General features: G+C 42.0%; 1 protein-coding gene and 1 long non-coding RNA gene across 9 annotated transcripts; one reads left to right on the plus strand and one right to left on the minus strand.

Moving 5' to 3' along the window:
• The first annotated feature begins 15571 nt into the window (after positions 1-15571).
• AGPAT3 (1-acylglycerol-3-phosphate O-acyltransferase 3) lies at positions 15572-110841 on the plus strand. 5 transcript variants are annotated; one of them, XM_074904520.1, is made up of 10 exons: positions 15572-15885; positions 60373-60493; positions 93189-93415; positions 97851-98020; positions 98837-98998; positions 101578-101731; positions 102167-102269; positions 105458-105533; positions 107735-107933; positions 108567-110841. In XM_074904520.1, exons 3-10 carry the CDS (start codon positions 93238-93240, stop codon positions 108653-108655), a joined length of 1131 nt encoding a protein of 376 aa, XP_074760621.1. In that variant the 5' UTR covers positions 15572-15885; positions 60373-60493; positions 93189-93237; the 3' UTR covers positions 108656-110841. The 5 variants fall into 5 exon arrangements, with proteins under 5 accessions (XP_074760621.1, XP_074760629.1, XP_074760638.1 ...); XM_074904528.1 differs by lacking the exon at positions 60373-60493; XM_074904537.1 differs by lacking the exons at positions 15572-15885; positions 60373-60493 and adding an exon at positions 17071-17127.
• Positions 110842-115083: 4242 nt separating this feature from the next.
• On the minus strand, positions 115084-129829 carry LOC141960024 (uncharacterized). Of its 4 annotated transcripts, none has more exons than XR_012633540.1 (6): positions 129709-129826; positions 124610-124737; positions 121600-121703; positions 121370-121470; positions 120489-120587; positions 115084-117129 (listed from the first exon to the last, which is right to left on the minus strand). It is a non-coding gene; the product is annotated as an uncharacterized LOC141960024 (long non-coding RNA). The 4 variants fall into 4 exon arrangements; XR_012633537.1 differs by having other exon boundaries at positions 120469-120587; XR_012633536.1 differs by lacking the exon at positions 115084-117129 and adding an exon at positions 118531-119321 and having other exon boundaries at positions 120469-120587.
• Between the last annotated feature and the right edge of the window lie 1961 nt (positions 129830-131790).

The following is a 131790-nucleotide window of genomic DNA, read 5'->3' on the forward strand; positions in this document are numbered from 1 at the left end:
AAAAGAGGGATTTGCAGATTATAAACGACAAGGAGTTTTGATTATGTAGGGTGAGGATCTCTACAACATAACCCACCTTCCCAAAAATCTTGTTAAAACCATGACTTTTGGGGGAAAACCCACTCAAGAAAAACCCCAAACACAGCTTTTGTTTTTTCAATTTTAAGGTTATCAGAAGTAGGAAATCCACCATAGCCATTGCAACAGCTTTCTAATGGGTTGCCAGAAACAGGAAATCCAACATTAGTAAGCTTGGTAATGGTTACCTATGCTCACATTGCAGATCTTGCATGTCATTTTTAGTTTAGGTTTATAGCTTCAGCTAGTCAATTGGACTTTTTTGTTTGATAGATGGAAGAGCCCTCACTTATCAGATTTCTGCTCCCATGTAGATAAATATTTACAGCCTATGATCTAATTATCACTCTATCCTTATTAAGCTAAACAGGCTGAGCTACTTGAGAAATCCCAAATCTTATTTATTACCCAGACATCAAGAGATGATATATAGGAAACTAAAGACATTCTTCTTGTCATGTTTGTGGTGTCTTGATTAAATTTTTCTTCAGGCATGATTTTGTGCTAAACAAATATTTATTTGGTTCTTCTTCTTTCCCATTAGTTGCTACCATGTTGCCCTCCTGAATGATTCAGTCAGGGTTGCTTCCTTTGAGGACAGGGCCTTCTGCTGCAATGAGGCTGCGTTGATTGCACAGGTTTCTGTCTACATAAAGTTGGAGCATCAAAACTTAATCCCTCAGTCCACATCACACTTGCTAGGTGTGCATTGCTTCTGGAGCCATTGGCTGTCTGCGCTCCTCTTCCTAATTCAGAAATTACTTTTATTCAATAGCCTCTGAATTCCCCAGAAGTCCTAAAATTTCTTAAGTGTCACATGAGGCTGTGATGCTAATGCTGGTGTGCACCGTTACAAACGAATGGCCTGCTAAGTTTGGAAGGCTGTATGATCTGAGTTACACCACAAGGCTCAGCCCCAGGAGAGGAAGAGCACTACTTCTGTGGTCTCTGTGTTTGTCTTGGGCAAGATGTTGGTTTCCTTTTTCTTAGAGTGAACTTCCCAACAAACACTGCCTGTCTTTCTTGGATAGTCAGATTGCTGTTTTGAAAGCAGACGACTATTTTATGTTTTCTGTTGAGCAATTGTCAATTTTATCCCATACCACTCTCCACTGTCTGATCAAAGTGTCTCATCAGTTACTATTTGCTTCCTACTAATGACTTCTGGCTGTGCAGAATTCCCCAGTCCATCTTCCCACAGCCTGCGGACCTCTGTTTGCCTCCATCGCACAAAACACTGCCTTGTCCCCTTGGCTGCCAAGACCAACTCCCTGCCCTCCTCTCTCCATGATTAGTTCCTTTCTGCCTTGAATTTGGGAAGACAGTGGTGTTCAGAAAGCATCTTTTGCCCTTCTATTTAATATGGACTTTATCATAATTTAAATTAGTGGGTAAATTCAGGCAAATGGCAAACAAAACTGCCATATACCGTATTTACTGTAAATATTTGTGCATACTTTCTGAAACGTTATAGAACATAGCACTACCATGCAAAGTGCTTAGTGTATACGAAATGGAGAATAAAGAAAGGGACAAGTGGACAAGAGGGAAAATTAGGGTATTTTCTTTGGAGAGAGTTGCAATACAGGGCTGCCTCCCTCACCCCACATGCCGTGCCATGGCCACATGCATGGCAGAGATTACAGCTGTTTCTGTTTGGCACAGCTATAAGATTATGGACAAATTGGAGCTGTGATTGCATCAGTTTCACTTAATTCCATTTCTTGATTTAGGGGAAGAGAAAACAACATGAACACGGCATTCCCTTCCTCTTTCTGACAAGGCAATTATGCTGAATTAATCTTTCTTAAGACCTGCCTTAATTGTTTCTGGTTTTCTGCAGTACATTTGTCTGTGTTGCTGTGTTTGTTTTTTTCCTGAGAGAAGCTGCCCTTAAACTACTGACTTAATAATGTCAGACGACTTTGAGCAGCAGGTTTCATAAAACAACAGCTATAAAATTTAATGCTGCTAAGAGAATAGTTAGTTATATCTACATATTATGATCATAAAGGCATATGATCTTCAGACATGGAGCATAGAAAACCTTTAATTCAAGATTGCATATATTTCCTCTTATCCCAGTGACATTTCAGACCATAACTTAAGCAAAACTCCTCTCTTCTGTGTCATCCCATGCTGATGGCAAGAAAATCCCTATATAGGTACAGCACTTGATAGTCCAACATTGCTCGTGAAGCTTTGAAAACCTATTTGCAACCCAGACCCAAGCAGCCCAAGCCTGCTGCACCTCCTAATCATAGTCAATGCAAAGGTTCCTATTGCTTTAATAGGTGATGAATCAAGCTCACGAGGAGCAAGTCTGAGTAAAAAACATCTCCATGCAGACATCTACTGTGAGAAGGTGTCTATATACCCAATAAGCAAGGGATGTTTATATGGACTGGTGACAGGGTCAGGCTGTGGAGCAGTGCTCAGTGAGACAAGCCAGTTAGTTACCTGGCTAGAAACACAGAAGGGAACTGTATGCACATTGAACATCCTTGAGTGAATTTTCCACTTGGAAAAATCCAAGAGGCTTGCTTTTCCACTTAACAAGTGAGGTTGCCACACTGGGGAGGCTTGGGAGAATTGACTTAAAAGGCAATCATGTAGCACAGGAGGCGTTTTTCAGGCACAGGTGTCCCACTGTACTTTACAATCAAATAATTAACACCGACGAAAAACTAGGAAGACCATCCCAAGTTTAGAGGTAGGTAAATAAACACTGAGATGTTGGTGTGCATCATTCACTGATTTAATGAGTGCTATCACAGCAGAACCCAGGAGTTCTGAGCAATTAAACCCAAGGGAAAATTGTAGAAAGCAGAGTAGATTTATTTTTAAAGTCTCCAAAGAGTCACTGAAAACATCCCCTTTGTCAAATGTGTCTTAAATTTAAAGCAAGGCAAATAATCCATACTAGTAACAGACTACCTTGGGATCTTTTTGCCTCTTGTTTCTCCCTCTTGGCAGAATTAGAGCTATCTCATGCCTTTTAATGAGCTGTGTCCCCATTGGAAATGGCAACTTCTACTGTTTTTCCCAAAAACCTATGTTCAGACTGTTTTCTGAAACACTCTAAACATCTGTACTTGTCCTGTGAATTGCATGGTGGAATATATTGTAAGGAAGTAGTATCTTGGTGTTCTGAAAAAAAAAAAAAAAAAAAGAGAGAGAAAATCAGGGTATTAACTTCTACTCTTTACCTTCTCTGTACTTTCAAGACTGAAAAGCTGGTCTGTACACTCATGAAACAAAAGCAGGTTGATATATAACATTGTGCTGGCTTTGGCTGGCGAAGAGTTAATTTTCATCATAGTAGACATAGTATGGGCTATGTTTTAGATTTGTGCTGGAAACAGTGTTGATAACACAGGGATGTTTTCATTATTGCTGAGCAGTGCTTACACAGCACCAAGGCTTTTTCTGCTTCTCACCCCACCCCACCAGCAAGCAGGCTGGGGGTGCACAAGAAGTTTAGAGGGGACAGAGCCGGGACAGCTGACCCCAACTGACCGAAGGGGTATCCCAGGCCATCTGATGTCATGCCCAGCACATAAAGCTGGGGGAAGGGGGCAATGTTCAGAGTGATGGCATTTGTCTTCCCAAGTCACCATTACGCATGATGGAGCCCTGCTTTCCTGGAAATACCTGAACACCTGCCTGCCGATAGGAAGGGATGAACAAATCCCTTGTTTTGCTTTGCTTGCACACAGGGCTTTTGCTTTACCTGTTAAGCTGTCTTGATCTCATCCCACAAGTTTTGTCACTTTTACCCTTCCAAATCTCTTCCCCACCCCACTGTGGGGAGGGGAGGAGTGATGAGCTTAGGGGCTTAGTTGCCAGCTGGGGTTGAACCACGAGAGACATTAGGACAATGATTTTTTTTGTGTCAGATACAGACCAGAAGGATTTGTTTCTTTGGTGTGTTTTATTGCCACTTAAATAAGTTGGGAGAAGCTGATGGCATCACAGCACAGGACCTCTAAGATGACCTTTCAGTGTGACAGGAGCCGTGTCACACAGTTCAGCTTTACTTCAAATTGCTCAGCCGGGTGGAAGGCACAAGAGGTTGCGATCGATGGCTCATTTTGTCTAGTTTCTCTCTCGCTTTGTCACACCTCTTTTCCCAGATGTATGATGCAAACCCAGCCAGAGCGAGCAGTCTTGGGCGAGGCTGTGGCTCCCTGCAGCACACTGCAGCCCATGCATCCGAGCCTTCATTTCTGGGCCCCGGCTGGCTCCCTGGGCTGTGTTTCATTACCTGCAGGCAACAGGCTGCCTGGGCTGCCTTGCGAGGTGGGGGATGCAGTTTTGCTCATTCCCAGTCTACATATTTTTTCTGACTCAAAGAGTAACTGGGGAGCCAGGCAAAATGTACCCACATACATTCAGGTGTGTGGGTGCACGTGCGTGTAACCTATCTTTAGCATTTAAACAGTTAGTGTTTTAAAAGCTCTGCTGCAAAAAATATTCCCATGTCAAATTCTGTAGGAGGCAAAACGCTTTTTTATATGCAATTTTTTTTCATATATTGGAAACTGTGTTACCCAATAATTCTAATTTTGAATCCAGAGTCATTTCAATCATGATGTAAGGCACAGCTGGCTGTTCACTGATTTATATAATCAATCTTAAGATTTTTTTTTGTCCTTCATGTTTTTTGTGATTTTCACCTGAAGTTGATTATTATTGCATTAAAATCATTCAAATAGGTAATTTTGCAATCATGTGTAGTTTTACACTACTTCATATTTCTTTCTTGCAGACAGAATCCGTACATGTACTAAAATGTTTACCTACTTCAACATAACTTTATCCAAAGGCTTATTTTTTGCATCCCTAATGTACTGAATGATATAATGTCAGTAAAAGAAGAAAATTCAATACTAATTTCTAACAAGCACTTCTGGTAAAAAACGGAACTCATTAAAAAATGTGGAAAGTCAGTATTTCGTATTGGTGATTTATTTGCTGTAGAACCTTCTCTGGTACCTGTCTGCATTTAAATTATTAAACAAAGGAAAAACTACCCACTCCTTTTCGCTAACTTAAAAACCTCAGAAGGTATTTTTTCATATGTTCTAATTGCTCAAGTAATTTAATTTCTTCATATTTTAAGATTATGCCAAGACTTTATTCAGTCACTGGGTAAGAAAATCTTTCAACTACACTTATTCCAGTACTGAACAGCTGCTGATTTCAGTATCTTGCATGCATTCCTTTTTTTTTCTGTTTCATGTTTTGAAGATAGTGTCTTTTTATGAAATTCTGTTGAGACGGCAGTGCAATAGCAGCAAAGCCAGAGCATACTGCTTCTTTTACTCTTTAAAGGTGATACAGTCAGTGAGACAAGTTGGGAAATTTCAACTCCTGGTATCACTGAAGGCGGCAAATTCTAAAGATGCTTTGTTGGAGACATCTATGTTTTTAGACTTGGTTTAGGTATGATAACTTTATCTTTGCAGCAGTTTACCAGTAATTAATGTTTTTATGGAGACCTGCCATCAGTGACAAATGTATTTGGTGCAAAAATGTTTAAACTTCACTTACAATTAAAAGAGACAATTTTAATACAAGTAACAATAAATGCACCATAAACAAATGGCATATTATTCTCTTAAACAAGTGCTCATAATGTACACTGCAAGGCACTACTATGCTACCAGATGCATAAGTCAAGCAACATTGTCGTTTTCTTCTTCCCCAGATATCAACTGAAGTTAATTAGTTCACACACTATGCAACTGTCTTTTAAGTCTTTCGGCTGGTCTGGGCTGACATCTCACACAGCTCAGTGCACTTTGGACTGCTTGTTTGCTAAGGTGTCCACGTCCATCAGTTACTGTCTCACCTCACCAGCCTGAGGGTGGCTTTGGTTTGTGGTGAGCCTGTCACACAGGGTTCACATTGCCTGCATGTCCCTCCAGGACCCAGCACAGCCAGTCCCATCCCAGGCACTGTCTCCAGTTTCCCACTTCCAATCACCCATCCAAGGCATGTTGAATGCTGGTAGCTGTTGTGTGGTAATAAGTGGCTGGAGTTAATTCCTACCTCCTGGCTCTCCCCTCATCTGCATTTGGCACAGGCGAGTGTCCAGCAGCACCCAGTGGCACCAGCCATTGCACTTCACACTGTGACATGGGAATCCTGCAGTTTCTGGTGGGAAGCCCCAGGATTATCCAAGCCTGCAAAAAGTTTGTGAATACTAAGGCACTGTGCTGTCTGCAGAAACACTTATGAGCTGTGTCTCATCCCAAAAGCCACTCATCAGGGAATACACATTATTACTGTTATTATTGTCTGTGAATCTTGACCAGATCTGTTTCAGGAAATTAAACAAACAAACAAACAAACAAAAACCCACCAAAAACCCACAAAAAACCAGCAGCATCAGTTTTCCAATACACCAGTGCAGTATATCATTGCTGAATCCAAGGTACCCTGCCTTTAGTGGTGATTGATTTGGTCCCATCAACCTGGAGAACATGTGAAAGAGGACGTCTGTGTGTATCCTCCCGTGATGATTTCAGAAGCTCAGTCTCCCCTCAGTGGTCTTTGGTGAGACTGAAGCAGAAGGATTTATGTGTGTGACAGTGAACATTGTCATGCAGCTTCTCACTAGTATCTTTTACATTCTTCAAGAGACAATTTGATGAATCCTGACTTATAAATAGAGCTGTACAAAAACGATCTCTGTTCTTAGATCATTTGCCTTGTGGGTGTGTTATGGAAGAGAAGGATCCTTCGTTCCTTGCAGTGTCTTTATTGGTCTCTCCTGGCAAACGTCAAATGCCATGTCAAATCCATAACTTCCAGCTTCCCTTCTGGAGTGCTAATATGCAGAGATCTTCTGGAAGATCTGCAAATATCCCCTTATCCTTTTGATTAGATTCACTCTCTAATGTAGAACTATTTCTTGGGATGATTTCAGCTGGCCTCCTGCCCTCTTCTGCCTGTCCTCTTTCTCTCATAGTGATTCATATGGTGTTACTAGTGAAGTCAACTCTTAGCCATAATGCTAAGAACCTCTTGCCTGTATGTTGCTTTGGATTTGCATGGTTTGAGAGCTCTGAAATGTTAACCATGTCTTTACCACCAGATTATCTATAGCAAGCATACTAGAGACAAGTTACCTGGCTGTGTTACTTTTTCTGTCTCAACAAAGGTGTTTAGGAGTAGTTCCCCAAACTCAGTTTCTGGTTTACAATGGGAAGTGTCTTTTCCATGAATCCATTAATTACTGACTTATATATATGATTTCATAGAGGCATAAGCCTTACTGTGAAGTCAGTCACATATACTGTTATATACTGTTTCTAACCAGAAAGTGTTTGCATTAAGGAGCGCTTTCTAATCTAGACTCCAGTTTATCAGTCCTGCACTAACTTTGGTCTAACAATCTCTTCATTCTCAGTGTATATATGGCAGCAAGCACAATGATAACAGGCTTTTGCAGGCCCAGTCTCCCTACTGAAACTTGTGAAGCCCCTGTTGTTCATTTTCTTTGCAGAAAATTTTCTTACTTGGGCATTTGATTACTGTTCATTACACTTAACCAGCACTTCATTAATCCCTGGTTCTTTCAAGTAATCTTTTTTTTTCATCCGACAGCAGAGACAGTCTGTTTCGTATGATGATCCACTTGGATCTGCCTCAGAGCTCCCTATCAGTAATTGCTGTTTTTGTCTTCTGACACAAATGCATCCAAACATTTCCTCCCGACTGCAGATATGCTAAAGCACTGCTGATGACACCGAATCTGCCGTACCTTAATCTCATTTTCATTTCTGGCAAATCCAGGCAGTAACATGACTGTGAAACTGGCATTTCTCAGAACTTGCGGTTTGTGAAAGTAGATTTTGAAGCAACACTCCATCAACCATGGGATTTTTATGGTTGTGTGAATTATAAATGCCTTTCATGCTCCTAGTGGGGACGGAGAAGGACATCCACTGGCTCCTTTCCCTTTTCTACTTAGCTTCAGAAATATGACAGTTACATTGAAATCTGAAAAAAAAAAAAGGTATGTACTCTAAACTGCACAACAATTCACCAGTATTATGTAAACCGGAGCATCAGTAACATTTATTTTGGTGACATCTTGGGAAAATTATTCATGTAGAAAGATTCACACATACAGAAAGACTACAAAACCCTACAGATAACCCTGTCTAATGGAAATGTTGCCACAACCTTACGTATTAGTTCCCACCTGGGTTTGGGGGTTTATCTAATACCCTCAACCTATGACATTAATTGATAGCACAAATAGGGTCTGGTTTTCCTCTGGGGCATATTGTTGTAAGGCCCATCTGAAATGCTGGGGTTTCAGCCCCAAGTTAAGGTTGACATATGGGTGATTCCCACAGCCCTTCACAAAGGGGGGGTGAGTTTGCCTTTAGGCTTCTCTCCTGGGTGGGGCCAGCCATGCAGGGAGAGCCATTGGGTAAATGAGCCCCAGGTGTCTGCAGTAAGTAAGCAAAGGTCAGGTGTCCCACTGAGGGATAAAAGCTGGGACCACTTGCAGGCAGGGGCAGTGTCTGTCTGTGAGGTGGATGTGCTGTGTAGAGTTCCCTGTTGGGGAAGGAGCTCCTGCCTCCCTGGAACTGGGCTCCAGTCAGGTCTGGCCTTTGTGAATGTGGGCTGTGTAGAGATTCAGTATGTGGCTTCCTTGGTCTTATGTATTTGGCTTGTTGACTTGCTTGTCTCCTGTCCCTTCTATGGGAAACTGCATTTCACCATTTATTCCACCCATTGTTGGTCATGCAGTGTCATTATTGGGGTCAGTGGGGTTGATGTTGATTATGTATAATCTGACTGACTTGTTTGTACCCCCGGTGCTCACCCATGTACTGACCCTTTTGTATCAAATACAACTTGGTTATTGGTTCATCTTTATGCTGGCTGTGTCCTTTATGCTAGGCCTAATAATTGGCAAAACACCATCTGACTCTGCTAACATCACCAAACACTTGAGAAACCACGGAGTCAGGTCCATATATCAGGGATTGTATATGATGATGACAAATAATATTGGACAGTCTTCACTGGCTTCATTCATACATAAATAAATCAACAGAGATTTATTTTATGATACATACAGCAGTACCACAAAATCCTTGTCCTTTTAAAACCATGTTTATTGAGTTTCAGGCTGGCAAAGCCATGGATTACTCCAGAAAAGCATTTTGAAGTATATCAAAACCATAGTGGGAAAGCATATCCCCTATCATGTAACAGCAGCTTAGTGAACTGCAAATGCTTCCAAAACCAGGAAAAAGCAACTTCTTCCACACAGAGGTAGGAAATCAACTTTTCATCTATATTAAGGATCTGGCACATTGCAATATTTTATCTTTCCATGTTTTACATGTTTATACATAACAGGGCAGCATGCCAGCAGCTCTGGCCAAAACCAGCAGCAATGGCTTAGCTCCGAGTGGGTAGGTTTTTGTGGAGCAGTGCATGAAATAGGTACATTGGTTTGTCAACATTCAATTGTAAGTGCAGAGGCACTGCCTAAGGTGCTGACCACCATTAAAAGCATAGCAAAACTGAATGGTGTGCTAGTGCCACTAGAGCTAGAAAGCAAGGTACTGTGGTTGACCAAGAAGCTCTCCTAATGCAGTCCTGAAGCTGAGGAATCTCATTTGCATTCACATTTTGGCCCCCATCCACCATTCTGGCAATGCAAAGGAAAATCAATTGACTGAGCTTCCAAAATGGCTTTAAAGACTCAAATAATGTCAAATCCATTTCCTATGTCTACAGCAATTAACAGAAAATTCAAGATTAAGAATCCTCAGTAAACTAAGCTCTGTCTCCTTAATCCTATGTGTTAAGCAGGGTTTTCATTACCTCATTCTACTTCTTTGTACAGATATGTTCTGTAGATCAGCTGGACCAGCCTTTTTCATACTTGGTCTGTGAACCAGGAATGATTCATAAGCTGTCAGGAGGTGGTTGATGGAACAGGCAGTTCAATACATCAATATCAATACATTTGATACATCAGTATCAAATGTGCAAGCACCTTCCCATGCATGCAAGCAAGAAAATAAGCAAGCTCATGAAAGGAAGCCTACTAAAGAGATATTCAAAGCTGAACCTAAGGCTTTCTCCTTGTAAATGAAACCCAGTGACCAGTGTGGGTGCATTACAAGATCTCTTAATTTTTTCTGAGGTAGTTATGTAGCTCTTGAACCAGATAAAAGAGCACTGGGCTAAGTGACCTCCAGGATCCCTTCCAGACCCACACAACACAGCATGTGCTGGGTTCATTTCACCTAACGCTCAACTTCTACAGTACAGATATTTACACTGAGCTGGGCTCCCTGCGTTATCAGCGGGAAACGGGCCTTGCGCAAGCGTCGCTCGGGCTTTTGAGGTTCAAAATATACTGCTAGGAGAGTGGTTAAATATATACTGCCAAGAGGGGTTAAATCAAAGTAGCATTTATTCAGCATTTCCTCACATTCAGTTATGTATAGGACTGTGATCCTGCTTTCCTTATACAGAAAAACTCCCACTAATGTTAATGGCTACTTTTTCCTTAAGAAGACATACAAGATTCAGCTCTTGGATTACACAGGAAAAATATGCAATTTCAATATAAGTCAAGAGTGTTTGGTTCAGCTCCAAGTGCTTTGTGAGAAGAACAGAATTAAAATTCACCTCAGGGCATCAAAAGATAACAAATACCATTTCAAGAGGAAGTATAGGATCTGTAGTTACAGCAAAATGTGTATTGTGTATCTTTGCTGAGCAGCATGACCTATTTCCCAGTATCATGTGATTTTTGTATTGGAAGACTCTTCTGTAAAGAAGTACAATTAATTTTCCAGCGGAAAAGATACAAATTTGATTTTCCTTAATTCTGCCCAATAAAATAGTATAATGTTGCATTTTCATTTATTTATTTAAATTTCATAACCCTTTCGAAAGACACACATGTAAAGCATATGCACATACTTACCTGTTTCTGACAATATGTAGTTTCATTAAGTTTTCATTCAAAAAATGTACCAGGCATCAGGAAAATCAAAATTAAATTACACTTGGATTTAATATGATTTAAAGTCCATCTCCCACCACAATGGCAGTTAAGCACTTGGGCGCCTAAAGTGCACGAAGGAAATTTAAGCTGCCTCCCATACCTCCCAACCCAGCTCTGCCTAAGTTTTCCGCCTAAATTTTGCTTAGCTGCCTGAAGTTTTACAACTATGCACATGGAGATGAAAATCTAGGGATGTCACCTCTGGCTAAAATGATCCCAGTTTCATAAGCAACCCTGTCTATCAGACTTCCTCAGTTCATTCCTAATGGAGACCAACACTAGAATTGAGAATATAGAGAGAAAAAAAAAAAAAAATCAAGCTGTAATGGAGACATCTGGAAAGGAACAGTTTATATAAACTCAACAGCTTTTGAAAAGCTGGCCCCTTAAAGTATGCACAGTTAAGCACTCCAAATCAGCAGTCCCTTCTGAAACGCCTGTTATATATGTATTTTTAGCTTGTGGCTTCTTTATTTCAGTCATATTTTTTCTAACACACTGGAAGTATTTGTAAATATGGTGATATGACTTTTTTAAATGCTCGTAGAAGTCAAAAATGAACAAGTGAAAGCTGACTACAGCTTCTGAAAGGAAAAAAAAATGGTTTATGCATTAAGAAATTTCAGCTCTAACAGTAGTTAATTTTCAGGTAACTGTTAGAAAACTGTTCATAGTACAGGTTTCTGTTCATTTGTCAATACCAACAGCACAACACTACTGAGAACACAACAAAGCAGAGAATACTGTAGTAATGATTGTAAGGGCAATGTTGAACATTTGGTAAGCTAAGCGGATATTCAGTTAGGTTGGATTTAAAGTATTAACCTCTTCAGGAGATGAATTCTGGCTTTCTATATCTTTTTGTATCACATGCACATTAATGCATTGTGTTGGCATGTGTTTTTGGTTAAGACCTCAAAATAATTAGAGCTTAAATTTAGGGTAGGATGTGTCAACACTAGAAAATAAGTGTTGTTGCTATGTCATGCTTTCACTTATATGACCAGTGATGCATACCTACACTTGTCAGAGTGTCCCCAAATTTTCAGGTACAGATGAGACTCAATTCAGCGTCAGCTTCAAGTCTCCTTGACCTTTCAGCAGCTGACATGCCGTGGCTCGTGCAGTACAAAACTGCAAATGGTTGCCTGGCTTCTGCTCGCTCCACAAGTTAATCAGGGCTTTACTGCAGTTGACGGGAAGTAATGAGGAGCTGCCTTTGGACCGAGGTGTTGAACATGACTCAGACACAGCTCTGTACTAAAAACTAACAGGGAAATGTCCTCCAGTGATCTCTAACTAATAGCTTGAGAAACCAGAATGAGATCAGGGGAGTGGGGGCTATAGCAGGTACGATGGGTACAAAAGGGATAATTTCAAAAACTAAGAGAGTCTCTTAAAGTGGAAGGAAAATCTGCTTCTCCTAATTATATTCACATTTTCAGAAAAATTGGCAAGACAAGTGAAGATCCATGTAAGAGACTTTCTCTCCAGTAGATCCTGCAGACCTGTTGGGGTGATATGAAACAGCTATTTTCCTGATGCTCTTAAGGAGATTTCAACCACTTTCATTTGTTAAATGGCTTTTGTTCAATAGTCATGCTAGTAGGCTAGTAATGCTTCAGCTGAATTTTTGCTACAAGCACATAGCAAACATCACTTCCATGGAATAGCTCATTTTAAGCCTGGGGATGATAATGGGTGAGTCTCAGTATGGTTGCTCTCAGTTTCACTCCAGAGGTACTGGTCAGCACTTCACAGAGCTCTCTTACCAGCTGAGAAGGAGAGATGCCATCTGCCAGTAAGATGTCAGAACACAGCTGAGCAGGAAGGTGGCAATGAATTCCCTGGCAAACTTTATAGGTGCTACCTTTTGGGATTTTCTTCATGCTGTTTCTCTATTCCCAATTTTTATTCCCAAACTTTAGATGTATTTTCTTTCTCTTTTTCTCTTTATCTATCTAATGCTAAAACACCCCACGAATGCACCATCCTTTCAGATTCTAGTGTTGATCATTTGATTGCTATATGCACAACACTCTCACTGGACAGTATAGGCACATAGGCACTGCAAAGTAGGACTGCCTGTATATAAAAAAAGTAGGGGATTTATACTTTGCTGTAGTTAAAATCTGGGTAGACCAGAAACAGGTCAGGCAAGCTTAACTGTCTTCCTCTTAGTGATACAATCTGAAAAGTCTTCTGACTGAAGAAATCATGTCATGCTCTGTTTCTGCAATCAAACTGTCATAAGCTACTTCTGTTAGATCATTACCTTGAATGAGCTATTTCTGATTTGGAAACCGTCTTGTGAGGTATACTAAAAGTTCACACTGATGAAAAATGGAAGCTGTGCTCTATGTGCATCCTTGTGCAAACCCAGAAGTTGCAGAAAAATAAGCTACAAATACCTGTGTACTACCAGTGTGGAAAAGACAAACAAGAGGCTCGGCGCCAGGACCCTGAGAGGAATGCTCAATTGCCTTTGTCCTGCCTCAGTTCTGAGCTATGTGAGGGACTGAAAACACCTGCGATGTTCTCCAGGAAGCCACAGAGGCTGCCGTAATTTATGGCAGCCTACTATGATAAGGCTACACCAGCACAGGAGACCGGCCAAAGATTTTGTGATTGGCCAAGCCAGCATGGGCTGAGCAGCATTAGATAAGGCTGATCAGAAATGCCAGTAAGAGGCTGTGCTGGCAGAGATAGAGGGAGAAGAAACAGCAGCATACGCACCTGACCTAAGGGCAGAATCTCTGCCTCATACTAGAATTCACATACAAGGAAACCAGTAGCGAGTTCTGTGATGATAGTAAAAGCACAGCAATTAAGGGATTTAATGGCACTTCAAGTAAACACAGAACATAAATATTTAGATATTACTTGTGTGTACTTTTCTAATGTAGGTCAAGTTATGATGTTCTGAATGTCAAATACCGCAGGTGAAGGAGGGGAACATCGGGATCCTAAATAACTGTTAAAATCACTTTCTTTTACAGGTCTCCCATAACTGCTGAGGGTAGTACTTCCTTTACTGTGGATGATCCAGAGAGCACTTACGACCACTGTCTTTCCATGTTACTAACACTAGTCTCCTCAGAAATCCGTATTCTGGAACCAAATGAAAGGAACTGACTTGCAGAGGCAACGAACATATGCAATCATCTCGAAGAAAAAGCTTTGAGAGTTGCAGGCACTCACCATCTTGAAAAGTAAACCCAATTATTTAGTGGCATCAGTAAGGGGTTTGAAGGATAAAGCTAGATACTGGTATTTGAAAATGCTGTTCCAATTTTATACTTTTCTAATAAAAATTTGTAACTTCCAAGTTTTGACGCTTATGCTGCACCGAATAAAGGAGAGGAAGACCTCGCTACCCCTACTCGTTATTGCCCACAAAATCCTCACCGAGCTGAGTTTCCGTGGCCAGGACAAACGCAGCTGCTGCAGCGCCCACACGCAGTCCCTGTCACACCCTGAGGAGAACGAGAGACATTCCAAACAGAAACGTTATCTTTCAAGACTCACGCTGAAAAACGGACCAAACTTGTATTCCCTTTAAAATGTTCTGACTTGCTTCTTCGTGGCACACTGAGGAACACAAAGATGTTGTCAGTCTATGGCGTTACATTCGTTGGAAATCCAATAACCAAGGTGAGATCCCGCTCCTTTCATGAAGAGCTTCCATGAAGTCCAGCCCTTAGCAGAGCATCCCATCTACTGCACGGGGAGCGTCGCCCCTAGAGCCGGGGGCCCCCACTTTACCGCTTTGGTCTTCATTCGGACCCGGGACTGTATCTTTATTAACAGCGTTACGTAGCGGTTTCCTGCATTACCGGGAATTTCCATTATCGATCCCTCACGGTGCCACCTTCGCCTTCTTCCCCCCGACCCCCCGACCGTACCCGGGAGCTCCACTCACACCCCCCGGGAGGCCGCTCGCCCGCTCCCCGGGCTCCGGCGGGGGTGTGTGTGTGTGCCCCCGCCCCTCGCTGCAGGGCGGGCGGGGGGCACAGACCGCGCTCCCCGAGGTCAGCCAGCGGGACGGCGAGCCATGGCCCCGGTGAGCGGCCGTACCCGGCCGAGGCGGCTCTTCCTCCTCACCCAGGGGCCGGGGGCAGCCGCCGCCGCTGCCGCCGCTCCCTCAGGCAAGGGAGCGGCGCTCCCCTCCCCGGGACTAGCGACTGCCCCAGCCCCGCCGGTGGGGGGCTACACCGGCTCCCCTGCCCTCCCCCGGCCGCCGGAGGAGCGGGGGCGCGGCGGGGGGCGGGCAGCTGCGGCGAGAGCGGCCGGCTGGGGTCCCGCCGCGCCGGCCGGGGCGGGGCCGGGCCAGGCCCGGCGGGAGGAGCGGCGGCGGCGGCTGCCGCCCCCGCTATCTGACCCGACCGTCCCCTCTCCTCCTCCTCCGCCCCCCGGCTCTCCTGCCCCCAGCGGCCCGGGAGGAACTGAACCGTCGCTGCACAGGAAGTAGCGGCTGCGGGGAGCAGCGGCGGCGACAGCTGGGGCTGCCGCACTCAATGAGCGAGGCTCCCGCAGCCGCCGCCGCCCGCCCCGCTCGCCCCTTCCCCGCCTCCCGAGGGCAGCGGCGCCGAGCCAGCCCGCCGCCGCCGGGGGGGCACCGCGGAGAGCAGCAGGCGGAGGAGGCGGGCAAGGCCGCCCGCACCGGGGCTGGAGGCTGAGGCGGGCAGAGGCAGCTCCGGCTCTTCTCGAGGAGGAGGAGGAGGCGGCGGCGGCGGGGACTGCAGGTTGGTGCCGCTCGCCGGCGAGGCGGGGTGCCGGGCTGAGGGGGGAAGGCGGGCGGCGGACCCTGCCCGCGCCGTGTCGGCCCCTCGGCGGCCGGGGCAGCGCCCCCCGCCTCGGCGGCTCCGCCGGTCGCCCCTCTCGGAAGGCCCCAGCGCGCCGCCCCCCGCTGCGGCGGCGACAGGAGGAGCCGCGACGGGCCCGGCTCGGTCCGGCGGCCGCGGTGCCGGTGCCGCCGGCAGGCGCAGCCCTTTGTGCGGTGGCGGGGGGGAGCGGCCGGGCCCGGCGGCGGGGGGTACCGGGGGCGGGGTGGGGTGGGGTGGGGGATGGCGGCGGGGCGGGGAGGGGCACGGTGGTCCCGCCGGCGCGGCCGGGCCCCGGCTGAACCGCATCCTCCCCTCCCCGGTGAGATGGACGCCCTCCCGGGGCGTGCGGAGCCGAGCGAAGGAGGCGCCCGGTGGCGGCTGGGCTCTCCGCCGGGCGTGAGGGGAGGGTGGGCGAAAAGTGGGAGAGGGGTTTAAAACAATAAAAACAAAAAAACAACCAAAAAAAAAAAAAAAAAAAAAAAGGAAAGCCCGTTTCCGACGAGCCAGGCTGTACCTGGGTGCACGGCTTGCGAGTGCAAAATGGAGAAGAGCAAATCCTACTGATCTGAGAGCGGCAACCAAATAGGATGTTGCTGTGCCTGGATTCTGTTCAGATGATGCTGATGGATTTAATAAGTTGCTGGCCTACTGTGTAGGCATCTAAATCAATAAGCGCGTTGATTATCCCCTTATAGCTTTTAATATGCTGCATTCTAAGGGAATTTATGTGTTGAGGACCGAGTGTTACCTCTTCCCCTCCTATATTTTTTCCTCTCTGATTCTTCATCTCACCTCCTTGAGTAGGCAGAGAGCAGGTGTGGAATGGGAAAAGAAAGTGGCAGAGTTTGCAGTAATTGTGCCGCTCCTTCTTCAAATCAGTAGTAATCTCATTAGCTCATCGTGTTATCAAACTCGTTAATTTCAAGTCCAAAATAAACTTCATGGCCTTTCCCCCTCTCCTGCTCTAAGGGAAATAGGCTAGAGTCCAAGATTGCATGTTTGCCATCAGTGAATTGCTGATACATACAAGCATGTCAGGGACTAAAGTAGTGAGTTCTCCACTTGTCTTGGCAGTGTTTCTTTTGCGGTGACGCTCTTCACTTGAGGCTCTTTGCTTGAACTACAGGTCGCTTGGGAGAAGTTCAACATAATCACAGATAGGTACATGTATTTTTTTTTTTGCCAAGTTTGATTTTACAAGCAGTAAAACCTGTACGGTTTCCATTAGTTTTCTTTCAAACTGCAGCTGTACGCGAGATGATGATGATGACGTTAAAGGGAGTTGTTGTAACCTGCAGTGAACTTGCTTTGCTGTGGTAAGCATTGGGCTGTTACAGAGCTCCTTGTGCTATGAGCTGCTCTGGTCCTTGGATTTTAAACATAACTGTTCTGGTCTTTCCTGTAACTTTCACAGGAGCTTTGGCTTTTGGTTCCCTTCTGTGTAGTCTAGTCATCTTCTCCTTCACATCTATTGTTACTGAACCTTTGTGATTAAAATGATGTGCTTTACATTCAGTACCTTTTTTCAACCTTTTAAGGCCAGTCTTATGTATTCTAAGAAAGTCTCATTATCTCTTTCTTTCTTAATTCCCACCTTCACCTTTATACATACACCTAATTGGAGAAAGCAGAATAGAGAACAGTTGGTCTCCAAATATAGCTTGAATTCCATAAGCACAGGAAAAAAACCTGACCAGATTGTCCCTGCTGAGCACGATTAAAATGGCAGGACCACTTGTCAAAACTTGGTACTGCAGTTTAACAATACGTTGCAGATAGCTCAGTTGAGGGTGCGCAAGTTGTATCTGTCTGAAGGGCTGAAATCAGAATAGGCTTTAGTTGAGGTAATGTTGGAGAGTAATAAGGATGCTATTTCCTCTTCCCAGTGTGATTTCTTTTAGTTCTGAAGAGATACATTAACAAACAGGACAAAGTTCCGCTTACAGTTACAGCGAACTCTACTAGCACAAAGCGTATGTTCTTTTCCCAGCCAGAGCCAAAGCTTTCTGCCCTGTGTTAATCTTCTTACAAAATGAAACTATTGCATTGTCCCATGCTAGCTGCGTTGTTTTTTTTTTCTTTCTGCCTCTGTTTGCAGAAAGATGCATTGTTTTCAAATCCTAAATGGTGTTTTGTTTACTTACAAAACGATTATGGAATAATGGGATTTGAGACTTATATTTTGTGGGGAACTGGTGTGAATAAAGTATTGCTGTTAACTGTAATGAGTTCACCCATACTAAATTTACGATAGCCGTAAATTATGGTAGGCTGCTTCAACGCTTTATGTAAATACAAAAAAACCCCAAGAAAGGTTGCATTCAGTCGTGCTCCTTTGGCTTATGAGAACATAATTCTTGATAGGAATGGCCAAGATACTGACAAAGAAACATAATTATCATCCGTAATGGCTAAAAAAGTCCTGTTCTTTCAGTGGGGTTTTTTAGTGTTCATATTGAGTGTTGGTGCATGTGTATTAGTCTGTTTATAGTCAGCGCCTGAACAAAGAACAGGTGACTAGGCAGTCAGTACCTTGAGTATTACAAGATAAAAAACAAAAGAAATTACAAAAAGCAAAGGGAACCTAAAATTTCATTGTATCTCAGACTGTTCCACAACCACCTTCTGCTGGGCCCCTAGTAATAAGAATTCTCTGTCTACACTTGCATTTCAGGCTAATACCAGGGAACTTTTGTTTGCTCTTATTAAAGTAATTGATAGAATCTTTTAAAGTAAAACTAAAAGGAAGGGAACAGAGAGGCATTAGAAGGCATTGTCGAAATTTCTTGTTTACCTATGATATTAACCAACATAAAAGGAGAAGAAGAAACACTGATCCCAAGGCCTCTGCTACATGCTTGATGAAGATACTCTTAAATGTGTTACATGAAAATCAATTTGCCATCTGATGTGTGATCTTGTCAGGATTCCAGGAGTGAGTCAGCACCTAAATTGAGGACTGATTATCACTAGGACACAGGCACCTACAGGTAAAATCAGGATAATCTAGGAAGTGTTTAATTTGCTGGTGCACCAAACCAATAATCTCTGTTTCCTATTTTGGTTATTAATTGCAACAGTCCAAATTTCAAATGGTTAAAAAGGAGATGAATTCTTGCTTACACATTTTTTAATGCTCCCAAAATCAGCGGATAACCTATGATTTCCCTGTAAAATTTCCTTGTGCCTCTGAGTCTGGCTATGTTTAGGAGTGTGCAAGAGATGACAGTGATGAGAAGCTGGGCACTTACAGCTCTTACACGCGAGTCAGCGAAAATGAAAGAAGTGCTTGGCTCTTTTTGTAAAGACCAATATGTGAGTGCTACCTTTGGACCCAGTCCTTCACAACAGCACCTCCTTCTGCTGTGTCTTTATCTGTAGTTGTCTTAACTTTGCATGAGATAGCATAACTGTGCAGTTTAGTAGATGGAATGCTCGTCTTGGGAAGCAGGAGGCTTGGGTTCTTGTCCTTGTTCAGATGACTTTTGCTGTTGTTAAAGGAACGGAGAGCCACAGGGACCCTTTTTCTGTCTGTAAAAGCATTGAAGACCCAAGCAGTTTTAATAGGAGAAGGCAATGACCAGCTGTGTCAGGGTACCCTGGTGCATTACCAAGGAAGGAAGTGCTGGGTGACGGCTATGATAACCTTCCAGGGAAAAGGCAAGGAAAGCTGTATCAAAATGGTGTACAGCTCAGACTGCACGAGGATGCTGCCCATCTGATAGGCAAATCAGTCACACTTTTCCGTTTTATGAGGGGATCAGTGTAGTCTTGGCACCCTGAACTTCCCCTAAAGTTGTTGATATCTACCTGTCATAAACCTGGGGAAAGCTAGGCCTGACGGTACATCTTTGCTGGCTATTGCTAAATCAGTCCAGTTGCTCATGTTGCTTTTTTGTCTCTCTCCCCCCACACTTGCTATTCTCATTCTCAGGAATGCAGCTTCCTTCATGTAATTTTGGGCTGCCACTTCCCCTGGGAATCAGAGAACTTGGGAACTAGCCTCTGTGAGGCTTGCTACTGCAGTGCTGCATTTTTTGTTCGCCTGTAGGTGCCAGTTGCTTTGTGGAGAGCTATGATGAAATAAAGAGAAGAAACTTTTTGTTGCATCTTGGATGGGGGGAAGGAAAGCTGGTGTACTGAGTAGTCCTAATACTGTTTGTCTTGCAGTAGTATCAATAATGTGGTATTTGCTTTCCAAACAAAGGATGTGTTCTATGTCCCAAAGAGTTTAAAGATCCTTTGAAGCTCTGTGTAGTGGAAACGGTAGTTCTCTCAGCTAGATCTGTCTTCACCCTGGGTACAACCTTGTTGTCTAGTTGTGATTACTGCTGTAGATTGAGGCTGCTCAGAAAAAAGAAAATGCTTATCCTTGAAGTAGCTGTTGAGCTCCCTATGTTTTATGAGAATGAAAGGGCATATATAGATTCCTTATGTGTGGAGTGAAATGGTAGAAATTTTCCTTGTGGATCCGAGCGTATAGCAGAACATTTAGAATCCAGCACCTCCTGTGTATTTTCATATTCATGCAAAAAACCCCTATTTAAAACCTTTATAGTGTTTCTGCATCAGTGTTAAGTGTTCTTATGGTCAGACATAAGCAGTGTGACATTGGCTTCTTTCTGTGTGTAGCCTCTCTTCTCCATGCGGACAGACTTTCTGATTTGCTGTAAAGGAAATAGTATTACAGTGAAATTTTTAGTTGCCGCCCCCCCCCCCCCCCCGGTATTCTCTTGTGTTAGCATTACTTAGGTAATTATAGTGTGTTGGAGCCCTGACAGCCTAAACTGAGTTCTTTGTCAAAAACGCAGTATTTCCCTTGATTAAGAGGATTAGAAACGGTACCTGAATCTACTAATTAGTCAAAGTTGCTATCTATTTAGGATATATTAACAAGCAAAACAAAATACATCTCTGACTGAGTGTTGCCCAGAGTAAATGAGCTTCTATGAGGCTTTTTTTTTGTGGAGAAAAAACAATCTATTGGTGCTGCAACTGTCACACATGCACAGTTGTGCAAAATTCATGTGAGATCTTTCCAAATTCTATGGTACTCAGAACAATATCCACTATTTCTTCTTCAAAGCTCTTCAGAGATGTTAAATAATCCTTGTGACAACCCTGTGAAGTGAGTATTGTAGTAATTTTGTATGGATGGCGAAACAATTAATCGTCATTGTCTCCAGCTGTACTGCAAAAGTGGCATTTTCAAAGTGCCCGTGGCTTGACCCGCCACTAAAAGTTGTGGTTGTGTGAGCAAGGGGTGGGTGAGCCTCTTCGAGCTGATGAAAATATTTTGCAGATGCAGCGATCATCAGCATGTAGGTGCATACATCAGGCTGGACACTAATATTCCTTATAAAGGATGAATTTATCTTGTTCTAAATTATTCTGCCCATGTTACTGGCATCACTTCTTGGAGGAGAGATGTCTGTAAACTGTGTCCAAGTGTGGAAGTTGGGTTGCTCAGACTGACTTTGGAGCACAAGTTTGCTCATTTGTGGGATGAGGTCCTGGTCAGGCTCTTCGCACTGGGCTCTTGCCAGGCTGGGCTTGCTCAGGGTTACAAGTTGCCTTGAGGTTGGGCTCCTAATTCCCTTTGTTCTGAAAAGTCTGCAGACCCAGCTGTGTCCTCTGCTATGTGAACATGGGTGGCATCTGCAAGCTGAGGGAGTCCTGGCAAACCAGGTTGTGAGCTCCTGTTTGGGTCAGACCAGCATCACAGATTTCTGCGCAGCCTGGCTTTGATTGCTGAGATATGTGTGTCTCTTCTTCTCCTCCACCAGCTCTGCCTCCTGCCCTTCCAGGAGTTATAAATGCCACAGCAGATGGCTTGGGGAGGCAGTGTCTGTAATTACTGTTGCGAGATTTGCCTAAGCTTGACTCTGTACAAAGAATGCTTTTTTTCCCTGGAGATTCGAAGTTGTGGGTACTTCAAATGCAGATTTGGTCTTTTCAGGGAACACGATGGTGGAAATGTGTGCATTATGTGCTGGTTCAAAAACAGCCTGTCTTTCCTCTTAACATAATTCATATGATGGTTTAGTGTTACCAGTTTTCAGTCTTCTCCCGCTGGGTCAGCTTTCAGGTTCCTGGTAGTGATACAGGCTAGACTGCTTATGGATCCAAATTTTGATAATGGCTGACACACAGTTAAATAACACATCTATAATCAGTTTATTTGTTAAAGGTAGGTTTTTAAACCCATTAGCCTGACTGGTAGCCCTCCATCAGGTTTCAGTGTGAACGTTGTTCCTCCTCCCAGCTGAGCAGAGATGTGTGGCTATACGCATGCATCTTTAATGCGTAATGCAATGATCTCCCAGTTGCAGTTGTGATTGACTGATCCAGTGTTATGGTGCACAGTGTGTACTTCTGCATGGGCCTCCTTGCTCCAGATGCCTTCCTGCAGTCTCGGGCTCCCTACCAGCATGTCTGAGCTGAACTTATTTCACATCCATCTGGTGCCTGTGGCCCTTGAGTTATTACCCATATAGCTAGCCTCTGCTTTAGGTTTCAGTTGCAGGAGGGCTGAAGCCAAAGGGAAAGAAAGGTTTTCATTTCTTGAGATCACTGAAGATGCTGTGAACCAAACCACCCAGGCCTGCTTAGCAGGGTTGTTTTAATTATGCTCATGGCACAGGGTGACAACCTCTGGTTCCTCAGGCAGCTTCCTGGGGTTGCTCATGGTGCAGGGGGATGGAGTCCCTCTCTTCCTAGGGAGTACAAGGCTCTCATCTCTGTTTCAAAGATTTTTTTAAACTTTTTCTTTTTTTTTTTTTTTAAATTAACTCTGCCTGTGAAGTACCTTGGGCTAAAATTATAAGCAGCAGTGGGAATTTGGGCCAGATTCCAGATCCTTACTGATTTTCCCACCCTTTCCAATGAAATATCCTCATCACTGGGTTCATGCTATTGGGTGGCTCTTGGTATTTTGTGTTTAGAGGTTCTTATCTTGTCTTTTGCTTTCCTGGCCAACCTGTGGCAGGGGGACAGTGCCATGTCTTTTAGCAGTCTCTGCTCATAACTAACTCTTCTGAAACTTGTAAATGTTTTTCGTGTTGAATTTGTGTGTGGTATTGCTCTTACCTGTGGAGAGGACAACTACTTGAAAATAGGTGTGTTTCATATATAGCTAGCACTGCGGCAAGTATGTTTACATGATTTCTCTTAAGAATTGAGATGGCTTAATCTGAATTATAGTGTATTTTGAGTAATTCGGCTAGTTTTTTGTCATCTCGAGTTGAACTGTTTTTGACGGTGGAAACTCAGCTGGCTAGCTTAACTCTCTAGTTGCATTTTTCTCCAGTGTCTTTTTGTGATGGTATGAGACCCATCGCTGCCGAACGCTGCTGGATTCCTTTCAAGCTTTCCTACCCAAATACTCATCAGAAGACACTCAACAAGCCCCCTCCCTCTGTGCCCTCTAAAAGGACTGAGTTTGCATTCATTTTCTAACAACCTTACAGCAGCATGTCTTAAGCTGAACTCTGAAGGCAGCAACACTGCTTCTACTTGGAGAAGTGCCTTGGCTGCAAATCGCTAGACACTGAGAGGTTAGGCACCAGCAGGGTTGCAATACACTTGCCCTGGTCCTCTGCAATTCCCTGGACATTGTTTGCTGGCTACTGCCAGGGACACGTCACGTGGTGGGGAGGACCTTGGCTCTGACCTCGTACAGATGTGCTTGTTTGCTGCCTGGGTTCTGCTCAGCCCTAGAAAAGACATTCAGCCTTGCATCTGAAGTGAAAACTTTGGTTAAAAATGGCATTGCTTCAGCTTGCTTGTTGCAGCTGTAAGTGTGGCTGTGAATTGAGAACCATAAATTAATTCATGGGAAAGGTTTTGGAGCATATAATCTTAGAATGAAGATGTGTCTGTTAAACATGTATGTATGTTATGCTATTAGATGTATACAGCAGCAAGCTGTGCCTATACCAAAACCCCCTTACTGGTACTGTTCTTCTCTTAATTTATAAGATTTTGCTAGAAACTTACCAATAAGGAAACAGGCTTTACTGTCAGAAAAGTTTCATTTTAGTCCATGCGCTATAGGGTTTTCTATGGTATACTGCAGTACATGCTGGAGTAGTATATTGGCTTTTCAGTAGCAATATTGTGCTGGAGAAATAGCTGGCCGAAGTAGTGATGCTATTAAAGAGAATTTTATGTATTAGTTTGGAAAGCAGGCTTTGTAGCTTTCCAGGATCCAACGGCATCATTAGCTTTACTGGAAAAAAACCAGTTTCCTTGTTTTGCTGTTTATCTGATGAACTGACATTCAAAGCATCATCTTGGAAGTATTTCACAGGAAAAACTAGATAGTGTTCATCATCACTGAATTAACAGGACCTGCTGTATGCAACTCACTACGAGTCTCAACTCATTCAGGTAACGTGCCTGTACCTTTCTCTACGGCAAAAGAAAGTGGTATAATCCTTTTCTTTCTTTTTCTCTTGCGGTGTTATTTTCCTGTCAACTTTTTAATGTCCTAAATCTTAAACATTTTTTACAAATGCAGTGATCTCAGCATTTATCAGGCTACCCCTATGGTAGGTCTGGTTTGATGGTTGAACATTTGGTTTTCTTTCAAGGTGTTATGGGTAGAAAGGCGGTATTTTACATCCATCTTCACTAATTCTTCCAACACCAATTCAAAAGCTGCCTTGATGAATCCCAAAGGAAGCTCTCAACTACTGGGAAGCATTATTTATGGATAACTTGGCTTGCTGGGCCTGAGAAAGGCAGGGGATTTTTTTGTGTGAGGGAAACAGGAAGAAGCTTTACCACACTTGGTGTTGTGTTTGTAATTATCACTGGTTGCTCTTCACACGCGCTGCTCTTGCAAAGGAAGGCACATCCATTGAGAACATGACTGGATTTATAATGGTAGAGTGAAGACTTATTTTTCAGTGAAGGAACATCCAAAAAGAATGTGGGTTTCGAATTGGTTTAACAAGCATTTCCGTAGTTGATTTATTTTAATAAAGCTTTGCCTGGATGACTCTTTTAATTGAATATTTAAGCAAGCTGAAAGCAGGCATTTTACTGTCTCTCTTTAATTTGTGCTGATACATGGTTTAGCATAATTATTTTTTAATGTCCTTTTTAAAAGTATGGTGCCCTCATCCTCCTGACCCTTCTCCTTCAAAAAAAAGTGGATTTAATTTGTTGGAGAGAAATTTGTCTACTGTATTGCTGCTCTGTGACAAGGAGGCGTGTGGAAGGGGTGGGCTTGCTGAAAAAATTGCTGGCTTTGAAGTGATGGGTTCAGTCCAGAAAGCTTTAAGAATGGCCTGAAGCATGCTATTGCATTTGTAGGCTTCCTTTCTGAACCTCATGAATTCAGTTCTAAATATGAACCTTGCAGCATTATGCAGATGTTTTGGTTTTACTGGGTGACCTAAAATAACCAACTTACAGCTTGCTCTTTTTTTTTCTTTTTTTTTTCCGCTCCTTGAGCAGGCCCATCCTTTTCTTGTTGATCAGCGTTAACTTTCCTGAGATCTGGGTCCCTAAAGAGGGAATGTAGCCATATTCTTGTGTGTTAAGGTTTCTGCCTGATCCAGAATGGGGAGTAGTGGAATAGTGGAGTAGTCCTGAGTGGGAGCATTTTGTCACAGGGCAGATAAAACTGGCTGCTTACCTCCTATCTAGTTGGCTTCTTGCTCCTCCCCAGTGCAATAGGAATGTCAACACTGAAAAAAGGTTGGCAGCATCCTTCCTAGTGGGACTGCAATTTAGTCTGGAAGGGAGGAGTCTGCTGGTATTAATCCCTCTCAGAATAAGATCAACCACAACAACCTCAATTTTTGGTGACATCATTGCCTGCATTCATTTGTGCCTCTCTACTTACGCTGGAGTCTCTAATGCTATTCATTAACACAACTAGGTTGGCAAGACTTCTAAGGGGAAAGAAAGCCCTAGGCTTGCTTGTATTCCCACCAAATACCTGTTTTGATAATAACCAAAAATGTAGCGCTTCCACTTAGCAGTTTGCAAACTTGAATGTGAGTCAGTCTGAGGTGGTTGCAAAAGAAAACCAAAACCAAACAACCCCAAAGTCTTCCTTTCTCTCTGACCCCAAAAGAAAAAATCAAGTACGCTAGATAGGGACACATCCATGCTAGATGGGGATGCATTGACAATCCTGCAAAATGGTTCTATTTGGCATGAGCTGGACTACGGTGTGGAACTGAAGGCATCAGCTTTTAAGAAATGCCTTTTCCTGCAGACAAAGCTGTAAGAAAAATTGAGTGAAAAAATTCACAGGGATGTCTAGAAAACATTACCAAAAGGAAGGTTTACAGAATGATGGTTGTTCTATGTAGAGCACATCTGAAAGCCTGCTGCAAGAGGAGAAGCTCTCCATGCCTACTGTAGAGAGGACAAGAAGTTATGGATTTAAGATGCAGAGGGAGAGCTGGAAAGCTTTGGAAAAAGCTTTCTGTTGCCAAATGGGAGTTGTGAAATCTCTGTTGCTGGAAAGAACTCAGAAAGAAAAGTTCCTGGCAAATGCCTGTGGGAAGGGTTGGGGTTTGGTGCTTCTGTACTGGGGACTTGAGTGCTGGGTCCCTGGTAGGAAATGCACCCTTATGGGATGTGAGCAAGGAGCAGGGAGGAGCCAAAGGATGTAAATTCCGGCCATCCCTGCTCATCTGGTAGGCTGTTATGCAAAAAGTGGGTATGAGGGTGGTGGAGTGCAGGAAATTAGCAGTCATGATGAAGAATAGAAGTGATAGAGAAGCTTAGCTGTCAAAGGTTGGAGACAGCTGGGTTAGGTGACCTCTTGAAATCCCCTTCAGATACACACACTGCAATTTCATTTTGGTGGAAACTCATGCTCCAAGCCTGCTCTGCTCTAGGAGCCTCATGTGCTATGAATTCCAGCACAGGGCGATGCTGATCAATCTCTGCGTCAGACTGAATGACCCTGGAAAGGATATTGCTATTTTTGCTTTTCTAACAAGGGGTCCTTTTAATTAGTGGCTGCTTCATATCTTCCTCTTTAAGCATGTGAAACAATTAACTTGTGGTCCACATGTGTTCCATGCAGAAGATGGAGCAAGGCCTTGAAGGTGTTGACCTTTGAGATCAGCCTCAAAACTGGAGCCTGATCTCAGCTGCCAGGAAGACAGTGGTGCCCGTTTACTCTGGTTTGCTATTTTTTCAGCCATTCGTTTCTCAGTGAATTTCTGTGGCACAGAATTAATTCCTGACAACCAGCCAAAGTACCTCAGAGACACTCTGGCCAGAAAGGCTAACTACCAGCAATTGTGGAGGGCACTAAACAAAAGCTGAAAGGCTGGGTGAACCTCATGCAGAAGCTAGCTGGTATGTGCCTGCAGAATTTAAATGCAAGTGCTGGTTCTCTCTGCAACAGAGTAGTGCTTGCCTTTTTGGTATTACAGCCATTGCATGAAGCTGTTGGGTGCTGAAGTAGTTTTTCAGAATGATAAGCAATGAATTAAAATTTGAATCAAGTTCCTCGTTCCCTGTACTAGCAAATGCTTCCCTAGCAGGTATTAGAGACGAAGTACCAGAAAATTTATGGACTGTGATGGTCTGTCACTATATGAACAGAAAAGAAATACCATCCAGCTTCCTGAAATGCTTTTTTTAATGCATGGTATGCCTAAAATTGTTTGGCAGGACATACGGTCTTCGCGTGTTAGTAAAACATGGGCTATCCAGTATGCTCCACACAAGGAACTTCTTGTTCTTTGAGTTCTCTCCCCAGCAATGGCCAGTGCCTGACCTAGGCAGTGCTAAGCTGTCATTGACTGTGTCTTAAAAACTCATCAAAAGTGCGTGTATCTGTAATATAAATGAGATACAACTTGCCTCCTCATGGCCATGAGGAACTTCAGTCTTCCTGTCACTGGCTGTGGTGCGTGTGCCTAGGTAGGAGAGACAGAACTAAGATAAATTGAGCCTCTGTTGAATGACTCAGTAGCTGTTGGGGGAATTTGTAATACTTTTTAAAATGCCATATGATGTTATGAGAAAGGATCCCTACTGTGTTTCTGCCTTAATTCCAGAACAATGTTAAAATGGGATTCTGTATGTTGGAAGCATTTTGGATGTTATTGTTTGGTAAATGGACCCTGTATCTTGAAGAACTCTATCTTTTGCAGATAGGGTAGTATTTAGAGTTCACAAATCTGGTGTAATCTGGTGGAATTACACCTACGAGAGGGGGTATAAACAGCAGAAAGTACCTGCACTTTGCAGTATGCATTTGCTCTGGCTAGCCAGCAAGTCCTCATTAGCTATGTGCTTCTAAACCTGAGAATAATTGTTACACAAATTAAAAACCTACTGTACTGATACAGGTCCTCTCTGCAGGGGTGTCTGTCTGACAGCAGCTGTGTTTAACAAGTTCTAGCAGTGCCAAGCACATACAACTTGGTTACAAAGTGGGGATTTTTTTCCCCAATGAGTTTTTTTTTGCTTAAAACTTTAGCTTGCGTATCTTCTCTAGAAGAGGGTGAGTCTTCTCAGGAGAATTTGTGCACCTCCAATTTATCTTAATCTCTTGGTGTAATTTTCTCGTGTTCATCTCCTTCTCTTCCTCATTTCATTCCACTTAGTGTGGCTTTTGTCAGGGCTCTTTCTTAAGCATTTGATTCAGTTGCCAAATTACAGTAACAAGCAGGTAAGTTTAATGCTACGTTTCATGGAAGATGAAGTAATTGTACTAGCGACGCTTAATCTTTGTGTATTTCGTTTTTGTACTTCCAGTGTAATTAGATTGAGTTTTCTTTATTGTACCTCTAACCATTTTTCTTCTATGCTAGATGTGTGTGGGGAAGGGAAAGGAAAGAGGAGAAGCATGAAGGGAGTGAAAAGGGCCTTTAACTATTCCTGGGTTTTCTTGGATTTATGTTTATGTAAGCATGTCTGCCTTGGGTGCGGGCTGCGGTGGTTCTGTCCCCAGCCCATCATGTAGGGTAGCCAGCAGACCTGAATGTTACAGGTCCACGTATGTGTTGCTGCTGCCATTATTTCAGCTATGAACTAAGTCAGCTGGTTTTTGGAAGGGGTCTGGGTTGAAATAGAGGAGGTTGCAGAGGGAGATACTGGGGGGGCTGTGCATGTTTATCTGTTCAACCTGTCGCTTCCTGGGACTCCCCATTGCCTGTCTTGCTCCAGATTCCTACAACACGTTTCTCCTGGCCTTGTATACTGTTTCCTGGGATCTGTCTTTCACATCCTGAATTTGCTGTTTGTCAAATTTTCCTCCACCATGAACTCGTAGGGTTGTCTCTGCTGCTTTCTCCCGCCTGTACCCCACCGAGGCACTGTCTGCTGCTTTGTCAGAGGGGGAGAGGCTAGGGGCTGCTCTCTGGGGTGCTCTCACAGGCATCTAACAGCTACTGCCCATTTTTTAGGATGGCAATATCTTCTATTTTTCTCAGGAGTCCTAGTTTCTTGCTTCAGATCTGGATGCAGTCCTAATTTATGTAGAGATCCTATCTTGAGACTTGTTCAGATGTTAACTTAGCACAGACAGCTTTGCAGTTCTTGCGATGGAAGTGATAGTTTCTGCATGTGGAGGGAGCTGTATAAGCTTGCTTAAGACCCCGGTTATATTGGCCAGTTCTTTACTGCAGCCTTTTTAGTTGTTTGATGAGAGGTTATTTTGGGAAGAAGAATGTAATCAGATCAAAAAATCAAACTTCAGCCAAGGCTGATTTATTGTGTATGGGTATGTTTTGGTTGCTGGTCATTGCTCACAATAGAAGTTGGAAGAACTGAAGTGTTCAAACTGATTTTAATGAGCAGTTTTTCCTCTTGGCAATGTGTGGCTTTCCTGACATGGTTTCATTTCAGATTCCTGAACGCTAATTTCTGTTTTGTGTTAAATGTACTTTTGACTGTCTAACAGAAATGCTTTGGTGAAAGTAGTAAAACCCAAAAGAAAGCTAAACCATTGTCTTTTGGCTTAGTATTTTTTTCTATAGATCAGCTGTAGCTGTGTCTTGTTTTGATCTATTCCTACTATGAATTTAAAATTTAAAGTCCTGCTGGTGAGCAGAATAAACTTGCTAAAACACTTGGGCAAGATAAGGCGGAGTACTTGAGTCTTAAGCCATGCTAATGTTGCCTTTCTTCATGGTGGTTCCCATCAGTAATCGAAGTGGCCTTGGAGAATAGGGTAGCAGCTCTGTGCAGGTAGAGAAAACGCTTTCTGAAAGTGTGTGTATCAAGTAGGTAATGTCTATAGTTAACATCTTAGATAACTGAAAACCTGGGTTTTGAGTTCATAATGTATACTCTTCCACATTGGAGCCTGATTTTTGCTCTTTTCTTAATAAAAAGAGAAACCATTGTGATCTCTCATAAAGCAATAGTGGGAAATAGTGTTGTAAATCACTTGATGTATTTTTGAAAACCTGGTGCTTTCATGCTGCTGTCTTCTATTTGCCTTCTGTGCAGCTCAGTCTTTAGTGTGTGCTCTTCCTCTTACGGTCACTATTCTCAAAAGTTTCTTCAGGTATTTGTTGGACTGATACCATGCAAGTATTCCAAACATTTACTCTGAGAAAGCAGCTTTATTTTCTGCACACTAAGATCATGTGGCCATCCACCAAATGAACTGGCTGGAAGGATGTAGGATGAAGGGACCAGTCTGGTTCTAAATCTAGTTGTAATCTTCTCTGCTTTACTTAAATGCTGTAGAAACTAGTGGGGTGACTCGGGTATCTGAACATCTAGTGTCACTTCAGGCACTCAAGGGTATTTCTCCTGGTCTGGAGCCACCACTCTCAAAGGGATTTAAGTTTCCTAGTGGTCTGGTATCACATCTGTCAGTTCTACGTGGATGTTGTGGCTGTGTCTTGGAAACATCTAAAAACAACACTTGTTGCCTGTGTTTAGAAACCTAGATCTCTTCTGTAAGTTTTGGTAAGAATTTCAAGGAACAACTTTTTTCTGCCTGTTAACCTAGAATCCTTCATAACTGATAGACCTTTCCGCAGATCTGAGTTGTCTTTTCACCTTGCCTCAGTGTTTGTCAGTGTGTTCAAAGCCAAAACCTTTAAGTGCCAATAAGCAAATACACCCAGACTTCAGCGTGTGGTTTCAGTTAGACGTTATTTGACTCTCATGAAGATGCAATTTCATTGCTGCAAAACTCTAAAATTGTTCTGAAGATCTCAGAGTAATCTATAATAATGTTCCATGAATTCAACACTTCAAAAATGCAGGCGCAAAAGTGTATGAATAGTGTGCCTTCAAAGATAGCTACTTATGGGACTGCAAATGCTGTAAACCTTGATTTTATCATTGTTGTTCAGATCAATATTTTTATTATATATTAAACAGTTTCTATGTTGCTGAGCAAAGTGGTGTCTGACTGTATGCTTTCTTCTGTATTTCTGGCCCACAGTGTCATACCCTTTTTAATGAAATAGCATGCCTCTGCTATGATGAAGGGAAAATGAGTAAGGTAGTGAATGGATTTGTATGGTGAGATAGTTTCCCACTGTCCTTTAGCACGGTACTTCCAAACAAATAAATTGGAACACTGTGATAGCTTTGTAATAACTCTGTTGTTCTAAAGAAACAAAAAAAAACCCCTATCTCCAGAGGTTTCTAGCTTTGGAAAAATGTCATGTGAAAAGCAAAGTCATACTCTAGCAAATGTACTTGTATCTCCATGCTTTCAAATCTGTTATTCAACAAAACTCTCAGTTATATGTTTAAGGACTCTTGCTTTCAGGATTCCCATGTGTCCTGAATGAAGCTGCCTTATTATCATCATTCATAAAGAGTATTTTGACTTTGATAAAGGGGCTATAGTTGGAAAACCATCTTAGCATAGAAAATATGACAAACATCTTGAGCTGTGGAAAGAATGATTAGTGTGGATATTAAGAGAAAGTGCAGCCTCTGAAAGGCAGTCACAACAATGGGGCGAATCTGGGTAAAGGTTCATGGAGTATGTGAACGTTGTTGATCTTTGTATGAGACAGTCTCTCTGAAATTGAGGTGATGCAAGTTACTTGGCCACTAATCACTGAGTTTTTTATTAAAACTCCTTGTATGTAGGTGCATGTAAATGGTCTACATAGATTCAGTTGTTTATTATTTAGAGTAAGCGTTTAACGTTTTAAATACCTTTCCAGGAGGGAAGGCATACAGTGAAAGAAGAAGGGTGCTTTTAAATATATATTCCTTTTTGCTTCGTTTTTTCTATGTCCAAGAGAAAGACAGGAGCATAACTGGCTATTTTTAAGAATCAAGCGATAGGCAGAGCTTTAAGCCTAGAAATAATAATTAGAAACCTTACCCCCAGTTTAGTAAGTCACACCCATCTCTGTAATAACCAGCACTTCAAATGATATTTCATATAGGTTATTGCACTTCTGAAAAGCAAACATCCTTTCCTTTGGAGTGCATCAAATGCAGGTTATAGCGGTAGTTAATGTGTCTGATTTCAGAAGAAGGTGTTAACTGTGTGCTTATTTTTACTGTTTGTCTAAAAATCAGTCAATACTTTGTATGTGGGTCAAAATACATTCTAGTCACCAGTATGTAAATTGAAAAGCAAAAAGTCTTACTTAAGACAGCATGTTATAACATTATAATGAAATGGGTAAATAATACTATAATTTGTGCTTTCTAAATAGCTCAAAGTGTGTTTGAGGACTTCAATCAAATGCCACTTTGTGGCACAGCAAACCAATGGTTGTGGGGCCAACTATGTTACGATGGGCTGGATGTAGCCTGGGTAGGAGGTGGCAGTGGAGCCTGCAGCACTGTGGTTGGGGCTAGGCAGCAGGGCAGGACACTAAACTGAAGAGCCAAGAGCACCTGGTGAAATGCACTCCTGAGAAGTCGTAACTGTTCCTTCTGACATTAAAAAAGCCCTCAAAAAGAGAAATCTGCTTGTACTGGTCAGTAAAACTTGCTGAAGTCTATGAAATTATTTCTCAAATCCATCTGCTTGTGTATGAGCAGGGCCAGGGTTGGCCTCGGTGATCCAGAGGGCATCTGTATGTTTGCTTTACCTGTGCACTTTACCCTGATGGTGTGACTTTTCCAAATTTATATTTTAAGCAATGTGAGATTGCAGCTGGATCTTTGAAGGATGAGCGTGGTGGTGTGCACACGTAAGGGACAGTAAATACTTGCTGTTCCTCTCCAGACATGCTCTGCACCAGCACAGGCCGGCGCCAACCATTTTAACAATGTCTTCTTCATCTTTTGACATACTAGCAGTGTGCGGAGCTGAACATATGTGTCAGTAACAGGGTGTGCAGACATGCAAGCGTCTGACCGGCTGTCTCTTGTGCTGGTGATGCTGGGGCGCTTTCATCTGCGAAAGAGCCCTGGATGAAGGTGGAGTCGGCCATTCTTTTGGGCTGGTGAGCCTGAGTGGCGCAAGATGAAGTTTTGTGAGCTGTGTGAGGTGCAGGCGTAGGTGAAGTCAGGGAGGCTCCTCCGGCTGCCTGTGCCCGGAGGCCCTGGCCTGTCTGGGCGGTGTGTGGTCCCTGTGCTCCTGGAGCAGCAGTCCCTGGCGTGGGTCAGCTGCCAGCACTCCTCACCGGCCTCCCTGGGGGCCTGAGCCTGTCTGCTCAGCACCTGCAGGTCTTTGGTGCTGGAGTGTTAACTGTTATCTAGCATAAGTGGTGCAACCTTACTTCTCCATTGGACTGGGATGTGATATTTTAAGGTGATGATTGTGTGTGGGGCCAGGGTGAAACTGGGAAACTGAAAAGCTGTAATGCCCCTAGGTATCTCCTTTAAAGTGTGTATGAGGTCTTCTTAATCCACTTACTGCTGAATGCGCTACACTTAGGATGCTCTGTCAATGTAGAATTTTATCTTCCACGTGCCAATAAATATCATTACCTTTAATTATTCATATTCTTTTATTGTTTTATGGGTTCCATATTTCTGAAACAGCAGTCCTTTTTTAAATCTCTTATCCACTTAGGAAATACTGTCTTTATGTATGAATTTCTGTTTCCTCTGAGGATGATGAGAGAGTTTTCGACTCCCATGATAGGTGGAAATAAATCAATGTGATGGATGTAGAGAGGCATCTCACTTTTTAAAAAAAATCTTAATTTCTTGGTAAGGTAGAAAGTGGCTCAACTGTTCCATTTTTGTCTCTTGGCATCTGGCAAATGAGAATAAGTGTAAACTTAACCCCTGTGCCTAGGCGGACAACGAGCTGTGAGAACAGGCTCCTGATATGTAGATGCCATGACTCCCTTTCATGCAGTTGAAGGCACAGTCTTACTGCAGCACCCAAATCTATCACATTGAAATACCACGAAAAAGCCGAATTCCTCAGTATTTGACTATTCATTTCTCTTTTTCCTTTGCCCTTCTTTGTGTTTAAGAAATTAATTTTATTATTTTCTTTCTCTGTATAAAAAACCCTGGCTTATTTGGACACTTGTTTTCTTACAGTCAAATCTTGTGTTACCTTTTTTTTATTTTGATTTTAAAGTTTTAAAAACCGTGCTGTGAAATTAATCTGAAAAGCAGTAGGTAGATTAAGAAGGAATACTTCTTTTAACACAAGTAATGGAGCTCTCGGGAGCAGAGCGATTGGAAGCAGGGTGAAAAGCCCACGTGAGAAGGAATAAATCTCTTTATGACTCTGCTGTTTAACACTTAAAAGCCTTTCTGCATGGGGCGTGAGTAAACTGCTGGCTGTCTTTAGTGTTCAGGAGCAACTACTTCCCTTTCCCTGAGTTGTTCTGGTTATTTGAGTATATCTATGCATTAGCAAGTTTTTTTTCTGTCTCTCCTGATGCCTCCGGAGTGAACACTGCTGGGGACCACCTCATACAGCGTGGAGATCACTGAGCTGATCCAGAGAAGTATTACACGAGTTGTAAAGAGACAATTTGGGATTTGCCAGGAGGGGAAAAACGTCTTTGAAATGTCTGTGGTTATTGGGTTTTGGTTTTTCATTTTTTGTGTTTTGTTTTTTAAATCTCGAGTGGAAGAAGGTGTGTGGATGAAACATAAATGTAGGTGGAAGCAGAAGGGAATGTACCAAAACCCTCTGTGTTTATGTCCCTAAGACTTTTCAGAGGCTTATTTTACCCATGTTTGAGTCTTGCCCATGACTTTTTGTGTACATGTATGATGCTGTGTGTGTTTTCTGCCTTTTTCCGCCTAATGATAGTGCTCAGTTACAGGAAGTGTAAGCTTTTATGCAGTGTTTACCCACTTAGAAATTCCTGTTTGTGTGTGTTTTGCTGGATTTGATTTTTAGAGCAAAGATAGGAGTAAACTAGGATCTGATGAGAGAATTGATCCCTCTGTCTGCCTCCCCCATCGAGTTCCCATCCCATGCGTAGCAGAGGTGAGAGAAGCATGCTGTGCTGCCCTAAATAAACTTTCTTGCTGTGTGCAGAGAGGCTGATTGCTTTCATTGATAGAGCTGTAAGCGAGACAAACCAGCCTGCTTTAAAGCCTCCATGGCTAATGAATTGGTCAGTACATTTTGATCTGTCCTGTGTAGTTTGTCACCTTAGCTACCTTGACTATGAAGTTCAGATCTTTACGCTGTTATGTGGCATAACCTTTTAATTTGGTTTATTGTTATTTGATCCTGTAGTTGTTGCTTGAAGAAGCCAACAGAGAGAGCCCAGCTAGGTAGTCCCTTGCTTCCTGTGCTTTTGTGTATCGATACCTGGTGTCCTGGTGTCTCGTTTCCTTTCGCATAGATCACAACGCCTGCACACATCTGATCCCCCCATAGAGCTGGTGTCCAGGTAAAGTTTCGCTGCTGTGCCTTGTCACAGAGCTCGAAACAACAAAGTAAATAAACAACGGCTGTATTGATCAAGGCAGCATGAGAAGGAATACAGTGGCTTTAAAAGAGCATCTGCTTCCACATTTCATTTGGACAGGGGATTGTTAAGTGTAAAGATTTGTCACCTGGAAGAATCGAGCTGTGTGTGAGTGTGACTAGGGGCACGTTTTAGGTTTAGCATTTTTCTGGTTTATTGTCATGTGGCATTTTGTACTGCCTACATGATGCAAGGCCAGTCAGAGCACCATGTGGCAAGCTGGACCTAGGATCTCCGGTACAGGGAATTTTGCGCTTCAAAAACTTACCCCTTAATACACAGTGACCTAAGGAAACAAACCAACCAAGTTGTTGTCTTTTCCCTCATTGCCTCTCCTTACCCTCTCTCCAGTTCTGGTCTCCTGCACAGAATTGGTTTCTCTTGTTCTGTTTCTTTTCTTCAGCCCATGCATCTTCAATTAAAAGAAATAAATTGATTATGTACATCCTTTTGCTTTCTCTTTCTAGGCTGCTTTTACATATTCTACTTCATTATCAGTATGCATTCTTTGTTTCCCTCCATTCTTTGTTTCATTCCCCAGCCCCTTAACACACATATATCCTTTGTGTTCTTAGGTCACAAGCTAAAGGTAGAGGGTGTAGGAAGTTAAACCTGTGTCTCATAAATCTGTGCTCAAGCTATAACTTGCCTTTGAGAAAAGCTTCCAGACTTGATTTAAAAAATAGTCATGAAGACTATTTTGGCCATTGGAAAGTTGTTCTTTGCTGCAGTACATGGGTTGTGATCTGAATTTTTTTAGTTTCGTCCAGAAGCTGATGTCTGTTGCTTACCAAGTTTTAGTTCCAGCAGCTAAGGTTTAAACTGCTGTAAAACTTATTTCCATCCAGGGACTTAGACTGTGATCAAGTTTGTAGTTTTGCTTTTTTTTTGCTTTTTGTTTCTTTGAACACGAAACAGTTGTCCTTGTTGAGTCTCCTGCCGAAGACTTGTTTTCTGGTGGTTGAAATTGTTTGTGAAGCTCCTCCGTGCACACTTTTCACTATGTGAACATAATCGTTGAACTACCAAAGGCAGAACTGGACATGGTGATGTGAATGCATGACAGCTCCATCTCCTGTTTGTATCAGCCTCTCGCTACAGCAAGGCCCTGTTTCTTTCTCCCATTTCTCCCCATGTTTCCTGACCACCGCTCTGCATCTTCACCATCTTTGTTCACTCTTGTTTCTTCTCCTGCCTCTCCTATGGAAATTCCTTTACCTGCTCTGCTTCTCCTCACTCAAGGACTGTTCCAGCTTCTGACGATGTGCATAATTTCTTCTTCAACATTTCCCCAGGACTTAATTTTTATAGCTTTTGGGTAGAGGGACTGACTGATTTGAAAGCTATTGACCAAGTACTGGAAGACTGTTAGTATGGTTCCACTCCAGGCTGGCTTTGGAGGAAGCAGTGATCCCAAGTCATGAGGCTCACCAGGCTTGGGAATAAGCTATGTACATGGAGCCCTCCCTTTGTTTTCAGTGGCTTAGTACTTAGAATTTAGAAAAAGCTAGCTCTTTGCTTTTCCAGGTGCCTGTTAAGGCTTTTGTGGGGGAAGTAGTCCTTCTGGTCACCTGGAAGAAAAACTGAAAAAACCCAACAGGGTTCATACACAGGACTGAGTATTATTAAAATCGTGATAGTTAGGCAGAGTGTAATAGTTTTATTTGTACTACAACAGTAAGGCCCTCTTTGCTTTAAGTCTTAGAGTTTGCAGGGTTTGAAATAGGTCATGAAGGCTGTTGATTTCTTAGTTCTCAAAGGTAGCACTGGAAGATACTTGAGGAGAGCAAGTGGGTTTTTTCCCACCCTTCAATTTGACAGTCAGACTAAGCTTGTTCTGGGGAAAACTGTCGCTTGCCTTGGAAAGGTCATTCACGTATTCAAATAACAGCACGCAAGAACAGAAAACTCTTTCAGAGCAGGTGTCCAGAGATGCAATAGAAGATACCTGCTTGTTTCTTCTTATACCTGTCATCATGGAAATCTGGTGAACGAGTCTCCAGTTGCCAGCAGGAGAAAGAAGTTACAGTGAACAATAAGTAAGAGGTCCACAGGGAGCACCCGAAGCATTATCTTTCACACAGACTGAAAGCTCTTTTCTGCTGTGCAGAAAAAGAACAAATAAGTAAAACTTTAGTATGCCACTGACGGGACACATGTGAAGCATTAGGAAAAATTAAAAGGTCAGGTTACTTGCAGTTCTTGCTGAAGTTAGATCCTTATCTCTGTGCTGACAGAACCAAGAGCAGTTTTCATTTACTTTTCAAAGAAAGGAGAGGATCTGTCAGTCTGGCATACGAACACAAACCCACTTTTGTTCCTCAAAGTCTAAAATTGCTTGGTGAAATAGACTGTATTATGTGAAAAGCCCTTGGAGCATATGTACGTTCATAGTAGTAATTTTTCATTATGTGTTTCTCCAACTTTGCATGGAGACTACATCAGTCCTGGAGGTGGGATATTATCAGTCATTGAAAATATTGCGGGTGGAAAGACTGTAGTAGTTCAGGAGTAAACTAGTGTTTTGTTGAACAAAAGTGTGAAATGCAGTTTTGTTACATAAGATTTCTCTGTCCCATTAAGGCAGCTTGGAAATAAAGCCCATTAAAGGCCTGTACCTTTTATTACGGATGCAGTGTAGCTGATCTGTGACCTGGCTGGAAGAGCAGGAGGATGCTGATCAAATCTTTGTAACCGAAAAAAGCCGGTTAGAGAACAGTACTTACTTATCAAACTTTCTCTTACAGGCAGGAGTACCTGGGAGCTTTATCTTGTGTGATGGGTAAAGAATTCAACTTTTTTTTTTTTTAAATATTGGTGGTAGATTTCCATATGAAGTACTGATAATGTATCTTAGATAAGGGCTTGTTTCACATAAATATTCCTGGTTTAGGCAAGTATTTGCATAAAATTTGTCATAAAAGTGAGATAATACTGAACATGTCCACCTCATGGCTTTGACCTACATCTCTTTGAATCAACACTCTTGCATGGCGGCTTGGTTTTACAAGATTAGCAAGCTGTGGGCTCTTCACTTACCTGCTGTTTGATCTCTGTGCTCTGGGATTCACTTTCCTGGTGTTGTAAGCATTTCTAAGGATGTCAGATTTCTGCAAGTGTGAGCTCAGACACTGGTTCCTGTGATTCTTCTTTTCTTTCTGTTCCTGTTTTTGGATTGCTGTCAGACAGCAAGGTGGAACCATTGCTTGGTGGCACAATCCTGAGAATCCTTAAGATACTTAAGCTGCAGCACACACATGTGTGATTGCCAGACTGGTTGCTCAGGCTGTTCGGCTGCTGTGACTGCTCGGCTAAGCTGGGTGGAGGCAGAAATTGAGCCACTGCTTTTGGATGCCCTTACCTGCAGAGATGTTTCCGCACACGGAAATGAGCATGGCCTGATTGGGGGAGAGAGCTGTGGCAGCTGCCGGTGGGAGCACAGCCTCTATGTGCTGAAGGTCAAGCTTGTCAGCACTGATGCTGGTCCAGGGGAGCTCTGTGTGGGAGAACGCCAATGTGATAGTTCCCTTCTGCCTGGTTCTGTGCAGTCATCACTGCCTGGGAAATTGCTGTGATCTGTTACTTCCCAGTACAGTGTCTGCTTTTGATGTGAAGAGCTGCTTGGCAGTTTGCTGAAGGGCATTAGTGCAGCAGTAGCTCCAGGAGTGTCTTGGGGTCACTGATAAAGCCATTAACCTTGAGCCTTCCCTTCCCCAACCAGGCTTCCCGGTGTATCAGTAGAGAATTGGCCTTTAATCTTTTTGTAAATTCACTAGCTAGCAGAGACCCGTGATGTCAGGATCCTTAAACTCATTCCAGCATCTTCATCAGTGAGAACTACTTCTGTAGAAATATGTTTTTCTTACAGTTGTTCTGGGTAATGGCTTGCTTGCCATTCGCCTGACTTCAATGTTTCCCAAGCAGTGTCTTTCTAAGTGGATGGCAGCCTGGAGGACTGTGAGGAGAGCGTTCATGGCAAGGCTTGGTGTTGCCGTCTTGAGGGCTGCTTTTTGGGTGTTTGAACTTGTCTGTGAGGGGAGTAGGAAAAGGGGAAGGTGGAAGCCTCATTTATCAGAAGAGATGCAGTAAACTCTGCAACACACTGAAGAGGAAGGAAGACTGCTTCTGCAATTTGCAGCAAGTCCATTGGACTGCATAGTGACCCTACCTGGGTTTTTAGTCCTGTTTTAGTTTGAGGACTTTTCAAGGTTTTTATAAATTAGCTTTATAGAAAATACTTGAAGGGTTTTTTGCATTTAATCTTAGGAAAGGTTACTAAGTGAAGTTAACCGCACATTTTTAAGCCTTTGGACCTCAAGTTGCTGCAAAAACTGTCCTCAAACTAGTACAGGTTTCAGGAAATACAAATGTAGATATATCACCAGCTCATCACTTTTGGATGCATGTGATTGATACTATCCTTGGGAGGACTGCGTTGATATGGGTTTCCCTTGATCTTTGTCTTGGGAGGGAGAATGTTTTCTGTCTTGCTGTTACTTGCATGTACAGTAGCAAAAGCCTTGGGTTTTGCTGTTACAGCATTTTGGAGTTGGAAATCCTGTGGATTTTCTGAGGAAATGTGCATGTTCCTTACGTGCTGTAGGATGTGCTTGCCTGGGGATGATGATTTTGGCCAAGAACACTGCACCAAAATGTTTTCCACACGATGGGCTGCTCCTGCATCAAATTCAGCAGCTGTTTCCTCGTATGGCTTTCTTCTGCAGCGCTGTCCTCTGCCAATTCTCTCCTCTCCCTAAGGAGAATGCACACTGGTGAGCTGATTCATCAGCCCAGTCATTAGCTGTGCTCAAATTAGTCCTTTCCCCAGGCTTCAGAGTATTGTCCAAACATGAACAGGAATGGATGGTACTAAGGTATTAGTGTACAGATCTGGTCAGGATTTATCCCTGTTATCCCATTTGGAGGTGGAGCCATTTCCATCCCCTTTTGCAAGCAGCTGCCAGATCTGCTTAGTCTATTCCCTACATTGACCTTTTTGATTCTGTTTGTCCATGCGCCCCAGTTCGGCTGTTCCCTGTTGTCTGCTCCTGGAACCCCTAGAAGAGAAGCAAACTGCCTGATAAAGGGGCTTTTTCCTTTTGTTCTGCAGCTGTTTCTTCCCTCTTTGAGGATCAAACACTGAGGTCCACCAGAGGATTTACATCTAGGTGGTGATATTGTTGAGTGTGTGAGAGATCTGGTCAGCATGCACATCTAGTCTTCCAGGGGCAGGGAAAGCACAGAAACAGAACAAAAAATAACGGAAAAATTATTCCAGTCTCAAGAAATAATGATAAAGATTTGGCTTTTTTTCTCCCCCTGGGTTAAAATATTGCTCCCCACCTCCCTCAGTTATGGAGAGCCCTTGTAATCTCATGTCAGGGTGAGCCTGGATGTGAGGAAACATTCCCTTCATTCCTTGATATCTCCTTTATGTAGGATCTAGGTATCTATCCAGAATCATGGAGGACAGGAAGGGTCAGGGCAGTAAACATCATCTGTGCATGTCTAGCCAAGTCCTTGTGTGGAAGGCTAGTGATGGTTCACAGCAAGGTGGAAAAGGGGCCATTTTGGGGAAGAAGTGGGTCAATCAGCAAAGCACTAGGTGGTAGTACTTGCTGGAGTGCTCTAACTGCTGTGGGACCCAAGAGGACAGTTCTGTAAAAAAGGTCCAAAAAATGATCGTAAGGACTGGAGCTCTTGTCCTCTACCCTGCTTAGCTGTTGGTTTGCCCCCTGACTTGTTTTGGACCTAGCAGCATGTAGCTGTAGAGTAGTGCCTCAAGTAGCAGTGGCTGAGTTGCCTGTCAGGGTACGTGCCAAAATGGGAGTTCTACCCTTGCCTTAAACTCTTCATGTGGCTTGTGAATCAGCACAAAGTCCACTGAAGAGGAAATAGGCTTCTACAGTGATTTGCCCTGAGCTCATGGGATTCAGATCCTGAGAGGCTGATTAATGTTAACTCTGTGTTTGATAACCTCTGGGTTTTTGAATGTCATGTTTGGAGGAGGAAGGGGAAAAATACAGCCATGTGAAATGTTTAAACTCAGGATATTGCTCAAACTGAAAATCAAAGGACTATATGGTATGCTTTTCTGTCCTTATCAGTTGTTCAAATAAACATGCTAGTCCCTGTTTTTTTCTAGTAGTTGTGGTGATTATAACCGCAATAACAAAGGTACATGTTCTAAGGACGGGAAGACTGAAATGATACCTGTCCATCAGATACCTGAAGCAAAAGTTTATTAAGACAAGCAAAACCACAAGCAACAGACCTGTACTGCGGTATGACACCAAAATACTCATAACTGCATTTTAGCAGAAGTCATCTCTTTGCTGCAGTGCCAACTCTGGGCTTTGGCTGGGATTTTGGAGCTGCTCGCTGTGGATTCTTCTTTATGGGGGAGAGAATCTCTGCCAGGGGAGTTGTGGCTGTCTGTGTTAATAACCACATGTGGAGTGCAGTAGGAGCAGGCCAGGAGATCAGATTTCAGTTTTACTTGCTTTGTCCACTTAAATGTTCTTTGAATTTGAGTTAGCCTACGCCCTAGACGGACTGTCCTCCCTGTGCGTGTGCTGCAGAGATTTCTGAAGGAAAGCTGTCCCACTAACTGCTGCTCTTTGGACTGTTGTTTCAGGAAGTATGAAATTGTCCTCTTGCCTGTATTGTAGGGATGATGCTAGCATGTCATTGCCCTGTCAGTAGTGTCTGTAACCCTGTTGTGGGAAAAAACTATTTCTTTTCCTGCTTGCTCGAGTCACCTCTGCAACCTGCTGCCTGGATCCCTACTTGACTCTTGAAGTTAGTGACGTCAGGGGCGATGGGTGTTTTTCATCATTGACTGCTCCAGGAGCACACCCAAAAGACCAAACTCTTGCTTTCCTGGACATCCTGTTGTTTGGGTAAGGAATTACGAGCTTTCTCTGAAGTTTTGTAGCTGCCTTTTCTCTGGCCCCAGTAGAGAAGTTTGGTCCAGTAGGATACTGGAAACATGAAATGACCAGCAATGGGCACAGAGCTTTTGTGTGTGAAGAGGCACAGTCAAGACCTTCTGCCATCAGATGTTACAGCATCTGTGCTGTCATCAAATGAAATTTTAGCAGCGCAGACCTTGCGCAAAAGAGCGACTGTCATCTGTAAAGTCTCATGACCCTCAGCTCCTACCAGTAGTGGTGAGCTGATGTGGGGTGAGCAAGTCTGGTCTGGTGTAGTTATGATCAAGGTTTCCAAGGCTATCTTCCAAACCTTTTACCTCCGTGTAGTGGGATAACCTGGGTCTTTGCCCTCTATGGATCCCCAGGCAGCGTGAGCAGTATTGATTCCAGCCTGGTGCCTGGCCCGGGACCACTGCTAAGTAAACAGTGAGGGCAGCCCTTTATTAGTCCTACTGGCTTCAGACCATGGAAGGGTATTTTCAGGCCTTACTTGCCTTACTGAGGTGGAATGTGCTGCCTGGTTCTGCCTGCACAAAAGGTGAGATAAAAATATATCCAGTGTCCTCTGAGTCACAGGTGGCTACTGTGGAGACTGAGGATGTGGGTGATCCTTTTCTGAGGTTGTAATTTCAGCCTCCCACATCTGCTTCAAAAAGTTGGAGCGCCCAGCATGGCACTCATCTAGGACACTTATCACAGGAGAAAACAGCCATGATCAGTGTCTGGGAGCAGACAGTGTGAAACAGGGGACCAGAACTATGTGCCATGACTTACTAGTGTGTGAACATGTCTGTGCCGAATAAAAAGCAAGAGATTCCTCATGGACTCAGAGTCTGCTTAACCTGCCTTCCCCATGTTTGCATGCCTGTGCATGCACACATGTGTGCACACTTTCGCAGTGGCACTCAAATCAACCACCCCTTTTTTGTCCCTTTTGATTAGTGTTGACAGCATTTTTGCTGGGCCTCCAACCCTTTGGGGCTTCCATGTGTCCAGGTTTGTGCCTGTGACTGCTGTCACGTTCCTTTGAGGAGACGTCATCCAACAGAGTGATTTGCAGATTCAGAGGAAGGGGGGTGGGCTTGAGGGGCAGTGTCTCTCTGCTTTGCTGCAGTGGGGAAGGGAAGGTAGGTTTGGTAAGATCTGTATTAGCTGCTGCTGTCTCAAGGGAAGAGGTTGGTGAGTAAAGGCAGTGGTGCCCAGAGTTTTTAGGATGAGGATAGCCAAGGAATATAACAAACTGCGCAGGTGTCCCATATCCCAGTGTACCTTTGGGGAGTATTTTTATTAACTAGAAGGGCAGACACCTCTTTCTAGAGTTGTGATAACAGGAGTAGTCTTGTCAGCCATCACTCTATTGGACCCTGCTGTTATGCTGTGTCTTCTTGGCTCAGTTTAAATACTTAGGTAGAAGCTATGTGGATTGGGAGGATGTGACAGCTGTCGCTAGGGCTGAGAGCCTTTCCCTCACTCCTACACTGTTCTGCCCACTGGTGTCAGTGATTGAGGTGGGGACTCTGGATGGAGACAAAGGAGTTTGCAGGCACTGCCCCCCCTCCCGGCTCTGCCCATCTGGCATTGAGCTGAACCAGAACCCTTTGTTGGGCCTGCTTTGAGTCCCTGTGCCAGCCCAGGGTCTCCCTCCTCTCTTTTCTCCTCCTCCCCTCTTAAGTACCCACTCAGATTAGAGATGCTACAGTGGGTTGGCCTGCTACTACATACCTTGCCTCTCTGCCTGCAGAAACTTCAGGATAAGATGCCTGGGGCCTCTGAAACCTCTTCTACATCAAAGGACCTTTTGTAGGAGGAAAAAAACTAAACTGGTCCTTGCTGTATGGTTATAATGCAGGGCTCTGGCTAGTTTCTCTGGGTTTGTAAAGACAGATTTCTTCACTATAGTGGGAGCAGCAGAAGGAGATGGAAGGCAGTGTAAACTGATAGACCCATTTTTGCTCCTACTGTAAGGGACAGGTGAAGTTAACCTCTGCATAGGATATTCTACCATGCATGGTAATCACCTCTTTGCTATGGCCAGTGCTGTGGTACAGGAATCTGACCTGCAACCTGCTCAAATTTGCATCGGGGAAGGCAGAGAAGCATGGAGGCAGCAGGAGGAAGGGGAAGCGTGCAAAATGAAAAGAAAGGAAAAGGGTTCCCCCCAAAATGTTGATTCCTTGGGTTGTGGGTTTGTTTTTTTTATTTTGCTGGCCTACGCTGAAGGGAGAGCTAGTTTGGAATATCTGGTGGCATTTGAGGGCATCCCATCAGTAACTGTTGTGTATGTGCTCTATGCCACACAACAGCCCACCTAGATCAAGGGATCACCTAAGCTCATGTGCTTTGGGGTTGTGCCTCGCTACATGGGGCAATGTGAGGTTCATAGACAGGGCCTTTGTGGGCTGTGTTAACAGATTATACTGTGTGCAGGAGTGCTTGGCCAGCAGAACTGAGCAAGGTTCTTGTACAGGGCAAGGCATGGAAAGATGGTTTCTAGTTTAGCTGCCTGCCATGCTAGGAGTAACAGCAATCTTCTGTCCTTGTGGAGTTCCTTTAAAAGGCCTGATAGCCTTCCCAGTCAGACTGATGGTGTTCATTTGACTCTGCAGACCCGAGATCAGTGTGCTGTAATTCAGCTCAAAGACACGTGCTTACATCCTTCTTCGCTAGCAACAGGTATAGAAAAGCAGTGTGCTTACCTGGGTTGGAATCAGAGGTGTTAATGCAGAACGTTGCTGGTGTTGGCCATGGGAGAATGGACAAAGGGAAGGGTCCACTCCCTGAACACTGATGTTAACTCATAGGAGTTACCTGTAGGGTCTGGGAGCGGGAAGTATAGAGGCTGTGCTGTCTGTCTTACAGTGTATGCTGCACCCAGCATGTGCTCATCCTCTGGTAGGGGTTAGGGTTGATGATGCACCCCAGGATCCGTTTGAAGATGTCTATAGAAAGGGTATGCCTGCCATGTTGTCCCCAGGTTCTGTGACCTTTAAGAAGTCAACCTTCATCCCTTTGATCTTTGTGACACCTATCACCAGTCCTCTTGCACTTGCAGGTCAGCAGTCTTGCTTCTTGATTAGCCTCTCTTGCCACTGGAGAAGCCCTGTCCCCCTTTCAGCATTGCTTGATGAGCACTGGGGTTTTCATGTGACTTCTGTGAGCATGAAGGAGATTGATTTTTGCCATGGGAAAGGACATTTGGAAGGAGTACAATACAAAATAAATTGGAAAGTAGTGGTGACATTCAGCAATGGCGAGGAAGGCAACAGAGGGCAGGGCAGGTATTGAGGAAAGAGAAATGGCACAGAGGCAAGAGAAACCTCAGTGGAAGACAAAGAATTGAGAACTGGTGGTTAACATCAAGAACAAAAGTACATTACTTTCAAAAGTGTAAAGGGTGTTACTTAGCCCTTTGTTTAGCATGATGTATTCCAGGTTTTGTATAAATTCGTGACAATTGAAGTCTCCTAGTGCTTGGGACTTGCTGGAGAGCTTTGCAGAGGTGCAGCCTGCCTATTTCTTTGGATGGTTGTGTCACTAGTCGGGTTTAGAGTGAAACTCTAGGTGGATCTTCTGGTTTGGTTTCATCCAAAGGGAATCTGGCTTGTGCACACCAAAATCATCCTGTGATCCAAGTCACAGAAGCAACAGGGCATTTCTTTAAGAAGTAAATCAGTGTTGTGGATTAATGTGCTATTTCAGATCTGTTGAGTCTGTGGGTTCCCTGTTGCCTTTGCTGACTATGACTAGGACACAGTGGTGTTCTTGCTGGACTTCCATTGTGCCTTTTCCAGTTTCTTATAGTAGGAGCAGGTGCTGGAGTTCTTACTGCAGTCTTAATTCCTCTGAAAGAAGCTATTTTGTGGCTCACGTGCTCTTGATTACAGCATGTCTGTCCTGGGAGTGACCCTCTTGGTTCTTAGTTTGGGTGTGGCCTTGTGAGTCTTGTGTTCATGGCCCATGTTAAGGAACCAGCTTGTGTCTGCAGAACGTCTGCATGGCTCTGCTCAGAGAAGCACATCAGAGCACACAATCACTGTGTTTGTGATTACAAATGGGTTATACCTAGCTGCACACTGACCTTTCAGTGCACAGGTTATATGTGGGCAATTTGACACTGAAGTACTAACAAAAGTCACAAAACAGCTTAATTTGGACATTAAGTAATATAGCAGAAGGAAAGATTGGCAGAGGCGAAACTAATTTCATTCATAGTGCATGTTTCTGGACAAATTTTTCTTGACATGCTTATTCTGGAATTTAATCCATTTTGAGAAAGGGATTATCCAATTGACAACAGGTAGACAAATCATCTCTAAAAGAACTGTTATGTGAACTCAATGGCTTTTAATCTAGGAAATAAGAATAAATTGGATGTGCTGTCCCTTTTCCCACAGATGTACTTCTTTTAAGCACACTTTTATTTTGGTTGGTGTATGCACTTTTTCACAGAATCACAGAAACATCTAGGTTGGAAAAGACCTTGAAGATCATCCAGTCCAACCATTAACCTCACACTGACAGTTCTCAACTACACCAGATCCCTCAGCGCTATGTCAACCCGAATCTCAAACACCTCCAGGGATGGGGACTCCACCACCTCCCTGGGCAGCCCATTCCAACGCCTAACAACCCCTTCTGGAAAGAAATGCTTCCTAATATCTAGTCTAAACCTTCCCTGGCACAACTTGAGGCCATTACCTCTTGTCCTATCACTTGTTACTTGGTTAAAGAGACTCATCCCCAGCTCTCTGTACCCTCCTTTCAGGTAGCTGTAGAGGGCGATGAGGTCTCCCCTCAGCCTCCTCTTCTCCAGACTAAACATCCCCAGTTCCCTCAGCCGCTCCTCGTAAGACCTGTGCTCCAGAGCCTTCACCAGCTTCGTTGCCCTTCTCTGGACACGCTCGAGTAATTCAGTGTCCTTTTTGTAGTGAGGGGCCCAAAACTGAACACAGGAATCGAGGTGCAGCCTCACCAGTGCTGAGTACAGGGGTAAGATCCCTTCCCTGCCCCTGCTGGCCACGCTATTACTGACACAAGCCAGGATGCCATTGGCCTTCTTGGCCACCTGGGCACACTGCTGGCTCATGTTCAGCCAGCTGTCAATCAACTCCCCCACGTCCCTCTCTGACTGGCAGCTCTCCAGCCACTCCTCCCCAAGCCTGTAGCGCTGCTGGGGGTTGTTGTGGCCAAAGGCCAGCCCCTGGCATTTGGCCTCATCGATACTCCTCCAGTTGGCCTCAGCCCATGGCTCCAGCCTGTCCAGGTCTCTCTGCAGAGCCTCCCTACCCTCGAGCAGATCAACACTCCCACCCAGCTTGGTGTCATCTGCAAACTGACTGAGGGTGCACTCGACCCCCTCGTCTAGATCATCAATAAAGACGTTAAACAGGAGTGGCCCCAACACCGAGCCCTGGGGGACACCACTCGTGACCAGTTGCCAACTGGATTTAACTCCATTCACCACAACTCTTTGGGCCCAGCCATCCAGCCCATTTTTTACCCAGTGAAGTGTGTGCCCGTCCAAGCCGCAAGCAGCCAGTTTCTCCAGGAGAATGCTGTGAGAAACGGTGTCAAAGGCCTTACTAAAGTCAAGGTAGACAACATCCACAGCCTTTCCCTCATCCAATAAGCAGGTCGCCCTGTCGTAGAAGGAGATCAGGTTTGTCAAGCAGGACCTGCCTTTCATAAACCCATGCTGACTGGACCTGAACATCTGGTTGTCCATTATATGACTTTTAATGGCACCCAGGATGATCTGCTCCATGACCTTCCCTGGCACCAAGGTGAGACTGACAGGTCTGTAGTTTCCTGGATCCTCCTTTCTACCTTTCTTGCAGATGGGTGTCACATTTGCCACCCTCCAGTCCAATGGGACCTCCCCAGTTAGCCATGATTTCAGGTAAATCATGGACAGCGGCTTGGCGAGCACATCTGCCAACTCTTTCAGCACCCTTGGGTGTAACCCATCTGGTCCCACAGACTTGTGTGCACCCAAGTGGTGCAGCAGGTCTCTGACCACCTCCTCTTCAACTGTGCTGACCTTGGTCTGCTTCCCCTCCCCATCTCCCAGCTCAAGAGGCTGGGTGTCCAGGGAACAGCCAGTTCCACTGCTAAAGACTGAGGCAAAGTAGGCACTGAGCACCTCAGCCTTTTCCTCATCTTTAGTTACCATGTTTGCCTCTGCATCCAGTAAAGGAGGGAGATTTTCCTTAATCCTCCTTTTGCTGTTAGTTTATAGAAACGTTTTTTTGTTATCCTTAACAGCTGTGGCCAAGTTGAGCTCTAGCTGTGCTTTGGCTCTCCTAATGTTCTCCCTGCATAACCTCACTACATCTTTATAGTCTTCATGAGAGACCTGGCCCCTCTTCCAAAGGCAATAGATTCTCCTTTTCCTGCGATCCAGCCCAAGGTCCCTGTTTAGCCAGGCTGGTCTCCTTCCCTGCCTGCTTGTTTTCCAGCACATGGGAACAGCCTGCTCCTGTGCCTTTAAGACTTTGCTCTTGAAGTATGTCCAGCCTTCCTGAACTCCCATATCCTTCAAGGCAGCCTCCCACGGGATTTTGTTTATCAGTCTTTTGAACAGGTCAAAGTTAGCTCTCTGGAAGTCAAAGGTGGCAGGTTTACTAACCCCTCTGTTTTGTTTTTAATAACCAGAGAGGATATGCATCATTTGATTTCTTTCTAAGATTTTTGGATGCTTCTGTTGCCTTGCTTTGGGGATACTTTAAAATTACAAAGAAACTAGTTTTTAGTAGTAGAGGAGGATCTGGCAACAGTGAGAGAATTTCCCTTTTTTTGGTGAATATGTCTTCGAGGAAAGGATTAATGAATTCCAACTAGCTATTTCCTTGTCTTTAGTTTTCTGCAAAGACTAAAATGAAATCACAGCTGCATGGGAAACATTTTAAACAGTAGGGAAAAAATATTTCAAAATTGGATAGGAGAGTTAGGTGGGTTTGCTCAGTAAAAATCCTTCAGAGCAGCTTCTTTTAAAATGGTGTAAAATTAACCTGAAGTCTTGCTGACTTCCATAGGGCAATAGTGATGCAGTGCAGGGTTTTCAAAGACAAATATACAAGGGTTAGTCTGAGACTGAAGTAATTGAGGCACAACACTTTTAACTTAAAGTGTATAATTTTTTGAAAATCCATACTTCTACCTTGTGGCGAGTTACTGACTCAGGTGATTTGCACTGTATGAAAGTAATAATAAGCTGCCACTGGCCAGACTTGCCCATCTAATAATAGTGTGCGTGCTGAGATGTTTCTGGTGTAGTTTTGTACTGTGGAGTTCCTCAACTGTCTGTTGTTTATTGTGGGATTGGAGAGCTGTCAATGTCTAGGTAATGCTAGTTGGAAAAATACTTGGGAGTATACTTGGGATGGATGAGACATGTCTGTCTTGTAGCTAGGAAATATCTGAAAGGAAAACAGCATCCTTCAAGGTCAGAGGAAAAAAGTTTCAAGTTTATATACAGAGGTACATACTATCTTTCTCCACCCCTATCCCAACTCTTGCTGTTTTGATGAGTACATTAAGAGATCTAGCATAATGCAGAAACCGAAAATAACTGTGGGTAGATAACGGGTATCTTTCTAGAGCAGGAAACTGAAATACTGTTAGCTTCACAGTACAAGTTTTCTTCCCAATTTTGTGCATATAAAACCCTGTCTTAAACTACTTTATCTTCCTTTTTTAATGAAAGTTTACTACAACCAGAATCTTTCTTGACACAGTTCTGCTTTTCCTGTCTTTCTGACGTATTTCTTCCCACACAATAACCCACACCTTGGATAATCTATATCCTGTCCTTGAAAGTAAGTCTTTGTATAATGTGCATATGATCAGAGGCATGAGGTTATTGGGATAAATATGTTGCAGGTAATAGGGCAGGAGTCTTCAGGGCAAGAAGGTGACTGCTGTAAGGAAAGAGAATAGGGAAGAGATAAGTAGTCTTTTCTGAATATTTGTGTGACTTGAGCTTCTGCTGTTGATGATGACTTGAGTTTTTGTTGAAGTATGGTGTGTCCTGGAGTTGCGGGTGGTGGGTTTGTTTTGTTTTGAACAGCTAACCCTCAAGGTGTCTTGAGTTTTTTGGTGGGTTAGACGATTAGAAGCACTTAAAGGTAGCAGTTTTTAAGCATGAGTTTTAAGTGTTGCATCTAAGCAGAATGACAAAAAGATTACGCTGAAGAGTTTGCTTTCTCCGTTGGTTGGTTTGGTTTTTGTTATTTTGTTGGGCATTTTTTTAAGCACCTCTTTGAGGAGATATTCCCCTGTGTACATTCATAACCCTTAGACTTGTATGGTTGAATGGGTGACATGATGTACTTATTACAGTACTCATGTAGCTAGGATTCATAAAGCAGGCTTTCCAGCAGAATATATTTTCTGGTAATGCTTCATCAGAGATCATGCGTTTTTTTAGATAGACATAAAGGAACAAATATAGAACAACTCAGGTGCTAAAAATAACCACTTACATTGACGTCTACTATTTTTTTTTCTTTAAAAGAGACCTTTTGGATATTTAGCAAGATGCTTCATATCTGCTTAGAGTCATTTTGACTGCAGTGATTTTGAAGGAGAGACAAGTCAGCTGATCTTAGAAAATAGCTTATCTTGGTTTGATTTAAGAGTGGAACGTGGGAATAGAGCAGATGCCAAGGAAGAGACTTGATGTGGGTAATGGAATGAGAAGTTGGTTTAATTACTGCAGCTGTAGAAGCTGGGCATTTACAATCTCAGAGATTAGAAGACTGCTCAGCTCTTGTGTTTACAGGGGGGGAGGGGGGTAAAGATAGTAAATACCTCAGTCAAACCCTAAGATACATAATAGATCTCACTGAAAAGATGGTCCCTTGATAGGAAAGCTGCTTGCACTGAATGGCTTTAGTTACAGTCCAGGATAAAGTAATTCTGGCATCCTTTTAAGTGTGAGATGGGGGAATGAATAATCTTCCTAAAGATCTCTAATCTTAGAAGCTAAGATTTTTGTAGTGGGAGAATGATTTACCTGAAATGGATTTTGAAATAATTCACAGTTTGCAGATGATTTGTCATGGACACGATTTCTTGCACGTAGTTGGCCACTTGTTTCCATTCTGAATAGTCCTTTGAGATCTGTGGAGAATGAACTGGTGAATCAGTTAACATATTTAAATGATTTCAAGATCAGACTATTACTTCAGTGCCCTGTCACCTAGAACTTCAAAATTAATTAATTCAGTGCCAAACTACTTTATTTACAAACTCTGCACACATTTCAGTATCCAGAAACACTAAGATCAGCCCAAGCAAGTGTATGCGACGCATGGTCTGATGCTGTCAGAAGTGGGTTGTGTGGTGCACAGGGAGGAAGAGGGCAGGGCCTTTTGGCATCTTGCAGGTTGTGCAGCATCAGGCAGCTGCTGGTTCATGGCAGTTGGAGCAGACCACTCCTGCAGACCATTCCCACTGGGCATTTCAGAGCCGTGACTGCCTGTCACTTCAGCTGTAGCCTCCCCTTCTCCACGGATAAGCCAGGAGCACATCGCTTTGCTTTCCCAGTGGCGTTGCTGTGGTTGCTTCTCCCTTTGAACTCAATAGCAGGTCAGATGTAAATTGCAGTTGAGACACAAAAATAGCCGGCACCTGCTTCAGTCACGCCGGGCTGGGGTGAGCTGGGGCCTTGCTGCACTGTGCCAGCCCTGGGGCTGGCGTGAGCAAGAGCGGTCTGGTGAGGTTCTCCACCTGTCACAGGTGGAGCAGCCTCAGCTGCGGGGAGGAGCGTGGAGAGCCCCTTGGCAGGGTTGTCAACCGGACTTCTGCCAGATTAATAAAACACCCACGCCGTGTCACCCTTTGATCACAAGTATTTTCTGTCTCCTCAGCCGCGTGCTCTTCTATTTGACACCCCCCCACCCCCACCCCTGCTTTTAACCTCTAACGTAGCAATTTACTCGACATTGTAATTTTAGATTACAATTAGTTTAAGCTTCACCAGGTTTCTGGAAATCTATTATATATTTCTGTTTAATTAGAAATGCTAGTAAGAATGGTATTAAGAAACTTTCCTTGTGTATATAGTTCAAAGGTCCAGTGCACAGGTTCTCCTGGAGAAGATAAGCTAGGCCTTCTCTGCCTCACCTGTTAGCTCTGTTGAAGATTGTATCTATTTTTTTTTTTTAATTACTTTATTATTAGCCATTGTTCCTTTGAAAGTAGTATGCATATTTTTTTTGGAGATCCTGAAGAGCTGATGCATCCAAAATTAACACTCATTCACTGTGAAATGGCTTCCCTCATAACAAAGACAAATATTATTTTTCTCTAGATATAGGTGTGTTTAACTGTTCTTTCCTTGTTTATGCTACTGAATGAGATATAGCAAATGCGGACAGTTTCACTGTTCAGATCTTACCTGCAGCAGTTCAGAATTTTAAAGCTTTCTTTAAAAGGCTTTTATTTTCTTAATGCAGAATGCTAAGGGTTTTAAGCAGGGAGTAAACTTTTAATTACTTCAAGTGCTTTATAATAGACATTATTTCTAAAAAGCTGTTCATATTCATTAAAGTTCTTAACTAGATTGCCGTTCTAGATCTTTTTCATTTCACTTGTATTTGAATTATGAATAGTGAATAAACAGAAATACATGTAGTTAGTTTAGTCTAACCAGGGGGAGTAAAATAACTATTGAGGAGGAGGATCCTCCTCTGCTACAAATAGCTGCCATGCTGGTTTGGGCCCAGTGCTAGGATGTGACTATCTCCTGGGGTTTGCTGGTGCTAGCACCGGTAGCAGTAGGTGCTTTGCAAACAACTTAAAAGCTTGAAGGATATCCAGCATCAAGGCAGAGGGTGAGGTGGACAACAGTGAGGCAGATGAGGGACAGTGCTGGAGAATATTTTTAGCCAAGCCCGCTTGACTCATGACCCTGGTGGCGCTCTCTTAATGTGGACAGGGAAGGTGTGTGTGGGGGGGTGTGGTTGAGCTCAAGGAGATGACATGAGTTTGGCATGCTGGGCACATACAGGTTTCTGGGAGCTTTGATGTGATTAATGCTTCACCTACAAGTTTTCATTTTGGAACCTTACAGATTCAAAGTTGGTAAAGAAAGGTAAAACTGCCAGAGACTTGCTGCAATTCTCAAATCCCACGAGGTAATTCCTTCCTATTAACTTTATCTGTGAATTCCTTAGAAAATGATTAATTTGGAGTACCTCGAAAATCTGCTCGTGGAAGATCAGAGCATTAAAGTTAATGATCCATTGTGTCTCGTTAGTGAGTAATTAGGAAGAATTGTGTTTGGGGATTTTTTTTTTTTTTTTTTTTTTTTTTTTACTGAAGGCCATATAAAGACCTACAGCTCTAAAAGCTATCTATAAATCTATTGCACACCAAAGAAAGGGTCAGAGAGAATGGGAGAGAAGTTTGTGCAGCCCCAATTGCACAATGGATGCTTCTCCCAGGGTGCAGTGCAGGGACCCTTAGCCCCAGGGTTTGGGGCAGGGCACAAGATGAAGGTGGCAGAGGACCGCCATAGCGAAATGAAAGTGCTGTTATAAAGGTCACCCAGCAGAAATCAGTGAAAGGTGTTTGCAACTGGTTTAGTTTTTTTTTTTTTTTTAAAAAAAGATTTGAAAAGTGAAAGAAGGAGGGAAATTAGGAAATTATCTCTTACACTGCAGATCATTCCTGTGTATGTTTTCCACACTCCATAACAGGCATGTCTCTCTTTTTATTTGTGCTGAATACAGCACCTAACTGTCCTTCATTCTGTGAAGGCAGTCCTTTATGTAGCTCTAAACTTTTTCTATAATGGGCATATTCTAAGCAAATGAATATTCCAGTGTTTCAAAGAAAAAAAAAAAATCACTGGAATTACTCTGAATATGATAGACTTACATTATATATTGTAGTAGAAAAAATCATGTGTACAATTAATTGCCATTTAGAAAAATGGTCCTTTTTCAGAGCCTACTTCTTCCCAGAGGCCAGTTTAGACAATTCTTTTATAAAGCATGGATGAGTTTCCATCAACATTCAGGATTTATTCAAATTTAATTAATAAACCCAACTAAAACCCAAGTACTCACAGACACAAGGAAATACAGAAACCTTGCCTGAGCCTACTCAAATTCCCCTCTTACACTTACCATTTTATGCTGTTTTTTTATTTAGGCCTTTAATTGGGTTGGGGTAAGTCATGGCAAAACCCCAGAGGTAACTAGTCTCTAGGAAACAGCAGATAAATTATTAGATTTCTTGGGCGTAAACCTGTCTGGACTATAATTGGGGTAATATTTCCCAGGACAGGGCAAGCTTACCTTGGTTCAGAGGTGTTCTACCCTAGCTGTTTAGGGCAGCTCTGGCTTTCCCAGATTATGTCTTCTCATATAGCCATGGTTTCCTTTCTTTTATGTCATCTTTGAAGATAGGAGTGAGATGAAAGCCTTCCAACTGAGCACTCTAAGTGCTATACAGACACCTGAGTTAACTCGCTGATGACTTACCCTGTTTATGGTCTCAAGAGTCAGATGAGTTACAGCCTCTTTAAACAAGAATAACTCAACTTCTTCAACTTGGATCAGGATTGTCTGGCAAATCTTACTGCAGTGATCTCAGACATTGCTTGCTCCTCCAGATGTTACCAACCATTGGCACTGCAGAAATGACCGTGTGTGGGTGCTTTAGCCCCAGCAGTTCACAGCTGGAAAATTCTTGTGGAGTTTGCTGCCTTTAAAAATAAATAAATAAATGAGTCATGGCAAGAACCTGCCTTCATCAGGGATTTAAACTAACAAAGTTGTGAATTGGAGCAACTAAGGTGCAGACTATGGAGGTGTTCCACTTATGAAGCAGTGATCCCTAGCAGAAGACTGGGATGGGCAAGAGGGGGCAATAATGTTTTAGGCTGCCATAGCTCAACCTGCCAGAGGATATCTCTCAGAGCCCTGGCTCCACAGGAGGCTATGGACAGGGTTAGATGTAAGTAGTCTTTTGCTGGTGCTCAAACTCTCGATGAGGGGACAGAGAACTTTACAGAGTTATGATGCTACAGATAGATTAATCCATTTCATTCTTGCTTATCTGTTCCCATCCTACAGAGAGAAGCTTGAAATTGAAGGGTTTGGTTGTAAGTTGCAGTGGAAAACTAAATGCTTTGTTTGCTGCAGAAGTCTAATTTCCATCTTAAAAAGGGAGAGAGTCTGTCTGTCATTGGTCCATCTAGGTCAGTAGTCTGGTTTATAATGGATGCCTTACAGAAGGATTTACAGTCAACACAACAGCTAGTATTTGCTCTGTCATATCCTCCTAATTTCCATTTGATAAATAATTCCAGTTCCTCTTTTTCAGTCTCCTTATGTCACCTCTAACAGCCGTGGCAAGAAGGTTCACAGTTCAGTTACACATGGAGGAGGGGAACACTTCTGTTTGTTGTTGTAATGCTTCATAATTTATTCACATTCTCCTAGTATTTCTTACTGTAAGTGAAGACTTCTTTTTCTGAAAGTAGTTTCAGAGTCAATCATTTCCAGTTATTAGGGGAAACATGTAGGGGCTCTCTTTCTAAGAGATGATGGTCACAGTAGTAGGATGGTGGCATGAAGTAATTTCCTGAAGCTGTTCTGTTCATATTTGTATGAGTCTATAAGATGTCGAGAGAGGAGGTTTGCCAGGAAACCAGTTTTACTGTCTAGGGAGAAAGTTAACTTGTGATTAAAAACATGTTATCAAGCGCTTTTTTTTGGCTTTTTTTTTTTTTTTTTTTTTTTTCATGACTGCCATTCCTCTGTCAACATTTGGATATTACCATATGGAAGATGTTTTTTAAGGGAATGGACCGAGCTGTGGGTCAAGGAAATAATCAGAAGATTCAAAGATATTGATACTTCCTATGGTGAGGATGAAAACTGACCAGAAAATTGTTTCCATAGTTTTAATAAATTATAAAAAAAAAAAAAAAAAGTGAGAAACAAACAAACAAAGGACAAAAAGGAATGAAATATTTCCCTTGTGAGATGATGCTGAAAACAGAGTTGTATGTGTCTGCTTTTTAGTCTTTTATGTCCTAAATGATGGAATGCTGAGAATATTTTCAAAGTTGTGGTATCAAAGTAGCTAATGGAAACATGGGTTTGGAGGTTATCTTATTGAATTTAATGCAAGGTACTATGCAAGAGAGAAACTGCATAAGTGTTTAAGTGCATGCACATGCATTTATATTTAATTGGGAGACTTTTTTGAAATGGAAAAATATGTGTGTACTTATCCTCAATGTACTGCCTAAATCTGTTCAGTCTTAGAAGACATCAGAAAAGTAATTTGATACAACTTGCAGTTTCCAGTTCATTGTTTTGTTTTGTTTTTAAGTGGGGAAGATGAGGATCCTAAGTAGAAAGAGCTTCTCTCTCTTTTTTTTTTTTTTTTTTTTTTTTTTTTTTTTTTTAGTGCTCAAGTACCTCTTATCCATGTACCAGCACAATAAACAGTGTCAGACCAAAGCTAGCTTTCAAATCCTCTTCTCTTGCATAACACTACTGTGCTTCACTATCAAACCAGAAATTATTCTCCTACTGGTTGCAGTGTTAAGACGACTGTTTTCTGGGAACTTTGACCTCAGTTTTATCAGTTTAAGTAAAATGTCTGCATGAGACTCGCTACACAAGCAGTGAAAAGGCAAAGATACCTTTGACAGGCCATGAAAGCAGTGTTCAAGAATTACTTCAAGACAAGACAACGTGCTTGTTCCAAGCTTGGCTCAAGTGATGCAGATTGTTGAACTGTGGCATGCTCTGTTGCATCAGTTCTCCAGATCTCTTTCTGTGGGATATTGGGAAGTGGGATGGGGAACTGTTCATGGCTTGCTGAGCTTTTTTAATGCACACTTTTTATTGCATAGTTGCATGTGAGGATTTTAATGTAAACAAAATGGCTAACATTATTCTTTTAAATCAGGAGATATTTGTTTGCTTTTTACGTATGCAGGAAGATTATGGTAACTATTTACACTTTCCCGTATAAATCAGGGTTTTGCCCCACCCCCATAACTCACCATGTACCACCTTCCTTTACCAGCACTAAGAACTGAACCAGCTGCTTTTGGTGACTGTTTTATAAAACCTTCAGTGAATGTTTATATGGGACAGCTGCAAACATGGTTGGAGCTATAGAAAGCAAGTAGTGTGTCATAATGCCCTTCTCCTAACAAGGGCCACCTTAAGCATGTAGGTTTATTGTCACCAAAATCTTCTCCCAGAGCTTTGCTGTTCTCATAGGCTCTAGTCTAATCTTACTCCTGGCCAGCTGATACCTGTTTGTTCTGGTGTCAGCAGCTTTTTTTGTGTCAAAATGTTTTTTTCCCTTCCTAGTGGTTATCTTTATCCCTGTCTTACAGGGAGCAATTGCATCCCCTGTAAATCCTCCCGTGTCCCTCTGCTGTGCACGCTAGTCTCCATGCATGCTGTCAGTGCTGGAGATCCTCCTTTAGCCTCCTGTGTTTCTAGTGCCTCCTGTATATTAGTGACTTTCATCCCACTCTTATGGCTCCAGTCTTGAAGGCCATGGTGCCTGTTGTATAACAACTCAATACACCTTCTTGTCCAGATTGCTTCCCAACTTTGTCGTCAGCTGCCATAATGACTTTTTTGTATGCAAGATGTTAATCAGTTAAAATTGAAGGAGAAGACTGATTGTTGGGTTAGGTTTAGCGTTTCCATTAGTAACTTCCAAGGCGTCTGTAGCTTTTTCTTCCCTTGCTGTCTGTTATCATCTCTTTTGGGCAGGGTCCTTACTGCTTTCACAGTTCCTCTACCAGTCTCCAACTTTACATGTTTAATGTCATACCATGTGGAAAAGTATTAAATAATGTTTGATGAAAATCCAGATAGCTGAGACTTACTTATATTTATTTTGACTAAAATTCCTACAGCAAGCCTTGTGTCGTGATCTCTTTGTAGCTTCATGTACTTATTTTTCTTTGTCAGTCTTTGTTGAAATCTTACGTGCTGTTGATTAGTTCTGTAGTCTTACTTCTATGTGGCAAGTCAAACCGGATCCTAAAAGTACTGCCACTAAAGTCTTGAGTCTACATCTGCCACATTTATAGAGGCGGTTCTCTTGGTTTGAATGTCATTGACTTTTAGTTGAGTGTTGAGCAATTTAATGTGTTTTTGTTGGACAAATTTGAAGACAAAGAGTTGCAAAAAGGGGTGTATGTTTTTAAAATGCCAGCTTGGTCATCTGTTTTCTGTCTCTCTAATGGCAGCACTGGAAGATGATACCCTGTGTTCCAAAGAATAGCAAATGTGTTTTGACATAAAACTGGCCTTGGGCAATGTGCCAGCCCAGATGGCTGGCAGCTATGGATGCCATTAACTGTATACAGACCTAAAGCTGAGCTAGATGGGTAGTAGCTAGGTAAATGGCTAACTGGCATTTCCTAGAATGGCTTGGTTTCAACACATTTTTACACAAATTTGTCTGAAATAAATTGGAATTGAGTGGTTTTCAAATGGTATGATATCCAGGGTAAATATATATGGTATGAACCTACATGCGTAGTCTTTAGTTCTGTTCCTCTGATAACACCATCACAGAAGTCTTTGTTAAGTGTCTGAATGATTTGGTACAGGTTACACCATGGCAGATACCTGCTGGGCATCCATTTGCCAGATGCATACATTTTCCTGCAGACCTTATGTCCTGGTTAAAATAAGTTGTAAATTAAGTGATGGGTGTGAGAAGAGCATTTTCTGTTCTTACAACTTTGAATTTTGCTAAAGGTAGTGGTGGATTAAAGAAATAGTTTATATTATCTTTTGTGATACATCTGACTTGTTGGGCAGATGTTTGAAGAATATTTTTTCTTCATTTTTTTTATTTTTAAGGAAAACCAGGTTTGCAGTCTGGTAAATATGAGTTTCTTTGAGGGTTTTCTTTTTTTGAAGTTTGGTTTGTAGATTTCTGCAAGAAACTATCATGGTGTAAGGCTTGTGAAATTAGATAATACGCCTTAAACAAGCCACCTCTGGGTAAAGCACATCTCTAATTACTGAGACTGAATTATGTGGGAAAGTGAGCTTGTGTCTGAAGTAAATCTCCAGTAATCTAAAATTAAATAATGATTAACTTAATTGCTTCAGGATCATAAAAACTGCTCTTAATAAACTTTAGGGATTAAGTGTGTGTTATGAGAGTGGATAATTGCTTCTGCTTAATTTTCAATAATTTCTACCAAGACAAGGTTTGTAGGTAAAAGAAATACCTTTTGTTATGCAGATTAGTAAAGCAAGGAAAGGTAGGCTAGTTCTTGAGTATGCAAGCCCTTTCCCCATTCTGAATAGAAGCTGCAATTTCACTACTAAATATAAATTGAGAACACTTGCTTTTAATTTCATAGATATGTGCCAGTTAGACCCTCTGAAAGCAAGAGCAGTTAGTACCTGTGGAGCAGAGTGTAGTATTAGTACGTGGGAAGAAGGATCAAGTAGGTTTTTTTTTTTCCCCTGAACAAAAAGAAAGATGGGTATTTTTAATAAAAAGAGTTTGAATTAAAGAATTTGTGACCTGGGTTAGCAGCTGCATGTTGTTTGCATTGTATTTTGCTTCTAAACAAAATATTTTTACCTTCATTCATTGAAGAATGTCTTTTTTGCTTATAGGCAAATGAGAAAGCAAATCTCTTGAAACATAAACAGTGGTACTTCCCTGGAGGGAGGAGATGGGGATTCTCCTGTTGCTCTGAGTGTTGCCAGGTGCCAGAAGTGGTCCCCAGTGGTGGTGGTAAGAAAAAGATCTTCCCCCACATTTCTGTATTTGCGTTTTGTCTGTAGCAATAAGATGCTTTTGGAAAAAAATGGGGGTGCAAATCCTGTTCTTTTCATAGAGCTGTATGAATTGCTGGGAGACGCGTCAAAAGTCTCCCACTCTGAGAATTTTAATTTAGGGCTGAAACCAGTGCTTCAGCTTGTTGCTTGCCTGTAGTGTTTGCTGCTTCTCTCTCCTGTATGCTGTATCTGTTGCTAATCATTGCAGCAAAGACTTAACCACAAATAAACCTCTAGAGGATTCTAGAAATACTTAACTATCGCCTCCCTCCTTAAATGCAGAAGGGGAGCTGTGGCCTTATGGTTCTTTGAGAACCTCCTTTTACAGAGTCCTTAGAAATCTCTTGAATGTTGACTTTGGGGCCATTTTAGGCTTCCTTTAAGCCAAACATCCTTAAAGTTTGTCCAGTAACCAGGTAATAGAAATGTTAAGTTATAGCAGCAAACTTCCTTCTTTTTGCCCTTTTCTGTAGTCTTTTCTGCAAATGGTGACAGCAAAAGTGGAAAGCTGATGAGACCCCACTGACACAGCAATAGAGAGAGGGTTTTTCCAGGACAGGATCTTAAAACCCCAGAGTGCTTAGTGTCAGATGTTGACATTTTAATGATGATCTCTGATACCCTGCCCCTTCATGGGCTATTAGTAGCTTTTTTATAGGAAAGTAATTTAATCTTGGTGATTTTGCAAAGATCCAGAGTGTTGCTTTAGTATTCTATAACCTTTCAAGGTCTATTATAGGACAAGTAGTCTCCAAAGAAACTTTCATTTCTGTGAGGTATTTCTCAAAGCACTGATTCACAAGACAGTGCATAGTGGATCAGCCACAGTCTATGTTCAGGGCATGTATTCTGACCCCAGGCAAAGTTACATCCCTCCTGAAGATGTGCCTTTTCCTGCTGTAGAGGAAGTTAAAGCATTTATCCCAGATCATATTAGGTGGGCAAATATCTACTTTTTGCAAGCACCAAATATTTTTGGATCAAAATTTTATCCCCCCAGATTAGTAGTTATTGCATCTGAATCTGGTTAATGCTGACATCTGCAGCTTTGGTGGGTAGAGGGAGACCCAGTGGGTTGATTCATGAAAGTAACCTTTTAATAGTGTCATGGTGACCAAGTGCTTTCAAAACTGGTTCTGCAGACTGCTTTTGCCTGGGCTCATTGCCATCGGTGTAAGAGCAATGTCCCAGAAGTACATGAAAGCCTTGTTTTATGCATTTGCTGTTTTGTAGCATATTTTTCATCTTACATGGCTGCAATTTTTGCTTTTCTTCTTTGTGTGTAAGGCCTGAAAAGACCATCAATGTTAGTGTTACTGAGAAGCTAAAATATGCTTGGGGGACAGGATTTTAAAAATTGTGCACAGCTCTTGAAAATTCAAGCTTTGCTTCTGTTTGAAAAGAGAGAACTTGGGCTTCTTGTACCTAGCCCTGCAGGCTGCCAAGCCTGGTACCTGTGCCCCTTGTGTAGTGCATGCCTGGGTGTCTTATCTCAGGTTGCTAGAACCTGCAGGGAGGAATAATCTGGAAATGAAATGTCCTGAATGAAGTGAATGGCCATGCTGGAAACTGCATGGGTTGAATAATCCCATGAATAATTCCTTCAGCCTTCACCTTCTTGGTGGTTCAGATAAATCCTGAGCAGGTCGATAGATATTAATATGGATTAGAGAAATCGTACCAAGAGCTTTTCAGTGTCCCAGTGGATGCCGCTTCTGCAGAACAAATCTCCATTTCCTGAACCAAAGCACAACTGGTACCAACAGGCACACAGTCAACGGGGTGAGGGACTGAATTACAGGGAGGCCAAATTATGATAGCATTTGCCTTAGCAGCCGTGCCCTCCTCTTGGGGTTTATGTATAGGCAGAGGCCCTATAGGTATCATCTGCTGCTATTGTCCTTATTGTGTGTCTTCATGAGGGGATCTCTCATTTTCTGACTTATCAGTGTTACGATTGGTAACAACTGTTGGAAGATTCAATTTTCATAAAAACTTAGTTGGGGGGCACAAAGAGAAAAAAAATCTTTGCAAAGCACTTGTGAACAAAGATCCAGCAGGCTAGACCAAAAAGCAGCTCACAAAAGCAGTCATGGCAGTTAAAATTTCAAGAGTTTTATATAGTTCAAACAAGGTGAAATGTAAAGTACATCAGAAAACCAGTTACATTCTCTGCTTTCTCATTTAATTTACCAATGTGGAGGCTGTAGTAATGGGCTATTTCAAAGCCCACAAGATAGAGGCCTCTTCACTGGCAGGCTGATGATCTGAGAAGTTGCCACCAGAGATATAATCCCTGCCATTAGACTGGTTACCACCAGAGATATAATCCCTGCCATTAGACTGGTATAGTGTGGTTTTTAAGCTAAGAGTCAATTCTGCACAACATGCAAAAGTGATGCGCTCTCATATCTGTTTTTAATAGATAACACACTGAGTCAGGACACTATGAAAATGAGAAAGGACTAGTTTTCCTTGGTAGTCTAGAAAAACTTGAGAAGGTCTGGGTGTATTAGGTGCATTACAGCATGGAGCCCTTTTCACAAGGTGGAAAGTGTTGCTCTGAACTCTTTTCAGGAGAGAGCGAATATTGTTTCCATGTCCTTCACTTCATTATGTCTCTAACTACTGAGCTCGTGTGTAAGAGGCAGTCACCAGAAGATCAGCTCTCCTTGTTGTGACTTTTATTTGGAAGAAGTGAGCATGACAACTGTGTTTTGTGAAGCACTCTGTCCTCTCGATCTTTGAGAATGTTTGAACTACACCCCACTAAGCTTTGCTCCCCAGAAAGATTATGGAAAGAGCAGCCATGTCGGACAGTGCTGGCTCTGCTTGTGCTTGGGACCCAGCGCTGTTCCGCACTGCCAGTTGGGTCACTGCCCTGAGCTGGCACAGGGACCACTTCTAGATGGGGGCATCAGGTGGTGGAAATCATGGACCAAGGACCTGTAAACTGGATCTCCTAGAGATGTTTGTTTAGAGAAGAAAAAATAGCCTGAACTAAAAGTGCTTTATAAGAAGCTGTAATGTAATTTATTCTCACTCTTTAATAATTGTTTTGCAAATGTCAGTGTTGCCATGGGAGCAGTTGTTTTCACGTGTCTTTTTTAAGTTGCGAAGGCCACACATTCGGGTCCTTAGACAGTATTTTCCAAAGCAGCAGAAAGTACAGATGGGAATATAAATGCTGTCGCAGCTTGTGTTTCAGGATGATATTGCTATGCCTTACCAGCAAGGCCAGTTTTGTATCAAGGGTTCATTTGCCCAGTCTCTGCACCTGTGTCTTCCTCTTCAGAGAGCCTCCCTTTCCGCCTCGGTTGTGGTGTTCAAGTTTAATGGGACAGGTAGCCTGATGCACAAGAGTGGCTTGGCCTGAGACCGAGGAATTGGAGATCACACAGCTGATTACTTTTGTGATTGAAAACGATTGGCAAACAAAGGACACCCCTCTAAAAACAGAGCAAGCCTCAATCCTGCCATGATGTAAGGAAGCAAACAGAGAAGGAAGCTCAGTGCAGTGGCTCCTGGACTGTTGTGGCGACTGCTGGTGTTGTACGGTGGCAGAGAAGGGGTGTACATGTCGGAGTGTGGGCTGCTCACTCGCACCGCAGAGCCTAGCTGTGGGTCCTTTCTGGCTGGCTTTTGGCAGATACTCCTTGCCCGCGGCCTTGTGAGCTTTGGTCTTATTCAGCCAGAAATCATCTGGGTGCTTTTTATATTTTTTTTGGAAGATGGGAGCAAAAGACTTAAGTATCGTGTGGCTTTTTTTTCTGTACTGAAGGTATAGCAGTGCCACTTATTATTGTCATGTGTGTCCCAGAAGGAAAACATTTTCAGTGTTTATGACTGTGGGCCAGTGTAGTGCTGAGATGTTTGGTAACTTAAACTTACAGCCCAGTTACAGGTGCTGCTGTGTTAAGGCAGTTCGTCCCTCTGTGCCTAGCACTACCAGTTTCTTGGCTTTATTAGGTTAACCGTTCCCTAATGTCTACTGAAATTATTTATTTGCTAAAAAATTCTAAAGAAAAATTAAAAACAAAAACAAAACCCCAACAGTTTGGCTTAAGATACATCTTGTTGGTACAGACCTGAGATGAGTAATAACTGTAAAAGCAGTTATACAAGCAAACCTCAGGACATGCTGACCTTCAGCATGAGTTAAGAGTGAGCCTTTAGCAGTGCCTGGGAGTTTGGACTTCTGAACAGTCAGTCAGTCAAACCAGGCGTGGGATAAACTCCCAGTCGCTTGGATGTAGTGAATTTAGTTACAGAAAAATACTTCTTATTAATGCAGTGAAGTTTCAGTTATTACAGGTATTTCTGAAATGTGGCTTATTATGCTAAAGGTAAAAGGAATTTAAATAGAATGAATCAAAAGAAGTAATTCTTGTTTAATGGGCTTGAAAGTGAACAGCACAGACTGCAGACTCAAGACACAATTATACACTGAGTAAATAGCATGAAGGTTCTTGTTATGTCTTGATTGGAGAAATATTGATTCTCTTAGCTTAGTTCTGGTAATTAGACCAGTCTGCTTGCTTGTTTATTTTAAATGAAGCTAGCCTGGCTTGCTAGACTCATTGTCTATAAATGTGTTCTATATTAACACATTGCATTGAACTGCAGGCAGTCTTCAGTATCCTTGAATATCTGGTTTTTTGGCATATAATTGCAGATGAGCTAAGGGTTATTTTGGCAGATAAAAATGAATCATAAAAGCATAAATGCTGCTTCTCAAACCACTACTTTGCCCGACTGAGGAGCTTTCGAAGAGCAGTACCAAACTAGCAGTGGTAACATCCAGAGTTTGAGTATGGCACACAGACTATTTTGAATATGAGGCTTTGCTACAGTAAATACCTCTTTACTAATGAGCTTCTAATTTTGTAAAGGATGGGGAGCAATTTTTTTACTTGGCAGTCCAAAGCTGCAAGCTCCAAAAGAAACGGGTGCCCACTTTTATACTATAATTTCACATTTCACATTTCTTTCAGTGCTTCGGAACTGTGCCAGGTAACAGAAAACAGCCTCTGCTCTGGTGATCTTGTGCATCTCCAACAGGAGTGGAAGCGATGCAGTAGAATGTACAGAGATACAAAAATTTCCACACAGGCAGCTGCCTGCCTGGCTCAAGTTAGGTCACTGAGGTCACTACCATGGTCAGATTAATATTAGTACCATGGCACCTGTAGGACTGAGAAGGTACAGAGTCAGAATTATTTTAATGTCTTTTTGCCTAGGTCCAGTCAGAGCTAGTTTATGTGCGACAATGGTAAAAAGAGCAGAGAGCATCTGTGAAAACTCCTGTGCTTTTGCTGTCAGTTGTGGAGCAGCCCTCATGCAAAGTATCTGTCTGAATTTTGTTGGTGCACAACAGGCCTGCATTTCTAGTGGGCTAGTCATTTCAAGGATCCCTGCAGCCATCAGTAAAAGGATATTTAGGTCACCTCCTCTCAAACATTGCATTAAAAGACTGCTGTTCCCAAGAAGCTGAACAAGTGAAACTGAATCGCAACAACGCTAACCAGTCCTGGATTTCTGATCTTTGTTGGCAGCATCTTTCAAAGGCTGTTTGTGTTACCATAGAAGGGTCCCCTGCTCTGCAGAATTTGTAATAGTTTGAATGAACTCTATATGCTACAAGAGGCCTGTTTAGCAATAGGATGCCAAGCTACCAGGAGATGGAAGATCTTAAGAAATGGGGAGAGCTGTAGATGTTTATTTTCAGGTTTTTCTCTCACGTGGATTTTAAAATAGATGGGCTGTTTGTAGAGTGGCTGCTGTTCAGTTTCCCAGCAGAATGGCCGACAACAGCTTGAACTTTTAACAATGTACAGACTTTCAACTAAGGGTTTTTTTTTTTTTTTGAATGGGTGGGATCCTAAATTTGTAAAGTGTTCTGGTTGTAATTTATCAAGATTTCACCATGTGCACGTTCACCTGCATGCAGTTCAGCTTTGCGTTCAAAATGTAGTCTTCTAACTTGTGTAGGAAGGAAGGGTTTTTTCTTTTTGTGGTGGTTTTGGTTTTTTTCCTTGTTTTTCAGAGGAGCAGCAGAGGGGTTGTGTTCCATTTACACTGAAAAGATTGTGTGTGGCAGCTGCTGGTACTGGTATTCAGTCCGGAAGGTGTTGGTATGATCTTGTCTGAAAACGCAGAACAAAAACCTCTGTCTGGCATGTATTTGATTTTGCTATCAGTCTGTTTGATAGTCTTCTCTATCTTTTTAGAAAGATACCTTCTTTTGTATATATGCAAAAAGAGATCTGACCACAAAGATAATGATGAATTCAGACTGATAACAGCCTTGTGAAATATTTGTCAGTGAAATAATCCAAAAGAAGTATAGCCATTGTGTTCAGGTAAGAACATGCTGCTGATGGCAGCCGAGGTGACAGGAAAGAGACTAGAAATTGGATCCTGTACAAGGAAGAAGAGGGATGATGTGGGCCCCTGCCCTGCTGTATAGCTCTGCATTTCTTGCTTTCTTACCCTTTGGGCTGTGAATAGCAGACTGTATGAAGCAGAATTGCACTGAACATCCTCCTCTTCCTTCCCAGGATCAAGCTCCCTGGTGCAATTCAGGCTGCCTAGTCAGCTCGCGTGAACTGACTGAGGAACTGTTTGGGTTGTGTGCCTGTTGGATTTCCAAGCCGTGTTTTTTCACCTATTACTCCTTCCTGACTGCAAAACAATGGAGTTTTATCTTAAGCTGCCTTGGTGACAGTCACCCAGCAGAACACCTACCACTTGTGGTTTTAGTATTTTTACTTCTTTCCCTGTCTCCCCTGTGATAGAGATCTTCTAAACCCAGATACTTCAGAACGACACTTTTTGTCTTCCCTCCTCCTCCACATGGCCCACACCTCCCTCTCAGGTTGAACCCAGGAAAATTTGCTGGTGGAAGTGTAGACTTCCTGTAAAGAAATGTCTAGAGGAGGGAGGTATCCTTGTCTGTGTGACAAATGTCAGTCTGGTGACAGTAGGATGGTTGGTCTTTTGTCACGAATCTCTCAAGAAAACTGGGGACTGTGAAGTTACAATTGAGTGGTGTATATATTCTGCTTTTCAGCTATTTTTTAGAGCAGCCTTTCTCCATTGTTGGTAAGCTGTGAGCAGGTAGCAGTTTGGAGGTGGATTTGAAGGGTGAAATAATGAGACGGCTCTTCTGGGGAATTTCTGGATCTAGCAGAGCACTTGCAGGAGAAAACTTTCCTGCTGTCTCTCCTTGGTTTTGCAGCTGTGATTCTTACAGCACATGGATAGCTCTGGTGTCATCTGGGGCCTTTGCTTTAGTGTGTTACTCATTTACTTATTTAATAATCATAATAAATAATTGTATTTATTTAAGCTTTTTCTAGCATGAGCTGTAAGCGAGTGAAGCCAATGTGCTGAGTCTTGCATCTGTCTCTTAGCCTGCTCTTGGGAGGGGGTAGGAGGGAGGTGGTGGGTTTGCTACTGGACAGCCCTGAGAGCCTGCCTGCTCCTGTTGCTTGACTTGCACGGGCGATGATGTGTTACTGTGGATGCAATCATAGAATAAATCGTAATGCTCCCCTTTTGCTGAAAGTAGTGTTTTATACCAGAAATTTAAAGCAACTCTGTACTTCTTGAAACACAGACTTTCAATTTCTTCTTGGTTAATGTGCAGTACTTCAAAGAAATGTTTTGAACTTGGGTATGGACTTGTAGGAATGCATGCAGTGTTTGCATAGACTTCATTTAGCAGCAGTCAGAACTTCCCCTTGTTCAGCCACGGGACATTTGCATGTTGACACATACCTCCTGGTTGTCTCTCTCTGTTCTTTATGTTTGAGGGTTGATTTTTTTTTTTTTGCATATTTTTCCATCCAGAAAACAAAGTTTATCATTCTTCTCAGAACACTTATCTCAGATGAGACTTTTTTTGTTTGTCCTTTATTTTGCATCCCTGTTTTAGCAAGTAAGGAAACTGTGCCACAAAGCATTTTCCAGATTGGCACAATCTAGAAGATGGGTCCCTAGGTTTCCCGGATTGATGCATAGGTGGACTTACACTCCTGAAATTTCTTTTGTAGTTTATTTTTATCTGAATACGAAGGATGAATTCCCACTTGCCTTGAAAATTCAAGCACTTGAAGAGGAGCATTTTGTGTAGTCTTAGAGGAGACGCTACTGAGGTTTTTCTTAATCATCAGAGACTAAGACTGGCAACATTATATAATTACATAACATTGATTTACTTTATACATACAAGAGTCCTATTACTCAAATAATTTTGTACTAATAGGGCTTCTGTTAGATAACTCCTTTTCTTTTTGTTATGTAAGGGCTGGTATTACAGAATCACTGTATGAATACCAGCACTATAATTTTAGAATTGCTTTTATAACAGAAATACCAAGTAAGTCTTGCTCCAAATATAGACAATTATTGCAATATCTTTTTTTTTTTTTTTTTAAATGAAGCCTCTTGATAATTGCTACTTTGGTTTTGGTTTTTATTTACAAAATCCTGACACTGTCCTGTGCCCAGTCCTACTCCATTATATGTGTTTTCTGTAATGAATAGTGTGCACTGGAAGAGCATGATTAGCAGTCCTGGAAATTGATGGTTGAACTTCACCTATGAAAACATTGCAAGTGCCAGTTTACAGACTCTGCATGTCTGGGAGACCCTCCTGTCATCTTTTAACTACATGTGTGTTTGTCTCTCGGGTTTGGGGATTTGTTTTAATATAATTTAATGTAATTTTATTTCTGTAATTGAGAGCAGAAACAGTGCGAGCAGTCTCAAAATGAGATTGGAGAACACAATCAGTAAAAATTCCTTTGGACCCCACAGAAACTAATTAAAGGAATTTAGTTGCAAGCTATCTCCTTCACTGACAAGGATGTAGATAGTAATAGGACTTTTATCTCTGTAGTTACTTGAGAAATGTGGTTGAGCTATAGGTGAGGTTGGAAAATTTTACAATAGACTTGGACTTTGCACAGGATATAAGAGGGAAGGAAGGAGGACCTACTGACTTGGTGCATAGAGAGCACCCGTAATTTTTCTTTAATTCATGAATGCTGTGATGCTTCTGTCCTGCTTGAGAACTTGGTTTCCACTGGACCCTACTCACAAGGCTTTCTGGAGTATGTTAGATTTATTTTCTGTATGCTTTTAAACTCTGTGGCAGCTTCTTACATTCTTTTTCCACTCAGCTCTGCTGAACTTCATACCAGATAAAATCTATTTGGCTGTGATTTTTAAATTCACAGCCTCTTTTTTTCCTTTTTGGCTAAATAGTTCCAAGTATTGTCTGTTTCCTTGATTGTAAAAACTTCCTGTTTATTGTATCTTAAGTGGTTTTGTACTGTCTCTCCACTTTATTCAAGTCTCCTAAAATCTCCCGTGACTCCATTTAACAGGGCAGCCAAGAGAGGAGCTAGCAGCATGCCATAGCTTTCTGTAGTGCTGCTGCTAAAGTTTGGTCAGAAAATGGGAGTGTTGAGGGTCTGACTACCACTTGAATTTTTCTTTGGTGTTTAAGCTAGATTGTGTTTGGATTTTATTTCTTCTTGTTTCTTTTAGAGGCGTCACTTTTGCCAGGTGAGGATTAGTTATGCCAGTAAAAACTCTTATCTGCACAAAGGGCTGTGTTGGCGTAATAGTAGGTGAATGGGAATCACAGTCTTCGGTCTGAATGTTGTGTCCCTGTGAGGACGTGGCCTGCCTCAAGTCTCTCTTTATCTGGACTATAGCACAGATTATGGTGCAGAACAGCCGGATGGGCCCCTGAGCCTTAATCACACTGGTGGCACTGTGTTCCTGCTGCCTGGGTAGGATGTAACCGCTGCTGCCTTGTTTCTTTCAGCTCTAGGCTCTGCTATCTCCTTTTTGTTAACCAAGCTGGTGGAGTGTGCTTGCTGTGACTCGGGCCTCCTGAAAGCCCTGAAGTTGGAGCAGGAGGAAGAGAGAGAAAATACAATCATCATTAGTTGGATAGAACTCTCCTCCAAGACTTGCAGAGAAAGGATGAGGGCAGGGGACTTGGGAAAGTCTTTCTCCAAGCCTGCTCCCCAGCTGTGGAGTCCCTTCCTTTAGTCTGCGCAGTTCAAAGATGACCCTTCATTGTGCCATGAAGGCGAGTGGTCCCTCTGCCCTGCCAAGACTGCGCTCTGCATGCAGACTAAACCCTTTCTCTGCCATGATGTTCTCTCAAGCCTTGTGTTCTCTCTTCATGGGGAAGAGACAGGCTTTGGTGAGGTGGGAGGTTTCTTTTGTGTTAAAATCTAGATATTGTTAAAATCGTTTGTCAGTTCTTTAAAACAAAAAAGTGTTAAGAGGCAGTGCTGAACATACATACCTCACTATGCAAGCGAATCCAGTTGATTGCAGCCTGGTAATTTGCTGTAAGAAGATTATTGGATTAGAGCAAAAGCTTGGTTTGTCAGCAACACCACCTGATGGTAATATTTATTGAGAAGTATTACCTATTTTAAATATTAGTCCACTTATGCCCCAATCATACCTTCATTCTTGAGGTAAGAGGGGCTTTTTTAGTTTGGTGTTTTACAAAGCCATGTAACAGAGAGGACACCCAGATTTTTTGCTTTTTTTTCCTGCTGCTGAGCAGGCAGTTTTAGGAGCTGCAGCGCTTCCAGATTTACCTTGATGTGCTTTTGTCATCATAATCCCTCCTCCATGTCAAGACTGATTTGTTTTCCTAGCCAAGACTCGCATCGTCCATTTTTGCCGTTCTGTTTCTCCTCCTCCTTTTTTTGGTTTTATTAATCAATAACAAATTGGAAAGATGTTGCTAAGCCAGTCGAGTGCATGCTTGCTAGCTGGAATCTGCGCTACATTCCTCACCCTGGCTTTAGCCTATTACTTGTATTGGTAAGTTTCATTTTTGTGCTGTGATTGAGGGTGGTTTGTCCTTTAAAATGCTTTCTTGGGGTGGGCTGGAGAGTGCTGATCCTTCTCAAAGGCTGATGTAATTACTGGCTGGGGTAGATACCTTCCTTGATTTGTGCTGGTACCCTTTATTTGTCATGGGACTCAGTTTTGCCACTGTTTCAGTTTTTGTACATTTTTATTCAGCTGAGAGCATAGTGGCTAAGGATGCCATAGCATGCGTTGGGTAAGATGGTGATTGTGTCTTTCCAGTTTGTTGAGAGCGCCTTTTTAAACTTCTTTCCTGCTCTTGCTTAGCGTTTGCGTGGCTGTCCCTATTGGCACACAACTTGGAAATTAGGCTGTGACAGGCTCACGATGCACTAGGGTGTTGGTGAGACACCCATGTCTTCAGCACCTCAAAAGAAATGTTTCAGACAGGTGTGAATGAAGCACTGTTGTAGTTTTTCCCCCCCGACCAGAAGCTAAGCAGTTTGCTTCCCTTTGGGGGTGATCTGGGGCCCGGAAGGGTGGCGGCATGGAGCAGTGGGTCGGGGAGCATGGGCATACCTGGGTTTTTGGCCGTGCTGGAGGAGTGCACAGTGACGGGCCTGCATGGGTTTGGGAAAGGTAAGAGCAGTGCAGAGCTGCCCTAGATTTGTGGGCTGGCTTCATTTCTACATGTATCTACATAGGTCCAAGACTTTCAGCCAAAAGAAATCATTGAACTTCCTAGAGCTACGTCTGGAGCAGGTAGCAACTTTTCGAAACCTGAGTGCAATCTGTTGACTAGTTTTGGTGGAAAAATTATGTGTCGCTTCAACTGTAAAAGGAAAAGCCTGTTGGAGTTGTAATTAATATGACTATGGAAATCTTTCCAAGGGGTGTGAATTTGCTGAGGAACAAGCCTCCAGCATAATGTCTGCATTCTTTTGTTTGTTTGTTTTATAAGGTGATGAAGAGATAAAAAAATGAAAATCTGTGGGGTGATCTTCTTGACTTTGTTTTTGCAAGGTACTTCCTCCCGGCAGTTATGCCTGTGCTATTTACAAGCCTACAATCCTCTGTGTGTGTACGCACACAATTCTAGCATTAATGAGTTTATTTACGTTTAATCTTTAAAGTGAATCTCTGCAGATATCTAAGCTTTCAGCTATACAGTGTGACAGCTCAAATTAAAATGTGTGATTGCTAGCCTCTTTAGACCTCAAAATATTCAAGAAAAGAGGACATATGTAAGTGACTCTACAGTTTTAATGTTAAAAACCAGGAAATGTAGATCTTAAGGATCTTAACAGCTGTCCTGCTAAATGCTTTTTTACCAAAGAAAGTACCTGTGGTAGGTATATACATGAATGTGTAGTTTTTAATTATGCATGTCTTGAGTCAGTATTGGGATGTAGTGTATGCATCTGATATCAGTTATGCTTTTGTATTGATACAAATACAAATATTTCTCTGTGTGTGTTATACATAGGTATAGCATGTACATCTCCTTTTGTAATTTTTTTTTTCTTCACTATTTTGTTCACTTTTAAAATTCTTGACTTGAATCCAGGTCAGATCTGGTTTGCAGGAGAGATTACAATTCTGCATACAGCAGGAATTAACTGGTATTAGGTCAGATCCTTTTCTTCAACAACCTCAAGGTTCAGGAGAAAATTTGTAACATCATCTATTTGTTTGTGAAAATAAAGCTCATTTAAACCTCTCTGATTAGATATGGATGAGACCTGACACAAGTATCTCAGAGTGGTTTTTTGGCTTTATTGTTCCGGGTTTTTTAACTCTTTGTTGATGCTTGAAGAAAGCTGACTTTGATAAATAGTTTATTAATTCTGTAACATAAGTCTATTGTGTAGGAAGTAATTAGACTAACTTTTTTCTTCTTCTTAAATGTGTTAGTTTGGCTGCTGCAATTCCCTTAGAATATCCTCAGACAGAGCTAGGGTGATTAAGATCAGAGATCACCAGTTCAGCGGGGAATCAACTTTTGCATATTGAGAGATTAACCCGGTTTTCTGTAATTCGTTCTGTGATTTTTTTTTTTTTTTTTTTTTTTTATTATTTTTTTTTTCCTTCTCCAAGATTGGAGCACCCTTATTAGCTTGCTGGACAGGACACATTTTGGTCGCCTTCTGGGCTAAATTTAATTTGTACTCTCTAAAGAATTCTAAAGAATTTGTCTAAGGAAGTGAAGAGTCTTTGTTCCTGTGGGATTTATGTGACACCCTAGAGGCCTGGGACTGGCTCCCTTGCTGCGTGTCTGATGCAAGAACACCACCAACCTCAGAAACCACCTAGGGAATCCACCATGCCCCTTCCTCCCTCCTCAAAAAAAAAAAAAAAAAAAAAAAAGAAAAAAGTATTGCTCAGCTGTGTGAAGGCTGGTGCTCAGGCAGCAAAGATGTGCAAGGGATCACCACAGTAACTGTCTCCTGAAGTTAAAGGCAGTTGTGTAGGAATTAGTCCAGAGGGCTCATCTACCCATCTATGCCTCCACATATAGGCTCATTTTGCTATCAGGTATGAATGCCTCACAAGATAAATTGCAGCAATCCAGTGTATAATCCATAGTGCAAAACTAAAGTCCACAGAAATTATAAAAGCATGAGACATCACATTTTCTTCTTTGGTCAGTCATTACTGCCTCAGGGATATTGTTTGGTTAGTCTCTGTGCAACATTAGATGCTAAAAGAATTGTCCTTTTTCACCAATCAACAAATTTCTTTGCACATAAATAATTGATTTATTCTGTGTGTGCTTGTCATCACTTAATATATAGGATAAACTCATAAGAATCATCTGCTGTAACTTCTTGTGTTTTGTAATTGCCCCATTCCAAGCTACAAAATGTTTGAAAGAAATGCCTTTTCCATTCTTTTTCCCTTATTGCCAAATCAGCACTCTTAAGTTTCAGCTTCTGACCACCAAAGCAGCCCGAAATACTAACATATATTTAGTTTAATTAGTGTACTTTTTATTAGAACTTAAGGTAATTTAACTCAGTGTTCCTACCATGTTCCTAGCCCTGCCTTGTAGCTTGAGTGATGTGTCAAAACACCTGAATTTGCCATAGATGTTTTGGTTTCATTAATGTTCTTTGAGTTAAGAGCAAAATAACCCAGATGACAAAGTTTTGGCTGCTGTTATATTTTTTACTGCAATAGTTCAGGATTTTTTGAGACAGATTGAGAGAAGAGGAAGCCTGTGCTAGACTTGCATGTATATTCAAGTAGTTTTAATAAGCTGCGTAATTTCACTACCTATTTATTTGCTTATTGACTGTAATTGTGCTTTGCCCTCTTAGTTTCAGGTATTTGAAGCGATAGTTTAGCACGTGATCTGTAATGATGTCTATCTTCATCTTCACTTGGGTTTTATTGGTATTTCCCATGATTGTATTTTTGGAGTGAATGTATTGTCATTTTAGGCAGAATAACCTGGAGGTTCTTAATTCGTATGTGCTGGAGGAGTGATTTGCACACAGTGGGGACAGGTGTTTCCGTGTTGGTGGGGAGCCCAGTGCTGCTGGCCCTGAGTATGGATAAGCACTCCAGTGTAAATGCTGACCTGGTCAAACATGGGCTTTAAACCTTGCTCCTGTCAAGTTAGTGCTTGGTTTGTGTTTTTCTTCAGAGTAGCACAGCAAAATACTTCATGGTGGCTGCCTATTAAAATATTGTTTCAAAGAAATACTGACTTCCAAGGGAGATAAATAGGCAGAAATGAGTAGCCAAGTCATCCGTTAGTGCTCCTGCACCAGTTTCCCAGCCCTGAGGGGAGCAGCAGAGTGGCTGAAGAGCACGGCTCCGCTGGCGGGCCCTGCCGTCCATCATGCTGGCTGAAGCAAAGAGAGGGCCCTCTCACAAGTGAGGGACTCTTGGGACAGATTAAAAAAGTACATGCCTTGTCTATACTTATTATATTATTCACATATCTAAATAATATTCCCCTTCACTGATGCTTTCTTTTATCAAAATGGTGGAGGAGAGGAGCATTATGTGTTGGCTGGCATGTGCTCTGTCAGACCCATGGACTGTAACTGCGCCACCATTAGGGGAGGCTGAGGAAGAATGGGCCCACGCCTGATAGAGGAGCATTTTGGTTTTCTGGGTGCGTCTGTACAGATTATTACTCGACACACAAAGTGTGACATATTTCTATATAACATCTATTACCTGTAGGTTATGTGCCCATAATCTATGGTCTGCTGTGCTTGAACAAATACCACCACATTTGTGTAAAAGCCATTGTATGCTATGCTGCTTTATTTAGGCAGCTTAAACTGAATCGCTGAGAAGATAGGTGTCCTACATTGGGTAGTTATCTGAGATAAGTGCCTAAAGATTTAAAGCAGCCAGTGTCTTCCTTACACACCCATAGCACAAAACCCATGCAATTTTAAGAGTGTAGATTATTCAGATAAATCAGGAGTTTGCAGAGAAGTTGAAGCTTTGAACAGTGTTTTCAATGTGGATTTTAGGGTGTTGCTTCTGTGCTGTAGCTGCTTCTCGTGGATCTGCAAACATGGAAATCTTGAATGTCTAAAAACTCATTTCCAAAAGAATTTTGTGATCATGCCCATGTGCATAAACAATGAGTTTATCCAGGCTAACATACTGTTGCTGTGTATTTAAGTTTGATGACCTGAAGAACTTGAGTTTGGCAGATTTTCATCCTTCTTCGTTATGGAAATGTATTTGACAAAATTTTTAATGTATTATTTAAAATATTTTATAAATAAATCTTATCTGTGTCCCTCTACTCGGGGATTTGTTTTGAATCCATGAGGCGTTTCCAGCCATGCCTGGTTGGCAGGTGACAGTGAGGGTGTCTCCAAAATAACTGGAATCCTAAAAGCTTAATGGAGGTGACCAGGGAGAGGAGAAAGGGGCTGCTAAGAGCCTCACCTTATGGAAATATTATGACATAAAGCTGGGTGTTCTTTGATGATCCCTATCTTTACATGGATGTGAGCTTGTAAAAGTGTCCATCAACACTAAAATACAAGTTTGTAGGGAACCAGGCTTTTGGACTTACTAAATAAATTCCTCTCTCTGTCAGGCTGCTTTCTAGTGACGAGTAGCTGGCTACTCAAGCTCTTCTCTGTAACCGGAGCAATCATTCTACATGAACTAAACAGAGTTCTCTATATATTGGTCAGAGCTGGAGCTTAGGAAAAGCATGAGGTACTAAAGGCTGTAGGAGAAACTGGAAGAGCAGCTGTCCACACTGCACAGACTGTTTTTTACTCTGGAACACAAACCGAGTTGACCGCAGGGACTTTGCTGATCATGCCCCTTGCGGTGGTTGCTTTGCCACAGACTTCTAGTCCAGAGAGGCAGGCACTGTTCCCGTTTCACTGGGGATGTGCAGCAGTGCAGTTCTTCAGGCACTTGGTCCCCAGTGGCTGATTTGAATGCCCTTTGCCAACAAATGATGTCAGACTGTGATATGAAGAGATGTGACTTAACATTCTGAAAGATACAGTGAGAGAGCCCCATCATTTTAATGCTAGTGAAGAGATTAAGAGTGGCGAAACAAATGCTGTAAATACTAACATCTGTTTTGAGAAAGATGAACTTGCTTTAAATCAAATCTTAAATTTGAAGAGCTGGTAGAGGAAAAAAATGAATCTGTGGCTGAGTTACCTGATAGGGTATGTCTATACTGCAGCTGTGATGTGATTAGTTTTAAAGGAGGAGTGAAATGCTTATAAGAGTAGCCATGGCAACATAAAGATCACTGCAGGCTGCAAAAAACACCTGGGGAGTGGAATGAAAACTCAGGCAGTTTGGACTTAATTACTGTTGCTCAAAGTGCTTTGCCTACCTTCCTCTAGAGCTCATCTGGTGACATTTCATGGAGGAAAGAGGTCTCAGAATGGTTTCCCATAGTCAAATATGAGGTCTCAGGATCATTTTTTCTATGGATATTGTAATTGTGGGCTTGTAACTTTATAAGCATTCATTATATAAAAAAAAAATGTATATATAATTGGGTGGGATCTCTGGTCCATGCCACTTGACTTTGACACAGCTTTCAGCAGGGCTTATTTTGCAAATAGGCTGTGTTGTTCAGGGCGTTGTGCAGTTGGGTTTTGAAAATGTCCAAGGATGGTGTTTCCTCAGCCTCCCTGAACAACTCATTCCAGTGATGAACCACTGTTCATATGTTGTTACATACAGCTAATAGTAGTACAAAGTGGCATCAACTTTTAATGTATGGAAAGAGAGAAAAGAAGTCTTGGTGAGGAACAGGCTTTGCCATTAATTTCTTTTGGAAGATGGTCTGGGAATGTGAAGGGCTGTTACTGGTGAGAAGTTTTTGATCTTCCCAACATTTGTGTTTGAGCTCTTTGAGTTAGACCCTTGTGAACTGTCACTGAGAGAGTGTGTGCCCTGGCAGGACTTTGGTCCCTAATACAGAGAGTACATCTGTGATGGCTGTCCTGTACGTACCCAAAATGATGACTGCAGGTTGGGTCCAGTACTGTCTCCCTCTGCACTGGCCGTGTTCAGGTAGTGTGTCCAGACAGATGGTGAATGGGTGAGAGAAGCCGTGTCAGTTGTTGGGCTCTATGATGTAACATCCCAAGATGACTTCATATGTATCCAAAATTTCGGGAACTGAATATAAGGAACTGAAGGAAGTAATGCCTCAAACCTTCATTGACATGAAAAGCCTCAAGGACAAATTGTGGCCTTTGTGGTTAGTCTAAAGAATTAATTATCTGCCTAGGGAAGCACAGAGTATATCAAAGGGTTCACGGCTCTGCTCCCTTATAGTTCTATAGCCAAATTCCTTAGATAAGCCTCGAAGGGGGGAGACATAGACTGAGTAAAAGCATATGTTTGGGTTAATGCCTATGTTTTAATTTACGACTATAGCCTCTAAGGAGAGCTAAAAGATTGATAAGAGACAAACAACCGACACCAGATGGAGCTAATGACTGGATAATTGCCCAAGAAACAAAAACTGAGGAAAAGGTAAAGGTGGTAAGGGGAGATTGTGACCACTGACTCAACTGGACGAAAGGGTTTATGTACCCCATTTCCCCTGCACACAGAACCCACACTCCACCTTTTCCTCATTTCTCATGGAAATGAGTTCGTGGAATACCTGCCTCTCTTTGTCTAGTACGTAAATCAGCTGATAAAATGAACTTGAAAAGGCAATATAAAACTTTGCTGGTATGCACCTACCACCCAAGATTACCAGACCTGAGACAATACCGGATCCTCAGGTGGTGATCCGGATTTCTTTGACGCTCTTCCTCTCCTTTCTTTCTTTCCTTTCTTTTCTGTCTTGTAGATTTATAAGAGACCACATTGATTACTATCCTTTTTCAAGTTTAAGCTGTTTTTACCACATGTAAAACTTTCAAACTGGTTGTTTGGTGTTGTTTCACCTTAATTTAACTCTAGGGGATCACAGAACTTTTACAACTCCCTGGGCTCCCAGTCTGGGTCGTAACACTGACATGCCTCCTTATTAGTCCATGTTCAAAGGTGAGCGATAGGTCACCTTTTCCAGAGGCTGCTTCTTGGGTGAGGCCAGTTCATAATGCAAAACAAACGTCTGAAGTTTGGTGGCCTTGAAACCGAAGTAAACCTGGAAGCAGCCTGTGGTCTTTTTTTTTTTTTTTTGGTGGTGGTGGCCTTTTTGCCTGGAAAGGAGAGAATCAAACCCTACGCAGGTGTCCATGGTTTGGCCTTGTCTATGTGAAGAGCTGATCTCTCACCCTGCATCAGGAGTCTGCCAGGGAAGTAGATGCAGCTGGGGTTGATCTCCTCCAGCTTGTCCTATAGTCCAAAATAATATGTTCATCAGTACTTGGTCAGAGATTATTTTCCCCACATCACTGCCATGCATGTATTCTGTTTGCTTTAGCACAGTCTAATTTATTTATAAAACTGGAAGATGAAAGCAAAATTTGTAATGTGTAGGAAAGATCATAAAGTGCTCGCAGGAACTGTTGTCCAGAGAAAGATTGAGAAGGCTAATTGGCTGTTTGTATGGGAGTAGGTAAGTGACAAAAATGCTGTCAGAGTATAGATATCAAGAATGCATTAACACAGAAGAGAGGGAGAAGCTTTGCAGAGAGAACCAGCTAGAAAGTATGAAATGAAGTGTTAGGAAAAAAATGTTCTTAACATATAATAAACCTTGTTCAAAATTTTTTTAGGAGAAAACACAACTGAGGAAGTGGCATATAGTGACAGAAAATTGATGAGAACTTGAGTTCTTGGGAAATTACTGTAAAAATAAAATTTGCAAACCATTAGGATACTATTTTGTATCTTGTGTTCAGAAATAGCATCAAATGCACTTTACTAAATAGACCATCTTTCTAGTTGGTACACATACTGCCCTGGTGAGAGGAGAACTAAAAACAAAACCTTTGTTGTTCTCAAGAGATCAATAACAGAAGCTACACTTCTGAAAATAGACGTTTACGTGGAGCAGGGGGCAAGATAAGTTAGGGATATTTTAGGTTTACTATCCTCTTGAGGCGTCTGAGAAATTTTTGGATTGACCAGTGATTGCTTTGCTGGTGCACTGGGAGCAAATCTGGTGGAAGGAAGCTGCTGCATGGGGCAGAGCTTTGTTATTTGCCACTTCGGCTAGCTACTTGCTGACTAGTGCTTTGACCACTTGCTGTTAGTGAACCTCTCTCTTCAGTGAGTATGGAGGCACTCTGAAGTATTTAGCAACTTAGTTGTTGTAGAAATCGGAGCAGGTGATTCAGGAAAGTACAATCCAGCAAATCTGTCAAACTGTAAATCCCTACGTCAAAACACAGAAATACTGAGGTTTCTCACTGAAATAGTTATATTTTAACCTGTTGTTTTTTGTTGTTTTTTTTTTTTTTTAGACAGACAAAACCTTTTCAACCTGTTCAGAATTTGAGACCTAATTTCAGAATTTGGGACCTAATGAGAGACTTAATTACCAGATACAAAGCAGATGTTAAACTCAAATTAGAAAGTAGGTGTCAAGGTGATGACAAACTATGTTAAGTGGATTATGCTATTTAAATATTTGTTAGTGCTTTCCATGCAGTGTTCATTTAAGGCTTAAAAAGTGCTGTTATCAGGATCTAGACATAAATCTGGTCAAATCCTGTTTTATGATACCAGTCATAATTTTGTATTCATAAAAATGCATCTTCACCTGTGCAAGAAAACTGTCTGGCTTAATAACTTCAGAAAGACTGAAAGCCTTTGGAAGCATATTGAATTAGTCTGAAAATCCACTCTGGACAGTATTCCTCTCACAAAAGAGAGTAGCCACAGCCAGAACATGTTCAGTTTAAGAACAGAAGTCTGCTATAAGGGAAAAAACAAGACTTAAGTACCAGGGAAGGTCTGGCCCCCTTTAAAATTCAGAGACCTCATTTTCTCCCACCAGCTTTTTATTCAGAGATTGCAAGAGGGTCTTCACTTTTTCAGCTCCTGGTTGGGTTTTCAACTTTGAATGAACTAGCTGAAATGAAGAAAGTAGTCTCACTACACCTGCTAGCTCTATCGAAACCAAAGTTAAGGCAAAAAGTCTTTCTTCACAGGAGGAATTGAAAATGCTTACATTTGAGGGGAAAATGTCAGTATCAGCATTTGCTCCATGGGAAAGGCTGAAAATAATAGAGCTGCTCGATGCAGAATGAGATTTCCTGGTGGTTAAATCTTGACTTGACCTCCAGTCAGGTGGGGCAAAAATCAAAATAATGAAAATGCCCTTTTTTTCAGCTGTATTGGGAAGAACTCACTGAGCCAGTTTACAGCTTCAGCTATTTCTGTGGTTAACTACATGTTTGTAATAGATTATATAGTAAATTTTGGTCTCAGTCCTCTTTCATAATTTTAAGCAACTGGAGTGTGTCTCAGTTTTCTAAATATGGGTTTGGTTTTTTTTAAATCAGACTAAAAGCCTGGGTTGTATTTGTGTCTCACAATATGTACTTATATTGTTGGTTTTGCCCACCTCCACATAAAGTGGAGGAGGAGTTTGTAGGGCTGAGGTGGGGGCCGGCTCGGGTGCAAAGTGGGTTACTGCCCTTCAGCCCCTTCTCTCTAAGGCACTCCTGGCCTGTCACAGCCCTAAGAACTCGTGTCAGGACCTGGGCTGGGTGGTGCAACAGTGCCCCCCAATATTCAGGGTGCTTGTGAAGCAAGAACAGTAACCTGCAGAGAGAGCAGAAGTAGGAGAAACCAAAGATCTATCACAGATAGAATTTCTTTAGCATTTGTGAAGTTAAATGCAAGGTGAGAATCTGTTCCAAGCCAGCTAAGAACTGGGAAGAATTGCTACTTTTTGTCTGTCCTTTTTGAAAAGAGCATATATAAAATGTTCATTTAAACTTTCTTATTACCCTGTATTGGATAATCTATGCCTTAGCTCAACAGGAAAAATGCAACTGGCATCAATTACTTTCGTAGAGAGGGAAGAGATTATATATTCTTGCCACATTGCCTGAAAAAATGGAAGATTCATGCTTCTGTCAAAATGCAAATTTTATCACAGACTTGTGGCATCACAGATACTGTGTAGCATTTTCAAAGGTGTGTAAACTGCAGTGGGATGGAATAAATTATGAGCTGACTTGAGAAGAACATTGATTATAGCCACCCCAGCCTTTTGAAATTACTTGTAAATTGTGGAGTCTTCTGACTTCTGCTTCCCACCCTCTCTCTGATTGTAATGCTGATTTTCTACAGACCATTTATTTCTAAATACTGCCATAACTACTGGGTTAAAATGAAATTCTATCAGGTCTTCAACTGCTATTCAAGTTGCTGGTATGTCCTGGGCATGTTTTATATATATATATATATATATAATTAAACTTATATAATTATATAACTTATTTTTATTTATTTATATGCAGTAGATCTAAAAATTATATAATAATGTATCTATATGTGTAAGCAAAGTGATTTTTCAAAGCCGTGTCTATGTGGATTTTTGCCCTACCGTACTGAGACCTGTTGGTAGCTGAGGAACATCGTTTGGGGGTGCCAGTATGGTGCAAACCCACCAAATCTACAAGACTTCAGAGCATCCACAACGTGAGCCCAAAGCCTCCATCCCTTTCATTGCAGGGAGAAGCATGTTGCTTCCTGCTCCCCTGCCCAAAGGTCTGGGGTCCTCTATCATGGAGAAAACATATTTCCCAGTCCCAGCGGCAGGAGCGGGCATACGTGTTTTTGGCCACTTAATCCCACTGCTGCATAGTGGAGAAGTATTTTATATCCTTTCCTTTCTGTGAGAGGGAGGTCTCTCAGTTCCTCCTGAGGTTTAAGGAAGAGGTGTGTGGGGGGGGTATTAGAGCAGACTGCTATGGACAGTTGTAGGTTGTTGTCTCAGTCTGTCCACCCCCTGCTTTGTCCAGCTGAGGCCCAGAAACCTTAAAACCACATCACTGTGGCACTGCTCACAAACTGGTAAGTCAGGGCTTAGGCAAGTTCACCTGGCAGCAGGAGAGAGCTATAAGCAACACGGTCAAGTGGGCAGTCGACAGGTGTCTGTGGGGATGTGCTCTGCATCTACAGAATCCTAAAGCTGTGTGTTGTCATTGAGGAAAAGATTTCCCATGTCCGCAGTGTAACTTTGGAGCAAGACAGAAGCATGCAGATACTAGGCTTTGCTGGCTTGTTTTTCACGATGAGCATTCAAAACTGCTTAAATGTGCTTGTGGCAGTTTTGTTCATTTTAAGTACAGTGGTTAAATGATGTGTGAGCTCCTGCTGGGCTATGCAGTAAGCTCCATCTAGCCATTAGCTCTCACAGGTATCCGTTCCCTTGTGTATAGGGGTAAAGAGATGCACAATATTTATCTAAGGTGCCACCAAAATCCTTCCTTAGATGTCATTGAGTGAACCTGGCTAGGAAAAGGAAGCATTTAGCACCAAGAGCATCCCAGTACTGTTTGGCAGGTATCTCATCCCAGTATTTTCTATCATCTGCTGCACTTGAAAACCCAGCTGTTGCACTCAGAGTGAAATTGGAGAGCAGTTAGCAGGACAAAAAATACTTGACTCTCCTTTAGAGAAGTGGAGTAGACCTGTTAGACCTTCTGGAGTGTGCTGAGTTGTCCAGGAGCTTCTCCCAGGCTGCTTTTGCTCTCAAAACCTGTACAAACTGGAAACTTGACAGCATTTTTCAGAATTTGGGCTTGATGTATAAACTGAATACCAAATGGGCAGGTGATGCCTGTAATGCTGTGCACAGTGGTTGAGTGGCGTAAATCTGCTGTGGCACACAGCAGGAATCTTGCACAGGCCTCAGAAGTTGTCACCATGTGTAACAAAAAGAGGAGGGTAGAACGTGAGGGAAGGATAGGGAACTGGGGAGCTAGCAGAGATTAGTATCCTGCTTCTCCGTTGAAGGAGTTTATCCAAAGTGGTGAAAGGGGGAGAATAGCTGCCTCCAAACAAACAGAAAGGTTGGGGGGGGAGATTTGTAAGCTCCCAAGAGAAGGAGCAAGACTGACAGAAGGCGTTTGACAGCCATTTCGAACTGAGTCACATTTAACTGTCTGTCTGGAGGCACGAGGTATTTGCAATAATTGTTCCTATTGATTTCTTAAAATATACAGAACACAACAGTATTCTAGCTTGTGCATTTCAGCATAAAATGTCTTGCTGTGGGCTAGTATTTTCCCCTGGTTTTATCTTTTTTTCTTTTAAATTGCAGTCTTACTATCTTCTCCCCCTTCACATAAGAGCCAGGGAGGTCCATTCCTGCTGTGTCTTGTCATGCCAACTGGCTGCTGGGAACATGGGCTTCCTCTTGCTCTGGGTTGATGGCTCATGTCTCTGTGCGTGGCTACGTCAGGGAGGTAGTGTTTGGGAGGTTGACTTCTGTAGTGCTACAAAGAAGGGCACACACAGAGCCCTGTATAGCCCCCAGGAAGAGCAGTCAGCACTGGGGTGGCGGGGTGGGACCCCCGTTGCACTCCTGGGTTACTGCATCCTTTAATGAGGAAGCTGGTGCGTTAAAATGTGCACATTAACTCCTAGTTTAGCTTAGCTCTGGTGCAGTAAGGCTTACTCAAGTGCAGTTGCTTTTTGGTTCAGGAGACCAGAATTGGAACACTCTTACTTTTTGCCTGTGACTGTTGAATTTTTCTCTTTCGATTTAAGGATGGAACCAGGAGTAATGTGTGTCTGTCTGCCTTTGGTTTTTGAAATGAGGCTAATTGTATGCCATGTAGAACAAGATAAGTTACGAAGGTTTTTTTTCCACTTGATAGCAAGCAGGTCAAAGAAGGAACTTGAGTTCAAATGTTTGAAGTTGAGTAAATATTTGTAATCAGTAATATTCAGGTTTAGGACAAGGTTTATTAAGGCTGAATTCCACACGGGCTCTCCCAAGTTTCTGTAAATATGCATATACCCACAAAATCCCTCTGTATCTATGAGAAATGAGGCAAACTTGCAGAACTTGCAAGTTATTATCTAATCTAAATTTAATATGCAATTAAGGTTTTGTAATTATGGCTTTGGGAAAAATTAACTTTATGTGGTGTTTATACTGAAGCAAAAGTGCCAGACTGCAGACCGAATGATGACAAATGGCGTGTGTGCATACAGGGGAGAAACAGCATGCAAACACCTACAAGCAGTTGTAAATGACATACTATAATAGAAACTATCCTAGGTTTACTAAACCATAAGGCAATATTTGTCTTCCTGAAATAAAAAGTTACATGCATGCACAACCAGGTTTTGAAGTAGTGGGACTCCTTCACTGGAAAGCTCAATGCAGAATCCTGTGGTGCTTTGTAAGTACAGTGAGGCTGTTCTATGGAAAAAATGATGTCAGCCTAGTTCAGTAATACTCATCCGTGACGTCAGAGTTGTGTGGGCTGGTTTTACCCAGTGAACTCATGACAGAATTTCTCTAGTTTCTCTGTTGTGAACAGAAAATCATTATAAAAATACCATTGTTTTCTTTGTCAATAAAGAGATGCTTGCAGTGAGAGAGGTTTTTCAAGCAGTTCTGCTTCCTTGTGTTGGTTGTCTTGCAGCCAGCAGATTTCTAAGCAAGTCAGGATTCACTTTGGTTATCTGATCCATTTGTTTAAATAGGGGCCAAGTTAACTGAGCGTGTATGCTGAAGAGAAATCAAATTTGTGCATGCTTGTGCTTTTTTTTTTTTTTTGGTATGTGCCAAGTATGATGAAAGGAAATGGCTGAAATTAAATTTGGAAAATAGCCATTTTAATATTGCTCGTGTTTTCAGCTGTAATATTGTAGCAACAAGTTAGGAAAATACAATTTCATCTCTAGCAGAGGCATAAGCACAGTGCTCTCCACATCTGGTGAGGAGGCTTAATCATGTCAGTAACACTTCATTTAGGGTGGGGAAGAGGGAAAACTGCCCCTCAAGTGCAGTGATATGTAGTATCAAGAGCTGTTTTATCTCCTTTTGTTCCATTGAGTAGTTTGAATGTTTTTCCTCACTTTGTTTACGTATTCGGTGGTCTTCTATCTACAAGATACAAGCTAAAGAACTGATTACCTTGATTTACATTTTTTAGAGCAACCCCTATCTTGATAGGAAGCTGCCCCACATTTTAAAAGCAAGAAGGAGCACTAAGGCTGAAGTCCCAGTAGGGTGTGGACCTCTTATGGATGTTCTCTGTAGGGCAAGGGGGTGTTGCTGTGGCAGGAGGTGCTCTGAGCGCCTAAAGGCCTCTCCACAGTGGGGCTGTGCTCTACACGGCGTCTGTGAGCTGAAGGGATGATTTTCTGTTGTCAATCCTCAGTGGGGCTCACTGGTACACGTAAACTATTCATGTATGCATTTTACTTTGTAACCTACCCTCTTCTAAAGTTTAATCAGTAAACCTCATAGAATCATAGAACAACCCAGGTTGGAAGGGACCTTGAAAGATCATCTAGTCCAACCTTTCACAGGAAAGACAGCCTACATAAGATAATTCCTATCAAGTAAGTTGTAAACTTGCCCTGGAAGAAAGAATTAGAAGATTTAATAAGCCACTTGCATTCAAATCCTGAATGTGATACTTACCTACAGTTACTACAGGCAAATCCCCCTTTCTGAGTACATATCCCTCTGTAAAACAGAGGCAGTTATATTGATTTTGATCTGGACATGCTGATATGAGCCGCAGATACAATTAACAGAACTTTCGAAGTGTCAAAGGCCTCTGATGTCTACAGGGGGCACACAAATAAAATATTTCTGCTTTACAATCTTGTTCATTCCCAATTTTGTGCTATTTCATACTCTCTCTAGTAAGTGAATGGGGTGTAAGCTCTAACTTACGGTCTTTTAGTAATACAATTAAAGATTTATAGAGTGGAGGAGGCATGAACAGGGACTAGTGTTTCTGTTGAGGGTGTGTGCTCCTGATGTGGTTGTCATTGTTCTGACTGACCATCACATCATGCCTGTAGTTAACACCTACGCTTTACCTATGGCAGAAGAAGAGGAAATAACTTCTTCAGGACCTCTTATTTTGTATGCCTATTAAATGATGATGACTGTTGCATCAATGTGCACAGCTTTTTTTTTTTTTTTTTTACCTTGAAGTATTGTCATCTCATTAAGACGACAAGTCAAGCAAAAGGCATTCTATTTAATGGAAATAGACTAATCTCATTTGAGCCAAACCTATCGATACTAGTGGAAGTTTTTATGATTTAATGGACTTTAGATCAAGATCAAAATAATGAATATATTTCAGACATAGTGGTGATAATCTTCTACTCCTGACTTTTTCTAGAAACTGGCTGTGATGCTGTTTCAAAGCCAAGATTGACAAAATTTTAAGGAACAAGTTTTCATCTAACTTCATGATGGTAGCTCAGTAACATTTTTTTCTTTTTGAGATCATATTCCTAGTTCTGACAACTGAGAATCAAATTTGCATTATGTGACCTAAGTTTGGCTTAAGGTCCTCTTCCATACACTTCAATTTTTAGAAATTCATGACAAGCAGGATTTTTAATGAACTCTGAATCAGCCTTGCATTTCACTGAGGGATATGCAGAGAAATTAGACCTGTATTGTGTGAGGAACTAAGATAATCTTCCTGTCATGCTCAGATTTAAAAGGCTAGGTCTGTAGTAGACAGTTTGTAATGCTGTGTGGGATTTGATTGAATAGGTGTCTATTTTTGCAGTATATCTGGAGAATCCCTGGTACAGACTGTTCAGATGGATACCAAAACTGTTGTTATAACTTATTTCCTTTCATTTGCTTATTAGCTGTACTGACTCACTGCAGTTGATCTAAGCTATGTTTTCTAGCCTACTTAGACAGCTGGGGTTGCCAGTGGTTCTAAAACTATACTTCTGAAATAAATCAGGCCTGAATGGAGACTGCTTTTAGCAGTGCCATGATAGAGTTGGCAGAAGCCTCGTGTTGCTCTTTTGAAGTCAGGGGCAAAGCCCCAGATAATTACTCTGCCCGCTGGTTTTGCATGGCTTCTACGTCGTGTGGGTCAGGCTCCCAAATTCCTCATCCCAGAAGGAGATGTAGTATAGTACAGGGAGTGGAAGAGCATCAGTTACCTGCTTTCTGCCTGAATATTGCCCTGTATCAGGAAGATTTTGCTATGAATATATCATTACATTTTTAAAAGCTGGATAGCCACTACACTTTTGTCTTTTAGCTAGAAAAGTATTGTGTATTTTGCAAGCAAAAAAATATTTTAGAGGTAACTGAGTTAATTTACTTCTGAGCATTGAACACAACTCATAAGATGATCCACATATTCTTGTGTGGTATGTCCCAGAAATGTCCAGGAAAATAATCTGCTGCCCCCATGGCAATGTAGTACTTTTGAGGGATGATAAGTAACCAGACTGGGACCTGCACTTTTATTTATCCACCAAAGAGCTATAGGCAGTGGCACTGGAAGTTTTCCTTCACATCTCTTCCATCACTGTTGGATAGCTGGTTAGTATTCTTGGGTTTTCTGCGCTTGTAAGGGGTGGTGAGGGAAAAGACGCTCATGCTAGTGATTTTCATAGCTCCTTTTAAAAGAGAAGTAGCCTGAGTTGGGTCATCAGAGAAATATACTGAGAGAAAAGGTGTCTTCTTCAGCTCCTGGCTGCTGCTGTTTGTGCCTGTCTTTCTCAAGCACGTGAAGCAGCTCATGGAACAGATAGTTCTCACTTTGAATAAAAAATTAAGTTTCTAACTTTCCTCGTGTGTTTTCGATGAGACAAGTTTACAGAATTCTGAAAAATGGTGAGGAAACTTTTGATGAGACATGCCCGACAAAATGTCTTTTTGTACTGCTTCTGACTTGCAACATTATTAGCCTTTCTTCATAGACACGGTTTGCCACGTTTATACAGACATCAAGGGAACTTAAAAAGCTCAGTCTGAAAAATACAGTATTTTAAAATACGTTGGTAAAAGGTAGAATTCAGTATCATAAGGCTTTCATTCAATTCCTCAACTAGCAAAGATGTTACAAGGTAGGGTAAAATACCAGAATTTGGAGTGGGGGTGGCAACACATTCGGAGCAAAAGATATCTGTAAATAGTTTCATAAGTGGAGATAAATATGGTACAATAGAGTGGAAGCAGCTGGAAAATGGCAACACCATGCTTGGAAAAACTGAAGGCAAAAGGCTAGAGATATAAGTACTGGCTGCCGCAGTTCTTGTTGTCAAGTACATTAATTCTCACTGTGTTGGACTGTTAGAGTCAGTGGACCAGTTTCTAATTTCATGCTCATATTCACACAAACCTCATGAACTTCAGAGGAATTGTATACACACGATAGCAATAAATTAATTAAAACCCGAAGTTCAAACTGGAAATATTATAGAATGATTAATGGATTAATTTTTCATTTTGAGTTCATAAATAACTATGTTTCATGAAATGGCTGTGATGTGCTTAGTGCATGTTGTGCATCTGGGGTTTTTTTTAACATGATTTCTTAATAAAATGAGGCTGATGCAATCATACTGTTGCTGTCATTCTCCCTTCTAATGGCTTTTGAACTTCGTGGCACATTTCAGCAACATTTAACAAAGAGGTAGAAGTGTCAAAGCAGTTTAATCATTAGGACTTTCATGAATGTAGAAAGCTGGTTAAAGGAAAAATGTTGTATTCCTCCTTCTACACAGAGACATGTAGTGTCTTTTGGATGCTGGAGAATCCTTGTGAACATGGAACTTAAGACACAACCCTTTACCCAAGAAAGCTGTAGGACATCTGCCTCCTTGCCCTTTATTTGAGAGGCGTATAAATAAGGGAAGGAACCCAGAAGGATGCAAAGCATTTAAGAACTTTTTCATCAGAGAAGGTAAAGATCAATACTATGGGGAGTGGTCTCTGACTTTATGAAAGTCAAGCAGCCCTGTGAGGTAAGGCACTGAGAGGCAGTGAAAGTGTGCCGTTCAGTTTGAGCTGGCTTTTACACTAGTGCTGTCCTGTGTGACAAGCAGGCATTTGGCGAGGATGTGAAAGCAGGGAGAGTACTAAAGCTGTGCACAGTTCTCAGTGTAGCTACACAGGAGAAACTTAAGGTTTTGTGGTGAGAAGTCAGTATTGTGAAGTTACAAGGTGCTTTAGGAAGAGAAGGGAGAAAAAAGTTTTTACCAGTAGCTCTTTGAATATGCCCATGATAAAAAAGAAAAAATTAATAGTGCTGAGACTTGCTGTCTTAAACTAGGGAAGATGTTTACTGCCTAGACACTTCACTTAGCTGATCTTAATATATGTGTTGCTTCTCCTCATTCCAGCAAATACTGATTTCCCCATCATCTCCCCAGCCTGACTGTAGGATTCAACAGAACAGCTGCTGACCACCCTTTGCCTCTTGGCCTGTCCCTGAATTGCCTGGCTGTCCTACATGGGCAGGAATGCAGAAGAGTAAAGAATTCCTGGGTTAAAATTAACTAATTATCTTAGAAGTCACATACAATTAAGTGAGGGATTGGTAAAGGGGACGCTGTCAGGTTCTGTATCCAGCATTGAAACTGGAAAGATCAGACAAGACTAACCCATTTTTCAATTGATCCCTGTCCATTTTAAGAGGAAGTGCAAGTAAATCAGCTGTGCTTTATTGAGCAATTGGGCAAATTGCTTGTTCAAGCAAATGCTGGAGAGGAACCAGCTATGCTTTGGCTGCTGTCCTCTTTACCCTGTAACAACACTGGTAAGACTTGTAGTCCCCAGGTGTATAGGGGTGCAGCGAGCCCAGGTTCATGTGCACAAGGTGGCTGTGCAGTGTTCCAAGCCAGAGCCATGCAGCTCTGGAGTCCTGCCAGGGTGGATGGTGCCCCACGTGTGGAGCAGGACGCTGGCGCAAGAGTGATAAATCCTGTTTACCATGCATAACAAAGCTGGAGAAGCAGCATGCTGTGATGTCTCCAGCTTTGTCTGGTAAGGAGGGAGGGCTGTGTCATTTTGGGTCTGTAATACAGCAATGTCCTTAATATAAGGGACAAATACCAGAGTGCTCCAGACTTTACTCAAAGCAAAGAGGCTGTGGAAGTGAAGCCAAACCACTTAATTTGAGGATACTTGACATTTCTATTTTATCTTGTGCTGTTTGTATGCACTTTGGGCCCTTGTCCGGAAGGGGTCAGGCTGTGCACTGAAAGGCAGTAAGTCATGATCTAATGACTATGATAGATATGGTCATCAGCAGAGCTGCTTGCACATTGGCTGTACAGAAGGCAAGTAGGGATTCAAGAAATAGTTGGGTGCGGGGAGGGAAATTGTTCTTTTCTGATTTGTTTGAACTGGCTTTTGAGAGAAACCAGATGAAGAGAATGTCTCTGATCTTGGAAATTAAGAACGTGATGTTTAATGTTTGGCAGTAATTAATACAATTACTTGAAGAACACGCCAGTGGAAAAGATAAATGAGCCCATTGCTGTGTTAGGGAATCAAACACCAAATACCATGGCTACCTCACATACAATACGTGTGAATGCTGCTGCAGTCTTTTGGCTGTATGAGACAACCGTACCCTGCAACACTTTGGGAAGGGGAGAGGAAGGAGGTCTTCACTTGTTTATTTTTAAACACAAGTCTCTGCTTCCAAACAGCTATTCTTAAAGTAATTTATTAGTGGAAGAAATGTTTATTTCATTCTTACAGGAAAACATTGGGAGAATTTAGATTATTCATCATAAGCTTCAATATCAGCTTATTCAGCTTGGTTTGCTTTGCTTGATGTGGTAGGCACAATAGTGGCTGTATTGAAACAGACTTTTGTTTTTTTCCTCTGTAATGTGCTTCTGAAGTGAGTAGATTACTCATGATGCAAATAGACTTTAATTGTGCAAAAGCTAGATACTCTGTGCCTTGAAAGGCAGTACCAGTTGTAGAAGAGATGGTAGAAAACAAGTTTTCACAAGTAAAATTGCTGTTGAGTTTTATAAATACCACCATACTGTAAACAGGTTGCAAATGAAAATCATTTGGTTCCTCACAGCTGGCAGGTACTTTATTTTCAGGCATCAGGATCCTCTGCATCGGATGGATGCTTGACTTGTCAGAAGTGTTGGTTACCATCTACTGGTTGGTCTGGTCATCTGCAACGCTTGTAAAAGCTGAGCATAAATACTGTCAGCAAGCTTTGGCCGTGGCAGAAAACAGGGGTCATGCTTTTATTTTTTGTGTGAGATGTTGAGGTTGTGGCTTGACAGCCTGGTTGGCCTGGTTGTAGGGCTTCTAAAACACAACAGGTCAAAAATGCCAGTGCTATGTAGTGCGGGGTTTGGAATAAACTCAAATCTAGTGGCTTAGGTTAATTTTGTACTGTCAGGATTTGTACTGGATCAGACTTGTCTGTCTAAGTTACTATGGCTTTCTGCTGGTTCAGACATTGCCCATCCTTCCGCACCTGGTATAAATATAGCACATGCTCAGAGTAGTGCTCTGGCTAATGTGGTGAAATCAAGATTCTGCACCAAAGCCCTTTCCAGATTGAGTTTGTACTGTAATATAGACTAAGGTTTTTCTATTATTTTACTTTTTTTCACATACTAACTGGTGTATTTGATCACGGAACTGTGGCTTGACAAAATGGGAAGTTATTAAACTTGCCCCAGCATAGGTTTGGGATGTGGGAATACTTAATTTTCATGCTTTAGTGTTTGCCAGACTGACACTCTATGTGACCAGCCCTGCTCTTTTCATCCCAAAATTCACTGCAGGATGGAGAGCCTGCTCCCCAGATGGACTGCTGTAATCTTCTATTCAAAGCAAATGCATAACAAAGTCTCCATAGCCCCCAGCAGCCCTTGCTCGGTATTTGTTAGGGAAAAGTCTGTACAGAGCCGTGGCTTTGAAGGCAGTCTAGGAAGGTATTGCTTGCAGCTCCAGAGGCTCAGCATGCTATTTATTGGGGGTGGGGGGCTGAGGCTCCTGTTGCAGTTCAAGGACAGCAGCCCCTGAAGATACAGCAGTCACTGTGCAGCTTGTTTACTGATCAGGTCTCGACTGCTTCACTGTGAGTACAGGGCTCGGTGTTCTTGCCAGCATTAAGTCCAATTATATATGATCATTGTTTGAAGAGAGCTGTGAGATTCATCTTCAACAAACAGTAATCTCAGGGGGCAGTAAATTGTAAATAATGATTCCTTACTATTTTTGGAAGTGGTTTGCACCATCAACAGATTAGAAGACCTAAATGAGACCGGCTTGGAGAGCAGTGTTTATTGGATTGGGCTCCTGTTGCTGAAGTTGCATGGACTGTTTCAGGGCTCTCTCTTTGCCCTTCCTCAGGGCTTGTAAATCCAGTCTCCGTCTGATTCTTTTCTTTCTCTTTCAGGACAGTTATTCTGAGTGACGGCCCTTGCTCACGCTTCTGAGTGGTTATCATGGGCTTCATTGCCTTTCTGAAGACCCAGTTCATAGTTCACCTCCTCATTGGGTTCGTCTTTGTTGTGAGTGGACTGATCATTAACTTCATTCAACTATGCACGCTCGTCCTCTGGCCCATAAACAAGCAGTTTTATCGCCGAGTAAACTGTCGTCTTGCCTATTCACTTTGGAGCCGTGAGTATTCTTGAAGGGGATGTAAGGGCTGGAGGTGAGGAGGGGAGTGGGTTTTGTTTCTGGTTTTGTTAATTAAAGAAAAAAAAATATATACACACATTTATATGTATACACACGCAGAAACACGAGAGAGAGAAGTGATGTTAGATGTAGACTCAGAGCAGTTCAAAACAGCCATCTTTTCTGAAAGGTTGGGAAAACATACAGAAGTCAAGGGACTGATACATATTGTCACTTTGTAACTCAAAAAGCGGGGAGTAAAGCTCCCCCCCCTGCCCCAACCCTATCTTGACCAGTAGGAATTGTCTCAATACCATCTTCATCCAGCATCAGAGCCTAATGATGGGGAAGTGATGGGGAAGGTGGAATTCACAGAGACTGCTTTAGGTATTGAGCATTATGTGTGATACTGACCACTTATTTAGGGATCCAAGTCAATTGTATGATCTTCAAAGAGAGATGTATCTAGTGTAGATGCCTCTATAGCTGAACTGAGTCCTCTTACACCCTACAGTGTCTATCTGTGACACTAGTATCCCCTCCTGTGAGCAGTTTGTCACTCTTCTGCCTGTGGGATGGCTCTACAGTGAGTGCAGCTGCTTTGCTCTCCTCTTTCAGACCTTTGCAAAACTTCCTCCCTGTGTATGGCTTTTTTTTTCCTCTTCATACAGTTTAACAGGGGGATTAGATTTCTGAAATGAATGTTTAGAAGGCTTCTTAGTCCAAATGAAATTGTTTCAGCAGTGAATCATCTAATTTGTTTCCATTCTCCATCCCCTCCCAGTCTGCATGGCCACTTACCTTAGTGCTCAGCTCAGCATCCAACTCCCACTTCAGGTAAATGAGTTGCCTAAATGAGTACTTGAAGACAGTGAACTGTCAGCAGTCCACTGACAGGTACCCACATTTCTTAAATCATCAATGTGAAGTACTACCAACAGAAACTCTTCAAAGTATCTAGTTCAGTTTCTTTTTCAGTTTGTTGTCCTTATCCTTCCTGTGCTTTTTGTCCTATCTATTGAGAATGTTGTCTGAGAAGCACAGGAGAAAGGAAATTCTATTAAATAGAGAGTGGCAGGCAAACTGTCAGGAGAAAATGTATTGTAATGGAAGAATTCATAGGTAGAAACTTCAGAATGAGCTTGGTTGAAGGGGAGTATAGGTATATGGGAATTCTTTTTAATTTACTTGTAAGAATTTTTTAATGTGCTTTTAATAATCTAGAAACTGATCTCATCCTGAAAACTATTGTTGCACCAATAGTCTGGCTTTTCTGAGGATATGAGCTGTTTGTGCCTGTAAGGCTTGTAGGTTCAGTCCATTGATTTCTACAAGTTAACATTGTGCATGGAAAAGTGACGCTTTGCATGCTGTTACCTTACATCTTGTGTACACTGGAAATAGCCTACACTATTGTTCAAAAAGGTTTGGAGAAGCTGAGTAGATAATTGGGTTGTACCTAGGATAACCCCTTGTGTATGGCGTATTCTAAATTAAATGACTGAGAAATTAAAATATTAAAATGAACATAAATTTCATATGGGATTGCAGAGTGCTGATGGCCTGTAATGGAAGAGCTGACAGCATATGCACTTCAGTTGTGATTTAGAGTAAATTAAGTAAGCTGTGTAAATGCAGCAGTTCACATGCTGCCATTCATAATGATATATATTTCATTATGTGGAAGCCTTTTGGCGACAAACCTGTAGGTTGGTGTTCTGTTCCGGATGCTATGTTTTGTTCATTTATTCCAAGCTGTTTAGTTTTAGGCTGAGGGTGTTCATGTCAGAGCTGTCTGTAACAGAAGCTGCTCTGCCTGTCTGGCAGAGGATCTCTGTGCTGGACTAGATACACAGGTGGTCGTGTGTGTGGCTATGTATGGCCCACTGAAAACCAGGCTCTATTCTTACTGTATCTCTTCTCATATACCTAAAGCACAGCTTCAGAAGGGGAAGGAGACAGACTCTGTCCAGTGTTTGTGGCAGACGTTTGGGGAGGGAACAGCTGTTGAGCTCTAGCCTCAGTGTAAGCCCTTTGCAGCAAATGTAATTCATGAAGGGTAGTCTATACTTCAAGCTCTCCTACATCAGCTTCTTTCAGATGACTCATGCCTTTGGAGAGCACAGCATGTTTGATTTAGTCCTATTGCAAAAATAATCTCTCAAATGTTAGCACTTTAAACTGAGAGGTTGCACTGTGCCTCTTGTTTTGTTTCTGGGTGGTTTGAGAGGCCATAAACCTGCCCGCTTTGGCGTGTGGGAACCCCAGCCACAGGAGGGAGTTTGTTGTAGCAAGACATTGCTTGTCCTCTACAGGAAGTATCCCAAGCAGTGCAAGTGTTACTGTCCCTTTGTTCAGAAGGATGGGCTTGCTGTAGCATCGGCAGGTTCGGTGCCATGCCAAATAGATGTAACTCACCAAAAAAAAAAAGAAATGAGCCCACTCCCAGTTATAATTACATCATCTATCAGTACACTTGTAAAGGACAATCTGTTTCTTTGTATTAATTCTCTGGCTCGTCTACCCTCCTCTCTCAGTATGAACTCTGACAAATCTCTCAGCAAAGCTTCCTCCGCTATTTTAGAGTGAATGGTACAAGAAATGCCCTTCAGAAAACCATCCACACCTGCCTCTGCAAAACTTTTTCTGATTTGGAAGAAGAAACACACCCATTTTGGTTTATTTCTGATAAGAAAATGCAACAACTGTAGCAGGTACTGGAGAGGTTTGTCCTTAGTACATAGACAGGAATGGAAAGAGAAAAATCGCTCAGAGTACCACACTGTGTTTGGTACCACTACTCCATTCTTCTGGCCACCTGCTTGGAAGAGCATAGCTCTCAACTGAGGTCACTCTTGCTGTCCTCTTTCCCCTTTTACTGAGCCAGGATAACCAGAGCAAGAAAGTTGAGTGATCACATCATTTCAAAGGACACAAAGCAGGAAAGCAATGATAGAAACCTCTAGCTGGTATAAACTATTATTTTGTCTTTCCTCTGCTGTATTTCCAGTTGACCAGGGTTACACTCTCTCAGCAAGTTGCATAACTTTGTCATGACTCCAAATGACTGAGTCCTGAAAATGATACAGGAGAATAACCTGGTAGATAAGTGGTCACATAGGGAGTACAAATGAAAAAGATAGTGCTAGAGAAGCTATGTTTGTATCTTCAGCAGACCAAGATTGGTTTTCCCGATCATTCATAAATACTGTTTGCCTTCTCTCTGATGTGGTGTGAAATTGGACCCACTCTTATTTAGCAGTATGGATAGATTACCCTGTCGTGATCCCACTGATCAGAAGCCCTTATGCGGGAAGACGCTGATCGATTTTGCAAAACCAGGGTCTCCCAACAGAAGGTTGAAATACTGCATGACAGAACCTGATGTACAGAACCATGGGGGCAACTCCAGTTTTGACTCTACGAGTTTGTCATACCGATGTGGGAAGAGTTTGACTTTCTAACGCTGTATTTGTGCAACCTAATTTTGATTGCATCCATATCTCATTGAAATGAGAAAATACCAATGGCTACAATTTGCATGGAAGCATGGAAGAATGAACTATTCTCATACTTCATGTAGTTGTCCCATGATACAAGCGATGCCTTCCATCTGCCTTGTACTGAAATGAGAGAAATAGGCTAACCATAGCAACTACATTCAGTGTGTGCTGAATTTAAGTGGAAGGGGTTTTTTAAGATGAAAAAAGGGGAAGTGGAAAATAAGAAGAGTGTGTAATAAAGGAAATGTTCAGGGTGGAGTAAGGCATGCTGGGATATAGAAAACAGAGGGGAAAGGCCTCATCCTTTCTTTTGCAGTAAAAGAAAGACACGATTTACCATTCCTGTCTTTGCCTGGGTATTCTAATAAATTGGCTTGATTCTCTGGTGTTTCTGACTCTGTGTTGATGACCATAATACAGAATGGTTAGAGTTCTGTGTTCTAATGTTAAAATCTATTGCAGAAGTATATTGCACTGTATCCCTTTAAAAGCCCTTTATTGGTCTGTTTACCTCCATAAAGTTCGTTTCATGTTGAGTAAAAAGCATTAGGCTGCATCTATGCATAATTTGTATTCCACCTGGGAGAAACTGTACTCATTTAGTGGAGCAATCAACAGCTCAACTGTCTCTTTTCAGGCACAAAGTTCTGGGTTTTTTTCCCAGTGATCATGAAATTTGCCATTCATAATATAATGCCCAAACTTGTGACTATTAACTTGCTAAATTATCCATAATGTATATATGTAGTGCCTTAATGTGATTTGATCTATACCCATCCAAGCTCTCATTTCATCTGTACTGGTTTGGATTGAAAAGGTGACAGTGTTGTTGGGAGTCAGAAGAGACTGGGCACTGAATGGTGCTGGAGATGAAACGCTAAATGCTTTCTGTAAGTGGCACCACTAACTCCTCTCTCCGTCTTGTTTGTTAGAGCTGGTAATGCTGCTGGAATGGTGGTCAGGCACAGAGTGCACCTTGTTCTCAGACGAGGCCACTGTGAACACCTTTGGGAAAGAACATGTCATCATCATCTTGAATCACAACTTTGAAATTGACTTCTTGTGTGGCTGGACTATGACAGAGCGCTTCGGAGTGCTAGGGGTATGTGGGGCCCTGAGCTTTCCCTTCATCTGGAGGATGACGGGTCTGTTTAAAACTCATGCACATACAGAATCACAGAATCATCTAGGTTGGAAAAGACCTTGAAGATCACCTAGTCCAACCATTAACCAGAACATTGACAGTTCCCAACTTCACCGTGTCCTTGAGTGCTATGTCAACCTGACTCTTAAACGCCTCCAGGGATGGGGACTCCACCACCTCCCTGGGCAGCCCATTCTAACGCCTAACAACCCGTTCTGTAAAGAAATGCTTCCTAATATCTAGTCTAAACCCTCCCTGTTGCAACTTGAGGCCATTACCTCTTGTCCTATCACTTGTAACTTGGTTAAAGAGACTCATCCCCAGCTCTCTGCAGCTTCCTTTCAGGTAGCTGTAGAGGGCGATGAGGTCTCCCCTCAGCCTCCTCTTCTCCAGACTAAACACCCCCAGTTCCCTCAGCCGCTCCTCGTATGACCTGTGCTCCAGACCTTTCACCAGCTTCGTTGCCCTTCTCTGGACACACTCGAGTCATTCAATGTCCTTTTTGTAGTGAGGGGCCCAAAACTGAACACAGGAATTGAGGTGCGGCCTCACCAGTGCCGAGTACAGGGGCAAGATCCCTTCCCTGTCCCTGCTGGCCACGCTATTGCTGATGCAAGCCAGGATACCATTGGCCTTCTTGGCCACCAATTTCTTTGTGTTTGAGTTTCCAGAGTCATCAACTCTGTGTCATCTTGACTTAAATGTCTTTGTTTGATCTCATTGTACAAATCCACAAATGACACTTTTGGATTGTTGTTTTTGTTTTTCTTCAAGAGTTCCAAAGTTCTTGCTAAGAGGGAGCTGCTGTATGTGCCCCTAATTGGCTGGACGTGGTACTTCCTTGAGATCGTTTTCTGCAAAAGGAAATGGGAAGAAGACAGAGATACGGTTATTGAAGGGTTAAAACGTTTGGCTGATTATCCTGAATACATGTGGGTAAGTTCTTCCTCTAGTATTGACTGCTAGCAGTGAAGGTATTCATGTGGTATTGTAGCCTTATGTATCAGGAGATGGTCTGCTTACTACTTTCTTCAAGTGTTGTCAAGGAAAACCTGGGCCCTGTTTCAGGAGGTCTTTTGGGATATGCTGGTAAAGTGTTGCTGTATTTGCCTGTCAGTAACAGAAGTCATTTGGGAAGACAGTTCAGAAGCTTGCATAGATGATTAGAAACTTGATGATAATTAAATAATAACCAGGCTTCTGTAATACTTGTTCATTTTGTCTGAACTTAGTAAAAACAGCCCATATTTGATTACTAAGTCTGTATAACCTTAAGCTACATTTCTGAGATAGGCTAAAAAGACAAATAAACAAAAAAAAACCCCTTTGGAGAAGTGAGTGAACTGGGAGGGGCGGGAATGCCCAGACCATGGATTTTGGTAGGAAGTTCTTGTTAGTATGTTCACTGATCTGTGAAATTACAGGTTTCCCCAAAAATGTCTACAAGGACATACAGCAAGCTTACATCTGCTTTTGCAGTTATGCTTTTCCTTTTTATTTTGACATTATTTGAAGTCAAGGGTGAAACATCTATGTTTCATTACGTGCAACATTATTAGATTTTACTGCAGCAACAGAGTGGTTTACTCAACCTATTAACCTTCTTTTAGCTTTGAATGCAAACGTTTTGATAAACTTACTGGTTTGCTTTTATAGCAGTGCGTACAATGTAGTTATTTGGCTTATAAAACATTTTAAGAGGCTTTTTGTGCATTTCAAATGATTTTTCAGTATTACCCAGTACAGCTTCTTAAAATGGATAGTGAAATAGTAAGCCTTAAACTAGCACATTGTGAATACATCAGTTGTGATTTTTCTGTCATTATGAAGTTGTAAGAATCTGGAGAATGTATTTTAAACTACTTAATTGCTTGAATGTATGGATGTGAACTACACTTAATATATCCTTCTGATTAGTGTTGAAAAAAGGAATAAAAGAAAAAACCCTACCAATTAAAAAATCTCAAGAATGTACTTTAGTTGCAAATCTGCAAATCTATTTTAATGATTTTACGATTGAGAACCAAGGACTAGTCTCTAGGGAAAACAACTTGAAGATATAAATGCAAAATGTAGTTAGCATTGATTATTTAAATCAAGACTTCCTGCTTGGTAATTTAAATCCTGATTCAAATTGACTTGAGTAAATCAGTTTCCTAATTTTTGTGCATTCTAAATGCCACGATTGAGGTTGTCTGCACAGTCTTCCTTTACTGAGGTCTTTCTCACACGTTCACTGCAGCGCACTCAGTACCTCGCTCACAGCCTTGGTCCAGAAGTATCACCGTGCCACTGAGGAGGGTGAGAATTTGGTATAAGAGCTTGTGTCACAATCTCAACCCCAGTCTGCAGTGTTACTTTCTGTACCTTGTGCTGTCCGCACCACTTGGTGGTGGTGGTTGGTCAGGTTTTTATAATTAATGTGCCCTCAAGGGCCAAATGAAGATAGCAGGACCAATCCCTGTTCTCTCGCTGCACTCTAGTAGGTGTTACTTTTGAGTCTATGGTTTTGCGGTTTCAACATCATTTAACTTTTGTGGTGCACACTGTGTGGATACACTACAGAAAAAAAAATCAAACAATCACAGTACTGACAAATAGGAGATGTATAGTGATGCATTTGATAAGTCTTTCTTTCAAATTGCAGCATCGCATGATACTGCTGTGATAGTAGTAGCAGCCTGTCCTTCTCCCCTTCCGTTGCTTGCCTGGAATGCAGAGGTTTGTGCATTCAAATGAAACAATTGTTCCACTGGTGGCACAATGGGAGTGATGTCCACCTTTCAGAAAAGACCAGGGATAAACAGAAATTTACCCTAGGGACCTCAGAAAGGCTTCATTTGTCTGATCTTGGCTTTGCATTGCTTCTGGTCTATCTCTCAACTAGAGCAGAGGCAATATAGAGGTTGGAGAAGGACAGATCAATGTTTTGTGCTGCTTGAAGTCAGTATGGTTACTCTGGATACCACAGTCTGATTAGTGCTTTACAGGATGAACAGAGTAAAGGTTCTAGGGAAAGGCACCTTTTTTTATGAACACAACTGATAGAAATGCAAAACCAAAAAAACCCAGAAAAGCTTTCAGACAAACAAGTCTGTCTTCAGATGAGTAATTCTTCTTGTACAGTACAAATTTTAAATGAGGTATCTAGTGATTAATATGTTTTTTCCTGAAGTGGTCATGTACTGATATTTGAATTGCTTTTTCTGATTTGTAGATTAGTCCATCACCAGCCAGCCAAAGACTTCAGGGATTTTTCTTTTTTTAAGTAAAAGTTTCAGGTATAACCATTTAGACTTTTTGTCACCTTAAATTGCATACCAGTGTTATTAAAATTAAATCGTAAATGAGTTATGAGATGGTGCTTATGCATAATACTTGATGACCTAATGAGACAATTGAAATGTGTGCGCATGCATGGATGTATGTTTATCTTGTGCAAATTTTCAGTAGTCTGCATGGTTTCTTTTGATCTCAAGATGTCCTTGGTTTTGTCTTTTGTCTCATTATACTAGTTTCTCCTGTACTGTGAAGGAACTCGTTTTACGGAGACCAAGCATCGTATCAGTATGGAGGTAGCTGAATCCAAGGGGTTGCCTAAACTGAAATACCACCTGTTGCCCAGAACCAAAGGTTTCACCACTGCTGTCCAGTGTCTCAGGGGAACAGGTACTGGCAAGCTGCTATTTGTGCTTTGCATTAATTGTAATGTATTGTGTAGTGTACTCTGTGTAGTATACTCTGTTGTTCATTATGTCCGTTACAATTAGTGAGTTGGCAGTAATAAGCATTCAGTGTGTCAACTGTTAATTTGTAAATTGCCATAACGGTCTTAAAAAATACTAAACGTTTCATGTATGTCTTTGTTGCTTAGTTCATCAAGTTGTCTTGTATTTTGATGATACGCATGCTACATAGATGGGAATGTCAGGTGGCTGATACAGTTAAATACAACATGTAAACACAAAGTAGTGAAGGACTCTGCTACCTGACATCATTAATGCAAGGCTTGCACAAGGCTCTGTTGCTGTCTAATGCAAGGATGCTGGCAACATTGTTGCTAGAATTGCTGCTATAACAGCCATATTTTCTTTTTTGCAACAGTTTCAGCAGTGTATGATGTAACACTAAATTTCAGAGGAAACAAGAACCCGTCTTTATTAGGAATTCTTTATGGAAAGAAATATGAAGCAGATATGTGTGTAAGGTGAGCATATAATGATGGAGGTGAGCCCTAAGATGCATGCTTTGGCATGTCAAAGTGTATACAGATTTTACAGGGAAATGTCCTTTTCTGTAGTCCCCTTTTCCTTGTCCTTCAGGTTTCTCTGCGGGCCACAAAGACCTGCCTGTTTCCCCGCTGCTTCAGTTCACTTTTGCGTGAGATCCCATGATAGCACCCAGCAAGTCAGAGACCACTGGACAGACTTTTTAAGCCTGGGTGTGACCCCACTGTCATTCCAGGGTTTCCTTGTTTTGTGCAGTGAGGACACTTGTCTTTTTCCCTTCTCTGCTGGGAACAGAAAACCAACTGTTCTGCCCCCTCACCAGTCCTCTGTGAGCATATGCAGAGTACAAATAGCCTGTCCAACTTCAGTAGTCTCTTGTAGTAAATAGTGTAAAGCTCCTTACTGTGCCAGTTTCTTTCCTTCTCTCACATGGTTTGATTAGCAGATTAGAAATTAAATAATGCTGAAATTCAGACATTATATGAATGAGGTAGAACATTCCTCACATTCTTCATTACTCTTTTGCCTGAAAGAGTAACTGCTAACACCTAACTCCATGCAGCATGTACACACATACATGCACACACACACACACACGCCTTCTCTTTCTTGCTTTCTCCTTGTTGCCTTCTGCTTTAAAGGCTTCCTTGTGATCATAAAAACTACCAACCCTTTCCTGATGAATTTCTTCTTTTCCCTTTTGTTGTTTGGACCTGACAAACAACCTGGTTGTTCTTCCCACAGTTCTTTTGACAGTTTACTTCTGCTTCTCTGGGGACATCACCCACACTTTGGCAGACATTGCTATATTCTGGTAATGGTGTTGATGTTTTAAAAAAAGAAAAAAAAACAAAAAAAACAAAAACAAAAAAAAAAACCAGAAAAAACAAGCCTTGCTACTTCCCCCCACACCTTTCCCCTCTGGCCTGGGGTCTGTGTGTTGCAGATGCATGGCACTGGCTCTATACATTGTCCTCCTAATGAAAGCAGGTACGTCTTCCCAGAGCCTTTTCCAGCAGTGAAAGACTTTGTTAGGGAATCACGCTGATTATCCATTGTGTGGAGGTATAGCAGCAACAGTTTTGTGGAAGGAATACTATCCCAGGGGAGACTCCTGCAGCTCTGATGGGGAAGGAAAGGACACATGTTCCAGTTCTGTTCTCAGATACTGCAACTTCCACAACATTTTAGTCTTTCTGTTGGAAAGAAGGGAACAGAGGTGATGGGGAGCAAGATGGGGTCACTCATTTGCAAGGGGTTTAATTTTGACTACACTTGCCAGACATTCCTGATGAGGAAAGTGAGCAGACAGCTTACCAGCTAGCAAAACAGCTGGTCATCTGGTGGCCACCTGTAATTCCATACTGATGGCAGATGCGTGTAGCATGTCTAGCTAGATCTGGGGTACACATGCATGGATGTTCATCTGTATAATTGAAGAGCTGCCTCATGCATTCGGTTAAATATCCTGTGGCTTGCTAATGCAAGTGCAAGTTGGTTTTGTTGGTGAGGTAGTAGGAGGAAAGAAGAGAAATGTAGTTTTCAATAGTCATTAGAAGAGGTTTGGATTCATAAAACTCTGTTGAGGATAATGTTGCCAGGTAAAATTTCTAATTTTACCCTATTAAAGAAACTTAATTACTGTGTTCAGATAATTTTAATTTAAAATAAGTTTATGGCCTGAATCAACATTGTCAAGGTGTTTTCCTACACTTGAAGCTTTTTGTCTGTTTTGGAGAAGAAGCTATGAGAATAAGGAAACTATTTTTACAATCTTTTTTCTGAAAATTGAATGTGTCCTGTGTCAGCAGACTTAGCTTAGCTCAAAGAAAGGAGGAAGCACGTAAGCTCTTGTTCTTCCTATGTGCGTATGCAGTTACCTGTGCAGAGGTAAGAAGCTTAGCTCTCTGCAGAGGATCCAGTCTTTCTACTGCCTGGCTCCAGAGAAAATAATCTGCTAAATTACCAAATGTTATTGCTGTGAGTTCCCTCTAGTGGTGAGAGCAATACAATGACAACTTTACCAGAGAGCTTTCAGCAAATAACTTTTTACTGAGCTTTTATTGAACATTATTTATATTAACTGAGCAGCTCCTCCTGTTAGAGCTAATGAAAGTAAAACTGTAAAATATGGTGTTCAATTTGTTTGTTTATGGAATGCAGAAATTATGAGAAATGTGTTAGAAAATCTTCCCTCTGCTGCTGAAGACCCAAAGGCTTTAGTTCATACTGTGGAATTATATCCCCCTTTGAGCAGCGGCAAATAAGTTGTATCTGGGATCGCTGTGACTAGAGCCCTCCTTGAGGTCACCCTTCTGTTGTTACTACCCTGCTGTTAGAGGGCGCTGATAGAGTCCCAAGTGTTGCCAAAATATGTTCAAGCTGAGGCTGAGGTGTGTGCCTGCCTACTGCAGACTTCTTTCTGAACTTATCCAGGGCTGAGATGTGTGCCACTGAGAAAGGAGATGATACATTTGTGAGCATGTTGGTGGCCTTTCTTGGAAAATAAAAGCATGTAGGAAAATGGTTGGCTCTTCCCACTAGAAAGAGGCTCTTAAAAGGTGCCTGTTCTTGGTGAGGTCAGGTCAGTACCACGAGCTGGGCATAATTTTTGTATGCACCTAGAACTGTGTGTAGGGCTGGAGAGGCAAGGGGAGAGAATTGCAGTCACTGTGGAAGATGATGTTTTCCTTAGGGCTGGTACAAAGTGAATTTTTAACCACCCCTTCCATTCCTTCCAAAATGGGGTTTTTGCTAACAGAAGGTAACAAACAGTTATCCTGGGGTTTGCAGCTTGCTTGTATTTTCCCAGCTCTGGGTGCCTTAGTCTGAACTCACTGGGAATCAACCAGTGGCAGTTCTGGTGAAGGAAGAACAGTGAGTGGGAAATGCTTGCTTTACTAACATGCTCTGAAATTGGTGGGAGCTTGTACAGTTTATTTTGTTGCAGGAATCTGAGTTTTTGGGTGGAGAATCAGTTGTTATTTAAGTCCCAGTTTTTCTCTGCCTTTAAGACTTCTGCCATCAGTGACAGTGTTACCTGTAGCTTATGCCCTTCATTGAATGCAAGATCTTCCCTAGTAGAGGTCTAAAGTCAAATACCTGGATTTTTCCTTAATTCTTTTTTCTTTTGTTTTTCCTTTCTTTAATCTCTTTACTAAACTAGGAGATTTCCTCTGGAAGATATCCCTCAAGATGAAAAGGAAGCTGCAAACTGGCTTCATAAACTTTACCAGGAAAAGGTAAATAGCTTTGCTTTCAGCTCTCTCGCTTTTGGGACTTTCACAGGGGTAGTGTGCGAGTAATGCACGCTCTTCCACTGGATGGAGAGAAGGGATGGAAAAATTATGTATAATGAGGCAGTCATCCCTCAAACTGCTGAAAGAAGCAGTACAGGAGAGCCCCTTGGCCACAGAGGGCTGGCTTGTGAGTAGGTCTCAAATTGCTGGGAAGCACAGTGGGATTCAGATATGCCTGAGTTGTGAAAGACTAATAGCAATCCACTGTCTCTTTATATTCTTCAGCTCTTGGGTCTCTGTCATACATTTCTAAAAGCTCCATTTTCCCTGTGGGTGTTTTAGGCACTCAAGAAGAATGATAACTGTCAGGGACAGCTGGTCCCAGCTCTTAGCAGCAATTGTCCTTTGCTTTCATGTTTCTTCCACTATCACTTTCCTTTTGCCTCCTGGTAATACCTCTGCAGTGGTGTGTGCCATGGTACAGACAGTCCCTTGGATCTGCTGCCAGGCACTGATGTAGCACATAGCCGGCATGCCTTCAAGCAGCTTGAAGCTTTTCCTTGTGTCTTTTCTTTTTTTACCTTAGATGGTTAATTTTTTTACCACAGATTTAACAGTTCTGTGGGGAGAAGAGCGCTGTAATTAATGTTGCCCAGCCCTGATTGGTGGATTGTTGAACTTGAAATGTGTATCTTGATTTTTTGCATATCTTTGTGGGAAAACAGAGGAACACAGAAACTTAATTATCTTGGGCTTTCTTCTGCTATGATGACCTGTGGTGCAGCATTTCCAAGCTTACGCTTAGTCTGTAGGTAGGCAGCAAATTGTTCTGAGTCTCATTTTATTAATTCTAACCTAATTTGTTTGAATACCTGATCTCTAATTCAATTAAGGGGAGAGAAGTTATCTTACAAAGAGCAGTAGCTACCATCATCTTCTCCCCCCACCTCCCATTAGCAGGTGTATCAGACTAGCTTGTGGGTCAGTTAGTGTACCAGAGGATTAGAGAGCTTAAGAGAATTTTTTTTTTTTTTTTTTTTTTTTAAATTTGGAATCTTTGAATCCTGCCCTCTGCTATCAGGGACATGCGATCATGTAATTCCCTTGTGAAAAGGCTCTCAGATGCAAGAATTCCTTCTGACCCTGCCTGGCTGGAGGAGCAGACATTAAGGTGTATGTTACAGGGGTGGTCTTTCTCTGTTTGGCTCCTGCTTTGTTGAACAGTCAATGCAGAGCTGAGCAAATGCAGCACAGAGCATTCACTCCACTTGGCGCCATTCCTTGGGCAGAATGCTCTGCTTTGCTTGCAGATGGATGGCTTGGTGTTCCTTGCTGGTGTTGGCTGTACCTCTGTTTACCTTTGGTGTGAGGAGTAGTTGGAGAGGTATTACTTATAGATAGTGGGTGTTTGCTACCACCATAAGATCAATATATAAATGTGTTGTAACTGGAATCCCTAAAGTACTCTTCCTGCACAGAAGGTATGACCTCAAAAGACTGTGGTATTGGCAAGGAACACCTTGTGCTTCTCAGCCCTTTATAAGGGAAGCTAAAAGAAAGACAGCTTAATTGGGGAAAAATAAGAAATAGCCAGACCTTGGTATGGCTTGGAAACCTTACAGGACATTCTTGCAAACTGAGGGAAGACTGTGAGCATGCTGCTCCTTTGAGTGATGTGTTTCATGATTGCATCTCTCTTGCAGGCTCAGCTCAGGATGCAACTGCTCTGTTGAAGTCTTGGGGTTATGGGTAGCACAGTGGTGTCTCTGCTGGTTAGTTTGTGCTTTGCCTTCCTCTTCTGGCTGTATATACAGCATTTTTCTGCTGTGTGCTTTGCTTAATCATGCTGTGTTTTCTGGAAGTAAAAAGCATCAAAGAGACAGGTAGTGTCTGAATTGGCCTCTGGCCTGACATTTGCCTGAATTCCTAAGCAATTAAGAGAAGAGGTGAAGGTATGCGGGGGTGAAGAGGCTGATATTGTTTCAGTTTCTGATGGTGGCCAGATTGCCTTCAGAGGGCCAATACTGTAGCCTTGGTGTTCAGCAGAAATGTCCAAATAAATGACAGCAGGTGGAGATGGGTGCTGCTCATGATGAGTATTTACTGCAGACACTGTCCTTGAAGTTGTCTTGGGGTTGACTAGTCTTGGATTGCTTGGTGCAAAAACTGTGAACATGTTTTCTTCTATCTTGTCTTTCTCCCAGGATGCTTTGCAAGAGATGTATAATCAGGAAGGCTTATTTCCTGGCCAGCAGTTTAAACCTCCTAGGAGACCATGGACTCTCCTAAATTTTCTTTTTTGGGCCACAGTTCTCCTCTCTCCTCTCTTCACATTTGGCTTTGGAGTTTTTGCAAGTGGATCACCTCTTCTCATCCTTGCATTCCTGGGACTTGTTGGAGCAGGTAATAAAAGCAGAGAAGATGCTAAGCCCAGCGTGACATGTAACAGGATCCATTACCTCCAATAAGTTCTGTGTATTAATTAATATGAGTGAGGCTTGCAGGAAGAGTATTTGGAGCTCACTCTTTAGTCTTTATATTGTATAGCACTCTTATTATTTCAGAAGCTTTAATCCAGGAAGGTTTGCCTTCATATCTTAGGCAATATCTATAGCAATCAAGAGCAAATTAGTCTTGTAGCCCATAATTATGGTGTCTAAAGGAGAAAATACTTTTACTGTATTCCTTGTCTGTGAATTAGAGAAAAAAACAAAACCACAAAAGCAAACAGACCCAAACCAACCAAACAAAAAAACCCCAAACAAACAAATGTGGGCAGGGATATGCTTCATACTACCTGTCCTGTTAATCAACATAGTAGCATTAATTATATTTTTAAATCTGGATTGGTCTCCTCTTTTAGTGACATCTGACCTGTGATGCATGTGCAGCCTCATACAGCGTGCTGTTGGTCTCTAGTCACTGCTGTCCTCAGGACTGGGTTAACTCATGTTGGTTCTGCTAGTGTTTACATGTAACTTCTAAATCCTTGAACTGGTTTTAATATACCTCCCGTTTCTCTGTTATATTTTAAAGCTTCCTTTGGAGTTCGTAGACTGATAGGAGTAACTGAAATAGAAAAAGGCTCCAGCTATGGCAACCAAGAATTCAAGAAAAAGGAATAACTGACAGCTGCAGTTCGGCACATATAACCAGACTATGGTATCCGATTAACTTCAGTTAAAAAACAACAACAAACACTTAGAAACTATCTTTTTCTTAATAAACTGATGACTAATATTAATGAATAAAACTTGAGCCAAGAATGAAGAAGTTGGAGGCATCAACTGAAGAGAAAGCATCAACTTTCTGCCTGTTTAAGGATTACTGTAGTCAAACTATGGGAGAAAACCTGGGGTGGGGTGGAAGAAGAAACTAATTTTTCTTGCTTTGTTGGGAGACTTGGGGGTGGAGGGAGAAAAGAGGGCATTGGCCATGGCCACGTGCATCTTCAGATGACTGAATACACTGGTTTCTGTCAAGAGCACTATACTCACTTTTACAACAGGAGCCATTGAATGTTTCCTCTTGCTAAAGCCAATGTAATGTTTGTTGTTTTCCAACTTTTTTATTAATAAGCCAGGAAAAAACAACCCTTCTTAAAATAATTGACAGATGTTCATTGGGTTAGAGTAATTTTGGAATGGCTGTGTTGTCATGGCTACAGTTGAAATCCTATTTGTATGTTACACTGATACTTTTTATTTTCAGGCAGTGTCTTAAAACTTCTGTAATGCGAGAGAATGGATAGTGGAGTTTGGAAGCAGTGTGTAATTGATCAGCACATACCATAGAACAGATCCACTAGTATTAAAACAGTGTAAAATTCTCATATCTCCTGCTAACTGCTCAAGGCTGTTTAATTTCAAAATACTACTTCAGTCTTGAGTGTTGTTTGCCCTGTTTCACATCATACATGTATGATAATCTTGAACCTTTTTGGGCTGGTTTTGTTTTCTGAATTAATGGTGATCATGGGATTTGAGAGTTGTGCAAAGAAGGAAGCTTATTCAATTGTCCCAACATTTTCTCCTTTTAGTTCTGTTCGCATCTCTCATCACCAAAGTCCAGTTCAGCCAACCTCTCTCAGTAAACTGGGAGGCAGCAGCAGAAATCAGCACAATAGTTTTCAAAATGTCGTCTTTTAAAAAATTTGAAAAGGAGAGGATTTTGAATACTGGCATCTCTTGAACTTTTAATGAGAGTTTCAACATTGATTCACATGGGGCCAGGATCTTACCCTGTGTGCTGTAATGATAGGGTGTGCTGCACTTTCTACTTCGTTGTGCTTTAGATGTTAATGTGAACTATAATGCAAGGTGAGCAGTGCTGTTAAGCATTAGAAAGAGAATGGGGTCTCTTCAGGGATTTTAAATATCATTAGTTTTGCTTGTTGACCTTTTGAGTTTTTTCCACGGAAAATTAGAGATCAGAATCATGGCTGTACCTATGTATTTTTTTTTTTTTTTTTTCCACAAATGCACATTCTGAGATTTTTGTAGATTGCTGCTGTATGCATAGCTGGAGAATTAGTTGCAAACAGATGCAAACTACCTGTATGTTCAAGTCTGAAGACCACAATCTACATTGGGCTATGCTTAGAAGTTGGTGAAATGGGTTGCAGTTCTACAGTTGAGGGCAGAACCTGACCCTCGGCGTCTGTATTTTTAACCCAGCTGCCACTAGAACATTTATCTCATTTTTGTAAAGAGCAGATCTTATCAAAGCACTGGTGGTTGTTTTCATCTTTGCTCTCATAACCAAGATAAGAGAGTAATAATTTACCTTCTTTCTGTATTTACTCTTAACCATTGGAATGTAACCTCTTCTCCCACAGATTTTTCTGTTTTCAAACACTGGAAGAGCAATTTTAACTTAGAAAAAATATTTTACGTGGGATCATTAATCACTGTTCTGTCATGCACTTAATTTTTATTTGTGGTCTTTTCAACAAAAGGATCTGAAGGATGACCTACAGCGTCTGTCTCCTGTTAGACTCATCCTTACTGAATAATTGTAGCTGTAGTCCCAGCATTAGTATGTCATTTTGTTCCCTCAGTAAGTCTTCCCTAAAATAGGGGATACAAAACTGTTGTTAATGTTAGTGGAATTTGGAATATGCTTTGGGAACCAAGGAGAACAGACCCTAGCCATGACTGTTTTCTTTGCTGGATGTTTATGTACTTTGTCTTTGAATATGGTTAGACTTCCAAATGCTGATAAAGAGATATCTCTGACTTTTCCCTGTTTTTTAACTGGAGGACTAAAAGCAGTGGGCTTTTCTTTCTTTTCTTTAGTCCTTTTTTTTTTTTTTTTTTCTTAAGTAATTCAGTAATGGCTGTCATTCTTGCTTCCTAGAAAGATGTTACAAATGTTGTATACTTGCTTCCTGAAGATGATAATGAGTATATATAAATTGTACTGGCTTAGCAGAGCAAGGCTTGCAAAGCAGGCTGACCATTGACTATGTTTTATATTTTGAACAGTATATTAATGGGCATGACAAGAATTTCACAAAATAAATCCCTTCTTAATGCTGAGAAGAGGAGAGATGCTTAAAGGAGAAGGGAATTAATAGCCTTTCTCTTTATGGGATTCTTTTCTCCTCTTAATGCATGTAACTCCCTATTCAGAATCATGGGATTAGTGCATGTACATCAAGGGGAGAATAATCAACATTTCATATTTTCTTATCTTACTGGTCATGCTTTCTTTTTGAAAATATAATAAATACATCATCAGTTACTTAAATTTTGCTCTTCTAAACAGGCATATCAGTAGCCATTTGGAAAACTGAAATATACAGCAATGCACAAAACAGTACTACAGGAACACAAATCTCTTCATTTTGAATTTTATCTCCTCAGATAGGGGTTTTTATACATGCGCGTGCACACGTACACAGAGTATTGTATAAATTAAAATGACTGGAAATAGCTGAAGTTAATGTCACTAATGAAGATTAGCAGGTGGCTTGGATTGAAAAAGTGAGCATAGATTTTATATCTTATTTTCTTCTGGTTTAATAGAATATAGCTTGTATATTTGACTACCAAGCCCTTTAAGAGCAATAATAAACAAAAATATGTCATGTTTTTCGTCTTTTGCTTTTCAACCATGCTAGGTTTAATAAACTTAAAGCTATAGGAGCTTTTTCTCTGTCCACCTTTCAAAATTTTCATTTATTGCTTGATTGTTTAGACTAAATACCATGTTCTCCAGTATGGACTTGAAAGCTGACTGCCATGGAGTTCAGCATTGACTCTGAAGATGAATGGTTCTCAGACTCGTAAGGACAGATGCTATGCTCTTGGCCTTGGCAGCACTTGTCATTGTCATGAAGAACAATGATGTTGCTCTCAGAGTGAGATTTGCAGTTCCAGGGTAGCATCACGTTGACCTCCGTCTAAGAACCTGGTGGAAGAGCTTGGAGACTGCGGGTGTTGCGGCATCTCTTAGTTAGTAAGGCACAAAAAGCTGATGCCGAAGAAAGACCAGATAACTGGTATCCAAAGGTCTTGGCTCGGTAGGGATTACAGTTCTTTATTGCTCATTGTGGGCTGAATGTGCTCTTGCAATTGACTTTGCGTCACTGAGCAAAATATCTGTCTCCAGCACAAAGAGCATGGGCAATGTTCCTTTGTTCTGCTTTAACTTATCTTAAAGGGCTCTACACTTAATTGCTGACCAATGAATATGACTACTACCTTTGTCCTAATTGCCTAGTATTCACTGAAAAAGTGAGTGTGTCTGCTCACTTCCATGTGATACCACTTGTCTCCATCACTGATGTCTGTCTATTTGCTTGCCTGTATTTTCTGCAGATGGTTCAGTTAGGACCTCTTAGCTGGAACTTGGAGCTTTCCAGTTCAGCCAGTCCTACCGGAATTGTCTCACATAACTGGGGTTTTATCTTCCTGCATTTTTGCACTGGTTGATGTGCTCAGTAGGTCTGAAGTGACACAGTTGTGTTAAGTGACAATGCAGCTTTGCCGCTTCAGAGCAAAACTTTTATTAGGGAAGAGTAATTCTTCACAGGCCTGCTCATATAGGCCATCACTGCCTGGTAACAGGTCCCTCTGGCATTGATGAAGCCAATAGAAGGGAGCTGGCACAAGATCTTCACTAAGCGTTGGAATAACTAGCAGGCAGGGGTCACTGTACATCTGATAATCGCTAAAGGTACTGTTTCTGTCTGGGACTACCCCAAAATCTGGTTTTGCTTCATGTACGTTTTTATTAAATAAATGTGGGGTTGGAAGCTTTTAATAATGCAGAGTTCACACTACGCAGAGTGTTTCAGATTGAAGAAAATCTAAACATATTTTGGCATCTTAGATAAGTATGTATTAAGAAATCTAAGGCCGAGATTGGACAGACCTTGCCCAAGTGTGTTTCATTCAGATGCTGGAGGCCAATGCAGATAAAAGTGAAAAATGCATTCTTAGGTTTCCTTTGAAAATCAGATGCAGTGGTGTAGCTCACTCCATCTCCTGGATGCCCATGTGCTCGTGTCACTTGGTGTGAAATTTCTGGTTCACAGCAGACAATAACTACACATTCTGGTTTATGCTTGTGGAAAGAAGCCCATTCTTGTAATGGTAATGCTGAATTTGTACTTTGACCCAGTTTGTCACAGCTACTTGTTTCTGTATTTCTGAACCTTTCCGTCCGTAACGAGCTGCTCCGGGGCTGCCAGCGCTGAACGCAGCCAGGATTGGAAGCAGGTGACAGCCGTTCTGAGAGCTGCAAGGTGCATCTCTGAAGGGAGGAGGAACACCGCAAGGTGCACAGCTGGAAGCAGGAGCACACTGACAGGTCTAGCCCAATTCTTGCCCTGAGAAGGTTGAGCGATTGCCAGGAGCTTTGCAAACCAGAGATGAGCATGTAGGTGGGCAAGCAAAATCTGACTCTTCATATGAATGTGAAACCTCCCTGTGACAGCTTACAAGGCAACCATGTTCATGTGATTGGGGACAGAATTTGTTTTAAGGGCTTGTTACAGATGGCAACTCTTATTCTGCCACACTTCCCCCTATTTATCTTGAAGACTAGTTTATCTGATTGTCTCAGCAATCTCTGCATCAAGATCCTTGCAGATTGTTGGTTGTGGTTTATTTACCTGCTGTGGTTTTGAGGGAAGACTTTCTGAAGTCAGTGTTACCTGACCTGTGCCACATCTGGTAGCCACCAGAAAATGTCATGAAAATATGTCACACTTCGGGAAGACAGTGGATTGGCATCTGTAAGCCAAACCTGTGATGTTTCTCTTATCCTCGGCCTCTCTAGGTCTATGAAAAGCTGCCTGTACTTCTTGTTATGTTATACCTGTAGTTACAAGCCACTCCAGTTTTTGAAAATGTGAAGAAAGTTAATTTGTGCACTTTCACTGTTGAGAGCCCTTGAGTGCAGCTTACTGTCTATTCCTAAAAAAGCTTTACATTAGTAGAAGCAGCATTTTATCTTTTTAAGAGGAAATGTATTTCAAAAATAGATGCTTTAGCAGACACCAGAATCGAATCTACATTGGAAGTATTCTTTAATGTGGGGAATGCCACTACTAATTTACTTACACGTTTGATGGGTTTGGGTTTTTTTTATTTTGACCAATGTGCATTTTCAAGGAAAACACTCCAATTTTCTAGTCACACTAAAATCTAACTTTCAAAGAGAGGAAGAGTGGGCAGCAGATGCTAATCAGGAATGAATTCCACTCCCCCCACCCCCCCTCCCCGCCCAAGGGGTGAACTGGTTCTATGGACCTCCTTTATTACGTGCATGTGCATCGAGAGCCAAGCGGTGTCCCTTATTATTATTTTGCTTCAGCTTTGTCAGAGCTGTACCTTGTGACACCTGAATGCTACTTGCCTGAACGCCAGGCAGCCACTGTCAGCTGGCGTGTCGCTCACTCCTAAAGATCACCAGCAAGTACTGTAGCTTTAATGAAAACCTTCTCTCTAAAAAAAATCACCATCCTTAACCTGATTTGTTACAAAGTTGTCATTTGGAGGGAAGTGTAGGTACAAGATGATCATTATTAGCTAAATCTAATGAGTAATAGAACTCTATACAGGGTACGCATTTACTGTGCATGTGTATATATTTTTGTACATTTTTACAGTTATTTCCTACACTTGATTTTATGATGTTCAGAAAAGATGCATCTGAATCTGGTTAAAAAACAAGAAGCTATTAAGAAAACCCAACCCTGTCACCTACTGTAGTTTCTACTAAGAACTGTGCCCAAACAAATACGCAGATTTACAGTGCTATGCAAATATTACTTTGTAAGTTGTCTCTTAAATTTTGCTTAAGTAGTTCACGCTGTTTTTACTGGGCTTTCAGAAAATTTAATGCAAAAGACTCATCTTGTAAAATAAAATAGCTTTGGCTGTGTGAAAGTACTGTATATTAGAATCTTATTCGTGCTTTCAGTTGCTTATTTTAACAGTATGTGATTGTTTGTTTTTTTTTTTTTTTTTGTACATAATATGCTGGCATAGAGGGTTTTTTAATTGTGCTTGAATGAAGAAGGGTGACTGTCCAGCATCTGTTTTTTTGCAGTTACTGAGCAAGTAGCCAATAATGTAACTGGGAGATCTGCATTCTCCTCCTATTTGCCACTCTGGTTTTTGTAACTAAACATGCTTTAAGGTCTATTTTATTTTTTTTGCTTTGGTTTTATTTTCATTTACGCTTCTTGGTCTTAGTCCTGCAAAGTGATCCATGCAAGGGCCATGTGTCTGCAGCAGTAATGTGGATGGATCATTTTGTGGGGGTTGGGAGTAAATGATAAGTTTAACCCTACAGCCATTCCCTGCCCTAAGCCAGTTGTTGAGAACTGCCAAGGGACGGTGCATTACGGTAGCATTTATAGAAGCAGTATATAGTTTTGCATGGCTCTTCCAAATGACCAAATGAGGATGGGGGGAGGGATGTTCCTTTCCTGAAGAATCCTCTGAATTAAACCTGAAGTTGTCTAAGAAGTTGAGACTCCAGCAGGGTACGCTGGCTCTACAGATAGATGCTGTAGATTAAAACACTTTTTTTGAATCTAATGCCTTTTATTTTTTACTGGAAGATAAAGACCTTTCCCCTTCCTTAGATGTATGCCAATATCATACACTCCTACCAGAAAGGAAACCAAGACCCACTGAAAGATCGTTTGGCGATTTTGCTCCCTTCCCTGTATTTTTATCAAAAGTCTGCCCAACACAAGTAGACAATTTCTACCTCTAGTATATCCCTGGCCTGCCTCTGTACCTGTTTGGTCCCCTAAGACATCAGCTCTTTTTTAGGATATTTGTGCCTGTAACAAATGGCAGGTGTGCAATAATACCATGTACCTGTATCATCTTTTTGCTAGACTGCAAGCACTTCTTTCATGTTCTCCCACCCCTGATCCTTTGCTCCTTTGAATATTCCAGGTTGTGCTGAGCTGCCTTGTAATGACCATTGACCATGATCTGTTGCACCATGTGTCACTGTATGGGCAGTCCTTTTCTGTGGAGAGGATGGGCTCTGATTCTAAGAGTATGCAAGCAGAAACTTCTCTGTTATTTTTCTAGTTTGCACAGCTTTTCTTACCTCTGTTCCTCCATTGAATCTCCTCAGATCCATAATGCATTTTTAAAGGCCAATGATTTTGATCTGGAATTTTTAATGCTTTGTTCCAGGACTTTTTTTTTTTTCAGCTTTAAGGTGAAAAATAAGGGTTGAAGTTTTTATTGGTACAGCATAATAAAGAATTCATTTGATTAAGATGGTATGATCCTTAGTACATGCATGCAAAAGCCAAGCTCTGAAGAGCAAAGCCCCCAGCTGATGGCAGAGCTCTGGTCCTTAATGTGTGTTGTCTTGCCATGCGCTACAGAAGAGACGCTGCTGTTGTTAATTCTTGTCCTCAGAGGTACATGCCTTCTCTCATTGACTATCCACCTGCCCTTCAAGTCCTCTTTCCTGAGCTGCTTTCTCCTGTTGAACCAGCCAGTATCAGACATCACAACTGCATGTACTGGAGAAGCAGAAGCCATCGGCAGTGGGGTATATGGACAAGGGTAGGTTAATGGGGCAGCATGTCGCCAACAGCGTTTGACATCCAACACTGTGTAAGGTAGCTGTGGCAGTGGAAGAAAAGGTTTGTTATAATACTTAGATGAAGCACAGGGAATGTTGTTAGGTGGTTTGTTTCTGTACTAAGCAGTTCACGTCGCAGTGACCTTTAGGCTGTGGAGCTTCTTACACATCCTCTCTTTAAATTGTAAACATAGTAGGAAGTTGACTGTGGTGGTGGTGGCATTTTTGTGGGTGTAGCTCTTCTATATTCCTTAATCTTAGGTATTCCACTCTTTTTCTTCTAATACTGCGTCGATATATTTTGAAAACCGGGCTGGAATTCTATGAAAGCAAGGCCATGTCCTCAACATCAGACACAATCAGCTGCCGCACTGGGAATGAATTCATGTTTTGGATACACTGTGCTCCTGACTGCAGTTACATTGGGCAGAGGGCTTTTTGGGGGGAGCAACAGGTGAACACACTTCCTACATACTTCTAAAACTGCAGTCTGTTCCTGAGAGGCTTGACAGGCTGCGTGCATCTATGAAACAAAACTTTATGTAAGTATAACAGATTTTTGTAGGTAGATATAAGCGTAATAACTGTGGTATGGGTTAATGAGGCACTCTTCCAGATTCTGCCACCCTATGGATTCATATCTATGAACCTATAATATTTTACATTTATGTATGTATGTTGGAATCCAACACTCTCTGACCATGTTCTTTTAGATATCCTAGATGTGGAGGGTGGAATGTTTAATATCAACTTTACTTGAAGATAGTTGTTGTTAAGTGGGATTGCTGATTTAGCAACGTATATTTTCAATATAATCTGTATCGATACAAATGTGACACTAAGCAAAATAGAGCAATTGCAGGACACAGTTCAAGCACAATGCCAATGTGATCTCCATTACCAGTCTCTGTAATATGCTCACAGTCACGATGCTGGGCATCCCCAGTCACTGGTGAAAGTTAAAGCCAGCCTAAGCCCTTTCTTCTCTTCTAAATGCTTTTATTAGTTGTTTAGTGTGGGGCTGAGCTACAGATTCATTCCCCCTATGTTGGTCTGTTTAACTCAGGGAGCTGTTTACACCACCAGTTGATCCACTCGACTGTTGATAGCTATATCTAAACCAAAGGCCGTCTCTGGTCCCCTTTGTGTTGAGCTAAAGTCAGTTTGCTTTGCAATAGCTGTGGTCAGTCACACCCTGCGTTTATTCCCCAGGGTTCACAGGTACATCACCCCTACCCATCTCCACTGAGCCTTCTTCCCTTCTCAGGGTTTAGTGATCAGTCACAGTACTATCATACAGGATAGCAGTATATCATATGATACATGGTATATCATCAATATATATTTTATATATATATATATATATATATATATATATATAAATCCTCTATAACGCCAATATCATTACATTCCTGCCGTGTGTGCCAAAGAGACAGGATTGCAGTGGGCTATATGGTGAGTTTGCTGGGGCTGGAGCTGTGCCACCCGAGGCCAGCCACACCACCTCAGGCATTCCTGCTCACTGATGGAAAGACAAAGCACATTGCTTCCCAAGGCATTTGGTAGAAGGCAGACTACCAAAAGCAGATGCCACCTTGCCATCTGTGGTGAGTGCCAGTGCACAGACACCAGCACAGAACTGATGTGATACAACAAGCAGGCTTCCAGGGGACTGATTGCGAAGAATAGAGCAGAGCACAGTTGATTCTGACGACAGGTTGTTTTTCTTTTCTTTGCTGTGAATTGTGATGTGATCTGCCTTTGGTTTTCATCTTGCTGATGTAGGGCAATGTTTGCAAAAGCCAGATTCAGCAGTGGCCTAGTTGTCTTGTGACATCTCATTTATTTATTTGTCCAATAAAGTTACAAGTGGCTACATGCTAGTAGTTGCTCCACTTACGAGGAAAATCGGTAGAAGAAAGAAATGAGGCAGGATTTAAGAATACATATAAATCTCCTCCCACCTTGGCTGAAGTTAAGTACAAACACCACAAGTATTTTCAGGAAAATGCTATTTCTTGTATATTTCCCATCAGCTCAAAGCTCCTTGTTAAAAGTAGGAAATGGCTACACTCCTTTTTTCCCATCTTTTAATTCTGCTGCAGCAAAGTTACATAGTCTAGACTAAGGCTGGAAGCTGCTGCATCTTTTAACTGTAGATCTCTACCATGCAGATACACCTAAGTATGCTGTTACAGGCTGCTTCTTCAGTCCATGGAGAAAAGGCTCTCGTGGCAGTGGTTTGGGCTCTCCCCTGGCATTCCTGTTTCCCCCATCAGCCTGGGGAAGTCTGAGCCCTTTGATGGTGGTTTCCAAAAAGGAGGACAATGCTGTACCTTATTCCATCTGGTCAAAGCTCTCCAGCCAGGCAGGACTTACGGAGCAGAGTATGGGGCCTGCAGCTTGTTTGGCCATCAAACATTTCCATTTATGTGGGGACGTTTAAGAAGGTGAGTTTATTTGAGCTAAATCCTGTTCAGACCATTGTGATGACTGGGGTGTGCATAATTGTCTCCTTAAGAGTTTAGCAGCCAGAAAATAGCCCCGTAGAGCTGATAGAGTTACTCTTACCTCTCTGTAGGCAAGAGAGGACAGTAGACGGAGGACTGCAAACCTAACAACCACTGTCTTTGCACTTTGCCTCTGTACAGCAAAGCTGGCTTGCAGGTTGCAGAAGTGGGGGCCATTGTGCCACAGAGCTGAGCCTGAGGCTTCCTGGGGGGAAAACCTTTGGTTACTCCTCTCTTCACACAACCTCTGCAAGTATCATGTTTGAGTAAACGAGGCCAACTTGTTTTACGCACAACTGGGCTTTCTTCCAGCTGTAAGGCGTTACTTTAAGCAACTGCACAAAAATATATCTCTAACCTTTGTTCAGTCTTTTTCCTTGTTTTGCTGCTTTGTTCCTCCCATGTTAAACCCAGCACATAATCATGTAATTCCCATAATTTACAAAGCTTTATTCCTAATCTCCAGTATTTTAAAGGTCTATATTCACTTTTTCCTTTTTTTAAGAAGTTGAAGGTTTTCGGTACAGACCATTTATTGGGGTTATAATGGTGTAATCTGTCACAGAGATGGGGAAGCATTGCTTGCTCTCCCTGCCAGCAGGTAAGGTCAGAGAGAGACTCACTATCAGAACATGATAAAAAAAGTTTGCCCGACAAATGCCATATTTCTTATCTGATTAATTTAATGTTAATGGCTCTCTAAAGGATGGAGAAGACCATCTCAGACTGCTAAGAAATGCTTCCGTGAATGAGCACTTGAATATTCTGCACCTGTGAGGTGTGGACAAGACACAACCACGGCTGTGAGAGGAACCTTGTATTTTTGGGGAAGGGAATTTGCTCAGACCAGGGTTAGTTCCCTGTGGGATGGGAACAAAAACCCATCTCTCTCCCACCCCTGGCCCAGAATGGCAGCAAGATGGGAAACCTGCACACTTGCTGTTTCCTGAGACTATGTACTCTTTTGCTGGCAACTGTACAAGAAGGCAGTTGGCCTATCTAAATTAAGTACTGCACATAATGGAACATAAATTATTGCTGTTAACTCCAATGCGATAACATGGTTAGGGAGAACAAATTGCACTAAAGCAATATGTTTTTTTTCTTACTCTCAAAGGGATCTCAGTGGAGCAATGTCTCGAGCTAATATTAGGTCTGGGAATTTCACAGGCACTAACAGGATTAGGCACATGACTTCCTTTCCAGTCTGATGGGGGCCAAGTGTTTAATTCCCTTGGGCTTCTCTGAGATTTACTTGCTCCCACTCAAGATGTAAAACAAAACAAAATAATCATAACTTCATATAGTACCTTTACAAAAATTAAATAATAGAATTATACTCTTCTACTCACAAGAGGAAACCTGTTCTCACCAACAACTCATGTGGCAGGAGGGTTCAAGCTTAGTCTTACTCAACTTCAGTTTGGTGCTTAGGGCAAGGTTCACAGCGCCTTTCCGTCTTCAGGCACAGCTGAAAAAGATTAACAGGGTGTTAAAAGCAGTGAAAGCTTGTTTGCAAGTGCTGCTAGAACCCTGGATGTAAGTAGCATCATCTGTTAGAAGTATTTACTGCCTTATTATTTTGGGGGCAGTGGTGGTCAGAGGAAGACCTGATGAAAGATCTCATTGTCCTTTTTCTCTTGTCAATAATATCTTTTGTTTCATAGCTGTCTTAGTAGATTTATTACTCAGAGCACCAACATCTAATAGGATCAAACCCTGAAATAGAAACCTGTGATAGAAAAAGCCTGTGCTGCCTTGGATGTCTTTGTGATCTCAAAACTTGCAGTACTGTTGTGTCTCTGGTTGCTTAGTCCTCCTTCTCTGTGAAAGCACATACACACTGAAATTAAGAGGTGGTGACTGTCAGTTTAACCCTCTGTGAGGGGTACTGCTATTGTGGCATTTACGGTATCAGGCCTTTTCTTCAAAAGTGAAGGCTAGTGCTAACAGAGCCTCTTACCCTTGATGGTGTAAGAAAAAAGTCTCCTCCTAATGGGAGTCACTCCTGTGAATGCTTCAGATACCAAAAACCACACTCTTCATGCCTGCTCCCATACATGAAAACATCTGATGTCTTCATAACTACATTCCAGTGCACGTGCAAAAGCTGTCTTCTCTCCACCCAAACTCAAGATGATGAGTTTGGTTATACCTGTCACGTCACTACAGAATGCAATTCTACTGATCCAGAGCAGGGAAAAAAAGTGGAGAATTCTCTCTAAAGTGGAGAATTCTTATCTGAATATTTACCTCTAGGCTTATTGTGGTAGCTTTCTGGGCCTCTTCTTCAGACTTCATTATTCTTGTAGTACTTCCATTCTGCCACCCAGGGAGGACATGCCTGAGGTAAACTGGCAAGGAAATCTCATTTGTAATTCATACCACATTTTAATAACTAATAGCTTTTGACATGCTAATTTTGAAATGAGCTTTCCCTTGATGAATTCAGAGAGGAGTGTTTAAATAATGGTGTAACTCACCTTCAGATTCCCTCCTCCCCTCTTCTCATCAATTTTCAATTATACCTTGGATGTGTGAGCTCTTCCCCAGGCTGGTATGATGGACAGACAGAGATCTTTATTGCCTAGAAAATAAAATTAGGAATTTTATGGTCTAGCTCTTACCAACTTCACCTGTACTCTTCAGAAGCTAGTCCTAAGCAGGAGGATAAACAAAGAGAAGTAACAGCCCAGAACTACTCTGTTACAATATGCTTGTGCAAAACCATTAGCTGGTAAAGGTTTATTTTAATAATGTTTCCTCTAATGAGTTTTTTTAAGTGTCTTCTAGAAATGACCACACACCTATGTCTCTAATAGTGTATTTAGTAAATAAAATCATGAATATATGCTGGAGGAAAGGGTTGTCTTTTGTCCGGTCTGTACAGTCCCCAGCTGACGGTGTACAGGTGCGTGGAGCACAGTGTAGAGCTATTAAAACTAAGTAACAGACATTTACCTCCTGAGCTGTGAACAGAGAACTCTAGCTGTGACACAGGTTAAATCAACCATGGTCTCTTTAAGCCCCTAGGTCAGGTCACAACAGGTTGTGTGTATCTGTCAATGCGGTCACCTTGCTAGTGGTGATACCAAAGCCCCTGTACTTGAGTTGTACATGGGAACATCCTGTGGTGGTGGTTTACCTCTCTCTTCTCCAAAGTATGGCCAGTGTTCAAATTTTTACCTTTCTGTGCTTCTAACTCCTCCTCTCAGGGTAGTATAACTTGCCAGATAAACGAGAAATATGCCCTTTTCTTCTGAGGTCTTCAGTCTCAAGTGGAAATTCAAAACTACCTTGGGGTGTGACTACTCTGGGACTCTGCCTTGGACTCTCTCTCACTCATGCTCTTGGCATAAATGAGAATAAACAAGCCTTCTCTCTCTTGAGCTAGGATAATTGCTTTCAATTTTCATGCAGTAAGAGCTGACTATCTCACAATAGCTACTATGACAGGGCTGGATAACATGAAAAAAGGGAGCTGCTAAGGGAGCAGGTTCGAGGTGGGTGATACAGAGAAGATGCATCCACAAAATGCTGGAGAGAGCATTTGGATCAGTTTGGATCTTGACATTCAAGACCAGCTAATTAGTCCAAGTGCCTCCCTGCTGGCAGTTAAAGTGTTTCTGTTTTGCAGCTTGGGTCCAGGATTGACATCCTGAAAATACTCAGAGCTACAGGAACTCCCGGGGTTTAAGGGCCTTCTCTGTCTGCTGGCACCTGACCTCGTTTCTGCCTGTGCTGGAAGTGTGCTGTCTGAAAAGTTGTTTGGATATCAGCAGAGCTGTAAAAGGCTCCAAGATCACTGCATTATTACTAGTTAGTTTCTAAATAAATTTGAGTGACTCAAGAAACGGATATAAATGACCTGCTAGGGGAGAAGAAAAGGAGGCGAATACAGCGGTGGCTCAGCTGTAAACGTGACCAGGTTGAATTCCTCTGGTCTTTAGAAGTAGCTTTGAGTAAGAGTTGTCACGTCTACTTTTTACTCCTCTTATTTTGTTCGTGTCATATAAGAAAACAGTTGTTTGCACCATAAGACACCTGACATTATCATCTTTGATAATGATGTTCGTACTTTCATACTCAAAATTTGATACTTTGAACTTGTTGTTCTTTACCAAGGTGCATAAGTGTACGTGTAACGTACTCAGCATTTGATCTGTGAGTTCAAATGCCTTTCTCCTTGTGCTTGCAAGGTAAATCTGCCTCTGAGGATTCAAACACGCTGTATTTTTGTAGCATCTTCCCTGGATGAGTAGGATTTTTGAGAGCTGTTCAAGGAAAGCTGTTTGGGAGGGGAGGAAAGTCTGTCTTGAGGAGTGCTAGAAAGAAAGGCATTGCCAGGCAAGGAGATTTCTTTGAGTCCCAGAAGATGAAGACTGATGTTAAAAAGATTATGACGGTTATGTCAGAGAAGTAGCATGCTACTGATCCTCTCTTATAGGCTAAGTTGCGTCTCCCTCTCCTTGCTCCAGCTGCTCTGCCTTGGCTTCCTGGTCAGTTTTTCTGTAGACTCCTTCCTTAAATGATTTCTCTTTTCTCTCCACTTCTTCAGTCTCCTAGCTTTTCCTGACGCTTCTTGAAAGTCTTTGATCCCACATTTCAACCTTGTCCCTCTGGTTTGTCTTGGAGGTCATTTAGGGGTTTCAGAACAAGGACACAGCTCTTCAGCAAAGTTACTGCAAAGTTACTGTCACTTCCTCTGCATTTCCCATCTTTTCATAACTCTGGTGATGGGGAGCTGTTTAAACACCACAGCATTTTCTGCTACAGAAACACAGACAGACATCCGTGGATGGAATGAAAATGCTCTTGAACAGAGCTGGTATGAAAATGGGTGCCCCATGCTGGCTTTGTTGCTGTTAAACAAATTCCAGTCAATGATTCTTTCCCAATGATATGAAATAAATATCCCAGTTTCTGATTATTATGTACAGCTAATGACTTGTGGCTGATATACTAATTTAAAAAGACAAGGTGGCTTTTAAACTGTTTTAAACCTCACAGTATTATAAAAGAATTTTCCCAAATGTAAAAATCTTAACAGTTTTTTCTATGTTTCTGCAGGTGGCTGTGAATTTGTGAAATTAGTTAATTATAAACAGGCTTTCCTATGGAAAACTCATTCAGTTAAAAATAATCAACTGACTGCATGAAGGAGTGAGTGTTTTATTCATTATGACCCAAAGAGAGACAAAAAGTTAAGTATGCTTCCAGCATTAATTTTTACTTTCTTTCATACACAAATTCATTAACCATAGAGTGAATCCAACGTATTTTTTCTCTGGTAGTACAATAGGGTGAAAAGCCATTTCTAAGCTGGTATCAAATGCATACCTCAATAACTTCTGGTTTCAATGGTCACCCAAACATCTCAAAGTCTAAGAGAAGAAATGAAAGTACTTCAAAGTGTGCATGAATTAATTAATTATTTAACGGGGCAAACACATTGTGTCTCATTTTTACAGTGGTTTGACTGACAGGAATTACCTGAAAATATATCTAGAAGTACTGTCTGTTGACAGAGGTTCGTGTCTGTGCCAAAGCGCTGTTCACTGCTGGGCCACAAGCTGGCGGCACTAGACTATGCGGTTTGGTGCCAGTTTTCTGACTGCTGTCTGCAAATTGAAATGAAAACATAAAACTCTACATTTTACTTCTATAGCTGATTCCTTGAATAATTCTTCCTTTGGGATAAGGTTTCCTTCAGTACTTCTATAAAACTTAGTTACAGTTAATAAATAAATTTTTTTAATCCCACTTTAGAGAGTGAATGAGAAGAGCAACTGCAGGCCATCTCAGTGGAAGCCCATGAACTTCAATATCCATGTCTCCCAAAATATTAATTACCAAAAGTATCAAAGGAAAAAGTAAGAAATCTCTAGAAGCAAGGATTTCTCTTTTAACCTTATTGGAAAAATTCCTTTAAGCTTTTCCCATAGGTAGAAGTTGATGCTCATCTTGAAGGAGGCTTTCTGCAGCAATCCCTTCTGAAATTTTCATTCCAAACCTCACTACTGTCCAGATAATGATAAATCTGAACCTTCAAATATTCGTTCTGTCTATAAAGTTTCTCTCTGTAACCATTTTCAGGTCAGACGGGATTTGAACTTTTGGCAAAGTACCAGATGTGTAAGCTATCCCCTGCCATTTCACCCAGAACTGTTCATCTGTCTACAGGCTCTGTTTTAAGCAGTGGTGATAATATGCAAAGTCAGGGTATTGTTTCATTAATATCTCTGGCATAATCCTACACTAAGCCATCCCAGGGAAACCAGCCCTCTATCTGTTAAATGACTGGTTGCTGTAAAACAAGAAGAGCTGGGCACAGTGTAACTGGAACCAATTTTTGTGCCTGCATTGAAAAGCTCTGGGAAGATACCTTCACGATCCACCGTGTAATTGAGAGTTGGCATAACGGTCTGTCTGGGATGGAGTTAGATTTCTTCATAGTGGCTCATATAGCACCGTGTTTAAAATTTGTGGCTAAAATGGTGTTTCTAACACACTAACGTTTTGGCTGTTGTGAACAGAGGTTGCACAACGTCAAGGCTTTCTCTTTTCCCACTCCTTCTCCAGGGAGTAGATTGGGGTGGGAAAGAGACTGGGAGAGGACATAGCTGGGACAGCTGACCCCAAATGGACAAAGGGCTTTTCCATACCATACAATACCCTAACGTCATGCTCAGCAGTAAAAGCTAGGGTAGAGGAAGAAGGAGGGCTTCTGGCTTCCAAGGTGGCTGCTGTTTAGAGACTGGCTGGGCACTGGTCTGCTTGTGGGAGTGGTGAGAAATTTCTTTTGTTTCATTTTTTGTCTCTCACCTATTAAACTGTCTTAACTCACATGTTGAGTGGAATAAGCGAGTAGCTGTGTGGCTGCTGGCCAAGGTCAACCCATGACATGAAACAAAGAAATGCTGTAGTGTGTTCAGAGGTAGAGAATAAAGCTATGCTTTTTCATGAAAAAATCTTTATTTGGAGGCCACCAAATGGGAGCAGTGGGATATGTGGATTAGAGGGAACAAGGAATTTTACATTCGAGACTGTTATTGCTAGCAAATCCTGGGATCCCAGGATCTACCATGATACTCCTGGGCCTCCATTATCTTAAAGACTATCAGGCGGTCAGACAAAACTGGAGAGAGGGAACCAAATTACACTGTGGACACTGCTGGCTTTGTCTTCATCCTGATCAAAACCTGGCATAGGAACTGTCTTTTCCTCCTATTACACCCTTGCCTGCTGGGGACCATTTCCCTTCCTCAACACCTTTCTCTTTGTCTTCTTTTGTCTCTGCCTTCCCAGAATTGGACAGTTGATATCATCTTCAAACTCAGCAGGAAGATTTTTCAAACATGGATTTCACCCTGTGATGGACATTCCATCAAAACATAAGGCAATTAGGGATTTTATTATTTAACTGCTTTCCTTCCTCTTCCCTGCTTCTTAAATATTTGAAAGAATTTCAACAAGGGTTGTCTCAGTAGGGACCTGAAGACTAACATCACATTTTAGGATTTAGTGTTATAACAATGAGCCAGGGTTTAATTAACCTTCTAGCTCTTTGGGAGACCTGAGATAGAAGATCCAGTTCCTTACAAAACCACTGCTGCTTCTCTTGTAGTTATTGAGTTCATTAATACAGCTACAGCTGTATTTTATTTTGGTCAAGTTAAAGTGCTAAATATTTTACAGAGATAATGAAATTCCTTGTCCTTCCTTGCAGAGAATATAATTTAAACAAACCAGTAACAGAAGAGCTGGGGGAAAAAGAAGGAAATGGAAATTCAGGAGCAGAAAAAGGTGTGGGATATGTTGACATCCCCTGTTTGCTTGACACCTGTGCCATGTGGGTTTGTGCTTCAAAACACATGATATATAACAGAATGGGACAATGAGAAATTTAACCCTTTGTTTGTTTACATTAACCACTATACAATATACACATATGGTACATCTGAAACAATCCCCACCTTTCAAGTCAGACTTCATTCCTCCTCCAGGAGGGAGAGTCCCCAAAAGCCACAGAAACTTCCCATGAAACTAGCCTAACCTACAACAAGCCATGTAACATGATTCATGTTATACTGATGGGATTTCCTGACAGCAGTGACTATTTGGTGTATAAATCTCTAAGTCATCAATAAGAAGAAACACTACAGCAGAACATTAACAACTGCAACCATGCAAAATTTTCATGGAGAAAATTTTAAGTTCTCTTTGATATCTTATAAACCCCATTGCAGGAAGTTGTGAAATGAGGGGAAGGTGACCTGGCTGCAAGATGAGAGAGCATATACAAAAATAAAAGTAGGAAGAATAAACACCAGCTATTGCTACTGAAAGTGTTAACCAAGTGCAGTTAAGCAAAGTTAGCACGAAGAGTGGAGCCTGCATTTTCAGATGTAGGGAGTGAGATTGTGCACCTTGTTTTGAAAGATAGAGAGTCCATTTTTTCCCAGGGTTGTTTTTCCTAACTAGTGTGTTCTCATGCATCCAGAGCCCTGTTCCTGTAAACATCCACCGAAGGGAGTTGACAGTGTGTGCTATGGCCACTGTGGAGCCAGCACGCCTCCGATGGCTGTGCCCAGAAGCCAGACTGTGGAACAGGGAACGAAAGGAAGGGCTGGCGTGCACTTCTGTCCATGCCAGACTGCAGTGCACATGGACTTGGAAAACAGAAAATTCTTCTTGGTCTAGTAACATATACACTGTCTTTTCATCCAGTCATACATATGCCTCCTAATCTGCTCCTTTATACTGCACCTCAAAGCCAAGATCCATCCTAGTGGTGACCTACTTGGGCATCGAGCCTATTCCAATGACAATGCTGATACTTAGAAGCAGCATTTGCACAGGCTCTGGCTGGCTATAAACTACCTTAAGTTCAGCTCCTCCTCTCTCACTGATTCATCATTTAAACTGCAGGTGTAATTCTGCTCTGCTAATGTGCTTAGGGAAAAGTTTCAGGCACCTGATACCCCTCAAACTGAAAAGATTAAGAGAATTTGCTTTGCTAATGTTTTGTATGCGTGAATGTAATTTTATCTTGCCAAGCATGTAAGGCTGAAAAATCGGAGAGAACTGTAGCACCATGATGGCCTGGTGTCTATAATCTGATCAGGTTTCGTGGATACAAGAATAATGTTTCTTAAGTCATGTATGATTTCCAGTAGAGACAGAGAGTATTTTAGACATTGTTGGTATAGAGGAAAAGGAAAATTCTAATTGCAATTCAAGGGATCCCTTTTCCCATTTTGCACATTTTCCCCACAGGAAAATTTCATCCATTAATTTCAAAATGCAAGGTAAAAGCACAATGTTGTCAAAGTCCCAATTTCTAACTGCTTTTAGTTTTTTTTTCTTCTCTACATAGTTTACTGTAAAAGATCTATTTTTTCCCATCACAGACCAGTCAATTTCACTTCCCAAAGTCGCTTTCAAGTATTTTTGGCAATTAAACACCTCAGAAGACAGTGAAAAGTTGTTTTCCTTAGTCTTGTGGATCTTCTTGCTTATGTTAATGTGTCTGTCTCTCTTTTCTCTTTTTTTTTTTTTTCAGGGGGGGAAGATGGTGTGGGAATAATCCACAAGTGCAGGTGTATTTGCTTCACTTGCTATCAGAAACAGCTAGCAAGGATAGGATAGGGTTGGGGGTTTTTTGTTTAATAGAAACAGCTATATATACTGCAACTATAAAAACTAGAGAGAGGAGATTGAATATGTATGAAATTCTGTGGTGATTAAAACTTTAATCCCAATGAACTGTTGACCTTAGCTCTAATCTCTGAGAAAAGGGGACAAGCACTCTACAGTAAGGGGAGATCGTTGGAAAAGATTCCTGTTTATCTGACTTGGGTTTGCCTCTTTTCCTACCAGAGTTGTTTAGGACTGCACAGGATGGAGTATTTGACAGACGCATGAAATGAGTTACTTTAGAGCTTACTGGAAGGAATTTATCATTTTTTGCACATGCATATAACAGCATTTTTTTTTTTTCTGTTTCAGCAAATCATGTATTTGCCACATACTTCTTACTTATACTGTGAAATGATGTGTAAGTGCTGACATTTTTAAAATAAAATTGTGCCATGACACACCTTGAATCTCACAGTACTTAAAAATGTAAAGAAAAAAAGTTGGCCTCTAGCTGCTCACCTAAACCTGAAAATCAGATATAACATTTTATTGAGCTATATGAGATTTGGTCTGGTAAGGAATTTTGTATTTGTCCTGTGCCAAGGAAACAAGTCTTGTTACAACCAAGGTGAAAGAGAAGTTCTGTGTAAATGCTGATGAAAATATTCACAGAATTGGAAACAACCATTAATCTCTAAAGCAAAACAGCAGAGATAAAACTGGGAATATTTATCTGCAGTATGGGATGAAACATGCTACAGGGATGCTACAGGGAATTATTTTTTAAACAACATTATAAGCCCAGGAAATAGGGTTAAGGTTTTGCTGAAAGAAAACGCTACACAAATCGACTTCTGGAAATACTTGAACAGAACACCCAAACCACATCAGCACAATGTCACTGTGCAATAAACAGTTATGATTCACACAGAGATTATTTATAGTCTTACCTTAGATTATTATATGGTGACAGCAAGTTGGGTGGGAGTGTTGAGAGACCTGGACAGGCTGAGGCCAGCTGTAGGAGTTTCAATAAGGCCAAATGCCGGGGGCTGCCCTTGGGCCACAACAACCCCCAGCAGCGCTACAGGCTTGGGGAGGAGTGGCTGGAGAGCTGCCAGTCAGAGAGGGACCTGGGGGTGTTGATTGACAGCCGGCTGAACAGGAGCCAGCAGTGTGCCCAGGTGGCCAAGAAGGCCAATGGCATCCTGGCTTGTGTCAGCAATAGCGTGGCCAGCAGGGACAGGGAAGGGATCTTACCCCTGTACTCGGCACTGGTGAGGCCGCACCTCGATTCCTGTGTGCAGTTTTGGGCCCCTCACTACAAAAAGGACATTGAATGACTCGAGCGTGTCCAGAGAAGGGCAACGGAGCTGGTGCAGGGTCTGGAGCACAGGTCGTAGGGGGAGCGGCTGAGGGAACTGGGGGTGTTTAGTCTGGAGAAGAGGAGGCTGAGGGGAGACCTCATCGCCCTCTACAGCTACCTGAAAGGAGGTTGCAGAGAGCTGGGGATGAGCCTCTTTAACCAAGTAATAAGCGATAGGACAAGAGGTAATGGCCTCAAGTTGCACCAGGGAAGGTTTAGACTAGATATTAGGAAGTATTTCTTTCCAGAAAGGGTGGTTAGGTGTTGGAATGGGCTGCGCAGGGAGGTGGTGGAGTCCCCATCCCCGGAGGTGTTTAGGAGTTGGGTCGACAGCGCTGAGGGATATGGTGTAGTTGGGAACTGTCAGTGTGAGGTTAATGGTTGGACTGGATGATCTTCAAGGTCTTTTCCAACCTAGATGATTCTGTGATTACATTTGGTTTTACACAGGTATGCTGTGTTTTTCATTTTATACTCCTTAGGGTAGACTACTTTCAGTATGCTCTTCTAGATCTTATTTACTTCTATTTGAGATAGTAAGTCTAAATCCTCTAAGCTGAGGATTCTTGATTCTGAAGAAACTGCAGATGACCAAGGTGAACAGTAGATTTATTAAAAAACAAAGGAATACGATCTCAGTCTACAGTAAAACAAGAATCAATTTGAAGAGTATTGAAGTCTAATGCAACTAATTAGACCCAACAGAGTGTAACAGTGTATTATTTCTATGCATTTAAAAAACCCTCCAGTATAAACTCTAAAACTTTAAGGGCCATATTCACTGATACACCCTAACTGCTATGCATTGCCCTGGAATGGAAATATGATTGTGACTCCTCTGCATAAGCCAGTTTTGCCCTTGTATCTGATTTACCTCCTGTTACTCACCTGCCCATGCTATGTGCTCTTTTCTGTTCCTTATAATCCTCCCTCTGAGCTCACACTCTATACTCACAACTCCTTGCCCTTTCTTCTTCATGGTTTCCATGCTCCAAGAACGCAACTAGTGAATTATAGGGCCTGCCAGCTGTTGCCTGATTCACGGTGATCTGTAAAGCATATCTTCAAGATGGCCTGCAACAAAACTGCTTAAAGCATTTGAGGTCAGTGGAAAATAAGATCCCCAATACACTTACTCCCATTAAAATATCTGAGTTGCAGGCTCTAACAGCCACAGGAACGACCTAGGCTCTGAAGCACAAAGCATGTATTACGGAGTCCTGCGAGTATGTCCCCTTTCTTTTCCCTGCCTGGGCTGAAAAGATGAAACAGCAGCTCTCTATACTGCCGCAGAGGATTATTCGAGGGTGATGAGCAGGAGCTTAAACCCACGTGTGAAAATTAGCAGCGCACCTGCCACACAAACCCCCTTGCCCAGGGCCGCAGGGCCGGCCCAGCCGGGCAGGCCCCTCTCCCAGCCCCCTGTCCCGCAGCCTTACAGGCCCACGAACTCCACCAGAGCCTTACAGAACCCCTCTAACAAAGCTTCGCGTCGCTCACGCCGGGTGTCAGCGGGGCTCATTTCCCCCAGCCGCCCCAGAGCACCCGGCGGTGGCAACCTCTCGCCCTGCCAGCGCCCCGGGGCTGCCGGCGGCGCGGACACTGCCCCCGCGGAGGGCCGCTCCCCGCCCGGCGCGGGGTAGGGGGGAGGAGGCTGCGCCCCGGC

This window comes from Athene noctua, chromosome 1, assembly GCF_965140245.1.
Source record: "Athene noctua chromosome 1, bAthNoc1.hap1.1, whole genome shotgun sequence".
NCBI classification, from domain to species: domain Eukaryota; kingdom Metazoa; phylum Chordata; class Aves; order Strigiformes; family Strigidae; genus Athene; species Athene noctua.

Excerpts from the sequence above, each read along its gene's own strand:
- AGPAT3 (XM_074904520.1), top strand. The coding sequence starts at position 93,238 with ATGGGCTTCATTGCCTTTCTGAAGACCCAGTTCATAGTTCACCTCCTC. Across the intron at positions 98,999-101,577 it reads ATTATCCTGAATACATGTGG|TTTCTCCTGTACTGTGAAGG; the intron begins GTAAGTTCTTCC and ends TCATTATACTAG. Across the intron at positions 105,534-107,734 it reads ATAAACTTTACCAGGAAAAG|GATGCTTTGCAAGAGATGTA; the intron begins GTAAATAGCTTT and ends TCTTTCTCCCAG.